At 46.6% G+C, this 144,179-nt stretch overlaps 1 long non-coding RNA gene across 1 annotated transcript; it reads left to right on the forward strand.

Annotated features, from left to right (window-relative positions):
* The first annotated feature begins 31,572 nt into the window (after positions 1–31,572).
* LOC134929419 (uncharacterized) lies at positions 31,573–105,492 on the forward strand. The gene is made up of 3 exons (XR_010178553.1): positions 31,573–31,656; positions 49,696–50,013; positions 105,422–105,492. It is a non-coding gene; the product is annotated as an uncharacterized LOC134929419 (long non-coding RNA).
* Positions 105,493–144,179: the final 38,687 nt, after the last annotated feature.

A 144,179-nucleotide genomic window follows, 5' to 3' on the forward strand; every position in this document is an offset into this window, starting at 1 on the left:
TCTACGGGAGCCTCTTTAAACGGAACACAGACTCGGTAACCACATCCAATTGGATGAATTATCTCACATCTGGTCCACTATTATGACTGTATATGTGTTGGTTTAATTATGTTGATGAGTGCCCAGCATACTTGGTGTCAGTATAAGCAGATCTTCTAGTCCACCTGAAGTCAATATTGAGACATATTATACCTTAGATTGCAGGTTTTTTAAATTGTCTAAAATAATTTTTATTCATAATTTTTTTATATTAAATACTTATACTTTTAGAATTCACTGTGTCAATTAGCGCTGTATATCTTTTCTTTTCTAAGTATATATTATAGCTGCTTGTATATTTCCTGGCTGAATGTGTCAGGGAATAGGTCACCTCACATGCCTCCAAGGTTGGGTATCAGTGTTCCAAACAGTACAATAGTAACATATAATATTTCGGGGGCGTGGCCTGGCACTGGAGGAGAGCAGTTGCAGCCTGGATGAGCTCCTGCTTGAAGTCCATCTAATTTGCCCTCCTGGTCTGCCCGGACCCGCTCCTTCACGTCACCCCCACTTACTAAACCTCCCCCTGCCACCCTGCTACTATTTGACCTAAGCTGCGGAATCGGGGAGCATCGTGGACGCTCCCGCGGATTGCGGCCTGGTCTCCACGCTAAAGCCGGGGCCTCGATTTTGGCGCCGGCCCGCCAGCCGTTTGGACCTTCAGCCAGACCTTACCCCCCCCCCCCCCATGTACCCCTTAGCGGCTCCACAAGACTCACCGCATCGCCCCGCTGCTGGCCGCTGATACTTCTCTCTGCGGCTGAGGCGGGAGTACTGGCACCGGACCGCTGTGCTGCGGAGGAGACTGACGGCGGCTGCCGCATCTCCCTCCCGCTGCAACAACTTACCCGGGCGGCAACTCCTAAGCCTGCGGCCTCTGCTATCAAGGATAACTCTCCTGGCTCGCCTGATCCTGGACCCGGGGCCCGCATTGCCGCGGAGGGGTGCCGTTGTCCTGGCGGAGGAGTGGACTGGGCTGCTTCTGGCTGCTTCCATAACCTTCATCACCAGTTACCTGTTATCACAGGTGGCCCGCGGACTTCCTCACGTCTTAGCCAAGATTCTGCTGCTGCAGTGAGAGACATTTGGCTAGCCTACCTACCCTCGGACCCGGTGGACACCTCCCGCCACCCCTGTGCTGCGGCCACACGCACGGGGCAGCCCGAGCAGCACCACTGGAGACGTACTCTCAACTGCCATCCTGACTGGGGGTGCCCCGCTGGCTGCGACAGCGGCCCATTCTTCACCTTTCCTGCTGCGGCCCGGCCCCGCATCTTATCTTATATACCCTCATTGGCCTCACACCTACCTCTAAAGGCCTACCTGACCCCTGGCAGGAGACATCCATTCCATTTTATTTTTATTTCATTTTGTTCTATGCCTCTTCTACTGGGCGACTGCTACGACTCAGATGAGACCCGGCAGTGAATAACCACCCAGCATGTGAGACCCGCTACATCCTTTACTATCTGAACCCTCAGTGTCTCTGGCCTCCGCCCCAAACCCCCCCCCCCCTCCCCTGGGCGACACTGCATGGAAAAATTCCTGATACCTCTGCCCATGATGTCCGCAGGCGCTCCCTAGCAATCTCGAGAGGACACCCCCGGTGGCGATTCATCAGACTCTGATCACTCGACTACGCGCTCACTCTCCTGAAGCTCTCGCAAATCTAGACCGCCTGCTAAACAACCTAAAATGAAGCACAAAGCCCTGCTGGCGGTACTAGGACCTCTTCTCGATGAGAAATTGGCGGGCATTAAAGAGGCTATTGAGTCGTCATTGACTTTGCTTACTCAACATTCTACCCACCTTGATGAAGCAGAACAAAGGATATCTGCTCTGGAGGATGACCTGGGTGAGGCCCAACGCTCCTTGCGCGCCAAACAATTGGAAGTCGCAGACCTCTCGGAGAAACTCGATGACCTGGAAAATCGTAGCCCGCATAACGACTTGCGGGTCATCGGTATCTCAGAATCCATAAAAGGTCATGAGCTCTTGGATCTCCTCTCGTCGGGCATCCCGGAACAGCTGTCCATTAATCTAAAAGGCGCCCCTCTCGTCATCGAAAGAGCCCACAGGCTGGGATCAGAGCGGAAAAGTCCATCGGGCCGTCCACGCCCGGTTATCATGAGAGTCCTAAACTATGCGGACAACACAAGACTTCTAGACCATTACCGCAAGACTGCTAGTTTGTCGATTAACGGAGAGCGCCTCCTCATCTTTCAGGACTTCTCAGCTTTAGTGGCAGCGAAACGCAAGGACTTTGCCCCCATCTGCAAGCATCTCTTTGACACAAAGATTAAATTCTCTCTGCACGTTTTAGAGTCTTTGAGGATGGTCGGCCGAGATTCTTTGAAGATCCAGACGTGGCCAGGCTGCATTTCGCCCTTCCTACTACTTGATCATCATGTGACTTTACCTAATGGTTGCTTGACACTACCCGAATCTCTACTCGGGTCTCACATGTAGGCTGTATAGAGTGTGACTACTCCACACTCATGCCTGCCTCCAATTGTTTTTGTGTTTACAGCTTGAAATTACCTTTGTTGTTGTTTCTATGTTTTGTTAACTGTGTCTGCCTAGGCCGGGATCCCTTCCCCCCACTGGGGAACTCCCCCCCCCCCCCCCCCTTGCTTGCTGGGATGGGGAGGGACCCTACTTTATCTCTTACATCTCCTTTATGATATTTTTCCCAATGGGAGTGGGATAGTATGTCCTCCAACTCCCACTCGCAACACCCTGTAGATAATGATCCAGCTGCTACATTGCTCCGCTTTGTATCCTGGAACGTAGAGGGCCTTAATCACCCGGTCAAAAGGAAAAAGGTGCTATCTCCCCTGAAACGCATGTCTCCTCAGATTACATTCTTGCAAGAGACGCACTGGTTGGATGATCCTAGACACACCCTTCGTGCCCCGTGGATAGGGAATTGTATATCGCCACCTTACCATTCTAAATCTAGAGGGGTGGCAATTTTACTTCACGCCAATAGGGGAATAGGCATTGATACACAAGGATAGATGCTATCTATTGCATAATGGTCCACCAGATTGATAGGTTCTTAGTGGGTTGTATGATATGATCACCCCGCAATTTTGGCACAGGGTCAGGAGGGTGTGAGAGTAAAGAAACACAAAATATGTGAGGTTATGTGGACTGTACAGAGAGGATGTAATTAGATAGGGAAGCACTGAAGGTTATGTTGGTTGGTCTGGAATTTGATAGGCTTGTCTGAAGAGGTGAGTTTTCAGGGAAAGTTTAAAGGTTTGGAGACTAGAGGTGAGTCTTATTGAAAAACGGCAGTTAGGAGCTCATTGGCTGGTACTTTATCTCTCTCCACTATATCCCTATCCAAGCCTTGGATAGTGATATATACCCCCTATATACCACTAAAAAGTGTATGGCCCTGTGTAGAGATGTGCCCTATATCACAGGGCACATCAGTGCAGTGGCGGAGTGCAGGGGATCTGAGTCCCCTGCAAGGTGCAACCGTGGCCGGAGCAGGGGGGGGGGGGTGTCAGTCACCAGCGCCGGTCAGGGTACGGCGACGGACAGCGCCGCAGTAGCGGTGCTTTAAACTTGGCACCGTTCTGGCAGCCAATCTGAAGCGCTGGCGGCGGGATTTCGAATCCGGCGCCGTCCGCGAGCCAATCACGGCTCGCAGGGTGCCGGCCAATTACGGGCGGGTGCGGCGAGCCAATCGGCGCTCACCACATCATAGTGACGTTAGACGCCGGACGGGAGCCGAAGACAGAAGAGACCGCGCGGAAGAGCGCTGAAGAGTCGGGTGGCACCAGGAAGAAGAGGACGTCGCGGAGGGAGTTCCTGAGGCTGCGGAAAAGGCCAGAAGATGGCTGCATCACGGAGGAAGATGTCCAGCGTCGGCTGGACACGAAGAAGAAGAGGCGGCGGCGGCGCTGGCCAGGACGGGCCAGCGGCAGAAGAGCGCGGCTGAGGACACGGAGAGGCCACCAGGGGAGGAATGCAAAAGAGCTAACGAAGCTCCCCTCTGGTGCCTCTCCCATTCATACAGGTAGGCCCTCTGTGAGGGCGCCTGTCACCCCCCCCCCCCCCATCTCTCCTCCCTAGACCAACAGGGATCGGGCATTAGGCCCGTAGGCACAGTCAGACCCTCCCGGCCTGTGAGCATATAGTCGGGTCCTCTTGGCCTGTGGCCACATATAGTATGGCCCTCCCGGCCCGTGGCCCCTATTAGCCGGGCACTAGGCCCGTGGCCACATATAGTCGGGCCCTCCCGGCCCGTGGCCCCTATTAGCCGGGCACTGGGCCCATGGCCACAATTCAGGCAATAGGCCTGTGGGACGGATAGAGGACGTTAGGCCCTAGTTCCAGGAAATCCCCCCTGTCAGGTATATAAGGTGACTGGGCATTAGGCCCAGGTCACCCAACGGGCCCCAAGTTAGGCGGGCGCTAGGCCCGAGGGCAAAGTCAGGCCTCTGGCCTGTGGTCAGTAAGGGGGCATTAGGCCCAAGTAAGTGTACAGGAGGTGGGTAGGCTGTACTGCGCCCACCCCCCAGAGAGCAGGTAGGGATTTAAAGGAACAGCACCGTTTAACCTTGTACTGTTATTGTGATTTGTGATGTGTGTTGCTTCCGTGCAGGGCCAAGGTTGCTCATAGTTTGTTTAGTTTTGTCGCACCACACACACAGGGCTAGTTTGAGGGCTCTGCCGTTGTAGTTAGTGTAGTGGTGTTACATCAGGATAGAGTTAGGCCCTGCACGGCTGTTGTTTGGTTGCCTCCTTACAGGGACCTGTAAGTGGAGAGGAAGATTGCAGTGCAAGACTGACAACTGTGAGTAACATCTGTGTCCGTCTGTCCCTTTGTCTGTCCCCAAGCGCACTTTATCACACTACGTGCGAGTGTGTGAAAATTGGGTGGCTGAGGCTTTGTGCTGGTGATGACCTTACACCCAACCGGTGAAGGTAGCCGCCACCCCTGGGGTATCCTCTTTTCCGGTGGAAGAAGACTTGATACCCCCTTAATTTGGTTTACTTTCTCCCCAGTTCGTCCATCGTCGGCACCGAGAGGGGATCGCCATGACCGGGTACAACTGAAGGTTTCCAGGTCCGTCGAAGGATCCGTGACCTGACGGTGAGAGAGTGCGGCGCCTGGTGAGTAGTGAGTGCACGGCAGCAGGCACTACACCGCATCACCACCCTCTTACACCTGCATGACCAGTACTGGGAGCAGGGGCATTTCTACAGAGGAGGGGGCCCGTGTGCACCGCACCCATTGCACCCATTATAGAAACGCCAATGACTGGGAGCCTACACAGTGCAGAAACACGCAGGATACACTCTGCATACAGATAATGTACATCCAACTGAGCATCAGGTCCACTGTGTACAAATGTGTATGCTCTTTTAGAGAACGATGTATCAAACTGTCTAATGGGTAGAGAAATGGAGATGTTGCCCATTTTTCTACTCTTTAGGAGGTTTGATACAACTCCCCTTTAATCCTTCATCAAATGGATGTTTCTGTGAATGCAGATTTGATACTTTCTATAATACTGAGATAACTTTAAACTTTAAAGTTTTGTGTCTTGGTGTAACCGTGAGGTGGAGGAAACTGACAGAATGCTGATAAGATGTCAAGACTGGGCTCAACCTGCAATGCAAAACCGCAAAAGAGAATATCGAGCAAGAGGCCAGTGGGAATATAAAACAAGGCAAGCTCGAGGACGATATCTTTTTCATTTACATATTTGTTTGGAAATTTTTTACTCGATCCTTACTGCAGCTTCCCAATATTCGGTAAACTGCGCATGCGCAGAAAGGGTCGTGCAATTGCACTGTAGGAATGCAAACGCCTCTGCCTGATTGACAGGCAGAGGTCGTTCGCGAGGAGGGGCGGAGATGGCCGGCATCTCCTGGGGGCGTGTCACCACCGTTTTCCGGGAGTGACGAGGCCAAGGACTGTATCGCGAGACGCAGGTTCCTTGGCCTCGCAAGCCGCCGTGCGAGGGCAAGCTTGAGTAAGCTCAAGCTTACTCAGCCTGCCGTCGCAGATGAACGTGATGAACAGTGGTCGCGATGTTCATCCCATATGCGACTGCATCGCAAATGCAGGAAGGAGGTGCTATGCACCCCCTCCTGCATTTGCATTGCTAAGGATCGCGTTTGCAAAGCTGCTGCAATTGCTGCTGCAACACTTACTGAATTAGGCCCATTGTTTGCAAGCAAACATTTGCAATATAAAGATAGTATCTATCCTGACTAATAGGCGCAGCCAGGTTTTGTAGATTTTTCCCTGGAAATATTTGAATGATATGAAACACATCATAAATCACATCATATGAACAACATTAAGGCGAAAGCATTTATTACATTCAGTAAACGTTTTACAGTGATTGTCAGACTGAGGCCATATTTTTTCTAAATCCATTAATAATAATCATTGTCAGATAACAGAAAACCGATGTCAACAAGAAACACGGGTATATACTCTCACAGGTATATAGGGGGTAATTCCAAGTTGATCGCAGCAGGATTTTTCTTTAGCAGTTGGGCAAACCATGGCCCTCATTCCGAGTTGTTCGCTCGGTATTTTTCATCGCATCGCAATGAAAATCCGCTTAGTACGCATGCGCAATGTTCGCACTGCGACTGCGCCAAGTAACTTTGCTATGTAGAAAGTATTTTTACTCACGGCTTTTTCATCGCTCCGGCGATCGTAATGTGATTGACAGGAAATGGGTGTTACTGGGCGGAAACACGGCGTTTCAGGGGCGTGTGGCTGAAAACGCTACCGTTTCCGGAAAAAACGCAGGAGTGGCCGGAGAAACGGTGGGAGTGCCTGGGCGAACGCTGGGTGTGTTTGTGACGTCAAACAGGAACGACAAGCACTGAACTGATCGCACAGGCAGAGTAAGTCTGAAGCTACTCTGAAACTGCTAAGTAGTTAGTAATCGCAATATTGCGAATACATCGGTCGCAATTTTAAGAAGCTAAGATTCACTCCCAGTAGGCGGCGGCTTAGCGTGTGTAACTCTGCTAAATTCGCCTTGCGACCGATCAACTCGGAATGAGGGCCCATGTGCACTGCAGGGGAGGCAGATATAACATGTGCAGAGAGAGTTAGATTTGGCTGGGTTATTTTGTTTCTGTGCAGGGTAAATGCTGGCTGCTTTATTTTTACACTGCAAATTAGATTGCAGATTGAACACACCACACCCAAATCTAACTCTCTCTGCACATGTTATATCTGCCTCCCCTGCAGTGCACATGGTTTTGCCCAACTGCTAAAAAAAATCCTGCTGCGATCAACTTGGAATTACCCCCATAATTTCAGGAAGTTGTGTCTTTAAGCATTTACAGTACAGACTGTAAGCTCTTATAACCAAGGTTGTGATCGCCCTTTTGTTTTTGTTATTTTTCTTTTTATTATTTAACTTTTGCAGTAGTATGGCTATTGCTGTTTCAGAGGGTGTAGTGGAGGCGAGAAGTGAGGGAGGCCCAGCTGCCAAGTCCCATACTCTGCTTTTCTGGGCAGGGTACTGAATGTTCAGTGAAGCTTGCATCAGCCCCAGCACATGTTCAAAATGGTTCCGGTATGAATGGTCGACCATGTTATGGTCGACAGTCATTAGGTCAACCACTATTGGTCGACATTGACATGGTCGGCATGGACACATGGTCGACACATGAAAGGTCGACACATGAAAAGGTCGACATGAGTTTTTTAATTTTTTTGGGTGTCGTTTTTTGCGTAAAGTGACTGGGAACCCCAATTAGTGCACCGCGTCCCCTCGCATGGCTCGCTTCGCTCGCCATGCTTCGGGCATGGTGCCTTCGCTTCGCTCGGCACAGATTACCGTTCCAATCGTAGTCCACGTGGATCGTAAAGTATGGAAAAGATCCCCAAAAGAAAAAAAAGTTAAAAAACTCATGTCGACCTTTTAATGTGTCGACCTTTCATGTGTCGACCATTTTCATGTATCGACCATGTGTCCATGTCGACCATGTCAATGTCGACCAATAGTGGTCGACCTAATGACTGTCGACCATAACATGGTCGACCATGTGAACGGATACCGTTCAAAATAGCAGGGCGGAGGGGCCGATGGACCAGCATCCCCGGCCCTCCCTATATTTATCTATGGTGCCCAGTGATAAAGCATCGTGCTAAGCTGGGAAAGATTAACTATGGAGTGGATGAGACGACAGACCCAAGACTCCACGTAAAATTAGGCCAGATAAGAGGGTGTTACAGTAGTCCAGTCTAGAGATGACCAGTGAGTGGATGAAGGTCTTTGTTGCCTCTAGGGTGTGAACGAGTCTGATCCTGCAAATATTTCTAAGGTGGAAACGGCGTTACTGAAAAAAGTACTAAATGTGTGGTTTGAACGAGAGGGTGGAGTCAAGAATAATTTCAAGACATTGCACTTGCGGACTAGAGGAGATGGTGGTGCTGTCAATTTATAGTGAAATTGAGGGAATTTGGTTGGGTGGGAAGATGATCAGCAGGAGAGACAAGTGAGGAGAGTAGTGAAAAGATCAGAGGAGGAAAAGTAGAGCTGCATGTCATCAGCATAGAGATAATATAGGAGGTCAAAAGATCTCATAAGCTTACCTAAAGAGAATGGATAAAGGGAGACTAGGAGAGGCCCAAGAAAACAATCTTGGGGGACACCTACTGGTAGTGGGAATGAGGGAGAAGGGGAATTCTAAGATGAAACAAAGAAAGAATGATCAGAGAGGAGTACAGCCAGAAGAGAACAGTATCATGCAGACCTAGAGAGTGAAGGATTTACATGAGGAAAGTGTGGTCCACATTGCCAAAAGCAGAAGAGAGGTATGGAGAATAAGCAGAGGGCCTTGGATTTGACGGCACGAAAGTCATTCCAAACATTATTGAGGTCAGATTCTGTGGAGTGTAGAGGACAAGAGCCAGACTGAAATGAGTTAAGCTGAGAATGGGGGGAAAGAAAGACAATAAGATGGTTGTAGACAGTCTGATCAAGGAACTTGGAGGCAAAGGGGATGAGAGAGATGGGGCAATAATTAGAGAGAATGGGAACATTTTAAGAATGGGGGAGATAAAGACATACTTGAATGTAGAGGGGACAGTGCCTGATGAGAGGGAAAAATTGAAGAGATTGGGCAAGATGGGAACAGACAATGGGAGAGAGGAAGATGAGGACGTGTATGGCATCTGACATCATAATCTTAGTCTTGTGACCATCCCTGTGCGGCTGTCGGGAGGAGCCTGCTACACTGTCTCAGACTGGGAGGACCAAGGAGAAGACATCCCCGCCATCAAGGGGGGACTGGAGTCCCATGCCCGGACCGTGAGGGGGCACAGATGTCAATGATGTGGATTGTCACGCACCACAAGAAGCCATAGAGGGACAGCTCCAGCAGTATTTTGAATTTGCTCTGGCTGTGAGCCAATTGGAGCTCGCAGACCTGCAGCCAATTAGGGGCGCCTGCAGTGGCTCATGGGCAGCTCCAAATTTGGAATGCCGCTGACACTTTCTCTCCAATCCATAGCTGCCTGTTCCAGACTCCTTCCCTGTGGTGCTGCTGATTCCGGCACAGATAATGGATGCGCACATGGGGGGTAATTCAGATCTGATCGCTCGCAAGTGTTTTTTGCAGCGCTGCGATCAGGTCAGAACTGCGCATGCACTGCAATGCGCAAGCGCGTCGAACAGGTACAAAGCAAATTGTTGCTCTGCGATGGGTTTGTGCGAAGAATCCATTCGCACGGACGATCACAAGGTGATTGACAGGAAGAAGGCATTTGTGGGTGTCAACTGACCGTTTTCTGGGAGTGGTTGCACAGCTAAAATACACTTCCCGGTGGTCGACGACTATGTGAACGCAGGACTGCAAAAAAACAGCTAGCGAGCGATCAGGTCTGAATTACCCCCATGGACTGATGCGACATACGCCTCCTGCCTGGTAGGAGAAGGTGAGGCAGGCATTGCAGATTGTTTCTATAGGAGCTCTTAGGGTGGTGTAGTGATGGGTGAAGGGTCTACTTGATGGAGAAGATGATGAGGGGGGAAGAAGGGTGATGGGAGGTGGGGGAAGGGGGGCTGCCTATTCAAGCAGTCCCAGCCCCACAATTTTTGATGGCAGTACTGTTTCTGACAACATCATAATGTATGTAGCTACTGGAGGGAGCACAATGTGTGATCTGGTGGAAGAACGGGAGCACAATGTGGGATGTGGAGGAGGAAGGGGGAGCACCATGTGGGATGTGGAGGAGGAAGGGGAGCACAATGTGGGATGTGGAGGAGGAAGGGGAACACAATGTGGGATCTGAAGGAGGAACGGTAGCACAATGCGGGATGTGCAGGAGGAAGCGGAGCACAATGTGGGATGTGGAGGAGGAAGGGGAGCACAATGTGGGATGTGGAGGAGGAAGGGGAGCACAATGTGGGATGTGGAGGAGGAAGGGGAGCACAATGTGGGATGTGGAGGAGGAAGGGGAGCACAATGTGGGATCTGAAGGAGGAACGGTAGCACAATGCGGGATGTGCAGGAGGAAGCGGAGCACAATGTGGGATGTGGAGGAGGAAGGGGAGCACAATGTGGGATGTGGAGGAGGAAGGGGAGCACAATGTGGGATGTGGAGGAGGAAGGGAAGCACAATGTGGGATGTGGAGGAGGAAGGGAGCACAATGTGGGATGTGGAGGAGGAAGGGAGCACAATGTGGGCTGTGGAGGAGGAAGAGAGCACAATGTGGGATGTGGAGAAGGAAGGGGAGCACAATGTGGGATGTGGAGGAGGAAGGGAGCACAATGTGGGATGTGGAGGAGGAACGGGAGCACAATGTGGGATGTGGAGGAGGAAGGGGAGTACAATGTGGGATGTGGAGGAGGAAGGGAAGCACAATGTGGGATGTGGAGGAGGAAGGGAGCACAATGTGGGATGTGGAGGAGGAAGGGAGCACAATGTGGGCTGTGGAGGAGGAAGAGAGCACAATGTGGGATGTGGAGAAGGAAGGGGAGCACAATGTGGGATGTGGAGGAGGAACGGGAGCACAATGTGGGATGTGGAGGAGGAAGGGAGCACAATGTGGGCTGTGGAGGAGGATGGGGAGCACAATGTGGGATGTGGAGGAGGAAGGGGAGCACAATGTGGGATGTGGAGGAGGAAGGGGAGCACAATGTGGATGTGGAGAAGGAAGGGGAGCACAATGTGGATGTGGAGGAGGAAGGGGAGCACAATGTGGGATGTGGAGGAGGAAGGGGAGCACAATGTGGGATGTGGAGGAGGAAGGGGAGTACAATGTGGGATGTGGAGGAGGAAGGGAAGCACAATGTGGGATGTGGAGGAGGAAGGGAGCACAATGTGGGATGTGGAGGAGGAAGGGAGCACAATGTGGGCTGTGGAGGAGGAAGATAGCACAATGTGGGATGTGGAGAAGGAAGGGGAGCACAATGTGGGATGTGGAGGAGGAACGGGAGCACAATGTGGGATGTGGAGGAGGAAGGGAGCACAATGTGGGCTGTGGAGGAGGAAGAGAGCACAATGTGGGATGTGGAGGAGGAAGGGAGCACAATGTGGGCTGTGGAGGAGGAAGAGAGCACAATGTGGGATGTGGAGAAGGAAGGGGAGCACAATGTGGGATGTGGAGGAGGAACGGTGGCACAATGTGGGATGTGGAGGAGGAAGGGAGCACAATGTGGGCTGTGGAGGAGGATGGGGAGCACAATGTGGGATGTGGAGGAGGAAGGGGAGCACAATGTGGGATGTGGAGGAGGAAGGGGAGCACAATGTGGATGTGGAGAAGGAAGGGGAGCACAATGTGGATGTGGAGGAGGAAGGGGAGCACAATGTGGGATGTGGAGGAGGAAGGGGAGCACAATGTGGGATGTGGAGGAGGAAGGGGAGTACAATGTGGGATGTGGAGGAGGAAGGGAAGCACAATGTGGGATGTGGAGGAGGAAGGGAGCACAATGTGGGCTGTGGAGGAGGAAGAGAGCACAATGTGGGATGTGGAGAAGGAAGGGGAGCACAATGTGGGATGTGGAGGAGGAACGGGAGCACAATGTGGGATGTGGAGGAGGAAGGGAGCACAATGTGGGCTGTGGAGGAGGAAGAGAGCACAATGTGGGATGTGGAGAAGGAAGGGGAGCACAATGTGGGATGTGGAGGAGGAAGGGGAGCACAATGTGGATGTGGAGAAGGAAGGGAGCACAATGTGGGCTGTGGAGGAGGAAGAGAGCACAATGTGGGATGTGGAGAAGGAAGGGGAGCACAATGTGGGATGTGGAGGAGGAAGGGTAGCACAATGTGGGATGTGGAGGAGGAAGGGGAGCACAATGTGGGATGTGGAGGAGGAACGGGAGCACAATGTGGGATGTGGAGAAGGAAGGGGAGCACAATGTGGGCTGTGGAGGAGGAAGAGAGCACAATGTGGGATGTGGAGAAGGAAGGGGAGCACAATGTGGGATGTGGAGGAGGAAGGGTAGCACAATGTGGGATGTGGAGGAGGAAGGGGAGCACAATGTGGGATGTGGAGGAGGAAGGGGAGTACAATGTGGGATGTGGAGGAGGAAGGGGAGCACAATGTGGGATGTGGAGGAGGAAGGGAGCACAATGTGGGCTGTGGATGGGAGATGGAGAGAAAAATGCTGAATATACATGGTGGGTTGTGTGGTTAAGAGCACAGAGCACATTAATTGTAATAATATAACATATGGGCCGTGGAGCTAAAAAAACAGAAAGATGTGTGGAACATAAAAAGAAAAATTAGGAGTATGTGGTGAGAAGTGCAGTACAGAACATATAGGGGGTCATTCTGAGTTGATCGCTCGCTAGCTGTTTTTAGCAGCCATGCAAACGCTATGCCGCCTCCCACTGGGAGTGTATTTTAGCTTAGCAGAAGTGCGAACGAAAGGATCGCACAGCGACTACAAAATAATTTTGTGTAGTTTCAGAGTAGCTTCAGACCTGCTCAGCGCTTGCGATGACTTCAGACTGTTCAGTTCCTGTTTTGACGTCACAAACACGCCCTGCGTTCACCCAGCCACGCCTGCGTTTTTCCTGGCACGCCTGCGTTTTTTCGAACACTCCCTGAAAACGGTCAGTTGACACCCAGAAACGCCCCCTTCCTGTCAATCACTCTGACTGAAAAGCTTCGTAGACCTTGTGTGAAACTACATCGGCCGTTGAGAAAGTACGTCGCGCGTGCGCATTGCGCCGCATACGCATGTGCAGAAGTGCCATTTTTTGGCATCATCGTTGCGCAACGAACATTTTCATCTAGCGATCAACTCGGAATGACCCCAATAGTGGTGCACAATGCAAAACTTTGTAATACGGGGGCCGATTCAGACCGGATCGCTGGGCTGCGTTTTCTCACAGCCTGCAATCAGATCTGAACTGCGCATGCATATGTACCGCAATGCGCAGACGCGACGGACCGCAGCAACGGGGATCGCTGGTCAGCAACGGGATGGTGCGAAAATTCTGAACGCACCGGCGATCGCAAGGAGATTGACAGGAAGAGGGTGTTTGTGGGTGGCAACTGGACGTTTTCAAGGATGTCCAGGAAAACGCAGGATGGACCCAGCATTTGGTGGGAGGGTTTCTGACATCAGCTCCGGCCCCGATCATCACAGCGGCTGAGTCCTGGGCTGAGCAGAGACTGCACAAACTTATGTTTGTACAGCTCTGCAGCAAAAGTGATCGCACACCTGCACACACACAATACCCTCCCCCTGTAGGCGTCGACTACCTGATCACAGGGATGCAGAAAACGCACACCCTAGCTATCAGGTCTGAATTACCCCCACAGATACATGGAAGGACAAGACAACATGTGTGTGTATAAAGATATATATATATATATATATATATATGTGTGTATATTGTAATAAACAAAATCTTATACTTGGCCCCCAGCTGTTTGGGTGAAGTTCGGTGACAGTCAATTAGCCAGCAGAGTCAAGCCAGTGACCAGAGGCAAGAGGGGATCTGGTGCTTGGCAAGCTGAGGAGCGGCACTAATCCATGCGGGGAAACACTGGTGCAGAGTATACCCCTCTATGTCTGCAAAGGTTGACAGAGTGGCAAGGGTCCCAGTGACTACCATGGTTTTGCGCATTAGGCAAGTAAGCACGTTAGGCAAGTGCTAGGCAAGTGCTAGGGTCATAGCCCATAGTTAGGTGGTCACTATGCCCATTGGTGATTAGTTCGGACTCTAGGTCCAAGAACGTATTTACCATACCCCCCACCAACTTCCCTGCTTTGGGGACTTTCCAACTAGTGAGTCACATGTGTCCCACAGGGGGGAAAGGTTGGGGGGTAACTCTCTCACACAGGTGCACAACATCTTCATAGTGTGGGAGAGCCAGAGTAATGGAAACAAGGTTGTGGCATGAGGCCATTCCCCTTTGCACATGGCCACGCCCTCTTTTTGGGCACTCATGAAGTGAGGGCAGGCACCAGCTGAAATCTTGCCTCGGGCACCAAAATTGTCAGGGTCAGTCCTGGAGTTGAAAGTGACAAAGAGATTATACGGTTTAGAAGACTGGGAGGAGATAAAGGTTTGAAATAAGACTGTTTAAAGAAGAAAGTTGTAGCACTGTAACTCAAGAGCATCAATTTGAAATGGAGGAAGTCTGCAATGGAGTGCAATTTCCTCCACTGTCGCTCTGCAGAACACTTTTGCAGGTATCTAGTACAATTGGAATTCCAAAGTTGAGGCATGTATCTGCAAAGATGAGTAGTGACAAGAGTTAAAAAGCAAAAGTAAGGGAGCCACTGTATAGGAAAACAGCTTGGTCAGGGCAGTAGAGGGAGACAGTAGGGGAGGAGTGAGTTGAGCAGGAAGTATAAGGACATAGGGGGTCATTCCGAGTTGATCGTAGCTGTGCAAAATTTTGCACAGCTACGATCATCTTTCCTGACATGCGGGGGGACACCCAGCACAGGGCTAGCCCGCCCCACGTGTCAGTCCGGGCCCCCCCGCAGAAGTGCAAAGGCATCGCACAGCGGCGATGCCTTTGCACTTCAGAAGTAACTCCCGGCCAGCGCAGCTTTAGCGTGCTGGCCGGGGGCTACTCCTCGCTCCCTGGCCCGCAGCGGCTGCATATGACGTCATGCAGCCGCTGCAGCCTGCCCCCCGTTCGGTCCGGCCACGCCTGCGTTGGCCAAGCCGCACCTACGAAACGGCGACTAAACACCGCCATTTTGCCCCCTCCGCCCATCGATGGCCTCTGCCTGTCAATCAGGCAGAGGTGAACGCTGTCCTGCTACGGCCTTCGGCCGTCCCGCATGCGCAGGTGCACTACGGCACCGGCGCATGCGCAGCAGGGACCCGTTCGCTCTGCTGCGTTAAAACGCAGCGAGCGAATGGGTCGGAATGACCCCCATGGTGTCAATGGGGGTGAATCATCCCTGATTGCTAGGCTGCTAAAATTGTAACACTGCGATCAGATAGTCGCCGTCCAAGGGGAGTGTACGCTGAGCTGCTAAAAAAAAACCTCAGTCAGTGGACAACTGCAAATCCGTTCGCACCTCACTCACCAGTGGTTGGTTTTTACCACTGTGTGCAGCCCAGAACCTACTCCTTCAGTGCGATCAGAACGTGCTGATCGAGGCGGGAGCTAACGTCACACACCCTCCCTTAAAACGCTTGGGCACACCTGCGTTTTTCCTGACACTTACCTGAAACGGCCATTTACCACCCACAAACGTCTTTTTCATGTCAATCAGCATGCGAATGGCTGTGCGATTAGAATTTTCGCACCAGCCTGACGCTGACCGACGATGCCCGTTGTTGTTGGCCGGCACACATGCGCATTGGGGTGCATGTGCAGTTATGGCCTGATCGCCGCTGTGCGAAAACACAGTAGAGATCAGTTCCGAATCAAGCCAACTAGCCTCAAGGTTACACTTGGTGATGGCGGCCTTGTGAGGTGGAGAAGGGGTGAGGTATAAGTTAAAAGAAACAAAAATGATGGTCAGAGAAAGAGAATGGAGAATTGGTAAAGTCAGAGCTATAACAACAGTGAGTGAAGACCAGACCAAGTGAGCGCCGCCGCCCACGCACAATGGTTGCGAATTCTATAAAGCGTATCACATGGGTGCATCACACAGGGGACATTACAGGGGATTGTCCATTATATAATGGTCATCAGAGGGAGATTTGCAAGGCATAAGGTCCATCAGAGTAGTAGCTGTGCATTGTAAAATGGAAATACCCATTCTGTTGGACTAAAGTTTTTCAAAATTGACATTTTTTATTATATATTTTACTGGCTGTGTGGCTTCATATATGGCCCATTTCATGTTCAATGCAGCCCTGTTGGTGCCTGTACAGTAGAGGTAATCAGTGGTTTTTACACTTTTTTTAATCTTGGCGCCCTAGACCTTCAGACTTTTCTTCACGACACCCATAGGCAAAAAGTTTCTTATTGAGAAATGTAGAAAAATAAATACAATTATGTAAATTGTATTTATGGTGAGGGATAAGATTTGCTTCTGTTCGTCAACATATTTTATAATTGACAGCCACCAGCACTGGTTTTCTCTGTTACATTGACATACCTCCCAACATGACCCTCTCCAGTAGGGACAGAATCAGTGTCGGACTGGAGCACGAAGGGCCCACCGGGGGATGCAGTGGTAGGGGCCCATGTTTAGGGGTGTGGCCAGTCTACAGTGGGGGTGTGGCCAACCACCACCTTGATTTACCTAACCATGAGAGAATGCATGGGTGCGCCCCTTGAAATATATATAGTAAATACAGCTAGTGCATGCATACTAATGTACCAGATTAAGAACAGCAATGCACTGTAGCAAATACACAATAGTCCTGTGCAGTATAAGATAACATACTGTGGCAGGAGAGGTACTTTGCCACCTGTAAGCTACACACAGGGTCCTGGGGGTGGATGAGAAGTGTGGATGGGCCGGGTTCCCATCCATTTGGCCCAAACCAGGTCTTATAGGCTTCTTAGCCCAAGAAGCTGCTTCATCCGCCAGCACCTGGGTGCTGGGTTTAAAGCAGAGTCTCTCCCATAGGTCAGAACTTCTGAAGGCAATTAGTGTCCAGGTGATAGGCCTACTAGGGACAGTGGGATCCGGAGGGCTGGGCCACTAGTATCAGGATGCCGGGACCTGAAGTGTTCCTTATTTAGTAAGAGGGAGTGAGGCAGGGCCTAACCTCCCTGGTTGTTTATAGTAAAGACAGTGATCTTTGTTTTATGTATATCATTGCGTTTGAGCTACCTGAATAAAAGGTATTTGTTGTTTTTGCACAAGCCTGGAGTCGGTCGTTGGTGGATTTTTGTAGCAGAGCACATTCTAGCAAGTCTCCTGTTACAATATATATATAATGTATAATTCAAGTACACAATCTGGAACTTGATCCCTAGAGGAGGAGGGGCCCCGGGTAGTGGGGCCCACCGGTGGTTTCCTCTGTACCCCTGTGGGCCAGTCCAGCCCTGGTAGGCAAGTATGACTTAGCCTGCACAGAAACAATATAACCAGTGGTGCAAGTAGAAAAAATGTGTGCGCGCACCAAAATATGGGCGTAGTCAAATGCCACATGGGGCGTGGCCAATGAAAATGGGGGCGTTATACACATATGGGGGGGCAGATACACATATGACCCCAATAGTGCCAGATACACGTTGCCCCACAGTGCCAGATATACATTACCACTGTGCCAGATACACAAATGCCACCACTGTGCCAGATATACAATGCCCCCACGGTGCCAGATACACATTGCCCCCACGGTGCCAGATACACATTGCCCCCACAGTGCCAGATATACATTGTCCCCCTGTGCCAGATATACAATGCCCCCACAGTGCCAGATATACATTGCCCCTGTGCCAGATATACAATGCCCCCTTGTGCCAGATATACAATGCCCCACTGTGCCAGATATACAGTGCCCCCCTGTGCTAGATATACAATGCTCCACAGTGCCAGATATACATTGCCCCCCTGTGCCAGATATACAATGCCCCCACTGTGCCAGATATGCAATGCCCCACTGTGCCAGATATACAATGCCCCCCTGTGCCAGATATACAATACCCCCACAGTGCCAGATATACAATGCCCCCACAGTGCCAGATATACAATGCCCCCCTGTGCCAGATATACAATGCCCCACTGTGCCAGATATACAATGCCCCACTGTGCCAGATATACACTGCCCCCATAGTGCATGATATACATTGCCTCACTGTGCGCTCATTGCCCCCCCCCCCACCCCACCCCTTACCACTGGCTCTGTTTATTCTATGTGAGGGGAGGAGAGCGCAGCGCTGCACCTCTCCTGCCCCTCAATTCTCTTTGATGCCCGGACTCACTTTCCATCGGCGGCGGCAGGATCAATCTGAAATGAGGCGCCGGTTCGTTAGCCAAACAGAGCTTGCGGACCAGCAGCCAATCAGGAGCCGCGGCTGCTGGTCCGCAAGCTCTGATTGGCTGGGGGGGGGGCGGCACTGACATGCGGGGCGGAATAGCCCTGTGCTGAGCGTCCCCCCGTATATCAGTGTGAATGTTCGTAGCTACGATCATCTCGGAATGACCCCCATGGTTTTGCCCAACTGCTAACAAATTTGTTGCTGCGATCAACAATCAACTCTGAATTACCCCAACGGTTTGCCAATTAGAGAAAGATTTAGCGATCAGATCTGAATTAGGCCCTTAATTTGTATATTTGCAAACAAAGGCCCTCATTCCGAGTTGTTCGCTCGCAAGGCGATTTTAGCAGAGTTACACACGCTAAGCTGCCGCCTACTGGGAGTGAATCTTAGCTTCTTAAAATTGCGAACGATGTATTCGCAATATTGCGATTACAAACTACTTAGCAGTTTCTGAGTAGCTTCAACCTTACTCGGCATCTGCGATCAGTTCAGTGCTTGTCGTTCCTGGTTTGACGTCACAAACACACCCAGCGTTCGCCCAGACACTCCTCCGTTTCTCCAGACACTCCCGCGTTTTTTCCGGAAACGGTAGCGTTTTTATCCACACGCCCATAAAACGCCGTGTTTCCGCCCAGTAACACCCATTTCCTGTCAATCACACTACGATCGCCGGAGCGAAGAAAAAGCCGTGAGTAAAAATACTATCTTCATAGCAAAATTACTTGGCGCAGTCGCAGTGCGAACATTGCGCATGCGTACTAAGCAGAAAAACGCTGCGATGCGAAGAAAAATACCGAGCGAACGACTCGGAATGAGGGCCAATGTATTATAACCCCCGATCTAGCAGATGGGCTCATGCAGTAATATCTACTTAATTCAGTTAAACATACAGTATCTGATCACCTTACACTTACTGTATGCACAGTGTATTAACATTTTCTTTCAAATCTAGTGTACAAAAATCCATCTCTGCCACATAAAGACTGTATAATCACTATGGGGAATATGTATCACATTTATGATGCAGATGTAATATTTCTGGCATAAATTTGCAACGTGAAATTTTATATTTTCAAGACAATTTACAATGAAGCTCTTGCTGGGAGACGGGCTCTGATAAAAGCATGTCCCGGCGAAGAGCGGAAGTAAAGTGATAACTAGTGATGTGCACCGGAAATTTTTCGGGTTTTGTGTTTTGGTTTTGGATTCGGTTCCGCGGCCGTGTTTTGGATTCGGCCGCGTTTTGGCAAAACCTCCCTGAAATTTTTTTGTCGTATTCGGGTGTGTTTTGGATTCGGGTGTTTTAAAAAAAAAAACACCCTCAAAAACAGCTTAAATCATAGAATTTGGGGGTCATTTTGATCCCATAGTATTATTAACCTCAATAACCATAATTTACACTCATTTTCAGTCTATTCTGAACACGTCACACCTCACAATATTATTTTTAGTCCTAAAATTTGCACCGAGGTCGCTGGATGACTAAGCTAAGCGACCCAAGTGGCCGACACAAACACCTGGCCCATCTAGGAGTGGCACTGCAGTGTCAGACAGGATGGCACTTCAAAAAAATAGTCCCCAAACAGCACATGATGCAAAGAAAAAAAGAGGCGCAATGAGCTAGCTGTGTGACTAAGCTAAGCGACCCAAGTGGCCGACACAAACACCTAGCCCATCTAGGAGTGGCACTGCAGTGTCAGACAGGATGGCACTTCAAAAAAATAGTCCCCAAACAGCACATGATGCAAAGAAAAAAAGAGGTGCAATGAGGTAGCTGTGTGACTAAGCTAAGCGACCCAAGTGGCCGACACAAACACCTGGCCCATCTAGGAGTGGCACTGCAGTGTCAGACAGGATGGCACTTCAAAAAATAGTCCCCAAACAGCACATGATGCAAAGAAAAATGAAAGAAAAAAGAGAAAAAGGTGCAAGATGGAATTGTCCTTGGGCCCTCCCACCCTTATGTTGTATAAACAGGACATGCACACTTTAACAAACCCATCATTTCAGCGACAGGGTCTGCCACACAACTGTGACTGAAATAACTGGTTGGTTTGGGCCCTCACCAAAAAAGAAGCAATCAATCTCTCCTTGCACAAACTGGCTCTATAGAGCCAAGATGTCCACCTCCTCCTCATCATCCGATTCCTCACCCTTTAACTGTGTACATACCCCTCCTCACAGATTATTAATTTGTCCCCACTGGAATCCACCATCTCAGGTCCCTGTGTACTTTCTGGAGGCAATTGCTGGTGAATGTCTCCACGGAGGAACTGATTATAATTCATTTTGAATTGATTATAATTCATTTTGATGAATATCATCTTCTCCACATTTTCTGGAAGTAACCTCGTACGCCGATTGCTGACAAGGTGAGCGGCTGCACTAAACACTCTTTCGGAGTACACACTGGAGGGGGGGGCAACTTAGGTAAAATAAAGCCAGTTTGTGCTAGAGATGTGCACCGGAAATTTTTCGGGTTTTGTGTTTTGGTTTTGGGTTCGGTTCCGTGGCCGTGTTTTGGGTTCGAACGCGTTTTGGCAAAACCTCACCGAATTTTTTTTGTCGGATTCGGGTGTGTTTTGGATTCGGGTGTTTTTTTCAAAAAACCCTAAAAAACAGCTTAAATCATAGAATTTGAGGGTCATTTTGATCCCAAAGTATTATTAACCTCAATAACCATAATTTCCACTCATTTTCAGTCTATTCTGAACACCTCACACCTCACAATATTATTTTTAGTCCTAAAATTTGCACCGAGGTCGCTGGATGACTAAGCTCAGCGACCCAAGTGGCCGACACAAACACCTGGCCCATCTAGGAGTGGCACTGCAGTGTCACGCAGGATGGCCCTTCCAAAAAACACTCCCCAAACAGCACATGACGCAAAGAAAAAAAGAGGCGCAATGAGGTAGCTGTGTGAGTAAGCTAAGCGACCCTAGTGGCCGACACAAACACCTGGCCCATCTAGGAGTGGCACTGCAGTGTCAGGCCGGATGGCCCTTCCAAAAAATACTCCCCAAACAGCACATGACGCAAAGAAGAAAAAAAAGAGGCGCAATGAGGTAGCTGTGTTACTAAGATAAGTGACCCTAGTGGCCGACACAAACATCTGGCCCATCTAGGAGTGGCACTGCAGTGTCACGCAAGATGGCCCTTCCAAAAAACACTCCCCAAACAGCACATGACGCAAAGAAAAAAAGAGGCGCAATGAGGTAGCTGTGTGAGTAAGCTAAGCGACCCTAGTGGCCGACACAAACACCTGGCCCATCTAGGAGTGGCTCTGCAGTGTCAGGCCGGATGGCCCTTCCAAAAAATACTCCCCAAACAGCACATGACGCAAAGAAGAAAAAAAAGAGGCGCAATGAGGTAGCTGTGTGACTAAGATAAGCGACCCTAGTGGCCGACACAAACATCTGGCCCATCTAGGAGTGGCACTGCAGTGTCACGCAGGATGGCCCTTCCAAAAAACACTCCCCAAACAGCACATGACGCAAAGAAAAATGAAAGAAAAAAGAGGTGCAAGATGGAATTGTCCTTGGGCCCTCCCACCCACCCTGCAAGATGGAATTGTCCTTGGGCCCTCCCACCCACCCTTATGTTGTATAAACAGGACATGCACACTTTAACCAACCCATAATTTCAGTGACAGGGTCTGCCACACGATTGTGACTGAAATGACGGGTTGGTTTGGACCCCCACCAAAAAAGAAGCAATTAATCTCTCCTTGCACAAACTGGCTCTACAGAGGCAAGATGTTTACCTCATCATCATCATCCTCCGATTCATCACCATGTACATCCCCCTCCTCACAGATTATCAATTCGTCCCCACTGGAATCCACCATCACAGCTCCCTGTGTACTTTGTGGAGGCAATTGCTGCTGGTGAATGTCTCCATGGAGGAATTGATTATAATTCATTTTAATGAACATCATCTTCTCCACATTTTCTGGAAGTAACCTCGTACGCCGATTGCTGACAAGGTGAGCGGCGGCACTAAACACTCTTTCGGAGTACACACTTGTGGGAGGGCAACTTAGGTAGAATAAAGCCAGTTTGTGCAAGGGCCTCCAAATTGCCTCTTTTTCCTGCCAGTATACGTACGGACTGTCTGACGTGCCTACTTGGATGCGGTCACTCATATAATCCTCCACCATTCTTTCAATGGTGAGAGAATCATATGCAGTGACAGTAGACGACATGTCCGTAATCGTTGTCAGGTCCTTCAGTCCGGACCAGATGTCAGCATCAGCAGTCGCTCCAGACTGCCCTGCATCACCGCCAGCGGGTGGGCTCGGAATTCTGAGCCTTTTCCTCGCACCCCCAGTTGCGGGAGAATGTGAAGGAGGAGATGTTGACAGGTCGCGTTCCGCTTGACTTGACAATTTTCTCACCAGCAGTTCTTTGAACCCCTGCAGACTTGTGTCTGCCGGAAAGAGAGATACAACGTAGGTTTTAAATCTAGGATCGAGCACGGTGGCCAAAATGTAGTGCTCTGATTTCAACAGATTGACCACCCGTGAATCCTTGTTAAGCGAATTAAGGGCTCCATCCACAAGTCCCACATGCCTAGCGGAATCGCTCAGTGTTAGCTCCTCCTTCAATGTCTCCAGCTTCTTCTGCAAAAGCCTGATGAGGGGAATGACCTGACTCAGGCTGGCAGTGTCTGAACTGACTTCACGTGTGGCAAGTTCAAAAGGTTGCAGAACCTTGCACAACGTTGAAATCATTCTCCACTGCGCTTTAGACAGGTGCATTCCACCTCCTATATCGTGGTCAGTTGTATAGGCTTGAATGGCCTTTTGCTGCTCCTCCAACCTCTGAAGCATATAGAGGGTTGAATTCCACCTCGTTACCACTTCTTGCTTCAGATGATGGCAGGGCAGGTTCAGGCGTTTTTGGTGTTGCTCCAGTCTTCTGTACGTGGTGCCTGTACGTCGAAAGTGTCCCGCAATTCTTCTGGCCACCGACAGCATCTCTTGCACGCCCCTCTCGTTTTTTAAATAATTCTGCACCACCAAATTCAAGGTATGTGCAAAACATGGGACGTGCTGGAATTTGCCCATATTTAATGCACACACAATATTGCTGGCGTTGTCCGATGCCACAAATCCACAGGAGAGTCCAATTGGGGTAAGCCATTCTGCGATGATCTTCCTCAGTTGCCGTAAGAGGTTTTCAGCTGTGTGTGTATTCTGGAAAGCGGTGATACAAAGCGTAGCCTGCCTAGGAAAGAGTTGGCGTTTGCGAGATGCTGCTACTGGTGCCGCCGCTGCTGTTCTTGCGGCGGGAGTCAATACATCTACCCAGTGGGCTGTCACAGTCATATAGTCCTGAGTCTGCCCTGCTCCACTTGTCCACATGTCCGTGGTTAAGTGGACATTGGGTACCTAGAGATGAGCGCCGGAAATTTTTCGGGTTTTGTGTTTTGGTTTTGGGTTCGGTTCCGCGGCCGTGTTTTGGGTTCGACCGCGTTTTGGCAAAACCTCACCGAATTTTTTTTGTCGGATTCGGGTGTGTTTTGGATTCGGGTGTTTTTTTCAAAAAACCCTAAAAAACAGCTTAAATCATAGAATTTGGGGGTAATTTTGATCCCAAAGTATTATTAACCTCAAAAAACATAATTTACACTCATTTTCAGCCTATTCTGAACACATCACACCTCACAATATTATTTTTAGTCCTAAAATTTGCACCGAGGTCGCTGTGTGAGTAAGATAAGCGACCCTAGTGGCCGACACAAACACCGGGCCCATCTAGGAGTGGCACTGCAGTGTCACGCAGGATGGCCCTTCCAAAAAACCCTCCCCAAACAGCACATGACGCAAAGAAAAAAAGAGGCGCAATGAGGTAGCTGACTGTGTGAGTAAGATTAGCGACCCTAGTGGCCGACACAAACACCGGGCACATCTAGGAGTGGCACTGCAGTGTCACGCAGGATGTCCCTTCCAAAAAACCCTCCCCAAACAGCACATGACGCAAAGAAAAAAAGAGGCGCAATGAGGTAGCTGACTGTGTGAGTAAGATTAGCGACCCTAGTGGCCGACACAAACACCGGGCCCATCTAGGAGTGGCACTGCAGTGTCACGCAGGATGTCCCTTCCAAAAAACCCTCCCCAAACAGCACATGACGCAAAGAAAAAAAGAGGCGCAATGAGGTAGCTGACTGTGTGAGTAAGATTAGCGACCCTAGTGGCCGACACAAACACCGGGCCCATCTAGGAGTGGCACTGCAGTGTCACGCAGGATGTCCCTTCCAAAAAACCCTCCCCAATCAGCACATGATGCAAAGAAAAAGAAAAGAAAAAAGAGGTGCAAGATGGAATTATCCTTGGGCCCTCCCACCCACCCTTATGTTGTATAAACAAAACAGGACATGCACACTTTAACCAACCCATCATTTCAGTGACAGGGTCTGCCACACGACTGTGACTGATATGACGGGTTGGTTTGGACCCCCCCCAAAAAAGAAGCAATTAATCTCTCCTTGCACAAACTGGCTCTACAGAGGCAAGATGTCCACCTCATCTTCACCCTCCGATATATCACCGTGTACATCCCCCTCCTCACAGATTATCAATTCGTCCCCACTGGAATCCACCATCTCAGCTCCCTGTGTACTTTGTGGAGGCAATTGCTGCTGGTCAATGTCTCCGCGGAGGAATTGATTATAATTCATTTTAATGAACATCATCTTCTCCACATTTTCTGGATGTAACCTCGTACGCCGATTGCTGACAAGGTGAGCGGCGGCACTAAACACTCTTTCGGAGTACACACTTGTGGGAGGGCAACTTAGGTAGAATAAAGCCAGTTTGTGCAAGGGCCTCCAAATTGCCTCTTTTTCCTGCCAGTATAAGTACGGACTGTGTGACGTGCCTACTTGGATGCGGTCACTCATATAATCCTCCACCATTCTATCAATGTTGAGAGAATCATATGCAGTGACAGTAGACGACATGTCCGTAATCGTTGTCAGGTCCTTCAGTCCGGACCAGATGTCAGCATCAGCAGTCGCTCCAGACTGCCCTGCATCACCGCCAGCGGGTGGGCTCGGAATTCTGAGCCTTTTCCTCGCACCCCCAGTTGCGGGAGAATGTGAAGGAGGAGATGTTGACAGGTCGCGTTCCGCTTGACTTGACAATTTTGTCACCAGCAGGTCTTTCAACCCCAGCAGACCTGTGTCTGCCGGAAAGAGAGATCCAAGGTAGGCTTTAAATCTAGGATCGAGCACGGTGGCCAAAATGTAGTGCTCTGATTTCAACAGATTGACCACCCGTGAATCCTTGTTAAGCGAATTAAGGGCTGCATCCACAAGTCCCACATGCCTAGCGGAATCGCTCCGTGTTAGCTCCTTCTTCAATGCCTCCAGCTTCTTCTGCAAAAGCCTGATGAGGGGAATGACCTGACTCAGGCTGGCAGTGTCTGAACTGACTTCACGTGTGGCAAGTTCAAAGGGCATCAGAACCTTGCACAACGTTGAAATCATTCTCCACTGCACTTGAGACAGGTGCATTCCATCTCCTATATCGTGCTCAATTGTATAGGCTTGAATGGCCTTTTGCTGCTCCTCCAACCTCTGAAGCATATAGAGGGTTGAATTCCACCTCGTTACCACTTCTTGCTTCAGATGATGGCAGGGCAGGTTCAGTAGTTTTTGGTGGTGCTCCAGTCTTCTGTACGTGGTGCCTGTACGCCGAAAGTGTCCCGCAATTTTTCTGGCCACCGACAGCATCTCTTGCACGCCCCTGTCGTTTTTAAAAAAATTCTGCACCACCAAATTCAAGGTATGTGCAAAACATGGGACGTGCTGGAATTTGCCCATATTTAATGCACACACAATATTGCTGGCGTTGTCCGATGCCACAAATCCACAGGAGAGTCCAATTGGGGTAAGCCATTCCGCGATGATCTTCCTCAGTTGCCGTAAGAGGTTTTCAGCTGTGTGCGTATTCTGGAAAGCGGTGATACAAAGCGTAGCCTGCCTAGGAAAGAGTTGGCGTTTGCGAGATGCTGCTACTGGTGCCGCCGCTGCTGTTCTTGCGGCGGGAGTCCATACATCTACCCAGTGGGCTGTCACAGTCATATAGTCCTGACCCTGCCCTGCTCCACTTGTCCACATGTCCGTGGTTAAGTGGACATTGGGTACAACTGCATTTTTTAGGACACTGGTGAGTCTTTTTCTGACGTCCGTGTACATTCTCGGTATCGCCTGCCTAGAGAAGTGGAACCTAGATGGTATTTGGTAACGGGGGCACACTGCCTCAATAAATTGTCTAGTTCCCTGTGAACTAACGGCGGATACCGGACGCACGTCTAACACCAACATAGTTGTCAAGGACTCAGTTATCCGCTTTGCAGTAGGATGACTGCTGTGATATTTCATCTTCCTCGCAAAGGACTGTTGAACAGTCAATTGCTTACTGGAAGTAGTACAAGTGGGCTTACGACTTCCCCTCTGGGATGACCATCGACTCCCAGCGGCAACAACAGCAGCGCCAGCAGCAGTAGGCGTTACACGCAAGGATGCATCGGAGGAATCCCAGGCAGGAAAGGACTCGTCAGACTTGCCAGTGACATGGCCTGCAGGACTATTGGCATTCCTGGGGAAGGAGGAAATTGACACTGAGGGAGTTGGTGGGGTGGTTTGCGTGAGCTTGGTTACAAGAGGAAGGGATTTACTGGTCAGTGGACTGCTTCCGCTGTCACCCAAAGTTTTTGAACTTGTCACTGACTTATTATGAATGCGCTGCAGGTGACGTATAAGGGAGGATGTTCCGAGGTGGTTAACGTCCTTACCCCTACTTATTACAGCTTGACAAAGGGAACACACGGCTTGACACCTGTTGTCCGCATTTCTGGTGAAATACCTCCACACCGAAGAGCTGATTTTTTTGGTATTTTCACCTGGCATGTCAACGGCCATATTCCTCCCACGGACAACAGGTGTCTCCCCGGGTGCCTGACTTAAACAAACCACCTCACCATCAGAATCCTCCTGGTCAATTTCCTCCCCAGCGCCAGCAACACCCATATCCTCCTCATCCTGGTGTACTTCAACACTGACATCTTCAATCTGACTATCAGGAACTGGACTGCGGGTGCTCCTTCCAGCACTTGCAGGGGGCATGCAAATAGTGGAAGGCGCATGCTCTTCACGTCCAGTGTTGGGAAGGTCAGGCATCGCAAACGACACAATTGGACTCTCCTTGTGGATTTGGGATTTCAAAGAACGCACAGTTCTTTGCGGTGCTTTTGCCAGCTTGAGTCTTTTCAGTTTTCTAGCGAGAGGCTGAGTGCTTCCATCCTCATGTGAAGCTGAACCACTAGCCATGAACATAGGCCAGGGCCTCAGCCGTTCCTTGCCACTCCGTGTGGTAAATGGCATATTGGCAAGTTTACGCTTCTCCTCCGACAATTTTATTTTAGGTTTTGGAGTCCTTTTTTTTCTGATATTTGGTGTTTTGGATTTGACATGCTCTGTACTATGACATTGGGCATCGGCCTTGGCAGACGACGTTGCTGGCATTTCATCGTCTCGGCCATGACTAGTGGCAGCAGCTTCAGCACGAGGTGGAAGTGGATCTTGATCTTTCCCTAATTTTGGAACCTCAACTTTTTTGTTCTCCATATTTTATAGGCAGAACTAAAAGGCACCTCAGGTAAACAATGGAGATGGATGGATTGGATACTAGTATACAATTATGGACGGACTGCCACGGTTAGGTGGTATAAAAAAACCACGGTTAGGTGGTATATATTATAATAATAATACAATTATGGATGGACGGACTGCCTGCCGACTGCCGACACAGAGGTAGCCACAGCCGTGAACTACCGCACTGTACACTGGTTGATAAAGAGATAGTAGTATACTCGTAACAACTAGTATGACACTATGACGACGGTATAAAGAATGGAAAAAAAACCACGGTTAGGTGGTATATATTATAATAATAATACAATTATGGATGGACGGACTGCCTGCCGACTGCCGACACAGAGGTAGCCACAGCCGTGAACTACCGCACTGTACACTGGTTGATAAAGAGATAGTAGTATACTCGTAACAACTAGTATGACACTATGACGACGGTATAAAGAATGAAAAAAAAACCACGGTTAGGTGGTATATATTATAATAATAATACAATTATGGATGGACGGACTGCCTGCCGACTGCCGACACAGAGGTAGCCACAGCCGTGAACTACCGCACTGTACACTGGTTGATAAAGAGATAGTAGTATACTCGTAACAACTAGTATGACACTATGACGACGGTATAAAGAATGAAAAAAAAACCACGGTTAGGTGGTATATATTATAATAATAATACAATTATGGATGGACGGACTGCCTGCCGACTGCCGACACAGAGGTAGCCACAGCCGTGAACTACCGCACTGTACACTGGTTGATAAAGAGATAGTAGTATACTCGTAACAATTAGGATGACACTATGACGGTATAAAGAATGAAAAAAAAAACCACGGTTAGGTGGTAGGTATATAATAATAAATAATACAATTCTGGTCGGACGGACTGCCTGCCGTGTGCCGACACAGAGGTAGCCACAGCCGTGAACTACCGCACTGTACACTGGTTGATAAAGAGATAGTAGTATACTCGTAACAATTAGGATGACACTATGACGGTATAAAGAATGAAAAAAAAAACCACGGTTAGGTGGTAGGTATATAATAATAAATAATACAATTCTGGTCGGACGGACTGCCTGCCGTGTGCCGACACAGAGGTAGCCACAGCCGTGAACTACCGCACTGTACACTGGTTGATAAAGAGATAGTAGTATACTCGTAACAATTAGGATGACACTATGACGGTATAAAGAATGAAAAAAAAAACCACGGTTAGGTGGTAGGTATATAATAATAAATAATACAATTCTGGTCGGACGGACTGCCTGCCGTGTGCCGACACAGAGGTAGCCACAGCCGTGAACTACCGCACTGTACACTGGTTGATAAAGAGATAGTAGTATACTCGTAACAATTAGGATGACACTATGACGGTATAAAGAATGAAAAAAAAAACCACGGTTAGGTGGTAGGTATATAATAATAAATAATACAATTCTGGTCGGACGGACTGCCTGCCGTGTGCCGACACAGAGGTAGCCACAGCCGTGAACTACCGCACTGTACACTGGTTGATAAAGAGATAGTAGTATACTCGTAACAATTAGGATGACACTATGACGGTATAAAGAATGAAAAAAAAACCACGGTTAGGTGGTAGGTATATAATAATAAATAATACAATTCTGGTCGGACGGACTGCCTGCCGTGTGCCGACACAGAGGTAGCCACAGCCGTGAACTACCGCACTGTACACTGGTTGATAAAGAGATAGTAGTATACTCGTAACAATTAGGATGACACTATGACGGTATAAAGAATGAAAAAAAAACCACGGTTAGGTGGTAGGTATATAATAATAAATAATACAATTCTGGTCGGACGGACTGCCTGCCGTGTGCCGACACAGAGGTAGCCACAGCCGTGAACTACCGCACTGTACACTGGTTGATAAAGAGATAGTAGTATACTCGTAACAATTAGGATGACACTATGACGGTATAAAGAATGAAAAAAAAAACCACGGTTAGGTGGTAGGTATATAATAATAAATAATACAATTCTGGTCGGACGGACTGCCTGCCGTGTGCCGACACAGAGGTAGCCACAGCCGTGAACTACCGCACTGTACACTGGTTGATAAAGAGATAGTAGTATACTCGTAACAATTAGGATGACACTATGACGGTATAAAGAATGAAAAAAAAAACCACGGTTAGGTGGTAGGTATATAATAATAAATAATACAATTCTGGTCGGACGGACTGCCTGCCGTGTGCCGACACAGAGGTAGCCACAGCCGTGAACTACCGCACTGTACACTGGTTGATAAAGAGATAGTAGTATACTCGTAACAATTAGGATGACACTATGACGGTATAAAGAATGAAAAAAAAACCACGGTTAGGTGGTAGGTATATAATAATAAATAATACAATTCTGGTCGGACGGACTGCCTGCCGTGTGCCGACACAGAGGTAGCCACAGCCGTGAACTACCGCACTGTACTGTGTCTGCTGCTAATATAGACTGGTTGATATTTAAAGAGATATTAGTAGTATACAACAATACTATACTGGTGGTCAGGCACTGGTCACCACTCCTGCAGCAAAAGTGTGCACTGTTAATTAATATAATTGTACTCCTGGCTCCTGCTAACAACCTGCAGTGCTCCCCAGTCTCCCCCACAATTAATTATAAGCTTTTAATTTATACATTGATGACTGTGCAGCACACTGGGCTGAGCTGAGTGCACACAGACTGAGTCACACTGTGTGACTGACTGTGCTGTGTATCGTTTTTTTTTTCAGGCAGAGAACGGATATAGCAGAGAGAAGTGAACGGATATATTATATTAAATAAAAGTTAACTAGCAACTGCACTGGTCACTGACTGTGGTAAACTAACTCTGTCTGCGACTCTGCACAATCTCTCTCTCTCTATCTAATCTATCTCTATTCTAATGGAGAGGACGCCAGACACGTCCTCTCCCTATCAATCTCAATGCACGAGTGAAAATGGCGGCGACGCGCGGCTCCTTATATAGAATCCGAGTCTCGCGATAGAATCCGAGCCTCGCGAGAATCCGACAGCGTCATGATGACGTTCGGGCGCGCTCGGGTTAACCGAGCAAGGCGGGAAGATCCGAGTCGCTCGGACCCGTGAAAAAAAACATGAAGTTCGGGCGGGTTCGGATTCCGAGGAACCGAACCCGCTCATCTCTAGGTACAACTGCATTTTTTAGGACACTGGTGAGTCTTTTTCTGAGGTCTGTGCAGAGCCGGATTAAGGGGGGAGCCCAGGGGACACATTACCCTGGGCCCCCCAAATTTAAGGGCCCCCCGTGCCTGCTGTGAAGCACTGGCAGTTTTGCATCATTTTTTTTTTTTTTTATGAAGTTCAGCAAACTGTTTCAGAGACGGAGACAGCCTTATCTCCATCTCTGCACCCGGCGGGACCACCCACAGGCACTAACGAGCTGCCGAGAACTCTCCTCACAGAGAGCTCTGATCAGCAGAGCTCTCTGTACTGGACACATGAGTCACAGTGGAAGGAGCTGCTGAGCATGTGCAGCAGCAGCAGCAGCTCCTGTGCGTAACTAACTCAGTCAGAATCTCCTTCTCCTCTCTTAAATTGGTTAGTGCTGTGTGTGTGTGTTTCTGTGGATATGCTGTTTATTTGTAGGTATGGTGTGTGTGTGTGTGTGTGTGTGTGTGTGTGTGTGTGTGTGTGTGTGTTTGTAGGTGTGTATGCATGCTGATTGTGTGTATGTGTGTGTGTTTGTAGGTGTGTAGTGTGTGTGTGTGTGTGTGTGTGTGTGTGTGTGTATGCATGCTGATTGTGTGTGTGTGTGTGTGTTTGTAGGTGTGTAGTGTGTGTGTGTATGTACTGTATGCATGCTGTGTGTGTGTGTGTGTGTGTGTGTGTGTGTGTGTGTGTGTGTGTTTGTAGGTGTGTAGTGTGTGTGTATGCATGCTGATTGTGGTGCGTGTGTGTATGTATGTATGTACTGTATGTGTGTGGATGTTTTGTGTGGCTGTATGCTGTGTGGATGTAGGTATACTGTGTGTGTATGTTAACAGTTTTCTTCTTGTAGTACTATAGGGTTTAAGATTAGTTGATATACTTCATTTTGTGACAGGCAGATTATACAATCCTGCACTGTTGTAACCATCAGCTTGCCTATCCCTAGACGCAAGCAGATCATGCCCCCACATAATACTATCACCACCTACTGTGTGACAGGTTTGCGGTGACCCTGTGCCTCGCAGACTAGCCACAACGTCCAATCCTCTGAGTCTAGCTGAGCACTACAGTGTGATATATTGTTTTTTTACAGTGTATACATACGCAAATTTTCTGTTGAATAATATGTGCTATATGTTGTTACTGCCTCTAACAGCTGTCTTCTTATACTTTTATCTATCCTATATATATATATATATATATATATATATATATACGTGCACACACATGTAAGGTACATCCCCTTCCTATATACACTATATTTAGTCCTGGGGCCCCCCTTGTCTAAAGTACCCCGGGCCCCCTGGAGCCTTAATCCGGCCCTGGGTCTGTGTACATTTTCGGTATCGCCTGCCTAGAGAAATGGAACCTAGATGGTATTTGGTACCGGGGACACAGTACCTCAATCAAGTCTATAGTTGGCTCTGCAGTAATGATGGATACCGGAACCACGTTTCTCACCGCCCAGGATGCCAAGGCCTCAGTTATCCGCTTTGCAGCAGGATGACTGCTGTGATATTTCATCTTCCTCGCAAAGGACTGTTGGACAGTCAATTGCTTGGTGGAAGTAGTAAAAATGGTCTTACGACTTCCCCTCTGGGATGACCATCGACTCCCAGCAGCAACAACAGCAGCGCCAGCAGCAGTAGGCGTTACACTCAAGGATGCATCGGAGGAATCCCAGGCAGGAGAGGACTCGTCAGAATTGCCAGTGACATGGCCTGCAGGACTATTGGCATTCCTGGGGAAGGAGGAAATTGACACTGAGGGAGTTGGTGGGGTGGTTTGCGTGAGCTTGGTTACAAGAGGAAGGGATTTACTGGTCAGTGGACTGCTTCCGCTGTCGCCCAAAGTTTTTGAACTTGTCACTGACTTATGATGAATGCGCTGCAGGTGACGTATAAGGGAGGATGTTCCGAGGTGGTTAACGTCCTTACCCCTACTTATTACAGCTTGACAAAGGCAACACACGGCTTGACACCTGTTGTCCGCATTTGTGTTGAAATACTTCCACACCGAAGAGCTGATTTTTTTGGTATTTTCACCAGGCATGTCAATGGCCATATTCCTCCCACGGACAGCAGGTGTCTCCCCGGGTGCCTGACTTAAACAAACCACCTCACCATCAGAATCCTCCTTGTCAATTTCCTCCCCAGCGCCAGCAACACCCATATCCTCCTCATCCTGGTGTACTTCAACACTGACATCTTCAATCTGACTATCAGGAACTGGACTGCGGGTGCTCCTTCCAGCACTTGCAGGGGGCGTGCAAATGGTGGAAGGCGCATGCTCTTCACGTCCAGTGTTGGGAAGGTGAGGCATCGCAACCGACACAATTGGACTCTCCTTGTGGATTTGTGATTTCGAAGAACGCACAGTTCTTTGCTGTGCTTTTGCCAGCTTAAGTCTTTTCATTTTTCTAGCGAGAGGCTGAGTGCTTCCATCCTCATGTGAAGCTGAACCACTAGCCATGAACATAGGCCAGGGCCTCAGCCGTTCCTTGCCACTCCGTGTGGTAAATGGCATATTGGCAAGTTTACGCTTCTCCTCCGACGATTTTATTTTAGATTTTTGAGTCCTTTTTTTACTGATATTTTGTGTTTTGGATTTTACATGCTCTGTACTATGACATTGGGCATCGGCCTTGGCAGACGACGTTGATGGAATTTCATCGTCTCGGCCATGACTAGTGGCAGCAGCTTCAGCACGAGGTGGAAGTGGATCTTGATCTTTCCCTATTTTTGGAACCTCAACATTTTTGTTCTCCATATTTTAATAGGCACAACTAAAAGGCACCTCAGGTAAACAATGGAGATGGATGGATACTAGTATACTTATGGATGACGAGTGACTGACGACACAGAGGTAGCTACAGCCGTGGACTACCGTCTTGCGTCTGCTAGTATAGAGATGATAAAGATGATAGAGATGAACAAAAAAAAATATAACACTACTGCAGGTAAATATTTATATAATATAATGAATGACGGACCTGCTGGACACTGTCAGCAGAATGCGTTTATAGAATAAAAAAAAAAACACCACAGGAGTGTTTAACTTTTTCAGGCAGACAATATACTGGTGGTCACTGGTCAGTCACACTGGCAGCAAAAGTGTGCACTGTACTCCTGCTATAACTGCACCCCAGTCTCCCCCACAATTCAGCTGTGTGAGCAGTGAGCACTCAGCACAGTCAGATATACATATAGATGATATTATCATGCAGCACACTGAGGCTGAGTACAGATATGGTATGTGACTGTGTATCGTTTTTTTTCAGGCAGAGAACGGATTATATTAAATAATAAATAAAACTGGTGGTGGTCACTAGTAACTACAGCAAAACTCTGCACTCTGAGTACTCCCTAATGCTCCCCAAAATTACTAAGTAATCAACTCAAGTGTCTCTATCTATTCTAACAGAGAGGACGCCAGCCACGTCCTCTCCCTATCAATCTCAATGCACGTGTGAAAATGGCGGCGACGCGCGGCTCCTTATATAGAATCCGAGTCTCGCGATAGAATACGAGCCTCGCGAGAATCCGACAGCGGGATGATGATGTTCGGGCGCGCTCGGGTTAGCCGAGCAAGGCGGGAAGATCCGAGTCTGCCTCGGACCCGTGTAAAAAGGCTGAAGTTCGGGGGGGTTCGGATTCCGAGGAACCGAACCCGCTCATCTCTAGTTTGTGCAAGGGCCTCCGAATTGCCTCTTTTTCCTGCCAGTATACGTACGGACTGTCTGACGTGCCTACTTGGATGCAGTCACTCATATAATCCTCCACCATTCTTTCAATGATGAGAGAATCATATGCAGTGACAGTAGACGACATGTCAGTAATCGTTGGCAGGTCCTTCAGTCCGGACCAGATATCAGCACTCGCTCCAGACTGCCCTGCATCACCGCCAGCGGGTGGGCTCGGAATTCTTAGCCTTTTCCTCGCAGCCCCAGTTGCGGGAGAATGTGAAGGAGGAGCTGTTGACGGGTCACGTTCCGCTTGACTTGACAATTTTCTCACCAGCAGGTCTTTGAACCTCTGCAGACTTGTGTCTGCCGGAAAGAGAGATACAACGTAGGTTTTAAATCGAGGATTGAGCACGGTGGCCAAAATGTAGTGCTCTGATTTCAACAGATTGACCACCCGTGAATCCTGGTTAAGCGAATTAAGAGCTCCATCCACAAGTCCCACATGCCTAGCGGAATCGCTCTGTTTTAGCTCCTCCTTCAATCTCTCCAGCTTCTTCTGCAAAAGCCTGATGAGGGGAATGACCTGACTCAGGCTGGCAGTGTCTGAACTGACTTCACGTGTGGCAAGTTCAAAGGGTTGCAGAACCTTGCACAACGTTGAAATCATTCTCCACTGCGCTTGAGTCAGGTGCATTCCCCCTCCTTTGCCTATATCGTAGGTAGCTGTATAGGCTTGAATGGCCTTTTGCTGCTCCTCAATCCTCTGAAGCATATAGAGGGTTGAATTCCACCTCGTTACCACCTCTTGCTTCAGATGATGGCAGGGCAGGTTCAGGAGTGTTTGCTGGTGCTCCAGTCTTCGGCTGAATGCCGAAAGTGACCCGCAATTCTTCAGGCCACCGACAGCATCTCTTGCATGCCCCTGTCGTTTTTTTAAATAATTCTGCACCACCAAATTCAATGTATGTGCAAAACATGGGACGTGCTGGAATTTGCCCAGATGTAATGCATGCACAATATTGGTGGCGTTGTCCGATGTCACAAATCCCCAGGAGAGTCCAATTGGGGTAAGCCATTCTGCGATGATGCTCCTCAGTTTCCGTAGGAAGTGGTCAGCTGTGTGCCTTTTATGGAAAGCGGTGATACAAAGCGTAGCCTGCCTAGGAACGAGTTGGCGTTTGCGAGATGCTGCTGCTGGTGCCGCCGCTGCTGTTCTTGCTGCGGGAGGCAATACATCTACCCAGTGGGCTTTCACAGTCATATAGTCCTAAGTCTGCCCTGCTCCACTTGCCCACATGTCCGTGGTTAAGTGGACATTGGGTACAACTGCATTTTTTAGGACACTGGTGACTCTTTTTCTGACGTCTGTGTACATTTTCGGTATCGCCTGCCTAGAGAAATGGAACCTAGATGGTATTTGGTACCGGGGACACAGTACCTCAATCAATTCTCTAGTTCCCTGTGAATTAACGGTGGATACCAGAAACACGTTTCTCACCACCCAGGCTGCCAAGGCCTGAGTTATCCGCTTTGCAGCAGGATGACTGCTGTGATATTTCATCTTCCTCGCAAAGGACTGTTGGACAGTCAATTGCTTACTGGAAGTTGTACAAGTGGTCTTTCGACTTCCCCTCTGGGATGACGATCGACTCCCAGCAGCAACAACAGCAGCGCCAGCAGCAGTAGGCGTTACACTCAAGGATGCATCGGATGAATCCCAGGCAGGAGAGGACTCGTCAGACTTGACAGTGACATGGCCTGCAGGACTATTGGCTTTCCTGTCTAAGGAGGAAATTGACACTGAGGGAGTTGGTGGTGTGGTTTGCAGGAGCTTGGTTACAAGAGGAAGGGATTTAGTTGGCAGTGGACTGCTTCCGCTGTCACCCAAAGTTTTTGAACTTGTCAATGACTTCTGATGAATGCGCTCCAGGTGACGTATAAGGGAGGATGTTCCTAGGTGGTTAACATCCTTACCCCTACTTATTACAGCTTGACAAAGGCAACACACGGCTTGACACCTGTTGTCCGCATTTCTGTTGAAATAATTCCACACCGAAGAGGTGATTTTTTTTGTATTTTGACCAGGCATGTCAATGGCCATATTCGTCCCACGGACAACAGGTGTCTCCCCGGGTGCCTGACTTAAACAAACCACCTCACCATCAGAATCCTCCTTGTCAATTTCCTCCCCAGCACCAGCAACACCCATATACTCATCCTGGTGTACTTCAACAGTGACATCTTCAATTTGACTATCAGGAACTGGACTGCGGGTGTTCCTTCCAGCACTTGCAGGGGGCGTGCAAATGGTGGAAGGCACCACCTCTTCCCGTCCAGTGTTGGGAAGGTATGGCATCACAACCGACACAATTGGACTCTCCTTGGGGATTTGTGATTTAGAAGAACGCAGTTCTTTGCTGTGCTTTTGCCATCTTAACTCTTTTAAGTTTTCTAGCAGGAGGACGAGTGCTTCCATCCTCATGTGAAGCTGAACCACTAGCCATGAACATAGGCCAGGCCCTCAGCCGTTCCTTGCCACTCCGTGTCGTAAATGACACATTGGCAAGTTTACGCTTCTCCTCAGACGATTTTGATTTAGATTTTTGGGTCATTTTACTGAGCTTTATTTTTTTGGATTTTACATGCTCTCTACTATGACATTGGGCATCGGCCTTTGCAGACGACGTTGATGGCATTTCATCGTCTCGGCCATGACTAGTGGCAGCAGCTTCAGCACGAGGTGGAAGTGGATCTTGATCTTTCCCTATTTTACCCTCCACATTTTTGTTCTCCATTTTTTAATGTGTGGAATTATATGCCAGTAATATATCAATAGCAATGGCCTACTACTATATATACTGCGCACAACTGAAATGCACCACATTTATGGATGGATAGTATACTTGACGACACAGAGGTAGGTAGAGCAGTGGCCTACTGTACCGTACTGCTATATATTATATACTGGTGGTCAGCAAACTGTGCAAAACTGAAATGCACCACAGGTATGGATGGATAGTATACTTGACGACACAGAGGTAGGTAGAGCAGTGGCCTACTGTACCGTACTGCTATATATTATATACTGGTGGTCAGCATACTGTGCAAAACTGAAATGCACCACAGGTATGGATGGATAGTATACTTGACGACACAGAGGTAGGTAGAGCAGTGGCCTACTGTACCGTACTGCTATATATTATATACTGGTGGTCAGCAAACTGTGCAAAACTGAAATGCTCCACAGGTATGGCTGGATAGTATACTTGACGACACAGAGGTAGGTAGAGCAGTGGCCTCCTGTACTGTACTGCTATTTTTTATATACTGGTGGTCAGCAAACTGTGCAAAACTGAAATGCACCACAGGTATGGATGGATAGTATACTTGACAACACAGAGGTAGGTAGAGCAGTGGCCTACTGTACCGTACTGCTATATATTATATACTGGTGGTCAGCAAACTGTGCAAAACTGAAATGCACCACAGGTATGGATGGATAGTATACTTGACGACACAGAGGTAGGTAGAGCAGTGGCCTTCTGTACCGTACTGCTATATATTATATACTGGTGGTCAGCAAACTGTGCAAAACTGAAATGCACCACAGGTATGGATGGATAGTATACTTGACGACACAGAGGTAGGTAGAGCAGTGGCCTACTGTACCGTACTGCTATATATTATATACTGGTGGTCAGAAAACTGTGCAAAACTGAAATGCACGACAGGTATGAATGGATAGTATACTTGACGACACAGAGGTAGGTAGAGCAGTGGCCTTCTGTACCGTACTGCTATATATTATATACTGGTGGTCATCAAACTGTGCAAAACTGAAATGCACCACAGGTATGGATGGATAGTATACTTGACGACACAGAGGTAGGTAGAGCAGTGGCCTACTGTACCGTACTGCTATATATTATATACTGGTGGTCAGCAAACTGTGCAAAACTGAAATGCACCACAGGTATGGATGGGATAGTATACTTGACGACACAGAGGTAGAGCAGTGGACTACTGTACCGTACTGCTATATGTATAGTTATACTGGTGGTCAGCAAAATTCTGCACTGTCCTCCTACTATATATTACAATGCAGCACAGATATGGAGCGTTTTTCAGGCAGAGAATGTATAATACTGGTGGTCACTGGTCAGCACCCGTCGGACCCGTGCAAAAAAAGGTGAAGTTCGGGCGGGTTCGGATCCCGAGGATCCGAACCCGCTCATCACTAGTGATAACTTACACACTCTCTCTGCTTTCTGGCATCCCTCAAATATGGAATGATCATTGTGCCCTATATGATATGCCTTCTTAGTAAATTACAAACAAGCATGATAATCACTTTCCACACATTTTGGCTTTGCTGACTGTCCCCTTAATGTTTTGTTATCAGCACCAGCAGTCTCACACCACTCCCCTTCTCTCTTCTGATCTTTTTCAGCAGCTGTCATTTTGTCATCTTTCCTGTAAGTAAAATTAAACAGTCTCTGTGGCAGAAAACTCAGCGTTTATCGTGAATGCAGTCCTAACTGAGTGAGGGTTGTTTTAGAATCACTGGGCCTAGTACAGAGCTAAAGGCAGCGGTTCTCAAACTGTGTGCCATAGCTCCCTGGGGTTTCTCAGGACACTTGCAGGGGTGCCTCGGATTGGTGGTCCAGGACCAATTAAAATTATGATCAGTGCATACCTCCCAACATGACCCTCTCCAAGAGGGACAGAATGCTCTGCTTCTGGACTTCCCTCTTAATTTATGATTGTCTGCACCTATGTTGAACAGGTTAATGGATAAGAAAGGTGTTTCAGCACAGGTGATGGCAATCATAAATTAAGAGGAAAGTCCAGGAGCAGAGCATTCTGTCCAGGGTCGGACTGGCCCACAGGGGTACCAGGGAAACCACCGGTAGGCCCCACTGCTTGAGGGCCCACTCCTTCCTCTATGGATCAGGTTCCAGACTGTGCACTTGTATTATACATGATGGATATGTTGCATTACACTGCACAAGTCTATTGTGTATTTCAAGACTCTGTGGAGGCTGGCCACACTCCCTTTGTAGGCTGGCCACCCCCCTAAGTATGGGCCCCTATAACTGCATTTTCCTGGTGGGCCCTTCATGCCCCAGTCTGACACTGCCCCTGCCCTGGAGTGTCAGAATTTGTTTCATGGCACCCCTAGGCCAAAGTTTCTTATTGAGAAATTCAGAAAAAAATATGTTAAATTAAGCATTAATAATTTGAATTGGTCCATTAATAATTTGAATTGGCCCTGGACCACCAGGCTACAGCACCACTGCAAGGCCCCCCCCCTTTTCCCGAGGCACCCCAGGGTGTCACAGCCCCCAGTTTGGAAACTACTGCCATAATAAACTTTCTTTTTAAGTACATGTAATACATCTTAGATCTCAGTTCCTATAAGGTTGTAAATCCTTGTATACAGTAAACTACACATATTTGAAAATCCTACACCAGGCACAAGTAGTCATTCAGATGCGTTGGGTATGGATGACCGGCGGTCGGGATCCTGGCGGTCAGCATACCAATGTTATGATCCCGGATGCCAGAATGCCGGCAGGGGGCCGAGGACTATTCCCACTCGTGGGTGTCTATGACATCCCATTTAGATGAGAGTTTTATTATTATTATCCTATTTGTATGTAAAAAGTGTTGAAAGGGGAGAGCGCTACTGCGCAGATTCTATACTGTTCCTCCAGGGAGGCTTCACTCCCAGGGCCTAATTCAGACCTCATCGCTAGCAGCCGATTTTTGCAGCACTGCGATCAGATAGTCGCCGCCCATAGGGCAGTGTATTTTAGCTGTGCAAGTGTGTGAACGCATGTGTAGCAGAACTGTACAAACAGATTTTGTGCAGTGTCTGCGCAGCCTAGGACTTACTCAGCCGCTGCAATCGCTTCAGCCTGTTTAGGACCGGAATTGACGTCAGACACCTGCCCTGAAATTGCTTGGACACGCCTGCGTTTTTCCAGACACTCCCAGAAAACGGTCAGTTGACACCCACAAACGCCTGTTCTCTGTCAATCTCCTTGCGAATGCCCGTGCGAATGGATCCTTCACATAAACCGATCACTGAGCGGCGATCCGCTTTGTACCCTTGCTACGCACCTGAGAATTGCAGTGCATGTGCATGTGTAGTTTAGACCTGATCGCGCACTGTACGAAAACGCAGCCTAGCGATCAGGTCTGATTTACCCCCGTACCAAGATGGCTGCTATCCTAAATACTGCACATAAGTGCGGCACCGACTTGACAATGGGGGTAATTCTGAGTTGATCGCAGCAGCAAGTTTGTTAGCAATTGGGCAAAACCATGTGCACTGCAGGTGGGGCAGATATAACATTTGCAGAGAGAGTTAGATTTGGGTGGGTTATTTTGTTTCTGTGCAGGGTAAACACTGGCTGCTTTATTTTTGCACTGCAGTTTAGATTTCAGTTTGAACACACCCCACCCAAATCTAACGCTCTCTGCACATGTTATATCTATCCCCCCCTGCAGTGCACATGGTTTTGCCCAACTGCTAACAAAATTGCTGCTGCGATCAACTCAGAATTAGGCCCAATGGGGGTTATTCCGAGTTGATCGTAGCTCTGTTAAATTTAACACAGCTACAATCATCCACGCTGACATGCGGGGAGACGCCCAGCACAAGGCTAGCCCGCCCCGCATGTCAGTCCCTGCTCTGTCGCTGAAGTACAAAAGCATTGCACAGCGGCGATGCTTTTGTACTTCAGAAGTAGCTCCCGGCCAGCGCAGCTTTTGCGCGCTGGCCGGGAGCTACTCGTCACTGCCCGGCTTGCAGCGGCTGCGTGTGACGTCATGCAGCCGCAGCGGCCCGCCTCCCGCATGGTCCGGCCATGCCTGCGTTGGCCGGACCACGCCCACAAAACGCCGGCCAAACGCTGTGCCATCCCCTCCAGCCCAGCGACTGCCTCTGCCTGTCAATCAGGCAGAGGCGATTGCTAGGCAATGACAGCCGTCGGCTGTCAGCCATGCGCCGGCGCACTGCGGCAACGGCACATGCGCAGTTCTGACCTGATCGTTGCGCTGCGATAAACTGCAGCGAGCGATCAGGTCAGAATGACCCCCTATGTCTTAGAGCATCACAGTGGGAGACAGAGACCTGAGATTATCAGAGATAGACCACACTTCCAGTGATCCTGCACTATCTGTTGCATACACTCATCAGCTGGGGAGCCGAATGACACCCCTCTCGCCTCAACCTCCGCTCAGTAAGAACCAGTGTGTAACAGTGATTATGTGGGATTCATATAAATATTTTATGCAATTCACAATATGAGCTTCAGAGTGTTGGAGAATTATTATACATTTTTATTTTTTATGTTTTGATCAGATATTTTTTTTTTTCTAAATTATTTAAAAATGTAACTGGACCCTCTTTTGTTATTTTCCCCTCAGCTCACTATAAAATTGTTATAAAGGAGAAAATTATCTAAAAGCAATTATAGAGTGAGACCATTTTCTTACTGTGTAAGCTGCAGAACTAGGTGTCCTGTTAGTTGCTTTCCTTTGTACCCTTGTATGCCTTACTGCCATGTTTTGCTTATCGCACAGTATAACCTATGTAGTGCACCCAACATGGCTGCCTCGCCTGGTACTCTCATGTGTAGGATAAACATTACATGGTTCTGAACTCTCTTAATATATTTGTTTCCCCAAATGTGTGTCATTTCTTCACCTTTTGAGTAGAGATGAGCGGGTTCGGTTTCTCTGAATCCGAACCCGCCAGAACTTCATGTTTTTTTTCACGGGTCCGAGCGACTCGGATCTTCCCGCCTTGCTCGGTTAACCCGAGCGCGCCCGAACGTCATCATGACGCTGTCGGATTCTCGCGAGGCTCGGATTCTATCGCGAGACTCGGATTCTATATAAGGAGCCGCGCGTCGCCGCCATTTTCACACGTGCATTGAGATTGATAGGGAGAGGACGTGGCTGGCGTCCTCTCCGTTTAGAATTAGAATAGATTAGAGAGACACTTGATTTACTAATTTTGGGGAGCATTAGGAGTACTCAGTAGTGTACAGTGCAGAGTTTTGCTGATAGTGACCAGTGACCACCACTTTTATTTATAATCCGTTCTCTGCCTGAAAAAAGCGATACACAGCACACAGTGACTCAGTCACATACCATATCTGTGTGCACTGCTCAGGCTCAGGCCAGTGTGCTGCATCATCTATATATATTATATATCTGTCTGACTGCTCAGCTCACACAGCTTATAATTGTGGGGGAGACTGGGGAGCACTACTGCAGTGCCAGTTATAGGTTATAGCAGGAGCCAGGAGTACATAATATTATATTAAAATTAAACAGTGCACACTTTTGCTGCAGGAGTGCCACTGCCAGTGTGACTAGTGACCAGTGACCTGACCACCAGTATATAATATTAGTAGTATACTATCTCTTTATCAACCAGTCTATATTAGCAGCAGACACAGTACAGTGCGGTAGTTCACGGCTGTGGCTACCTCTGTGTCGGCACTCGGCAGCCCGTCCATAATTGTATATACCAGTGACCTAACCGTGGTTTTTTTTTCTTTCTTTATACATACATACTAGTTACGAGTATACTATCTCTTTATCAACCAGTCTATATATTAGCAGCAGACACAGTACAGTGCGGTAGTTCACGGCTGTGGCTACCTCTGTGTCGGCACTCGGCAGCCCGTCCATAATTGTATATACCACCTAACCGTGGTTTTTTTTTCTTTCTTTATACATACATACTAGTTACGAGTATACTATCTCTTTATCAACCAGTCTATATATTAGCAGCAGACACAGTACAGTGCGGTAGTTCACGGCTGTGGCTACCTCTGTGTCGGCACTCGGCAGCCCGTCCATAATTGTATATACCACCTAACCGTGGTTTTTTTTTCTTTCTTTATACATACATACTAGTTACGAGTATACTATCTCTTTATCAACCAGTCTATATATTAGCAGCAGACACAGTACAGTGCGGTAGTTCACGGCTGTGGCTACCTCTGTGTCGGCACTCGGCAGCCCGTCCATAATTGTATATACCACCTAACCGTGTTTTTTTTTTCTTTCTTTATACATACATACTAGTTACGAGTATACTATCTCTTTATCAACCAGTCTATATATTAGCAGCAGACACAGTACAGTGCGGTAGTTCACGGCTGTGGCTACCTCTGTGTCGGCACTCGGCAGCCCGTCCATAATTGTATATACCACCTAACCGTGGTTTTTTTTTCTTTCTTTATACATACATACTAGTTACGAGTATACTATCTCTTTATCAACCAGTCTATATATTAGCAGCAGACACAGTACAGTGCGGTAGTTCACGGCTGTGGCTACCTCTGTGTCGGCACTCGGCAGCCCGTCCATAATTGTATATACCACCTAACCGTGTTTTTTTTTTCTTTCTTTATACATACATACTAGTTACGAGTATACTATCTCTTTATCAACCAGTCTATATATTAGCAGCAGACACAGTACAGTGCGGTAGTTCACGGCTGTGGCTACCTCTGTGTCGGCACTCGGCAGCCCGTCCATAATTGTATATACCACCTAACCGTGGTTTTTTTTTCTTTCTTTATACATACATACTAGTTACGAGTATACTATCTCTTTATCAACCAGTCTATATATTAGCAGCAGACACAGTACAGTGCGGTAGTTCACGGCTGTGGCTACCTCTGTGTCGGCACTCGGCAGCCCGTCCATAATTGTATATACCACCTAACCGTGGTTTTTTTTTCTTTCTTTATACATACATACTAGTTACGAGTATACTATCTCTTTATCAACCAGTCTATATATTAGCAGCAGACACAGTACAGTGCGGTAGTTCACGGCTGTGGCTACCTCTGTGTCGGCACTCGGCAGCCCGTCCATAATTGTATATACCACCTAACCGTGGTTTTTTTTCTTTCTTTATACATACATACTAGTTACGAGTATACTATCTCTTTATCAACCAGTCTATATATTAGCAGCAGACACAGTACAGTGCGGTAGTTCACGGCTGTGGCTACCTCTGTGTCGGCACTCGGCAGCCCGTCCATAATTGTATACTAGTATCCAATCCATCCATCTCCATTGTTTACCTGAGGTGCCTTTTAGTTGTGCCTATTAAAATATGGAGAACAAAAATGTTGAGGTTCCAAAATTAGGGAAAGATCAAGATCCACTTCCACCTCGTGCTGAAGCTGCTGCCACTAGTCATGGCCGAGACGATGAAATGCCAGCAACGTCGTCTGCCAAGGCCGATGCCCAATGGCATAGTACAGAGCATGTCAAAACCAAAACACCAAATATCAGTAAAAAAAGGACTCCAAAACCTAAAATAAAATTGTCGGAGGAGAAGCGTAAACTTGCCAATATGCCATTTACCACACGGAGTGGCAAGGAACGGCTGAGGCCCTGGCCTATGTTCATGGCTAGTGGTTCAGCTTCACATGAGGATGGAAGCACTCAGCCTCTCGCTAGAAAACTGAAAAGACTCAAGCTGGCAAAAGCACCGCAAAGAACTGTGCGTTCTTTGAAATCCCAAATCCACAAGGAGAGTCCAATTGTGTCGGTTGCGATGCCTGACCTTCCCAACACTGGACGTGAAGAGCATGCGCCTTCCACCATTTGCACGCCCCCTGCAAGTGCTGGAAGGAGCACCCGCAGTCCAGTTCCTGATAGTCAGATTGAAGATGTCAGTGTTGAAGTACACCAGGATGAGGAGGATATGGGTGTTGCTGGCGCTGGGGAGGAAATTGACCAGGAGGATTCTGATGGTGAGGTGGTTTGTTTAAGTCAGGCACCCGGGGAGACACCTGTTGTCCGTGGGAGGAATATGGCCGTTGACATGCCAGGTGAAAATACCAAAAAAATCAGCTCTTCGGTGTGGAGGTATTTCACCAGAAATGCGGACAACAGGTGTCAAGCCGTGTGTTCCCTTTGTCAAGCTGTAATAAGTAGGGGTAAGGACGTTAACCACCTCGGAACATCCTCCCTTATACGTCACCTGCAGCGCATTCATAATAAGTCAGTGACAAGTTCAAAAACTTTGGGTGACAGCGGAAGCAGTCCACTGACCAGTAAATCCCTTCCTCTTGTAACCAAGCTCACGCAAACCACCCCACCAACTCCCTCAGTGTCAATTTCCTCCTTCCCCAGGAATGCCAATAGTCCTGCAGGCCATGTCACTGGCAATTCTGACGAGTCCTCTCCTGCCTGGGATTCCTCCGATGCATCCTTGCGTGTAACGCCTACTGCTGCTGGCGCTGCTGTTGTTGCCGCTGGGAGTCGATGGTCATCCCAGAGGGGAAGTCGTAAGCCCACTTGTACTACTTCCAGTAAGCAATTGACTGTTCAACAGTCCTTTGCGAGGAAGATGAAATATCACAGCAGTCATCCTACTGCAAAGCGGATAACTGAGGCCTTGGCATCCTGGGTGGTGAGAAACGTGGTTCCGGTATCCATCATTACTGCAGAGCCAACTAGAGACTTGTTGGAGGTACTGTGTCCCCGGTACCAAATACCATCTAGGTTCCATTTCTCTAGGCAGGCGATACCGAAAATGTACACAGACCTCAGAAAAAGAGTCACCAGTGTCCTAAAAAATGCAGCTGTACCCAATGTCCACTTAACCACGGACATGTGGACAAGTGGAGCAGGGCAGGGTCAGGACTATATGACTGTGACAGCCCACTGGGTAGATGTATGGACTCCCGCCGCAAGAACAGCAGCGGCGGCACCAGTAGCAGCATCTCGCAAACGCCAACTCTTTCCTAGGCAGGCTACGCTTTGTATCACCGCTTTCCAGAATACGCACACAGCTGAAAACCTCTTACGGCAACTGAGGAAGATCATCGCGGAATGGCTTACCCCAATTGGACTCTCCTGTGGATTTGTGGCATCGGACAACGCCAGCAATATTGTGTGTGCATTAAATCTGGGCCAATTCCAGCACGTCCCATGTTTTGCACATACCTTGAATTTGGTGGTGCAGAATTTTAAAAAAAACGACAGGGGCGTGCAAGAGATGCTGTCGGTGGCCAGAAGAATTGCGGGACACTTTCGGCGTACAGGCACCACGTACAGAAAACTGGAGCACCACCAAAAACTACTGAACCTGCCCTGCCATCATCTGAAGCAAGAAGTGGTAACGAGGTGGAATTCAACCCTCTATATGCTTCAGAGGTTGGAGGAGCAGCAAAAGGCCATTCAAGCCTATACAATTGAGCACGATATAGTAGGTGGAATGCACCTGTCTCAAGTGCAGTGGAGAATGATTTCAACGTTGTGCAAGGTTCTGATGCCCTTTGAACTTGCCACACGTGAAGTCAGTTCAGACACTGCCAGCCTGAGTCAGGTCATTCCCCTCATCAGGCTTTTGCAGAAGAAGCTGGAGGCATTGAAGGAGGAGCTAACACGGAGCGATTCCGCTAGGCATGTGGGACTTGTGGATGCAGCCCTTAATTCGCTTAACAAGGATTCACGGGTGGTCAATCTGTTGAAATCAGAGCACTACATTTTGGCCACCGTGCTCGATCCTAGATTTAAAGCCTACCTTGGATCTCTCTTTCCGGCAGACACAGGTCTGCTGGGGTTGAAAGACCTGCTGGTGACAAAATTGTCAAGTCAAGCGGAACGCGACCTGTCAACATCTCCTCCTTCACATTCTCCCGCAACTGGGGGTGCGAGGAAAAGGCTCAGAATTCCGAGCCCACCCGCTGGCGGTGATGCAGGGCAGTCTGGAGCGACTGCTGATGCTGACATCTGGTCCGGACTGAAGGACCTGACAACGATTACGGACATGTCGTCTACTGTCACTGCATATGATTCTCTCAACATTGATAGAATGGTGGAGGATTATATGAGTGACCGCATCCAAGTAGGCACGTCACACAGTCCGTACTTATACTGGCAGGAAAAAGAGGAAATTTGGAGGCCCTTGCACAAACTGGCTTTATTCTACCTAAGTTGCCCTCCCACAAGTGTGTACTCCGAAAGAGTGTTTAGTGCCGCCGCTCACCTTGTCAGCAATCGGCGTACGAGGTTACATCCAGAAAATGTGGAGAAGATGATGTTCATTAAAATGAATTATAATCAATTCCTCCGCGGAGACATTGACCAGCAGCAATTGCCTCCACAAAGTACACAGGGAGCTGAGATGGTGGATTCCAGTGGGGACGAATTGATAATCTGTGAGGAGGGGGATGTACACGGTGATATATCGGAGGGTGAAGATGAGGTGGACATCTTGCCTCTGTAGAGCCAGTTTGTGCAAGGAGAGATTAATTGCTTCTTTTTTGGGGGGGGTCCAAACCAACCCGTCATATCAGTCACAGTCGTGTGGCAGACCCTGTCACTGAAATGATGGGTTGGTTAAAGTGTGCATGTCCTGTTTTGTTTATACAACATAAGGGTGGGTGGGAGGGCCCAAGGACAATTCCATCTTGCACCTCTTTTTTCTTTTCTTTTTCTTTGCATCATGTGCTGATTGGGGAGGGTTTTTTGGAAGGGACATCCTGCGTGACACTGCAGTGCCACTCCTAGATGGGCCCGGTGTTTGTGTCGGCCACTAGGGTCGCTAATCTTACTCACACAGTCAGCTACCTCATTGCGCCTCTTTTTTTCTTTGCGTCATGTGCTGTTTGGGGAGGGTTTTTTGGAAGGGACATCCTGCGTGACACTGCAGTGCCACTCCTAGATGGGCCCGGTGTTTGTGTCGGCCACTAGGGTCGCTAATCTTACTCACACAGTCAGCTACCTCATTGCGCCTCTTTTTTTCTTTGCGTCATGTGCTGTTTGGGGAGGGTTTTTTGGAAGGGACATCCTGCGTGACACTGCAGTGCCACTCCTAGATGGGCCCGGTGTTTGTGTCGGCCACTAGGGTCGCTAATCTTACTCACACAGCTACCTCATTGCGCCTCTTTTTTTCTTTGCGTCATGTGCTGTTTGGGGAGGGTTTTTTGGAAGGGCCATCCTGCGTGACACTGCAGTGCCACTCCTAGATGGGCCCGGTGTTTGTGTCGGCCACTAGGGTCGCTAATCTTACTCACACAGCTACCTCATTGCGCCTCTTTTTTTCTTTGCGTCATGTGCTGTTTGGGGAGGGTTTTTTGGAAGGGACATCCTGCGTGACACTGCAGTGCCACTCCTAGATGGGCCCGGTGTTTGTGTCGGCCACTAGGGTCGCTTATCTTACTCACACAGCGACCTCGGTGCAAATTTTAGGACTAAAAATAATATTGTGAGGTGTGAGGTATTCAGAATAGACTGAAAATGAGTGTAAATTATGGTTTTTGAGGTTAATAATACTTTGGGATCAAAATGACCCCCAAATTCTATGATTTAAGCTGTTTTTTAGTGTTTTTGGAAAAAAACACCCGAATCCAAAACACACCCGAATCCGACAAAAAAAATTCGGTGAGGTTTTGCCAAAACGCGTTCGAACCCAAAACACGGCCGCGGAACCGAACCCAAAACCAAAACACAAAACCCGAAAAATTTCAGGCGCTCATCTCTACTTTTGAGACGATTTATTAATAAATACAACTTCAAGCAAAATATATTTAAAAAATAAATGTCTATTTTTTTTTAAAGTAAAATTTAGTCTGTTTTTGTTCTTCTTTTTGTTCGTCTTTTTCTTATGATGATGATGATAATGATGATGGTGATTATTATTATTTTGTAATTATTAATATTATTATTTACTCTGCATTCTAAAATAGGGAATTTCGGACGAAGATTGGTCAAGTAATCTTACAAACTTGTCTTATAAGAGGAACAAGATGGCTGGAGCCTCATGCCTCATGAAGAGTCATCCTTTAGCACTCAGGAGAGGAAAAAACCCCTTGTGGAGGAAACCTCTGGGGACCCATGGCTGAAGGACTGCCCGTACCTCTAGGCATTAAGAGACTATGCAGAGTTTGCCCAGACCACCCGCCCACCTATTAGCCTTGCCTAATCCAGTCATCCCTTCTGTCGCCTCAAATCTGCTATTTTGACCTATTTACCCGGCAGGAGAAAAACGCACCTACACGTCAATGGTGAGAGAGTGAAAAAAGAGAGCAAGAGAAGAATTGGAGTAAGGGGCGGGGGAGGGGGACAGTCATAACCACCATAGCATTCATTTCTGACGCTAACAGGGATTACAGCTGTACAAATGTAGCCAATCTCGTCATGGCTACATCATACCACGATTGCGCCTTGTTAGGAGCGACCGCACCGCGTACATCTGGACATCTAAGACGTGTGTGTGCCCCATACGCATGGATGGGAGCAGCAAATGCCGCAGCTCGGCACAGCTAGGCACAGGCGCGCATAGCTGTGTTGACGGCGCACGTTTGCCTCAGATGTAGCCATGATCAGCATGGCTACATCTGTATATAGTGTTGAGTAAAAACAAAAGTAATGATTAAAGCACAATATAATTCTCTTCAGTGGCGGAACTAGCGAGCGGTGGGCCCAGGTGCGACAAAATGCTTTGCCGCCCCCCCCCCCCCCCCCCCACACACACACATCCCATCCAAGTCCACCCCCTTACCCCTGGAGAGGATCTGGTGAGGGGGACCTGCTCAGGGCCAGAGAGATGGATACCTAGCAACAGTGCCGTAACTAGACATTTTAGCACTGTGTGCAAGAAACGGCATCGGAGCCCCACCCCTGCATGCAAAACAGGGGCTGTGCGCGCCGTAGGCGCGCGCAAAAATACATAGTGGCGTGGCTTCGTGGGGAAGGGGTGTGGCCACAAAATAATACCTATTCATAAAACGGTGCACAGTAGTCTCCATTATTCAAATTACGCCGCACAGTAGCACCACTACACCAGGTAGAGACCCTTTTACACCTTACAGCGGACAGATTCCTCTTTTTACACATTACGGCAGACAGCGTCCCCTTTTTACACATTACGGCAGACAGCGTCCCCCTTTTTACACATTACGGCAGACAGCGTGCACTTTTTACACATAACGGCAGACAGCGTCCCCTATTTACTCATAATGGCAGACAGCGTGCCCTTGTTACACATAGCGGCAGACAGCGTACACTTTTTACACATAACGGCAGACAGCGTCCCCCTTTTTACACATTACGGCAGACAGCGTCCCCTTTTTACACATTAACGGCAGACAGCGTACACTTTTTACACATAACGGCAGACAGCGTCCCCTTTTTACACATTACGGCAGATAGCGTGCCCTTGTTACACATTACGGCAGACAGCGTTCCCCTTTTTACACATTACGGCAGGCAGATTCCCCCTTTTTACACATAGCAGCAGGCAGATTCCCCATTTTTACACATAGCGGCAAGCAGTCCCCCATTTTTACACATTGCAGCAGGCAGATTCCCCCTTTTTACACATTGCGACAGGCAGATTCCCCATTTTTACACATTGCGGCAGGCAGATTCCCCATTTTTACACATAGCGGCAGGCAGTCCCCCATTTTTACACATAGCGGCAAGCAGATTCCCCCTTTTTACACATTGCGGCAGGCAGATTCCCCCTTTTTACACATAGCGGCAGGCAGTCCCCCATTTTTACACATAGCGGCAAGCAGATTCCCCCTTTTTACACATTGCGGCAGGCAGATTCCCCCTTTTTACACATTGCGGCAGGCAGATTCCCCCATTTTTACACATTGCGGCAGGCAGATTCCCCCTTTTTACACATTGCGACAGGCAGATTCCCCATTTTTACACATTGCGGCAGGCAGATTCCCCATTTTTACACATAGCGGCAGGCAGTCCCCCATTTTTACACATAGCGGCAAGCAGATTCCCCCTTTTTACACATTGCGGCAGGCAGATTCCCCCTTTTTACACATAGCGGCAGACAGTCCCCCATTTTTACACATAGCTGCAAGCAGATTCCCCCTTTTTACACATTGCGGCAGGCAGTCCCCCATTTTTACACATTGCGGCAGGCAGTCGAAAGAAAGAAAGAAAGAAAGAAAGAAAGAAAGAAAGAAAGAAAGAATGAATGAATTATACTTACCCTCTCCGCTGGCTCAGGCTCCTCGGTGCAGCTTGATGATTCCCGGGCAGGAGAGAAGGAGGATGAGGGAGGTGGAGGAGGGAGCCGCAGCAGCGCTGTGTTATTGGTGGAGGCGCTGCTGCCCCTCTGCTTCACTATAGGCTGTTCTCGGAAGACAGCCTATAGTGAAGCAGAGGGGCAGCAGCAGCAGCGCCTCCACCAGTAACAAAGCCCTGCTGCGGCTCCCTCCTCCACCTCCTTCCCCCGTACCGCTGCTCCTCTCCTCTCCGGGCGGCTGTGTGCTGCGGGCAGCGGTTGCCCGCAGCGCACAGCGGCATGTAATAAGTCAGTTTGACTCATTACATGCTTTAGGCCCCTGGACAGAGGCGGGTCCCAGTGCAACGCACTGGTTGAACTGGCGGTAGTTCCGCCTCTGATTCTCTTACATCTCTGCACATTAATAAAAATGGATCAGCCGGCAATACTGGCATACTGGGATTTAGGCAGGCAGAGAGAGAGTAAAGGATTTCATTAGCAATGTTATAGGCTCACCAAACAACTCCAAGGAGATGTCATAGGTGCGGCTGCACATAAAGGATTTACCTGTAATTAGGAACATTATAGGCCCATCTAGACAGCGCGATTCGAATTTCTCCAATGGCCCATTTGCAGCCACTTGTGGTTGTTAAGTAACGGCACTGTCCCAGTAGGTGTGAGATTTTGTTTTTATCCAATACTATGTTATGCCCAAGGTCATAAGTCATATATTATACTAGTCATGCTAAAAGTCTGCAGACGTTTCAAACTAAGCTGCCCTTATCTTTGTCCAGTCACTAACCTTCTGCCAGTGTGCTATGCCATCCCAGGCCTCTAAAGGCATATGTGAGAGACAGCAACAGCACAGCACTGATATAGGCAGTTGTCATTATGACATCAGCATGACCTCACACACCCCACCAGACCGGCCAAGACTGGTTATTTCTGGTTTGAGGCCCCTGTTATCTTTTACATGACTAGCGTAAGGGAAATGTGATTTCACTTATTGTTAAAAAGTATTACATTAATTTTTATTGCTAGCATTTGCCCGCAGTTTTGCTCGCTTACTGGCATCTAGATTGTACACATGGGGCCTGATTCAGGTTGGATCGCAATCGCAATAAGTGATCCAACCGCAAAAATTGCTAAGAGGATGCGGGCTCATGCGCAGGGCCCATCCTGGGCATGCGCCCGCATTTTCTGTGGCGACCCTCAATTAGGCAGAGATGTTTGCGGGGCGGGGCCGAGGCTTAAAAACGGGGGCGGCAATGGAGAAACAGGGGGGCGTGGTCAGGGCAGCTGCGTGACATCACACACAGCCGCTGTGATCACAAAATGGAGGCAGGCCTCCTGTGGGCACAGCCAGGCTGCGCCTGCAGGAGGCTACCCCATTTTTTACAATCATGCTGAAATTGCAGTGTGACCGCAATTTCAGCGTGGTCAAGACGGGAAGGCGGCATGCTGGGCGGCCTTGACTTGCGATGGGCGGCCCCCAGCATGCTACTTAGCAGAATTAGCAGTCCTTACTGAATTAGGCCCATTGATCACAAAATTTATTTGTAAACAATATTTGCAGTTTTTCTTCAGGGACTAACAGCTTGGGGCTACTAACACATGGTTAAGCCACATAAAGCTTCCCATGGGTCAGTGGCATCACAACGGGGGTGCAGCCCGCACCCAAGTGTCACCCGCCAAGGGGTGACACCAAAGTGCTGGCTCCTCTTCAGTCACAGGAGCCATGTGTTGCACTGTGACATTATGTGCAGCACCCATCTCCTGTCACTGTGCAGCAGCCAGCACCGCACACACACTAGTCCCCGGGTGCAGCCCGCAACACCCGGGACACCTAGAGCGACAAAATGGAGATTCTGGCCATGAGACCACGCCATACTTACCGATATTTTAACTCTCCTCTCCGGGAGATGACCGGAGAGGAGAAGCAGGTGGGCGGTGATGAGGGAGGAGCCAAGCTGATTACATCAGCAGGCCCCGCCCACCCACCGGGAAAAGACGGTAATTGGATGAAATTTAGTTAGGGGCGGGGCTAAAATGACGCGATTAGCATCTGATCGCGTCATTAGGCTCCGCCCCCCCGCTGGGTCCGTGATTTTATGGTGTTATTCTCCCTATTCTGCCCACTTCACTAGGAAGTGGGCAGAATGCGGGAGGGGTGCCCACTCTTCCGGGGGCTGCGGGGGACTACCCGAAAACCGGGTGTCTCCCGCAGAATCCGGGAGAGTAGGTAAGTATGGACCACGCCCCTACCTACGAGACCACGTCCCCTTTGCCATAAACACAGTCTCACCTGCACCACATCCCATTAGAATCTCTGCCTCAATTAGGTTCCTTTGCAGAGCAGTCACATTAAGTCATACTTGCCTACCCTCCCTCATTCTGCAGGAGACTGCCTGAAATAGCAGCAATCTCCCTGACTCCCTGAATAGTCCAGCAATCTCCATGATTGCACCTTAACCCCATTATGAAGCTGTTACATTCTTGGGGGGGGGGGGGGGGGGGGAATAAATCATAGACACATACATTCAAATGGGTTCATCAGTGCCATTTCCCTGTAGTGGTTATAAGACACAATGATCCCTATGGCTACATGCATTTTAAATAACGTTTCTCGTGGACACTTTCAGTATATGGTAAAATATGAGTGTCTTTTCTTCAACAAGTAGATCTTACTAACTTTGGGGCTCATTTACATTTGGATGTCAGTCATGTTTATGACACGCCTCTCAGATGTAGCAATCTCCCTGAAATGCTTTTTCCAAAGCAGGCTGATATGGGGTAAATACTGGCTGCTTTATTTGACTAATGCAATTTAGATTTCAGTTTAAAGTTTAAACACACCCCACCCAAATCTTACTCTCTCTGCACATGTTACATCTGCCACCCCTGCAGTGCACATGGGGGGTCATTCCGACCTGATTGCACGCTGACGTTTTTCGCAGCGCATTGATCAGGTCACTACTGTGCATGCGTATGCACCGCAATGCGCAGGCATGTCGTACGGGTGCAAAGCGGATCATTGCTGGATGATGGATTTAACGAAGAATCCATTTGCACAGCCGATCGCAAGGAGATTGACAAGAAGAAGGCGTTTATGGGTGTCAACTGACCGTTTTCTGGGAGTGTTTGGTAAAACGCAGGTGTGTCCAACCGTTTGCAGGGCGGGTGTCTGATGTTAATTCCGGGACCAGACAAGTTAAAGTGATCGCAAGGGCTGAGTAAGTTCAGGCCTACTCAGAAACTGCACAAAATGTTTTTTGCAGAGCTCGGCTGCACAGGCGTTCCCACACTTGCAAAGCAAAAATACACTCCCCAGTGGGCGGTGACTATGCGTTAGCACGGCTGCTAAAAACAGCTAGCGAGCGATCAACTCGGAATGACCCCCCATGGTTTGCCCATTAGAGAAAAAGTTTGTTGTTGCAATCAGGTGTGAATTAGGCCCAAAGATTGGCAATGATTTCAAGTCCCATAGATAGTGAAATTTGTAACTTATTGGCAGAACTGACAACATTGGCGTAAGTGTGATGAGGGCCTTCCAAACCATGAAGAGGTCCCCCTATAATAGTGGAAACTTCCTCCAACCTGCCTAGTGCAAGTCTGAATTCCCTAGGCTGGATTGGAATTGCGAAGAACTAGATTCCCCTCCCCCTTTAATGAGAATCAGTCTGAGTTGATAGCACTTCCCAAACATGCTAGTGGCAAATAAAATGGTGAATAATAACAACACTATGCTGACTAAGCTATGGCTGGTTCCCACCCCATGCCTCTGGTCTCCCTGTTATAGTGAGAACTTCTCAGCCTGGCTTAGTATGGTGCTGTTTGAAGCTTTTGTGTGAGAAACCCATTCTGTATGTCCCCGAGTATCAGACTATGGAGGTGATTCAGATCTGATCGTATATGTGCTAAATTTAGCACATTTACGATCAGTTTCTCAGACATGCGGAGGGACGCCGCCCAGCACAGGGCTAGACCGTCCCGCATGTCTGGCTCTACCCCCCCCCCCCCCTGCACAGGTTACTGCGGGTGAATTCTACAAAAGGAATTCAGACTGCGATTGCTGCCGCTGCAGCGATCCAGTCTGAATTACCCCATACTTACCTACTTTGAATGTCTCCTCTCCGGGAGAAGACCGGAGAGGAGACGCTGCAGAAGACTTCAGGGGGCGGGACCGGGCTGTGACATCATCAAGACCCGCCGCCACATCCGGAAAATGCTGTGATTCGCAGGTCTGTGTGAAAGGGGCAGGGCTAAAATTACGTCATTTTAACCCCTTCCCCACTCCACGGTCCCGCGAACTCAGGAACCCGCGAACTCTCCATCCTGCCCGCATCACTAGGATGCGAGCAGGATGCGGGAGACCTGCCTACTCTTCCGGGGGTGCGGGGGGCTACCCCAAAAAACGGGAGCCTCCCGCAGCTTCCGGGAGAGTAGGAAAGTATGAATTATGAATTATGCTTATTTTTCTGTCTTATTTTCATACTTCTTTTAGACGTCAGTCATCACCATCATCATCAAGTTGATGGTTTATGATGGTGACTGTTGTATCTACTATGCAGCCGCACTAAAATGCGCATAAAGTTCATAAGAAACATGCACCAGAAAATACGCAGGTAAGGTACCAAGGAAATTATACATCCTTTATTGTACCTGTATGTTTCAGCAAAAATTACAATTGTAAATGAAACCCATAGTAACTAAACAAAAACCAGAACTCGACCTGCCAACTGAATTATTTTTACCATTACTCCACCTACTGGTGCCAAGAGGTAGTGGTTGCATAGTAAGTTGCCCTTCTAAGGCTGTGGCAGATATAGGGCCCAATTCAGACCTAATCGCAGCAGCAACTTGGGCCCTCATTCTGAGTTGTTCGCTCGCTAGCTGTTTTTAGCAGCAGTGCAAACGCTAGGCCGCCGCCCTCTGGGAGTGTATCTTAGCTTAGCAGAAGTGCGAACAAAAGGATCGCAGCGCTGCTACAAAAAAAGATTGTGCAGATTCAGAGTAGCTCAAGACTTACTCCTAGCTAGCGATCACTTCAGTCTGTTTAGTTCCTGTTTTGACGTCACAAACACGCCCTGCGTTCGGCCAGCCACTCCCCCGTTTCCTCAGACACTCCTGCGTTTTTATCGGGCACGCCTGCGTTTTTCCACACACTCCCCGAAAACGGGCAGTTCCCGCCCAGAAACACCCACTTCCTGTCAATCACTCACCGATAAGCAGTGCAACTGAAAAGCGTCGCTAGAGCTTGTGTGAAACTGCATAGTTTTGTGTGAAAGTACGTCGAGCGTGCGCACTGCACACCATACGCATACGCAGAAATGCCGCTTTTTCACTTAATCGCCGCACTGCGAGTGAAAGCAGCTAGCGAACAACTCGGAATGACCGTCTTTGTTAGCAAATGGGCAAAACCATGTGCACTGCAGGGGTTGGGGGGGCAGATGTAACATGTGCAGAGAGAGTTAGATTTGGGTGGGGTGTGTTCAAACTCAAATCTAAATTGCAGTGTAAAAATAAAGCAGCCAGTATTTACCCTACACAGAAACAATTTAACCCACCCAATTCTAACTCTCTCTGCACATGTTATATCTCCCCCCCGCAGTGCACATGGTTTTGCCCATTTGCTAACAAATTTGCTGCTGTGATCAGGTCTGAATTAGGCCCTTAGACAACCTCTGGTACTCCAGCTGCTGTGCAACTTGTCTTGCCACAGTTTTAGCATTCCCTAACAGCATGGCTTGCTGGGATGTGTAGTTCCACAGCTGCTGGAGAGCCACAGGTTGCCTTTCCCTGGGCTGTTTGTTAAGGCTATCTATTTATCTTATAACATTCACAATAAATGGGTAAGAGACACAGTACGCAATTGGCGTATGGGGTACCGTAAGGGTACGCACTTAGCGTAGCATACGCTCGGCCGTGATCGAGACGCACATGCGACACGCTCGCTCACAGCTTAATGCGTGGTGTCGAGCACGCTATAGGCGGCCGACTACCGTAATGCTACGCTACCAGCGTAGCGGACGCTCGAGTCCACGAGGAGAACACGAGCGGCGCAGACGCTCACGGGATGACAATCAGTAAACCTTGAATGTAACACACAGAAAGGATACTCTTATACTGTAAACCTTGTACTGAAATACTGTAGCGATGTAACGCTGCTTAACCTTGTTAATGCTAAAGCTGCTTGAGCGTTTGAGACGCTCCTATTACCCTCTGCAATGTAATGAACACACGATACCTTGCTAAGGTTCCAACATCTTTACTAACAAGCTTTTAGTTATATCGAAAAGGGGAAACAGTTTACAAGTCATACACTACAAGCTAACATATAACTCTAACAGAATATCTAGACAGAAATATACAATTGCGTCACAATCTTATACAATAACGGAGAGGGAGAGAGTATGGCCAATACAAACAGAGAACAAGTTGATTACAGAGAATTACTTACACACACTGGGGAATGATCGCTGCGCAGCTTCTGGTACCAGCTCCGAGTTAGTCAATATGAAAACCGTTTGTGGAGAGTGAGAGAGCTGCCCAGGCTGGCTGATCTTATATACACTGAGTACAGTACACTACAAAGGGACCTATAATCTCATTGTTCATTGGACACAGGAATGTCTCCCTGCATCATAACAAAAGGTCATAGGTTAGTTTGAACAGGTGGGCTGCGACTATATCAAACTGCTCAGGTGGGAGGGAATCTGAAGATTCCCGCCGCATGGGTAATGAATCGCAAATATAGTAAATGTCCAGAAAATACTAATGGCCATAACTATACGCAGGAGCGACTAATCTTTACCTAACCAGCACCGGATTGTTTCTAATAAAATGTTCTTTAGTTAGGTACCAGACACAGCTGTTCAAACCCTGTCTGACCCTTCGTACCATACAAAGAGGAATTCCTCTGTCCAGCGACCATTTACATTAAACAAACTTACAGTCATTATTAAGGGGAACATTATCTATAAAACATACTATTTGGTTTTATTATTTAACGATTGAGTCGCCCGCTAGACGCACACAAACTCTACCGTAAATGCACATACCACGCGCTCGAGCGCATGGCCGAGGGGGCGCCATCACGCGGCTGCGAGTATCCGCACGCACGGGAGAGAATGTGCACGTGCAGCAGGCACGCGCATGGGGTGGATATATGGCAACGTGTAGCATGATATTTTTCCGACTTTGACATGTTACTTATGTTAAAGTTGTTGTCTAACTTTACAGTGTTGTTTTTTTTGTGTGTTTTTTAATTAAAGATATTATTTGTTATACAAATCATCAGTGCCGTGGTTTTCAGACATATTACATACACACTGCACAAGCTCTTAATAATAAACTAAAATATTTTTGGCATGTACAATATGGTGGAGTTAAGACGAAGGTAAGTAAGGGGGTAATTCAGACCTGATCGTAGATGTGTGAAAAAATGCACATCTACGGTCCAATTCTTATGCATGCAGGGGGACGCCCAGCACAAGGCAAGCTCACCCCACATGCCAGATCCAGCCTCCGTCACCTCCCCCCATCATCCCGGCAGACATGCGAAAGCATTGCATGGCGGCAATGCTTGCGCATGTTTAGGATATCCCTCTGCCTACACAGCCTCACTGCGAATGCAGACGGCTACCCACCATGTTAAGGGTTGCAGCGGCTGCGTGTGACGTCACACAGCTGCCCCCACCCCAGCAACGGGCCGGACACCACTCCGTTGTCTGGACCGTACCCCTTAAATGGAGCGTAGTCTTGGGGTCGACGTCCCATTCCCGCCCCACTCCAGGTCTTAAACTGCGTTCTGAAGAGAATGCACTTTAGGTCCTCGCACATACCAGCTTATGCGCATGCGCAGATGTGCAAAAATTGTTGCATAGAGATTTTTGCTCATCAGCAACAGAGTCTGAATTAGGCCCATTGTCGGTGGGAGAATTATAGGAGACAGATTTTTATCAGATGACAGTGAAATTTGGTTGACAGAAGGGAACATAAACATTTTTAACTGTGCAGATGCTAGGGAAGCAGTTTGGAGCAGGAAGAAAATAGTTTTATATGAAGGAATATAAATCTTTGAAGGCAAGGAGCAAAGTGTAAGAGAGTAGAGGGTTCCCTCCTTTCTGGCAGCACAGCAGACTCTGCCTTTGTGCTGCAGTGTACTGCGTATGCGCAGGTCTCTGGAAACATGGCGTGCTTTCTAGAGACGTCTCTACTGTGCATGCGTGGTGGCACTTTTCCCAGATATTTCTGTCTGCAGCACCAGCCAACGCAGGACTCCGGAGGGGTAAGTATAATTATATAGGTGCTGGGTGTACGGTGGGGATGCGTTAAGCATCTCGGCAGTTGTGATGCCAGCGGTCATGTGACTGATGCTGGAATCCCGACACCGGAACACCATACTTACCTACTCTTCCAAAAAGGCCAGCAGGCTCCCGAAAATCGCGTGGCACTCTCGGCCCCCTGGGGAAGTAGGCAAGTCTCCCACATGCCGCTCACCCCGCCACTTACACCCGCTCACTGCCACCCTCTCCCTGTGGCATCCCTTCGCACAGGGAAGGGGGCGGGGCAATGATGCAATTTGCGATAAATTGCATCTTCAGAGCCGCCCCCCCTCGCTTTAAAATGCCGGTAATGAGGGCATTGTAAAGCAGGGGGCGGGGTTACATACCGCCTCTTCCATGCTTCCTCCAGTGTGACCTGGCTGCTCCCTCCCAGAGGGAGCAGCCAAAAAGTAGGCAAGCCTGTGGAACACCAATCGCTGATATCCAAAAGGTAAGTATCGGAGTCACTGTTAGGGTTAGAGCCCGGGGGGGGGGGGTTACTTTTAGGCGCTAGAAGGGGAGATTAGCCATTGCCGCCCCCCCCCTCTTGAGTCTTAGCCCTACCGCAACCCCCAGTGTCTTAACCCTAGCCGTCACCCCCGCTGTCTTAGCCCTAGCCGCCACCCTAGGCAGGTTAGGGTAGGGGTAAAATAATTATCCCATCCCCTGTCAACATTCTCAATGTTGGGATCCAGGTGTCGGTCAACATCCCAACAACCAAGATATCGTACCCACGTGAGGTGCGGGCCCCCTGAATCCATCAAATATATGCCAATGGCAAGGAGGTATGTAGTGTCCAAAAATAGAAACTACAGGTGACATACTTAATTGGATAACATTTGTGTCTAAACGGCAAGTACAAAATGCACACAGAGAAATGCCATTTACGCAGGATACATTCAGCTCAGGATAGCATATGTGGTTAGTTTACTCCTCAAGAGAAAAGTTATGTATATGCCTGGTTTGCTTCAGGAGAGTACATGAGAACATCAGTATAGGTGAACGGTCAAATTCCTGCCAGTCAGGATCCCGACAGTCAGAATACCGACAGCAGGATTCAGACAATCACAATTCCAATGGATTGTGGTAAGTATTTTACCCTATCCCTAAAACCACCCCTGACCTTAACCATTCCCTCCTGCAGCCTAACTCTAAACTCCCCCACTGCCTAACCCTAAACTCCCCCACTGCCTGACCCTAACCATCCCCCCTGCAGCCTAACTCTAGCACCCGTCACGCAACCTAACCCTAACCATCCCCATAGTGCCTAACCCTAACCGCAAGGCCAGTAGTTACCTTCGGGTTCTGTCCATCAGGATCCTGCTATCAATATTTTGACTGTTGAGGTCCACCTGCCGGGATCCTGAACGCGGGCAGTTACCACCCCTGTGACATGTCACCACTGATGCTGGTAATTGCTCGGCAGAAATGTGCTGGGGGCAATGTTTGTGGACAGTGGAGGAGTCCCTGGGAGACAGCCTTGTCTGTTCCAACCCCTTCCTTATAATCCAGACCTACCTAGAGAGAACAGTAGTATATGTTCTTGATTTACTCCTGGCGAGAACGGTAGTATATGTGCTTGGTGTACTCCTGGAGAGAACACTAGTGTATGTGCTTGGTTTACAAAAGGAGGGAACAGTAGTATATGTGCTTGGCTTACGTCTGGAGAGAACACTAGTATATGTGCCTGGGTTACACCAGGAGAATACAGCAGTATATGTGCCTGGGTTGCACCAGGAGAGAAGAGTAGTGTATGTGCCTGGGTTACACCAGGAGAGAAGAGTAGTATATGTGCCTGGGTTACACCAGGAGAGAACAGTAGTATATGTGCCTGGGTTACACCAGGAGAGAAGAGTAGTATATGTGCCTGGGTTACTCCAGGAGAGAACAGTAGTATATGTGCCTGATTTACTCCAGGAGACAACAGTAGTATATGTGCCTAATTTACTCCAGGAGAGAATAGTAGTATATGTGCCTGGGTTACACCAGGAGAGAAGAGTAGTATTTGTGCCTTGGTTACTCCAGGAGAGAACAGTAGTATATGTGCCTGATTTACTCCAGGAGAGAACAGTAGTATATGTGCCTTGGTTACTCCAGGAGAGAACAGTAGTGTATGTGTCTGATTTACTCCAGGAGAGAACAGTAGTATATGTGCCTGGATTACTCCAGGAGAGAACAGTAGTTTATGTGCCCAGGTTACTCGAGGAGAGAACAGTAGTATATGTGCCTGGGTTACTTCAGGAGAGAACAGTAGTATATGTGCCTGGGTTACACCAAGACTAAACAGTAGTATATGTGCTTGGTTTACGCCAGGAGAGAACAGTAGCATATACGCCTGGATTTCTCCAGGAGGGAACAGTAGTATATATGTGCTTGATTAACTCCAGAAGGGGCCAGTAGTATATGTGCCTTGTTGGGAGGCATTTGATATGTCGGCTGTCGGGATCCCGGGGCTCACCCTACCGGCTCTGGGATCCCGAAAGCCGGTATACCGACAAATTTCTCCCTCTTGGGGTGTCCACAGCACCCCTGAAGGGAGAATAAATAGCATGGCACGCGTAGCGCGCCACCGTGCCCGCAGCATGGTGAGCACAGTGAGCCCACAAGGGGCTCTTTTGCACTCACCCCGCTGCCTGCATGGCGGTGGTCGGGATCCCGGCGCTGGTATGCTGGGCTCCGGGATCCCAAGCGCCAGCAAAATGTAGTAGACCCGCCTTGTTTGTATAGCACAGACCACATCATGAGTATCTTCTGCCTTGCAAAGAAGGCAGTGATGCCGTTGTGAAATCCTAAATCAATTATCTAATAAATTTAAAGTTAAACCCATCTTTTAAAGTGCATGGCAGGAGCAGGTCTGACTCCCTAAGAGCAGTGATCCATGATGTACCATACTGTACAATAAGATCACAATACACAGAATTCGAGGCAGCTGTTTCTGCATTAAATAGTTAAGTTCAGAAACATGTGCACTGCGTTTTAGACCCCGCCTTTTAAGATTATAGAGCAAGTTCTATGTTTAAAAAAAAAAGGAAAAAACTTAGCTGGTTCCAGATTTTGCTGACATACAAAAATAATTTACTGGGAAAACACTTTCGTACATATACTCTAAATTGACCATATGGTATCTCTGTAGCCGTCCTCTCACAACACTGTACATGAGCGCTAAGGTTTTCCTATAGTTTTGTCTAGGTGCCAGAACTCTAAATATAATATTTTTCCCCTGATGCTAAAAGAACGTGCTTTATATATATATACTGTAAAGCTGAATTGAGATTTTAATGATCCCCATACCCTCTGCCCCATTCCAGCTTCCAATAAGCATAGCAGCTCTCACTCAATAAACTACAAACTCTGTTTGAAATACAAGAGGTCCACGGTTTTTCACCTCTTCTAGTTAAACGTCCATGCTTATCATATGTTTTCATGTATTTTTGGAAAACAGTGCAAGTGAAGATGTGTGTGTTTGCTCTATTAACCTCCGTGGATATTTTCTCACAGAGAGATCTGTGGGTAATTTCATGCCTACAGCTAAATCACTTATTGACATTTCATTTGAGAGAGAAAAAAAAAATTCTCTTTATAAGGACGGAATGCTGATTCAAATTGTTCAAGTCAATATAACTTGTACTAAAGTTTCCCACAACTCCCAGAATAATAATGTAAATAAACCTCTATATTAAGAATTGGACATCAATGAATGAGTGAGCGCGTGGTATGGGAAACTAAACCTGGGTACACAACCAGACTCTTTTCAGATTCAGCAGTGTTCTAACGGGTGTAGTTTGGTATGCCGGCGGCCGGGCTCCCGGCGACCAGCATACCGGCACCGGGAGCCCGACCGCCGGCATACCAACAGTGTGATGAGCGCAAATGAGCCCCTTGCGGGCACGGTGGCGCGCTACGCGCGCCATGCTATTTTATTCTCCCTCCAGGGGGGTCGTGGACCACCACGAGGGAGAATATATGTCGGTATACTGTGCACCGGGATCCCAACATTCGGCATACTGAAGAACACCCGTTCTAACATTTGATAAACCCAGGCTGAACAGAGTGCTGAGTTTTATCATGAATACTGGGCAGTGTTACACTCTATAGAGAGGTACACATGGAGGGAGATTTATTAAACCACAGGGTCGGACTGGCCCACAGGGGTACCAGGGAAACCACCGGTAGGCCCCACTGCCTAAATGCCCACTCCTTCCTCTAGGGATCAGGTTCCAGACTGTGCACTATACATGGTAGATATGTTGCATTACACTGCACTAGACTATTGTGTATTTCAAGCCTCTGTGGAGGCTGACCACACCCCCTTTGTAGGCTGGCCACACCCTTAAGTATGGGCCCCTATCACTGCATTCCCCCGGTGGGCCCTTCATGCCGCAGTCCGACACTATTAAACCACCTACAAGGGAGAAGGTTAGGTATCCTCCAAGGTAACCAATTAGATTCTAGCTTTCATTTGTCTAGTACATTCTATAAAATGATCACCACTTCTATTTTTTAGAAGATTTGATAAATCTCCCCCCATGGTGTTCACATTGAATAGTGAATGGGTCATGACTCCTATTTACTGTATTTTCGAGTAACCCATTGTAGGTTTTATTCTCCATGAATGGGTGTTTATTACATTTCATTCATATAAATGCAGGTTAGCCTGGATAGATCACAGTTGCAAGTAAACCGCCTGTCACGTATGTGGCTGTCATTCTTCTAGTACGTCATGTATGCAGTCGTCATTTTTTTTGTGGGTCACAGCGGAAAAAAGTTACAAGAACCACAGATCTAGTCAATAGTAGAATAATACCAACTTCTAGATCAAGTTGAGAACATTTTTCTTCACACCATCAACAGCCTCAATTTTCAGCCAGGGATGGAAAACGAATCAGAGCCCAGGAAAAACAGCTGCACTAAACTCTGAATTAAAATGAACATATCTGCATGTCAAATGACCTACCCCTGCCTTGTCAATGAGAAGCCCTACTGTAGTACCAGTAAATATTAGTAAGGAGCTCATCTCTGCTGAGTAATCCAATAGGTGGAGGCTGAGAGATGAGCCTCTCTGATGAAGTGCTGTGTTAGTACAATAAACACATATGCTTTGCCGTATCACAGTCACACTTTCTTCCAACCCTTTCATGTTTCAAAAACAGCAGTGGTGTCTGCTTGTCAACTGGATTGCTTGAATTATCTAACCTGTGCTTATGAGTTATCAGTGTGCCCCCAGAAGGCCTTTTCATTCAAATACAGTAGTATAGACTACAATGGGCGCAGAGAGGTGGGTATAAAAGATATATACAATAATAATTTAGAGTTTAGTTGGTCGTTTAATGTTTGCTAATTGGAAAATAAATGTTTTTCTGTCCATATATTATAATTATTATTTTAGTTTAACAATTAGTGAATTTTATTTCATATACTCTGACATGCCGTACATGAGCAAAAATGGCAAATAAGGACTGGCAACATTTGCCATGGTAGACAAAAGGCTAGATTTATCAAAACTTGGAGAAAGATAAAGTGGAAAGAGATAACATACCAATCAGTCAACTTCCAACTGTCATTTTTCAACACAGTAAAATGATAGTTAAGAGCTGATTGGTTAAGTCTTTATTTCTCTCCCCACCTTATCTCTCTACAAGCTTTGATAAATCTAGTCCCTAGTTTTATCAACCTGGATGGCGGGGAGCTCTTAGAAGTAGACATGGCCTTAGTTTATCCCATTTTTCCAATTGTGTATGTTGGCCGCTATGTTGCAATTATATAAAGATTGAGGCTTTAACAAGCAGCCGACAGGACAGTGTACCAGTACTGATAAGCATGGCCAAGTCATAGGCACATGGTAGGACAGTAACCCAAGAGCGCCCCCAGTTGAGATATGCCTAACTGTTGTACTTCTCACACTCACCTGTAAATAAATAATGGACGTAGCTCAAAGTTAGGAAATGTTTTAAGTGTTGCTTGTATTCATTGTTCTCCCTATAAAGTATGATATATTTGAACGCATTGTGTTATCCAACAGAACTTTCTCACAGTTTTATATTTTTTATTATTTTCTTTGCAATTACTCTGAGACCTAAGATATACAGCAGAGTTTATTGCACATGTGTATTCATTTTTGATGAATAATGATCTTTAAGAATTGGACTGTATATACTTTATAATAATACCCAGTAATTTATGAACTGCTAGAATTGTTTGTTTGCATGAAGGCTTTACGTTTTTTTGTTGTGCAGAAATATATCTGTCTTGACTTCATAGAAAAATGTGTATTAATAAAAATAAAAATGTCTTAAAGCATGTTTGTATTGCAAGACTTACTTTATTCTACAGCCCCAAATGCGTTTTTCCCCCTCTCTGTAGAGTTTGCTGTAATGCTAAAACAAATTGGTAAATGTAAAATATCATAATATGGGACAATTGTTCATTTACTCCTAAACACTCAGAAATGGCATAGAACGGTCAGGCCAACTAAGGGCAGAAATCAAACATGTTTTATTACTGCCAACTAGTTGTCTAACTTTCGTTTTAGTGTAGGTTGGAAATTGGGCACTCTTCCCTTGACTGAATGACGTGTGAGAAAGGCAAGTGGGCACTGCCTACTTCTGCATTGTAAAAAAATAATAATAATAATAAAAAAAAGTGTGGAGGTTTCCCCTAATTTAAAACCAGCAGTAGTGAATTTCAGCTTTGGGTTACCCCAAAATCATGGTGGAAAAAGTCATGAAGTCCTTCCTGATTCTAGGGAGACCACCACTGTGCATTGCCAGCCTGGGCTGCTGTAAACATAAAGGGGACCCCCGCAGTGTAGGGGTTACCCCACCTTGATTCCACACAGCCGCTGGCCTTCTGGTGCCAGGACAGGCTTTCGGAGAGGAGTCGGACCTATAACGATGCATGGACCCTTCTCCCATGGGTATAACCAGCTCTGGTACCAGTTGTAAATAGCCTCTTCCCCGTATCCCAGGGCGGTGGGTACAGGAGGTTATGAAATAATAAGATTTTAAACCTACCGGTAAATCTATTTCTCCTAGTCCGTAGAGGATGCTGGGGACTCCGTAAGGACAATGGGGGTATAGACGGGCTCCGCAGGAGACATGGGCACCTAAAAAGAACTTTGACTATGGGTGTGCACTGGCTCCTCCCTCTATGCCCCTCCTCCAGACCTCAGTTAGAGAACTGTGCCCAGAGGAGATGGACAATACAAGGCAGGATTTAGCAATCCAAGGGCAAGATTCATACCAGCCCACACCAATCATACCATGTAACCTGGATCATACATAACCAGTTAACCGTATGAACGACAACAGTAACGGTCCAAGACGGATTTCAACTGTAACATAACCCTTATGTAAGCAACAACTATATACAAGTCTTGCAGAGTTTCCGCACTGGGACGGGCGCCCAGCATCCTCTACGGACTAGGAGAAATAGATTTACCGGTAGGTTTAAAATCTTATTTTCTCTTACGTCCTAGAGGATGCTGGGGACTCCGTAAGGACCATGGGGTTTATACCAAAGCATCCAATCGGGCGGGAGAGTGCGTATGACTCTGCAGCACCGACTGAGCAAACGCTAGGTCCTCATCAGCCAGGGTATCAAACTTGTAGAATTTAGCAAAAGTGTTTGACCCCGACTAAGTCGCCGCTCGGCAAAGTTGTAATACCGAGACGCCCCGGGCAGCCGCCCAAGAAGAGCCCACCTTACTAGTGGAATGGGCCTTAACCGAATTTGGTACTGGCAATCCAGCCGTAGAGTGAGCCTGCTGAATCGTATTACAGATCCAGCGAGCAATAGTCTGCTTCGAAGCAGGTGCGCCAATCTTATTGGCCGCATACAGGACAAACAGAGCCTCTGTTTTCCTAATTCTAGCCGTCCTGGCTACATAAATCTTTAAGGCCCTGACTACATCCAGGGATCTGGAATCCCCCAGGTCACCTGTAGTCACAGGCACTACAATAGGTTGATTCACATGGAATGAAGAAACCACCTTAGGCAAAAATTGCGGACGTGTCCTCAATTCAGCTCGATCCACATGAAAAATCAAGTAGGGGCTTTTGTGTGACAAAGCCGCCAATTCTGATACTCGCCTTGCTGATGCCAAGACCAACAACATGACCACCTTCAGAGTAAGAAATTTCAACTCAACTTTGTTAAGGGGTTCAAACCAGTGTGATTTTAGGAACTGCAACACCACGTTGAGGTCCCACGGTGCCACTGGAGGCACAAAAGGAGGCTGGATGTGTAACACTCCCTTTACAAACGTCTGCACTTCTGGAAGAGAAGCCAATTCCTTCTGAAAGAAAATCGAGAGGGCCGAAATCTGAACCTTAACAGAGCCTAATTTCAGGCCCATATCCACTCCTGTCTGTAGGAAGTGGAGAAAACGACCCAGATGAAAATCTTCCGTAGGTGCATTCTTGGTCTCACACCAAGACACATACTTTCGCCAGATACGGTGATAATGCTTAACCGTCACCTCCTTCCTAGCCTTTATTAAAGTAGGGATGACCTCTTCCGGAATCCCCTTTTTCGCTAGGATTCGGCGTTCAACCGCCATGCCGTCAAACGTAACCGCGGTAAGTCCTGAAATACACAGGGCCCCTGTTGCAACAGGTCTTCCCTCAGAGGAAGAGGCCAGGGATCTCCTGTGAGCATCTCTTGTAGATCTGAGTACCAGGCCCTTCGAGGCCAGTCTGGAACAACGAGTATCGTCTGTACTCTTCTTTGCCTTATGATCCTCAACACCTTTGTGATGAGAGGAAGAGGAGGAAACACGTAGACCGATTTGAACAACCACAGTGTTATCAGAGCGTCTACTGCCACTGCCTGAGGGTCCCGAGACCTGGCACAATACCTCCGAAGCTTTTTGTTGAGGCGTGACGCCATCATGTCTATTTGAGGAGTTCCCCAAAGACGTGTTATGTCTGCAAAGACTTATTGATGAAGTCCCCACTCTCCTGTATGGAGATCGTATCTGCTGAGGAAGTCTGCTTCCCAGTTGTCCACTCCCGGAATGAAGACAGCCGACAGAGCGCTTACATGATTTTCCGCCCAGCGAAGAATCCTGGTGGCTTCCGCCATCGCGACTCTGCTTCTTGTCCCGCCTTGGCGGTTCACATGAGCCACTGCTGTGACATTGTCTGATTGAATCAGAACCGGTAGGTTTCGAAGAAGACTCTCCGCTTGTCGAAGGCCGTTGTAAATGGCCCTGAGTTCCAACACATTGATGTGTAGACAGGACTCCTGGTCTGACCAAAGTCCCTGAAATTTTTTTCCCTGTGTGACCGCTCCCCATCCTCGGAGGCTCGAGTCCGTGGTAACCAGGATCCAGTCCTGAATTCCGAACCGGCGACCCTCCAGCAGGTGAGCACTTTGCAACCACCACAGGAGAGATACTCTGGCCCCTGGAGACAGAGTTATTTTCCGATGTAAGTGCAGATGGAACCCGGACCACTTGTCCAGAAGGTCCCATTGAAAAGTCCTTGCATGGAACCTTCCGAAGGGAATGGCCTCGTAGGCCGCCACCATTTTTCCCAGAACTCGAGTGCATTGGTGAACTGACACCCTTTTCGGTTTTAGCAGGTCTCTGGCCATGTTCTGGATGTCCTGGGCTATCTCTATTGGGAGGAAGACCTTCATTTGTTCCGTATCCAGTATCATACCTAGGAACGGTAGTCGAGTTGTCGGAATCAACTGTGACTTCGGTAGATTTAAAATCCAACCGTGTTGCTGGAGCACTCTCAGAGAGAGCGCCACACTGCTCAGCAATTTGTCCCTTGATCTCGCTTTTATCAGAAGATCGTCCAAGTATGGGATAATTGTGACTCCATGCTTGCGCAGGACCACCATCATTTCCGCCATTATCTTGGTGAAAATCCTTGGGGCCGTGGAAAGTCCAAACGGCAACGTCTGAAATTGGTAATGACAATCCTGTACAGCGAATCTCAGGTATTCCTGATGGGGGGCATATATGGGGACATGCAGGTACGCATCCTTTATGTCCAGAGACACCATAAACTCCCCCTCCTCCATGTTGGCTATTATCGCTCTGAGTGATTCCATTTTGAATTTGAATCTTTTTATGTACAGGGTTAGGGATTTCAGATTCAAAATAGGTCTGACCGAACCGTCCGGTTTCGGGACCACAAATAGGGTTGAGTAGTAACCTCTTACCTGCTGGTGCAGGGGAACCTTGATTATCACTTGCTGTATACACAGCGTTTGAATTGCAGCTAACACTACATCCCTTTCCGATGTGGAAGCTGGTAGGGATTTCAAAAATCGGCGCGGGGGCACCTCCTCGAATTCCAGTTTGTACCCCTGGGAAACTATTTCCAACACCCAGGGATTCAGGTCTGATCTGACCCAGGTCTGACTGAAAAGTCGAAGACGTGCCCCCAACGGTGCGGACTCCCTCAGGGGAGCCCCAGCGTCATGCTGTGGGTTTTGGAGCAGCCGGGGAGGACTTTTGGTCCTGGGCACCTGCCAAAGCAGATGCTCTTTTGCCTCTGCCCTTACTTCTGGCGAGGAAAGAGGATCCCCGACCTCTTCTGGACTTGTGCGACCGAAAGGACTGCATCTGATAGGGTGTTACTTTCTTTTGCTGTTGGGGAATATATGGTAAAAAATTTGATTTACCTGCTGTAGCTGTGGAAACCAGGTCCGTCAGCCCATCCCCAAACAATACATCTCCCTTATAGGGTAGTACTTCCATATGTTTTTTGGAATCCGCATCACCCATCCATTGGCGAGTCCATAAGGATCTTCTCGCCGAGATAGACATGGCATTGGCCCTAGAAGCTAGCAGTCCAATGTCCCTTTGAGCATCCCTCATAAATAAGACTGCGTCTTTAATATGGGCTAGAGTTAAGAATATAGTATCCTTATCCATATTATCAAATTGATCTCTCAGCTCATCTGTCCAAGCTGCAATTGCGCTACACACCCATGCCGACGCAATTGTCGGTCTTAGCACAGCACCCGTATGAGAATAAATACACTTTAAGGTAGTTTCTTACCTGCGATCTGCAGGGTCCTTAAGGGCCGCTGTGTCAGGAGACGATAGCGCCACTTTCTTGGACAAGCGCGTCAGGGCCTTGTCCACAGTGGGGGGTGATTCCCAAATCTCCCTGTCCTGCTTAGGGAAGGGGTATGCCATATAAATTATTTTGGGGATCTGCGGTCTCTTTTCCGGAGTCTCCCAAGCTTTTCCAAAGAAATCATTTAATTCATGAGATGTGGGAAAATTAATAATTTGTTTCTTTTCCTTAAACATGTGTACCCTTGTTTCGGGGACCGAGGGTTCATCCTCAATATGCAACACATCCCTTATTGCCACAATCATACACTGAATGGTTTTAGTCACCCTAGGGTGCAATTTTACTTCGTCATAGTCGACACTGGAATCAGAATCCGTGTCGGTAGTAGTGTCTTGTGTTAAGGGACGTTTTTGAGACCCCGACGGGCCCTGTGAGTCGGTCCAATCCGAGGATTGACCCCCTGATGTCCCCCCTAAGTCAGCCTTATCAAGCCTTTTATGTAAAGATGCCACACTTGCATTCAACATATGCCACATGTCCACCCATTCCAGAGTCGGCACAACCGACGGGGACACACCACTCATTTGCTCCACCTCCTCCTTGGAGAAGCCTTCCGCTTCAGACATGTCGACACCATGTACCGACACCCCACACACACAGGGATTAACCTCAAGGGGACAACACCTCAACCAGGCCCTTAGGAGAGACAGAGAGAGAGTATGCCAGCACACACCCAGCGCTTAATAACACTGTGGAAAAATATGACCAGATAGCGCTTTTTTATATAATAATATTCCAATTCCCACTCACTGCGTCGCCAATGTGCCCCCCTCCTCTTTTTTCCAGCCTGTGAAGTTCAGCAGGGGAGAGACCAGGGAGCCAGCGTTCAGCATGCAGCCTCTGTGGAGAAAATGGCGCTGGTTAGTGCTGAGGATCAAGCCCCGCCTACCCGACGGCGGGCTTCGGTCCCAGTGCTTTTTTTATTAAAATGGCGGGGGATTCTTGGATTTACTGCCTCCGCAGCCTAATCCATCTTAACATGCCCAGAAGTGAGGAATATTGCTGCCCAGGGCGCCCCCCCCCCCCCCCCAGCGCCTTGCACCCTTCAGTGCTGTGTGTGTATAGTGGGAGCAATGGCGCGCAGCTTACCGCTGCGCGCCTTACCTCATGAAGATCTGAAGTCTTCTGCCGCCTGATGTCTTCTGCCTTCTCATACTCACCCGGCTTCTATCTTCGGCATCTGTGAGGAGGACGGCGGCGCGGCTCCGGGACGAACCCCAGGTGAGACCTGTGTTCCGACACCCTCTGGAGCTAATGGTGTCCAGTAGCCTAGAAACAGAGCCCAACCGTAAAGCAGCTCTGCTTCTCTCTCCTCGGTCCCACGATGCAGGGAGCCTGTTGCCAACAGGACTCCCTGAAAATAAAAAACCTAACAAAATTATTTTAAAACAGAAAACTCTGGAGAGCTCTCTGCAGTGTACCCTTTCTCCTCTGGGCACAGAATCTAACTGAGGTCTGAAGGAGGGGCATAGAGGGAGGAGCCAGTGCACACCCATAGTCAAAGTTCTTTTTAGGTGCCCTATCTCCTGCGGAGCCCGTCTATACCCCCATGGTCCTTACGGAGTCCCCAGCATCCTCTAGGACGTAAGAGTAAGTTAATAATAGATCAAATACGTTTGTATATGTTCCAGCATGACTTGTCAAGGCTGGCTGGTACGTGGAGAACCACAAATACCAGCTTGCCATGGTACGAGGGCCAACTGGCACATGTAGTTCACTGAATAAAAATGCAAAAAAGACACCGTTACATTAAAAAGAAAGCATATTATTATTATTATTATTATTATTATTATTATTATTATTATTATTATAAATAAAGTAGTGATGAGCGGGTTCGGATACTCGGGATCCGAACCCGCCCGAACTTCACCTTTTTTTGCATGAGTCCGAGCAACTCGGATCCTCCCGCCTTGCTCGGTTAACCCGAGCGCGCCCAAACGTCATCATCCCGCGGTCGGATTCTCGAGAGATTCGTATTCTATATAAGGAGCCGCGCGTCACCGCCATTTTTCACTCGTGCATTGGAGATGATCGTGAGAGGACGTGGCTGGCGTCCTCTCAGTTTCTATGTTCAGTGGGCTGAAAATATCTGTGCTCAGTGTGCTGCAAATATCTGTGCTCAGTGTGCTGCAAATATCTGTGCTCAGTGTGCTGCAAGTGCAAATATCTACGTTCTCTGCCTGAAAAACGCTCCATATATGTGCTCAGTGTGCTGCAAATATCTGTACTCAGTGTGCTAATTGCTTTATTGTGGGGACTGGGGACCAGCAGTATTATATAGTAGGAGGACAGTGCAGAGTTTTGCTAACCAGTGACCACCAGTATTATACGTTCTCTGCCTGAAAAACGCTCCATATCTGTGCTGCATTGTAGTATATAGTAGGAGGACAGTGCAGAATTTTGCTGACCACCAGTATAACTATACATATAGCAGTACGGTACAGTAGTCCACTGCTCTACCTCTGTGTCGTCAAGTATACTATCCATCCATACCTGTGGTGCATTTCAGTTTTGCACAGTTTGCTGACCACCAGTATATAATATATAGCAGTACGGTACAGAAGGCCACTGCTCTACCTACCTCTGTGTCGTCAAGTATACTATTCATCCATACCTGTGGTGCATTTCAGTTTTGCACAGTTTGCTGACCACCAGTATATAATATATAGCAGTGCGGTACAGAAGGCCACTGCTCTACCTACCTCTGTGTCGTCAAGTATACTATCCATCCATACCTGTGGTGCATTTCAGTTTTGCACAGTTTGCTGACCACCAGTATATATAATATATAGCAGTACGGTACAGTAGGCCACTGCTCTACCTACCTCTGTGTCGTCAAGTATACTATCCATCCATACCTGTGGTGCATTTCAGTTTTGCACAGTTTGCTGACCACCAGTATATAATATATAGCAGTATGGTACAGAAAGCCACTGCTCTACCTACCTCTGTGTCGTCAAGTATACTATCCATCCATACCTGTGGTGCATTTCAGTTTTGCACAGTTTGCTGACCACCAGTATATATAATATATAGCAGTATGGTACAGTAGGCCACTGCTCTACCTACCTCTGTGTCGTCAAGTATACTATCCATTCATACCTGTGGTGCATTTCAGTTTTGCACAGTTTGCTGACCACCAGTATATAATATATAGCAGTATGGTACAGTAGGCCACTGCTCTACCTACCTCTGTGTCGTCAAGTATACTATCCATCCATACCTGTGGTGCATTTCAGATTTGCCCAGTTTGCTGACCACCAGTATATATAATAAATAGCAGTACGGTATAGTAGGCCACTGCTCTACCTACCTCTGTGTCGTCAAGTATACTATCCATCCATACCTGTGGTGCATTTCAGTTTTGCACAGTTTGCTGACCACCAGTATATAATATATAGCAGTACGGTACAGAAGGCCACTGCTCTATCTACCTCTGTGTCGTCAAGTATACTATCCATCCATACCTGTGGTGCATTTCAGTTTTGCACAGTTTGCTGACCACCACTCCGGGTCGGACTGGCCCACAGGGGTACCAGGGAAACCACCTGTAGGCCCCACTGCCGGAGGGCCCACTCCTTCCTCTAGGGATCAGGTTCCAGACTGTGCACTTGTATTATACATGTTAGATATGTTGCATTACACTGTACTAAACTATTGTGTATTTCAAGCCACTGTGGAGGCTGGCCACATCCCTTTTGTAGGCTGGCCACACCCCTAAGTATGGGCCCCTATAACTGCATTCCCCTGGTGGGCCCTTCATGCCCCAGTCCGACACTGCCACCACTATATAATATATAGCAGTACGGTACAGAAGGCCACTGCTCTACCTACCTCTGTGTCGTCAAGTATACTATCCATCCATACCTGTGGTGCATTTCAGTTTTGCACAGTTTGCTGACCACCAGTATATAATATATAGCAGTACGGTACAGTAGGCCACTGCTCTACCTACCTCTGTGTCGTCAAGTATACTATCCATCCATACCTGTGGTGCATTTCAGTTTTTGTGCGCAGTATATATAGTAGTAGGCCATTGCTATTGATAAATATATTACTGGCATATAATTCCACACATTAAATAATGGAGAACAAAAATGTGGAGGGTAAAATAGGGAAAGATCAAGATCCACTTTCACCTCATGCTGAAGCTGCTGCCACTAGTCATGGCCGAGACGATGAAATGCCATCAACGTCGTCTGCCAAGGCCGATGCCCAATGTCATAGTAGAAAGCATGTAAAATCCAAAAAACAAAAGTTCAGTAAAATGACCCAAAAATCAAAATTAAAATCGTCTGAGGAGAAGCGTAAACTTGCCAATATGCCATTTACGACACGGAGTGTTTGGGGACTATTTTTTGAAGTGCCATCCTGTCTGACACTGCAGTGCCACTCCTAGATGGGCCAGGTGTTTGTGTCGGCCACTTGGGTCGCTTAGCTTAGTCACACAGCTCCTCATTGCGCCTCTTTTTTTCTATGCATCATGTGCTGTTTGGGGACTATTTTTTTGAAGTGCCATCCTGTCTGACACTGCAGTGCCACTCCTAGATGGGCCAGGTGTTTGTGTCGGCCACTTGTGTCGCTTAGCTTAGTCACACAGCTACCTCTTTGCGCCTCTTTTTTTCTTTGCATCATGTGCTGTTTGGGGACTATTTTTTTAATCTGCCATCCTGTCTGACACTGCAGTGCCACTCCTAGATGGGCCAGGTGTTTGTGTCGGCCACTTGGGTCGCTTAGCTTAGTCACACAGCTACCTCATTGCGCCTCTTTTTTTCTTTGCATCATGTGCTGTTTGGGGACTATTTTTTTGAAGTGCCATCCTGTCTGACACTGCAGTGCCACTCCTAGATGGGCCAGGTGTTTGTGTCGGCCACTTGGGTCGCTTAGCTTAGTCACACAGCTACCTCATTGCACCTCTTTTTTTCTTTGCATCATGTGCTGTTTGGGTCGCTTAGCTTAGTGATCCAGCGACCTCGGTCCAAATCTTAGGACTAAAAATAATATTGTGAGGTGTGAGGTGTTCAGAATAGACTGGAAATGAGTGTAAATTATGGTTATTGAGGTTAATAATACTATGGGATCAAAATGACCCCCAAATTCTATGATTTAAGCTGTTTTTGAGGGTTTTTTGTAAAAAAAAACACCCGAATCCAAAACACACCCGAATCCGACCAAAAAATTTCAGGGAGGTTTTGCCAAAACGCGTCCGAATCCAAAACACGGCCGCGGAACCGAATCCAAAACCAAAACACAAAACCCGAAAAATTTCCGGTGCACATCACTAAAATAAAGACATGAGACAAAGTTTAATTTCAGCCTTCTTTCATTTTGTCATCTTCCCGAAGTAGCCCACTCCAGTAAGGTCGATGGCTGGTGAGGCACTGACTAGTATCAGAGCTAGATTCACACATACACATATGATTTGGTGGTGAGTTTTGAATATAAAAATGATCCCAATAATAATAATACAAAGATGATATGAATAATGCAAAAATTATATTTATAAGTTATAAATTTCTACTTTGTATTATTTTAATCATTTCTATAGTCAAAACTCTGGAGTACACTGGAGGATGGTAATGATAGGTGAGGCTCTGCTTCCACTGTCTACTCTGACAGCACCTCACTGGTCCACAGGGGCACCTGTAAAAAAAAGAAAAGAAAAGGCAGTCAAAATAGTTCCACCTGGGAGGGACCGGAACTGCTTTACTATGTTTTACATTGGCCTATACTGTACAATGACGGTTTCAGGATTAATTCAGATCATAAAATGACAGCGTTATTTACCTACAGTAAGTGGATCATCTAAATGGCACTCACATCATTGCAGGTACGCGTGGTGACCCTTTCCTTAACTTAACAGCCTGATTCCTGAGTGACTGGGACAAAGCTATCTCTACTGGAATGAAGCAACAGAGCCTTCAAACTGGGACAGTGCTGCATGAGAGCATGCGGTACTACAAAATAGGAAATAGAGTTCACACGATTTCTCACTTTTATTAGTTATACCATAAAAACAACATAAAACTATATTTTTTTAAATGGAAAATAGGTATTAAATAGAAGTGCCATGCAATGTTGTTTTCTCTTCACCATCCATGCATAAAAAAATCTGCTGGAGCAAATGGACACAGCAAAGGGCACCTATGCCAACACAAACCCATAAATCTTAGCAGCACTGCACAAACAAAGACATACTGGTGTAAAAGATACTGTTAATAAATGCTCTGTAGGGTCATCCCACAGTTTCCTTTTTGTGCCCAGAACTTAGATTATACAGCTGGTCTCTCTGCCACGTACCCTTCTTCCCACTACTTATAAATCGAATTCCTACATCAAAATTCATTATACTTGTATAAAATGCAGAGAGCAGATCTGTCATGTGTATGAAATAAATTGCATACATATTGCAATTTAATATTAAAATCATAAATCTTCTCAGCTTACCCGCGGACATCTTATCTTTTCTTTTTTTCTTAAGGTGTTTCTTTTTTAGTAAAAAAATTTTTTTTGCAAACACGGCACTCTCAGATGCACAAGGTCAGGCTGACAATTATTCAAGATACCTTCAAAATGTCAGGCAGATCGCTGCCAAAAAAGACGGTCAGGTATTTACAAGCAATTCCATCCATGTTCTCCAGTTTCCTCAGTAGTTCATCAGGAAAATGGCAATTTAATGAAGACAAGTACTGTATGTTCAATTTGTATTGACTCAAAACATCACGGGAGTTTTTGTGGTTCACCATGTCTAATAATTCTATATCTTGACTTTGAAGCTATTAATTTTTATTAGAAAAACAATGTAACCTGACTTTAATTTAGCAGGCGCCATCTATGTAACCTGGTGAGCCAAGGCAGAATAAATATACCCTCCTCCCCCCACCCCATCCTTTTTCTTGATCATCAAGAAATGATGCTTAATACATTTACAGAACTCAGGGTCCAAATGATGAATATATTGAGGAGAACATCAGCAGTTAGGAGGAAGGAGACTGTTGGGATGTCGAATATGGGACTGATTCATAGTTGAATGGAATCGTCCATACATGCTTGGGTGCACGGAAAAGCGTGTATAATCGCTTGTGGAGTTGTATGCATCTTGCAGTGTACTCACCCACTACCCTTACGCTTGAACTACTATTAATCAAAATCGGTGGTCCAGATGGTTTTCTGACGCGTTTCATGCTAAAGTGCATAATTGTGGCCGCTCTGCTTTATAAGGCTGGGAGTCACAGCTTTGAATAGTGGGGACAAGGCCATGATGATGCAAGAATGATGTCACGCCCCCGTACCTCCCACTTGTAAATGTAGGTAAGTATACATCATTATCAGTGTGCCTCTACACCAGCCCTATATTTGAAGGATCTAATAATAGCTGTATTTACGCTTATATCCAGTATGACCTCTCTGAACTTTGCCTGCCTGAGAACACCCCATTAGAGCCCAGTTACACTCTTCTGTCCTAAATGGAGATGCGAACGAAATGCCTACGACCTAGCATCACCTGTACATGTGTGTGTTTAGTTCTGGAGAACATGTGGAGTGAAACGCGCAAGGTGCGCTCCTCAAACGGTTGTATGTTCAATTCTGATCAGGATCTTTATTTTCCTGGATGATTTAAAGGCAACATAGAGCCAACTACAATAAATTATTATTATTATTATTATTATTATTATTATTAACAAATTCATGCCAGCTACCTGCCACCCTTACATTCTGCTTACTTGTTTCATAACAGAAATTCCCATGCCTGCAATAATATATAAACATATACCAAACATAGTAAATGGGAATCATTGATCCCTATGGTAAATAGGGCTGGGAACAGGCCCGCCATCAGGGGGGTGCCGCGGGCACAGCAGTCCCGGGCCCGGCCTCTCTAACAGAGAGGAGAGGGCCCAGGCTGCCTGTACCTCCGTTCGCCCACCGCCACTCGTCCCCGTCTTCCGCCGCAGCCTCCCATCCCCATCTTCCGCCGCCGCTGTCCGCAGCAATCAAATGGAAATGTCCCTTTCAAAATGGCCACCGCCAAAGAGGAGACAGTTATTAAAGATACTAGAGGAGGCTCTAGTATCTTTAATAACAATCTCCTCTGAGGCTGCGGCCATTTTGGGAGGGACGTTTTCAATTTAAGCAGGCAGGCGCAAACAGTCGGTTCTGCAGCGGCTGAAGCAGACCCTCCAACATGACCCGCCCCACTAAGTACAAAATGCTCTGTTCCTGGACTTCCCTCTTAATTTATGATTTCCATCACCTGTGTTGAACTAGTTAAATGATAAGAAAGCTGTTTCTTCACAGGTGATGGCAATAATAATTTAAGAGGGAAGTCCAGAAACAGAGCATTTTGTACCTAGTGGGGCGGGTCATGTTGGAGGGTATGCTGAAGCAGTGGCGGCCGGGGGGTGGGGGGAGAACCCACTGACAGAGCAGAACCTTCACAGCAAGCAGGTACTGAATAATTAATGGAGTGGTCATATTATAGTGACCAGGGCCGGTTCAGGGGCTTTTTGCGCCCCGGGCGGCAATAGGGGCGTGGCTTCATACAGGGGGCTACGCGTCTAGTACCCTTCGTGGAGAAGACCTTTGCTGTGCGGTGTGTGATGATGTCAACGCGCACCGCACATCATTATAGTAAAGGTCCTCTCCACGAAGGGAAACTAGACGCGTAGCGTCTAGTTTCCCTTCATAGCGGGCAGCGGCAGTGGGACAGCGGGCAGCGGCAGCGGGACAGCGGGCAGCGGCAGCGGGACAGCGGGCAGCGGCAGCTGGACAGAGCGGGCAGCGGGGGGCACAGCAGCAGCGGATCTTGCCATGGTGCGGCGCCCTCCGGAAGGCGGCGCCCCGGGCAAAAGATCCGCTACTGATAGTGACAAGGGCATTAATGTTGGGGGTATATGATGTTGTCAGGGGCATTACTGTGGGGCATAATATGGTGACAGGGGCTATGGTGTTGCTCCATATCTGCTTATGATTTATTAATATATATATAAATATATATATATATTATACTTATTTTTTTATTTGTGTATGTATGTATATATATATATATATATATTTAAAAAAAATTGGAGGGGGGGGCCCTGCCTATTTTGTCAGTCCTGGGCCCCACAATTTCTGATGGCAGCCCTGGCTGGGAACACACATGATTTGTATTATACCCACATGCAAAAAATACAGACAAACAAAAAAAAACAAGACTTTGTTTTCTAAGATGATGGGCAGAGTGGGCACATCTATGTGGGTGTATCCTGGCTGCTGAGATGGTTGGCGTTACTGCGGGTAATCCTGTCCATAGGATGGCTTTTGATCCAAACAGGGGAATTTGATGCAGATAAGAACATTTGTATATTTAGAAATACACATGTAATAATATTCAAACCCAAATTCAACACTGCTTAGCTGGGTTTCATAAAGGTATAGATAACAACAAATGTGACCCATCAACTTCATCATTTGAATTAACACAAATATATATGGTATAACCCCCACATTGTAAAACAACATTAGAAAACCTCCTTTCATTTATATATGTACAAAGTTTGCCTCCAAACAGTGTGAGGAGTAACCATGAAATTATATCCATGATATGCTCATAACCAAGGCACTGACTGTACTAGCAAACAATACAGTCTTACAGTTTTAAAGTTTTTAATGCCAATTTATTACATTGATGACAACCAGTTATTATGTAAAATATAATTTAATAGAGGCCATAAATAGACAGATGTATATGACAGTAACAACAGAAAAAAACATTTAAAAATAAGAATTTACATTAAGCGCCATATTTATCAACTAATATTTGTGGGATAGTCACCCATTTTTGGGGAATACCTGCAAATAAGAAGTATCCCCAGAATGTGTCTCCCCTGCTTTCACACAGAAAAACAGCCCCCATTGCATTCTATGGGGGCTGCCTTCTTGCCGAATTTAACTAGCATCTGAAGATGACATAGGGGGTAAATCAGAGTTGATCGCAGCAGCAAATTTGTTAGCAGTTGGGCAAAACCATGGGGGTCATTCCGAGTTGTTCGCTCGTTATTTTTTTGTCGCAACGGAGCGATTAGTCGCTAATGCGCATGCGTAATGTCCGCAGTGCGACTGCGCCAAGTAAATTTGCTATGCAGTTAGGTATTTTACTCACGGCATTACAAGGTTTTTTCTTCGTTCTGGTGATCGTAATGTGATTGACAGGAAGTGGGTGTTTCTGGGCGGAAACAGGCCGTTTTATGGGTGTGTGCGAAAAAACGCTACCGTTCCTGGGAAAAACGCGGGAGTGGCTGGAGAAACGGAGGAGTGTCTGGGCGAACGCTGGGTGTGTTTGTGACGTCAAACCAGGAACGAAACTGACTGAACTGATCGCAGATGCCGAGTAAGTCTGGAGCTACTCAGAAACTGCTAAGAAGTGTCTATTCGCAATTTTGCTAATCTTTCGTTCGCAATTTTGATAAGCTAAGATTCACTCCCAGTAGGCGGCGGCTTAGCGTGTGCAAAGCTGCTAAAAGCAGCTTGCGAGCGAACAACTCGGAATGACCCCCCATGTGCACTGCAGGTGTGGCAGATATAACATTGGAAGAGAAAGTTAGATTTGGGTGGATTATTTTGTTTCTGTGCAGGGTAAATGCTGGCTGCTTTATTTTTACACTGCAATTTAGATTGCAGATTGAACACACCCCACCCAAATCTAACTCTCTCTGCACATGTTATATCTGCCTCCCCTGCAGTGCACATGGGTGGTCATTCCGAGTTGTTCACTCGCTAGCTACTTTTAGCAGCAATGCAAACGCAAAGTCGCCGCCCTCTGGGAGTGTATCTTAGCATAGCAGAATTGCTAACGAAAGATTAGCAATTCTGCTATTAAGTTTTTCCTTGCAGTTTCTGAGTAGCTCCAGACCTACTCCTAGATTGCGATCACCTCAGTCCGTTTAGTTCCTGGTTTGACGTCACAAACACACCCAACGTCCGGCCAGCCACTCCCCCGTTTCTTCAGCCACTCCTGCATTTTCTGCTGGCACGCCTTCGTTTTTTAGCACACTCCCGGAAAACGCTCAGTTACCACCCAGAAACGCCCCTTTCCTGTCAATCATTTACCGATCAGCAGTGCGACTGAAAAGCATCGTACGAACAGCAGCAAAACTGCCTTGTTTTTAGTTAAATAACTTAGCGCGTGCGTGCTGCGTACCATGCGCATGCGCATTTAGCAACAAATCGCAGCATAGCGAAAATCGGCAACGAGCGAACAACTCAGAATGACCACCATGGTTTTGCCCAACTGCTAACAAATTTGCTGCTGCGATCAACTCGGAATTACCCCAATTAGCCATTGAAGCCTACTGGCTACAATCCACAGAATGTAGTGGGAGAGGGATCCTTAGGATTCCTCCCTGGCACTTACCACTCACACGTGCCTGGTCAGCCGTCTGCTCATATGCAGTAGAGCAGCTGCGCCTAGTAAATTTAAGTGATCACTGCTGCGATCACTGTACTTTTACTCATCCCAGGGAAGGGCTCCTACCCGAGTCCCTGTCTCTCTGTGTGTACTTTAATACATGCCTCAAATAGTGGCAATAAGAAATTCTAATTATTAATTAAAAAAACCTGATAATAAATGGGTCACCAAATGGGATTCAATAAACTTGTAGAACACAGGTACTCCACTTTGCTATCACTTGTAGAACACAGGTACTCCACTTTGCTATCACTTGTAGAACACAGGTACTCCACTTTGCTATCACTTGTAGAACACAGGTACTCCACTTTGCTATCACTTGTAGAACACAGGTACTCCACTTTGCTATCACTTGTAGGACACAGGTACTCCACTTTGCTATCACTTGTAGAACACAGGTACTCCACTTTGCTATCACTTGTAGAACACAGGTACTCCACTTTGCTATCACTTGTAGAACACAGGTACTCCACTTTGCTATCACATAGATTAAAGTGACGAAAGAGCATAGGAAGTTTGACATTAAAGAACTGAGAACGTAACTCTGTCAGACATTTACAACAGAGTGACTGAAGTTTGTACATGAAACTGTTAAGTGATTTACTTAGTAGCAAAGCCTATATGATATCATCACCATCAAATGTGCAGTAATGATTACTAGGTATTTACTGCGTTGAGCAGTTTCCTTTTTCTGATTCTATGCAGACTTTGGTCTTCAACTTACTTTTGATTCATCAACCACATACTTGCCACTGAAATCTGGTTTTAATACTCACAACCAGAGCACCTAAAATATGTGTCGGACAGATTCCATAAAATATTTTCTTAGTTAATTCATATGTTCAAGGAAGTGACTAAGATACGGTCATTTGCTTATTTTATTTTTGTTTAAACTGGTGAAATATTGAGTTACAATGTCTATCCATTCTTCCCAGCTTAGGAATCCACAAACAACTGAGATTTAAAATTGATGCTCCTCTAGCTTTGCTGGCTCCCTCACCTCTATAATGCTGCACCCCTGCATGGCTGTATTTAACACCTAAAGCAGTGGTTCCCAAACTGTAATCCTAGGCATCCTGGGGTGCCGCAAGGCTCTTATAGAGGTGCCTCAGGTTGGTGGTCCAGGAACAAATCAAATTATGTATGGTCAAAGTGATAGGCAAAACGGGTTTAGTATGAAATACCTACAATCAAAATCCCGACGGTCAAAATACCGACAACAATTGACCGACGGTCAAAATCCTGACAAGGTCAAAATCCCGACAAGGTCAAAACCCCACATTAAAAAACCCGACAAGGTCAAAATACTGACATTTAAAATGTTGACAGGTCAAAAAGTCGACACACGTCTTTCTTTCTTTTGTGTGTGTGTATGTTGACATAGGTCGACACGGACACCGTAAATGTGCACCGCGTCCCCTCGTGATGCTTCGGGCACGGTGCCTCCCTGCGCTCGGCACACTATTATATTCCCTTATATTCCCCCTCCATGGGATGGTAAAGTATGAACAAGTCGGTTTCAATGAAAAAATCATGAAAAACTCATGTTGTCTTTTTGACCTATCGACATTTTAAATGTCTGTATTTTGACCTTGCCGGTATTTTAAATGGGGTATGGGTCATTGGGTCGACCCATCTTAGGTCGACATTCATTAGGTCACTGAAGGTTGACATTGCCATTAGGTCGACATGGGCGTTAGGTCGACATGGGCATTAGGTCGACAGGTCAAAAGTCGACATGACGTTTTTGACTGTTGTTGGTGTCGTTTTCTCCGTAAAGTGACGGGGAACCCATATTAGTGCTCCACTACTGCTTCGCTCGGCACAGGTTACCGTTCCAATCGTAGTCCATGTGGATTGTTAAGTATGAAAAATATATAAAAAATGAAAGAAAGAAAAAAGTGGAAAACTCATGTCAACCTTTTGACCTGTCAACCTAGTACATGTCGACCTAACGTTCATGTCGACCTAATGCATGACGACCTAATGGCATTGTCGATCTTGAGCGGTCGACCTAATGAGTGTCGACCTAAGTTGTGTCAGCCTAACGACCGTAACCCTTTAAATGTTGGTATTTTGACCATGTCGGTATTTTGATTGTAGGCAAATTGTCCGCATCCTGGCAAAACCATGGCTAGTGGCTGCCAATCATAAAACGTGGACAATCAGATGCACAACTGCACACCACCACATAACTGACCCTGAGGAGGACAGGTACAGTAGACACCATTTACGGAATTTTATATTTTATTTCAAATGTATCGTTAAAAATCTTTTAGTCTATGGGTGCCATGAAAAAAATGCTGATACTCTAGGGTACCGTAATTCAAGAAAGTTTTGGGAACCACTGACCTAAGGGAAAAAATAGAAATGTGTAGGCTCCTAGTAACATTTAGTAGGAGCCCTGGTTTACTGGCCAAAGGTGAAAAAAACCACATACACACAGGGCAGAGATGAGACCCCTAACATGTGCACTCGTAGCAACTGTACCCAGTAGCAGGACTTTGAACCCAATACCCACAGACAAGATTGTGTGTGCCCTTACCCCATAGCCACTTAGACTATGCGTTATTACAGCGAGATTGTAATACTGTAATGTTGTAATGTCCATTGCCTGCCTAGTGTCCCAGTTCATGGAGATAATCTACATGATAAGCACAGATGGATCTGCTGTGCAATAGTGACCCTGGAAATTGCAGGTGCTATAAACTATGCAATGGCACAGGAAATTAAATATTTGTATTTTAAAAATCATATAAATTCCAGTGTTTAATAAAGGCTCTCTCCGGTAGCCGTAAAAGTCTATTACAGATGTCAGTGTATGTATAATACTCCAGGTGTAATAATATATACTGTAGCTCACGAGTCGCTGCAGCATAACGTGGAGACACCACGGAACACGCATTGTTTTGCCAGTGGTGGATAGTGCTTTCATAAATGAAGAAAATACAGGTTGAGTATCCCATATCCAAATATTCCGAAATACGGAATATTCCGAAATACGGACTTTTTTGAGCGAGAGTGAGATAGTGAAACCTTTGTTTTCTGATGGCTCAATGTACACAAACTTTGTTTAATACACAAAGTTATTAAAAATATTGTATTAAATGACCTTCAGGCTGTGTATATAAGGTGTATATGAAACATAAATGAATTGTGTGAATGTACACACACTTTGTTTAATGCACAAAGTTATAAAAAATATTGGCTAAAATTGCCTTCAGGCTGAGTGTATAAGGTGTATATGTAACATAAATGCATTCTGTGCTTAGATTTAGGTCCCATCACCATGATATCTCATTATGGTATCTAATTATTCCAAAATACGGAAAAATCCCATATCCAAAATACCTCTGGTCCCAAGCATTTTGGATAAGGGAGACTCAACCTGTATCACAATTTTCTCTGTAATGTTTGGCAGTGCACTGTCTATAATGTCATCAATCCTAGAAAAATCATTCACAGATACAGTATAAGATTATATACACAGCTATACATTGCACTATCTATCTAAACCACACTGGAAATTGTAATTATAGAAAGAAAGGTGTGACACTAGGCCTCCTCAACAAACTCATATGTCTGAAGTATTAAAGCAGACTAGTTATTACTTTAGCCCCCCTAAGTATACCAGTAGCCAGGGACGGACTGGTGGTCTCAAACAGCTCTGAACTATCTCTTGGCGTAGTCACGGCTTACGGGGACATGTTACGGGTCACAGGGGCCTAGCCTTGTGGCACACACCTGTCTCCATGTATGCCGGGCGGCCATGCAGAGTGCAGGGAAATGTAGCTGTTCGACTAACCCATCTCTGTAAGCCGGACAGCCGAACAGAGCTGAGCTTCTCAGCCAGCCCCAGTATCTCTGTGTGGCCGGACCAGCCCATCAGGACAGGCCAGTAGGCTTCCCCAGGGCTGCCATCATAAATTGTGGGGCCTGGGACTGACAAAATAGACAAGGCCCCTCCCTCCCAAAAAAATGATTCTGCTGCACTGCTCCACCACTATGTGATGTCATACACTGTGACGTTACAGATAGGTGGAGTGTTGCGGACCTACAGGTACGGTTCACAGAGAGCTGATGTGCAGATAAGGCTTGTTTTAAGAAGTCCTCCCTGCTGTTGATTCCCAGACTGGTGGAGCTCTACAGGTATTTGCGGTAGGAGCCAGGAGTGGGCCCCTCTCTCTGTAAGGGCCTGGGACACCAGTCCGCACAGTCCCCCCCTGATGTCTGCCCTAGCCTTCCCCTTCACAGGCTGATTACTGCAAATTGATCCTTTCACTGCAATCCTCCTAATAGATTACCGCAGCAGTATTACGGGAATATTAGCATAGATGGGAGGGATGTAGATGCAGTCAGCTAATCATATGCATCCACTGGTCATCATCTGTTCACAAATCTTCCACCCCATCTCAGCCACCTTTGCGCAAGAAGTTGCATGTGCTAAATGTGTATCGTCAGTTTGTGTATTTGAAAACCACTCCTGTGACAAGTCACACTTGCTGCCAGTCTTGCCAGCTTTATGTACTCACTCAGATTTCACTAAAGTCTTCCGTCTCTCATCCTAAATCTATACTCTTCTGTTATCCCCTGTCCGTCTCTTTTTCCCAGTTCTCCCTCTATTTGTTCATCCATTCTCCCAGAACGTAGGCTGTAATGGACTGGTACCAGGAGTGGTTTAAGAGAGGAGAGGGCCCATTTACTGCACATGCTCAGGTCTCTAGGAATATGGCGCCTGCACGTTGTTCCTGGAGACTTTTCTAATGTCTGGGAAAATGGCTACCTCGCAATTTTCCTGGTGACTTCCGTCTGCAGCCCCGGCCGACTCAGGACTCTGGAGAGGTAAGTATAATGATATGGGTGTAGGGTGTGAACCAATAACTGGACCCACCTTTCTCCCCACACTATCCTTGCTTCCAGTGCTCCCTGTCTGTTGTCTCTCACTCCCCTTTAGTGACTCTGTGTGGTCACACTTGAGTACAGGGTGACTGATTGCTGAACTGCCATCCTCTACCTGAGCCTCAGCATCCCTTGCAGGTCAGGATACACGAGTAACCAATGTGTTCCATCCCCATAGTCATTGCCATACTTTGAAAGAAATTTTAGTGAAAACTCATCTCCTTGTATTCCCAGGACAGTCAGGACAAACATTCTAGTTGTTGGGACATCCGGACTATCCCACCGAATCTGAACAGTTCCACTTAAATTGGGAGCCTTGGAGTTGCCCGACCACAGTGTACAGGATGTTTCCAGCATTTGTCTGGCAACACTAGTCTGGTAAACAATTATGGAGGAGATATATTAAAGCTTGGAGAAAGAAAAAGTGGAAAATACCAACCAATCAGCTCCTAGTGGTCAATGTTCAAACACAGCCTGTAACATGGCAGCTAGGAGCTGACTGGTTAGTACTTTATCTCTCTCTCCATTTTTTCTCTCTTCAAGCTTTGATACATTATCAGCCTCTATTTCTGCACCAGATAACGGGGTCATTACCCCCCAAAACTTTGTGCCTAACTATGCTTTTCTTCAACAAAATTTCCTGGTCATGATGTTTGATGAGCTTTGTGTTGTCAGCTATGCCATCTATCAGTGGCAGCTTTGATGTCCCTTGGGCGGTAGGGGGTGTTCTATCTTCCACTCAGCCTGTAGGACCTGGAGCAGTAATTTCTGTTAATTACTCCTTTACTGCACAAGTGGTGGAAGATCAGGCAGGAGGGAGAACACCAAACTGTGGGGGGCATTGGGCTGAATGAAGGGGCACCAGTACATGACTTCCAGTGTGGTAGGGGGTGTTTAATACACAGGGGAGTGGTAGATCGTGGAGTGGGCTTAATATTCATACATTTCCAGTGGGAGGGCAGCTTGCTTGACTGCAGATATCTCCAATTCCTGGAAATAGATGTCTTAGCTTTCAATGGGATAAAACACTGGAGAGTCCCACCTTTCAGGAGGTACTGGGGAGTTAGGGATCAGAGTTCAGGAACCAGAGCAATCCACCAACGAATATATAAAACTGCATACATGGTGTGTGGGGCTGGAGCAGGGACCAGCTGCTGGAAGGCTGATGTCTCTGGTTCTGGGCATAGAAGAGACAAGTTGCCAAAGTCCATCAAAAGGGGAGAGTCCCAGATTTTGGAATATATCCTCAGAAAAACTTTATGTCGGACAGAACCCGAGATATCTGGCTGGGAAGAGCACTTAGCAGGCTTAGATAGGGACCACTGCTTTGAAGTTGGATATCTCCAGTTCCCCAGGGCAGATTTTCAGAAATCTGGTACCCATGGAAAAAGGGGACCCTCAGTTATCTGCCTAGTGTCCTTATACTCCTGGGGCCCTTAGGCAACTGCCCTTTGTGCCCATACAAAAAGACAGCCCTGTATCTAGCTCATGTTGCAGATCAATGGCTGTTAAAGGGATTAAAGAAGTTAATGAGTCACAATACAAAGCAAATCAGTGTAACTCAATCATAGAAAAACAAAAGGAAACCAGTCACAAGGAGAGGATGCCAATAACAGATGGGTCTTACCCAATCTCTCAAAAGGCAGCCTGTGCCCTGTTCTTTTCTCCTGGCATGAGGTTGAACTGGGAATTGACCCTCTTCATCCTCTTCCATTGTCCCATGGCCAGGAGGATCTTAGAGACTTCAGTATAGACTGTGCTGTTCTCATCCCTCACCACATCATCCTCCCGCACTAGTGTTCACTGATTGACCTAGGCACTATTGCTGTAAAGCATCCCAGACCTGCAGAGATGCACTGATGGAACCTCCGCACTCCGATGATCACTGCTTAGGGCACACAGTGGACGGGTCTGTTGCGTGATGTCATGACATGCGCGGCACCTGGCACACATGCAGTGCAGTGCTCCTCCGGAGACAGAGCCTATGCCGGATTTTCTTGGGCCTGTCCATGGGCCCCTTGAGAACCGCAGGGCCCTAAGCAGGCACCTGTGTTGCTTTGCGGAAACCGGCCCTGCTCCCTGTTTGTTAGACTGGGCAGTTTCGGCCTCTGCCTGCATGTTTCGGCACACTGGGCACTAGATTGTGAGGCCACAGGTTACCCCTGGCACCAATTTCAGCCTCCACCTGCTTGTTTTGGCACACTGGGCACTAGATTGGGAGGATGCGGGTTACCCCTGGCACCGGTTCTGGCCTCCACCTGCTTGTATTGGCACACTGGGCATTAGCTTGTGAAGCCGGGGGTAGGCCTTGGCACCAGTTTCGTACTACAGGGCAGTAGATTGTGAGGCCACAGGTTCTCCCTGGCACCAGTTTCAGCACACTGGGCACTAGAGTGTGAGGCCGCGGGTTGCTCCTGGCACCAGTTTTGGCACACTGGGCACTAGAGTGTGAGGCCGCAAGTTGTCGCCCCTGGCACCAGTTTCGGCACACTGGACACTAGAGTGTGAAGCTGCAGGTCACACCTGGAACCAGTTTCGGCACACTGGGCACTAGAGTGTGTGGCTGCGGATCACCCCTGGCACCAGTTATGACACACTTGGCCCTAGAGTGTGAGGCCACAGGTCACCTCTGGCATTAGTTTTGGCACACTGGGCACTAGAGTGTGAGGCCACGGGTCGCCACTGGCACCAGTTTCGGCACACTGGGCACTAGATTGTGAGGCCGCAGATGGCCCCAGCACCAGTTTCAGCACACTGGACACTAGAGTGTGAGGTCACGGGTTGCCCTTGGCACCAGTTATGGCACACTGGGCACTAGAGTGTGAGGCCGCGGGTCGCCCCTAGCACCAGTTTCTGCACACCGGGTACTAGAGTGTGAGGCTGCGGGTCACCCCTGGCACCAGTTTCAGCACACTAGGCACTAGATTGTGAATCCGCGGGTAGCCTCTGGTACCAGTTCCGGCACACTGGGCACTAGAGTGTGTGGCCATGGGTCGCCTCTGTCACCAGTGTGAGGCCGCAAGTTGTCGCCCCTGGCACCAGTTTCGGCACACTGGGCACTAGAGTGTGAGGCTGCAGGTCACACCTGGCACCAGTTTCGGCACACTGGGCACTAGAGTGTGTGGCTGCGGATCACCCCTGGCACCAGTTATGACACACTTGGCCCTAGAGTGTGAGGCCACAGGTCACCTCTGGCATCAGTTTTGGCACACTGGGCACTAGAGTGTGAGGCCGCGGGTCGCCACTGGCACCAGTTTCGGCACACTGGGCACTAGATTGTGAGGCTGCAGATGGCCCCAGCACCAGTTTCAGCACACTGGACACTAGAGTGTGAGGTCACGGGTTGCCCTTGGCACCAGTTATGGCACACTGGGCACTAGAGTGTGAGGCCGCGGGTCGCCCCTAGCACCAGTTTCTGCACACCGGGTACTAGAGTGTGAGGCTGCGGGTCACCCCTGGCACCAGTTTCAGCACACTAGGCACTAGATTGTGAATCCGCGGGTAGCCTCTGGTACCAGTTCCGGCACACTGGGCACTAGAGTGTGTGGCCATGGGTCGCCCCTGTCACCAGTTCCGGCACACTGGGCACTAGATTGTGAGGGCATAGGTGGCCCCTGGCACCAGTTTCAGCACACTGGGCACTAGATTGTGAGGGCGTTTGTGGCCCCTGGCACCACTTTCAGCACACTGGGAACAAGAGTGTGAGGCAGCGGGTTGCCCCTGGCCCCACTTTCGGCACACTGGGCATTAGAGTGTGAGCCCGCAGGTCGCTCCTGGCACCAGTTTCGGCACACTGGGCACTAGAGTGTGAGGCAGCACATCAACCCTGGCACCAGTTATGGCACACTGCGCACTAGATTGTGAGGCCGCGGGTCACCCCTGGCACCAGTTTCAGCACACTGGGCACTAGAGTGTGAGGCCGAGGGTTGCCCCTTACACCAGTTTTAGGCACACTGGTGACTAGAGTGTAAAACCACAGGTCACCCCTGGCAGCAGTTATGGTGCACTCGGCACTAGAGTGTGAGGCCGCGGGTCGCCCCTTGCACCAGTTATGGCACACTGGGCTCTAGAGTGTGAGGCCACGGGTCGCCTCTGTCACCAGTTATGACACACTGGGCACTAGATTGTCAGGCCGCAGATAGCCCCTTGCACCAGTTATGGCTCTGCCTTATAGGCCGTGAGAAGTATAAAATCACAATAAATACAAGGAATTTAGGGTAAAGAGCTTAATGGGTTTTCATGTGAATTTTGCAGATGCTTTTTCTGTTTATTGATAAATATTTGGAATATAAGGTTTACATTATTAATACAGTTGTATGTAATTAATAAACATATATGCTCAAAATTGATCTGGGGTAAATATTAAAGTATTATGAGTTGGAAGAACAAATGGAGTAAGCGCCGGTGGGGTGGTCTTCAGTATGCCAGCTGTCGGGATCCCGGCGCACAGTATACCGGCGCCGGAATCCCGACAGCCGGCATACCGACACTTATTCTCCCCCGTGGGTGTCCACGACCCCCCTGGAGAGAGAATAAAATAGCGTGGCGCGCGTAGCGAGCGCAGTGAGCCAACAAGGGGCTCATTTGCGCTCGCCACACTGTCGGTAAACCGGCGGTCGGGCTCCCGGCGCTGGTATGCTGGTTGCCGGGAGCCCGACCGCCGGCATACCATACCACACCCGCGCCAGTGTGCTAACTCTATGATATTGGACACAAACAAGAATAGTTCTAAAATTCAAAAGAATAACCTCACAGACTGCAGCTACAAAAGTTTTGAGGAGCTGTACCTCAAAAAAGTTTAGAAAAATATGTAGAAAAAAAGGAGCTCTGCAGTCGCTAATTAGTCTCCATTCATCAATTATTCACTATTCATTGTTATTTTTATGTTTGTATGATTTTTTAAGTGCATGCATTATGTATAATGTGTTTTCAATTCATTAAATATTAAAACTTTTTTTAATTAAATTAACTTCACAGACAGTGCTCCTTTTTTCCTACATACTATTATGACTTGGTTTTAGTGTGTGCTCAGCTAGATAAGTACAGTACATGGGTGATGATCATGTAGCAATGGTAACTTCAGCCCTATTACTATGTGCAGAGCATATCTTACTTGCCATTGCACTCCGCATATTCTAGAACTGAGAGCACACCAGTATGGGCAACATCTGCACTTGTATCTGGGCTGTAAGGAGCATCCTGCTGGGGCAAAGCTACAGTGTATCCGGAAAGTATTCACAGTGCTTCACTTTTTCTACATTTTGTTCTACATTTTGTTATGTTACAGCCTTATTACAAAATGGAATAATTAATTTTTCCCTCCAAATTCTACACACGATACTCCATAGTAACAACCAGAAATTATTTTTTTTTACATTTTTGCAAATTTATTACAAATAAAAAACTAAGAAATCACATTTACATAAGTATTCACAGCCTTTGCCATGAAGCTCAAAATTGAGTTCAGGTGCATCCTGTTTCCACTGATCATCCTTGAGATGTTCCTACAGCTTAATTGGAGTCCACCTGTTGTAAATTCAGTTGATTGAACATGATTTGGAAAGGCACACACCTGTCTAAACTCTATAAAACGTCCCACACTTGATAGTGCATGTATGAGCACAAACCAAGCATGAAGTCAAAGGAATTGTCTGTAGACCTCCGAGACAGGATTGTCTCAAGGCACAAATCTGGGGAAGGGTACAGAAAAATATCTGCTGCTTTGAAAGTCCCAATGAACACGGTGGCCTCCATTATCCGTAAATGGAAAAGTTCAGAACCACCAGGACTCTTCCTAGTGCTACCAGGACTCTTCCTAGTGCTGGCTGGCCGTCTAAACTAAGCGATCGGTGGAGAAGGGCGCTAGTCAGGGAGATGACCAAGAACCCGATGGTCACTCTGTCAGAGCTACAGCATTCCTCTGTGGAGAGAGGAGAACCTTCCAGAAGGGCAACCATCTCTGCCAGTGGCAAACGCAGGATTTTCATGGGGGGGTTTCCATACATGTATTTATGAACGTCTGTGTTAGATGGATAGATAGACAGTAAAAAAGCCAGGGTCCCTTAGATTTTATTTAAAAAAAAAATTTTGAATGATGCAATTTTACAGCATACCAACGTTTTGGGGCTACAGGTCCCTGTCTTTTTGACTGGGATTACAATTAAATACAGAGGGTATCTGAGTATAATTTTGTATGTCAAAAGGAGTGCCAGACCGCCACACACACATACATTAGCATACTTACACGCACAGTATACATACACAAATACACACACACACAGTATACATGCAGACAGCATACATACATGCCATACATACATACACACACAGTATACCTGCAGACAGCATACATACATACATGCCATACACACACACACAGTATACCTGCAGATAGCATGCATGCATACATGCCATACACACACAGTATTCCTGCAGATAGCATGCATGCATACATGCCATACACACACAGTATACATACAGACAGCATGCATACAAGCCATACACACAGACAGTATACATACAGACAGCATGCATACAAGCCATACACACAGTATACATACAGACAGCATGCATACAAGCCATACACACAGTATACATACAGACAGCATGCATACACGCCATACACACACACACACACACACACACACTATACATACAGACAGCATGCATACAAGCCATACACACAGTATACATACAGACAGCATGCATACATGCCATACACACACAGTATACATGCAGACAGCATGCATACATGCCATACACACACAGTATACATGCAGACAGCATACATACATGCCATACATACACAGCATACCTGCAGACAGCATACATACATGCCATACACACACAGTATACCTGCAGACAGCATGCATACATGCCATACACACAGTATACCTGCAGACAGCATGCATACATGCCATACACATACAGTATACCTGCAGACAGCATACATACATGCCATACACACACAGTATACCTTGTCCTTTAGACAGCATACATACATCATACTTACCTACTCTCCCGGATTCTGCGGGAGACACCCGGTTTTCGGGTAGTCCCCCGCAGCCCCCGGAAGAGTGGGCACCCCTCCCGCATTCTGCCCACTTCCTAGTGAAGTGGGCAGAATAGGGAGAATAACACCGTAAAATCACGGACCCGGCGGGGGCGGAGCCTAATGAAGCGATCAGATGCTAATCGCGTCATTTTAGCCCCACCCCTAGTCAAATTTCATCCAATTACCGTCTTTTCCCGGTGGGTGGGCGGGGCCTGCTGATGTAATCAGCTTGGCTCCTCCCTCATCACAGCCCACCTGCTTCTCCTCTCCGGTCATCTCCCGGAGAGGAGATTTAAAATATCGGCAAGTATGACATACATGCCATACACACACAGTATACATGCAGATAGCATACATACATGCCATACACACACAGTATACATGCAGATAGCATACATACAAGCCATACACACACAGTATACATGCAGACAGCATACATACATGCCATACACACACAGTATACATGCAGATAGCATACATACATGCCATACACACACAGTATACATGCAGATAGCATACATACATGCCATACACACACAGTATACATGCAGATAGCATACATACATGCCATACACACACAGTATACATGCAGATAGCATACATACATGCCATACACACACAGTATACATGCAGATAGCATACATACATGCCATACATACACACATCATAAACAGAAAGCACATTCCCCCCTCCAACATGCTACTCACACAAACGGCACAGAAGGTAGACCAGTGGCTCCTCCTTCATCTGGTTGCGACAGAGTGCTCAGTGCAGAGTCACTGAGAATACTGGAGACAGACATTCCCTGCCCTCACCCAGCTCGTCAGTCATCATAAAGCCCCAGGTACTGCCTGAGAGGAGCTGCACGCTTTCGCTGCAGCTCCTCCTACAGGCATCCAGCAGCCACAGGATGACAGTGAAAGGACTCGGAGGGAGCGCAGCAGCCACGCTACAGCAGGGACAGCTCCTCCGTATAAAAAAAAAAAATAGTTTTGCTGTGCCGATAGATCGGCGGCCAGGGGGGGTTTCTAGGTACTCGGAAACCCCCCCTGCGTGCGCGTATGATCTCTGCAGCAATCTACCAATCAGGCCTGTATGGTAGAGTGGCCAGACGGAATCCACTCCTTAGTAAAAAGCACATGGCAGCTCACCTGGAATTTGCCAAAATGCACCTGAAGGACTCTCAAACCATGAGAAACAAAAGTCTCTGGTCGGATGAGACAAAGATTGAACCCTTTGGCGTGAATGCCAGACGTCATGTTTGGAGGAAACCAGGCACCGCTCTTCACTAGGCCAATACCATCCCTACAGTGAAGCATGGTGGTGGCAGCATCATGCTGTGGGGATGTTTTTCAGCGGCAGGAACTGGGAGACTAGTCAGGAATGATAGAGGGAAAGATGAATGCAGAGACATCCTGGATAAAAACCTTCTCCAGAGCACTCTTGACCTCAGACTGGGGCGACGGTTCATCTTTCAGCAGGACAATGACCTTAAGCGCACAGCCAACTCTGTGAATGTCCTTAATTGGCTCAGCCAGAGCCCAGACTTGAATCCGAATGAACATCTCTGGAGAGATCGGAAAATGGCTGTGCACCGACGCTTCCCATCCAACCTGATGGAGCTTGAGAGGTGCTGCAAAGAAAAATGGGTAAAATTGCCCAAAGATAGGTGTGCCAAGCTTGTGGCATCATATTCAAAAAGACTGTGAATACTTATGTACATGTGATTTCTTAGTTTATTATTTGTAATAAATTAGCAAAAATCTCAAAAAAACTTTTTTCACTTTGTCATTATGGGGTATTGTGTGTAGAATTTTGAGGGAAAATAAATAATTTATTCCACTTTGGAATAAAGCTGTAACATAACAAAAATTTTAAATGTGGAAAAATTGAAGCGTTGTGAATACTTTCCGGATGCACTGTAAGTGAGGGCATGTCGATACAATTGAGGTCTATGCAGCATTGGACGTAAGTGTAAATACACCTGTTTTCAGGCATTACATTTGCTGGCTGCTGCAAGTCTGCACTGATGATAATTATAGGTATCAAACCAAGGGTAAGATGTACTAAGCCATAGAGAGAGATAAAGTGTAAAGAGATAAAGTACCAGGCAATCAGCTCCTGTATTTTTTCAAACACAGCCTGTAACATGGCAGTTATTAGCTGATTGGATGGTACTTTATCTCTTTCCACTTTATCTCTCTCCATGGCTTAGTACATCTTACCCTAAGTGTAGGAATTAAGTTCATAACTATCGGTGAACGAGTGATGCCATTGCACAGAGTGCATGGCCCTGTGGATGGCACCATCGACACCCCATGGCACCTGCATGTGGCTTGCAGGCAGGGTCGGCGCTACCATTAGGCAGGAGCGCCGGCCACTGGAGGGCGGCACTATAAGATGATTAGAACATGCTTTCTTTATTCTCTCCTGCTCTTCCGTAAGAGATGAGGAGCAGGAATGTTGTAGCTGCTCAGTTGCTGCCACCCCCCCCCCCCCCCCCCCAGTGATAGCACCTTGCCTTGCATAATCCTGACCTGGCCCCCGCTCCATTACAACATTCTCAAACTGATCCCTGCACCCCCTGCCCCTCCGATCTCGAGCATGATGCCTGCACCCATCCCTCCCCCTCCCACCAATTGCCGGCTCTGGCATGTGTCTTGTCTCCCCCCTACCCCCCGTTCCCATGGCGAATTGCGGACTGGGGGGTGCAGCATACTACTTTAAGCCACCCCCCCTCCCCTCCACAGGCTCAGAGGTTATGCTCCCGTGAGTGTCCCCCCCCCCCCCCGTGATTGTGGACGGCTGTCCCCCTACCCCTGTTGCCGCGAGTGCAGGTTCAGTTCCGGCTGCGAATTCCAGCCAGCCCCCCAGTGACATATTCCGGCAGTTTACCTGCTGCCCCCCCCTGCTACGAGTGCAGGCTCCAATGTGTTACTCATCAGAGTAACCATATTACCCCCCCCCTCATCCTGCCGCGACTCTCTCACTGCCCCCCCCCCATGCACCATACCCCGTAGCACACGCAGGGGGGGTGTTATGGGCACCCAGAAATTCCCCCTGATGGACTGCATTCCTTATTTTAGAAAGCCGCGATCGCAATCGCAGCTGCCGCTGCGGGGATGAGGGATCTATTGCCGGCATAGTGGCCTGCAGATACTGGGAGCTACTGTGCAATGCTGTGGTGTGTCCTCATCATTCCAGTGGCTGTTCTGTGGCTGGCAGTGTCTCTCCTCTCCAACCCAGGTACATATATGTGCAGTACAATCTATATGTTTGTTTAAATGTACAGTATGTGTGTGTTGTGTTTGTGTTATGTATGTTTGTGTGTGGAGTGTATGTATAGTCTGTGTATTTTGCCTACAAACACACACACCGTAACTGTCGTCTCTCTCCCTGTCGTCACTGTCGTCACTCTCCCTGTCGTCACTCTCCGTGTCGTCACTCTCCATGTCGTCCCTGTCGTCACTCTCTCTCCCTGTTGTCACTCTCCCTGTCGTCACTGTCTCTCTCTCCCTGTCGTCACTCTCCCTGTCGTCACTGTCTCTCTCTCCCTGTCATCACTCTCTCTCTCCCTGTCGTCACTGTCTCTCTCTCCCTGTCGTCACTGTCTCTCTCTCCCTGTCGTCACTCTCTCTCTCACTGTCGTCACTCTCTCTCTCCCTGTCGTCACTCTCTCTCTCCCTGTCGTCACTGTCTCTCTCTCCCTGTCGTCACTCTGGCTGTCCCTGCTTTCACAATTTCAGCACATTCAGTGTGCTATAATGTGAATTTCGGCACATTCAGTGTGCTACAATGTGAATTTTGTCTCATTCAGTGTGCTACAATGTGAATTTCGGCTCATTCAGTGTGCTACAATGTGAATTTCGGCTCATTCAGTGTGCTACAATGTGAGTTTTGGCTCATTCAGTGTGCTACAATGTGAATTTTGTCTCATTCAGTGTGCTACAATGTGAATTTTGGCTCGTACCATGGGGGAAATTTACTAAGCTCCCGATTTTGACCGAGATGCCGTTTTTTCATCAAAGTGTCATCTCGGTAATTTACTAAACACTAATCACGGCAGAGATGAGGGCATTCGTAATTTTTTGCAAGTCCAAGTAAAAAATTACGAATGAATACACCATCGGTCAAAACGCGGCTGTTTAAGTATGAATCTCGGTCATTTACTAAGAAGTGCAAAGCAAAAAACAAACAAACACTGCCGTGAAAAATTACAACTCGTAAAAAAGTGCTAAAAAAAAACAGACCTTTTTTTTTTATTCGTGATTGGATAGGCATGCACGGATCCATGAGATCCGTGCATGTATATCAGTGGGAAGGGGTGGGAAAGTGCTTATTTTTTCAAAAAAAATTGCGTGGGGTCCCCCCTCCTAAGCATAACCAGCCTCGGGCTCTTTGAGCCGATCCTGGTTGCAGAAATATGGGGAAAAAAATGACAGGGGTTCCCCCATATTTAAGCAACCAGCATCGGGCTCTGCGCCTGGTCCTGGTCCCAAAAATACGGGGGACAAAAAGAGTAGGGGTCCCCCGTATTTTTAAAACCAGCACCGGGCTCCACTAGCTGGACAGATAATGCCACAGCCGGGGGTCACTTTTATATAGTGCCCTGCGGCCGTGGCATCAAAAATCCAACTAGTCACTCCTGGCCGGGGTACCCTGGGGGAGTGGGGACCCCTTCAATCAAGGGGTCCCCCCCCCCCAGCCACCCAAGGGCCAGGGGTGAAGCCCGAGGCTGTCCCCCCCCATCCAATGGGCTGCGGATGGGGAGGCTGATAGCCTTTGTTGTAAAAGAAAAGATATTGTTTTTAGTAGCAGTACTACAAGGCCCAGCAAGCCTCCCCCGCATGCTGGTACTTGGAGAACCACAAGTACCAGCATGCGACGGAAAAACGGGCCCGCTGGTACCTGTAGTACTACTACTAAAAAAATACCCCAAAAAAGACAAGACACACACACCGTGAAAGTATAATTTTATTACATACATACACACATACATACATACATACTTACCTTAAGTTCCCACGCAGGTCGGTCCTCTTCTCCAGTAGAATCCAAGGGGTACCTGTTGAAGAAATTATACTCACGAGATCCAGGGGTCCAGGCTCCTCGGGAAATCCAGGGGTAATCCACGTACTTGAAAAAAAAAAAAAAACGGTGTCCCGACCACGAACTGAAAGGGGACCCATGTTTGCACATGGGTCACCTTTCCACGAATGCCAGAAACCCACTTTGACTTCTGTCTAAGTGGGTTTCTTCAGCCAATCAGGGAGCGCCACGTTGTAGCACTCTCCTGATCAGCTGTGTGCTCCTGTCCTCACTGACAGGCAGCACACGGCAGTGTTACAATGTAGCGCCTATGCGCTCCATTGTAACCAATGCTGGGAACTTTCTTGCTCAGCGGTGACGTCACTTTAGGTCAACCGCAGGGCAGAAAGTTCCCATCATTGGTTACAATGTAGCGCATAGAGCAGCCGTGAAGTGGCCTGGAGGCTTATCATATCTTTTGCAAAACATATGTAACGAAGAGCTCTAAATTTCCTATTATTACATAGTATGTAGTTCTTCTTACTAACAGCCAGCAGAGTGCGTGGGAAAAATCCCTTTTATATTTCTTGTCTAGAGTAACCCCCTCCCGCAGCACCTGGGGATTGTTACCAGCTTGATTAGAGCAGTTTTCCACTATTTATTGCAGTTCAGAGAGGCATAGATGGAGCCAGCATTAGGAGGGCATGCTGGGTCCTGTAGTGCCATTTGGAGGATACAGGGGTGCCTCCAGGTAAACTAGCTCTCAATCTGGATATGTTCTGTATGTGCCATTATCATGTGGCCACATATTAAGCAATTGTATGACCCATAGTGGATGTTATTATTATTATGCTGTGTATGGGTTTGGGGAGTGGTACCCCCCGGGTCTGGTGGGGCTGGGCCACCTTGGGGTAGCATGCCATATTATTTATTTAGCACTTATGTAACACTCCTATTTTTTCACTAATATTACTCTTTTGAGTATTTTATTAACACCCTTATTTTTGTAGCACTTTCTAACCCATAGCTTCTGCTTCTTTCTTAACACATATTAACACTTTAGTATTTCAATGGTGTGCTGCCCTGGGGTGGTCGGGCCTGAGCCGACTTTGTGGGGTCCAAGCCTTGGACCTATGCTTAGTTAGGGACCTCCAGCAATAGAGCAGCCGTGAAGTGGCCTGGAGGCTTATCATATCTTTTGCAAAACATATGTAACGAAGAGCTCTAAATTTCCTATTATTACATAGTATGTAGTTCTTCTTACTAACAGCCAGCAGAGTGCGTGGGAAAAATCCCTTTTATATTTCTTGTCTAGAGTAACCCCCTCCCGCAGCACCTGGGGATTGTTACCAGCTTGATTAGAGCAGTTTTCCACTATTTATTACTGTTGCTATGCTGCCTGGAGCATCCAAGGAACCCTCTGGGGAGGCACCTTGCAGCCTGTGGAGCTGCCCGGAGCATTCTTAGGATGATCTGCCTAAAGCCAGAGGCTACTCTCCCTAGGTGGGATGTCATGACATCACAGGCTTAGGTGGCGTGGTCAGTAAAAGAAGGCATAGAGCCCTGTTCTGGCCCTGGCGGGGGGATGGTATTGGAATCCCGGTGCTTGGGATGCCAGTGGTCAGAATAACAGCACCTGGTAAGTATTCTAAGCCCCCTCCTCTACCCCCCTAACTCTAACCCTCCCTCCCCGCAGCCTAGCCCTAACTCTCCCTGCTTAGTACCTAACTCCCTCCCCTTAATACCCAACCCTAACCCTTCCTCTTTCGTGCCTAACCCTAATACCCCTCTGCTTCCCAACCCTAACCTTCCCTCTAGTGTCTAAACCTAAGCTCCCCCCTTCCCCCACAGACTAACCTTGCCCCTCCCCTTCATTGTTACGATCGGGATGCCAGCAGTCAGGATTCCGTCACCATCATTGTCATCGATGTCGGTATCCCGGTTTCGGTCTTGTGACCAGTGCCTGGATTCCAGCCTCAGTATTCGAACTGCCGGCATCCACAACGCTAGTATGCTAACCAGATCCCCTGTTAGGAATAGGGCCCTCATTCCGAGTTGTTCGCAGTGAATCATCGCATCGCAAACGGGCAGAAATCAACAAACCGCGCATGCGCAAAAGCGGAAATACGCATGCGCGAGCATAGCTATTTGACACTTGTGCAGAAATACTACAAAGAAAACTGCTCGTTACACAGAAACGAAAACGGGGAGTGGCGAAGGCGTGACAGGGGCGCGACTTCGCAATCTGACGACATGGGCGTGAAAGTGGGCGTCTAGTGTGGGAGTATGCAACTAGCAGTAGGCGTGTTTTTGCAGAAATGCGTTTTCGATGTTAAATTTAACATAGCAATTCCTCGCAATCTTGACGCTGCAGCCGAGTAGGTCTGCAGTTACTCTGCATTTGCGAAGTAGTGTTACAAGTGTGTATGCAATAATTAGCAGTTAGTTGGAGATGCCATTCATCTGTTGTCCAATTACTTGCTAAACACTGCTCTGCTGAAGTACTGCAAACAGCAATTGTGTGGACACATTACATGTTTATTCTAAGCACCTATAAATCTGTAACGCTGCCAAATAAGGTTTAAATTGTGAGTCAAGTTTTTGGATAAACATTCATGTTAAGTGCATGTTTTAATGTGTTAAATACTACCAAATGCAAACAAGTGAAATTATTAAAACTCCAAAACTACATCAGCAACATCTAAACTACATAAAATGTGACCTTTGTATATCCCAAATATCAGGACCAACATAATGCAGCATACACTTAATTTTTAACTTAAATAAAACTTTTATTTTTGGTTACAATATCTGACAATGTTTAAAATTATGTCCTGTTGCCCATAGTAAAACAAAACCTGAGTTGTGACTATTTTTATAATATGGACATTAAAGTGTGGTGCAAGGCATACCTGTTGCATTTTTAAAGATGCAATGCTTGTATATGTTTTCGGATTGGTCCCTTGTTCCCCAAGTGTCTATATGCTTTGCTAAACTTTCCTGGACTAAGATTAACATAATGCATTTACTTTAACAAAGTACACAAACTTTTTTTTTTTATTACTGCTGTAATAAATTTAGTGATCCAAACAACATGGCTACAGGTGAGTATCACAGGCAAAGATGGACCAAGCAGCAAGCAGATGCCACTGACACAAATGACATAGCAGAACTCAGTACTAGGGAAACTCCATCTTCTGACAAAATAATAATTTAAATGCAAATAAATAATATGGTGTAAACACCCTGCCAGACAAATATATTTGGGTTACTGAGAAAGATTCAGGAGCCAGCACACAAACACAACAAATCACAGCACACTAGGAAGAGGAAGATGGCTCTGGTGTACAGGAAAAAAAGCTCACAGGCTACAATATATCTAAACAGAAATAATAAATTTCACTAAGAGGGAGTTAGCCATTCTGGCCACACAAGCCAACACAAAAAAAACATAGAGACAACATGAAAAACATGGGTGCTGCCCATCTGGAGAGACATCACTTTCTTTTTTTTTTTCCCCGCCTGATGCTGTTCTTCTTGGCTTGGTCTGCGGAGCGACCTTCGTGTGCCCTGCCCAGTGGGATGTTCTTCCTGGGCAGGGGCAGGGGAGGGAGCCGATGTGGCTGGCTCTTTGCCACTGTGGGCAAGGGAGACAGCGATGGCCTGGAGCCCTTGCAAGATGTTATTTGCAAGGTTTTGGAATGAGGAGGCAAGTTGATCTTGTCCCTGCCTGATCTCTGCCAGACCTTGGCAGAGTTGACCAACACCTTGCTCCACACTGGTTCTGTGCTCAGTGAGCCGGACAGCTATCTGGCTTACCTCCCGGATCATCCTGTCCTGAAAAGCGTTTAGGCTCTCACCATACCTAGCTATTTCAAGCAGGATCTCCGGGATAGCAGAGGGTTGGGTGGGGGGGCCAGTTGGAACCTGGATAGGTGGGATTTGGGGTCCCACACTGCCAGACACACTAGGTCCCTCCACCTCAGCCTCAGCCACATAACCCTCCTGTGACTCTACCTGCTCAACCCCCTGTGCTGTTATGTGCAAAGCAAATAGAAGAATGTGTGGAAAAAGAGTACAAAAAAACAATATTAGACTTTTGAAACAAAAATAATTAAAAATTACAAATATGTGTGTAAACTTACCTGGCAAGTCATGTTCCGTCAGTATTTCAGGCAGGTCCGTGTCCATATAAGACACCCCTGTCCCCTCCTCATAACTGACACAGTTCATCGCCATCTCCTCCAACTCTGTATACTCCACAGCGACAGATGGTCCGCCCCCTGTAGCCCTTGAGGCATTCCACTCCGCAGACCTCTTGCCCTTCAGGCGGGATTTGAAGTCGGCCCAACTACATATATTAGGAAAAATAGGGTCATGGTATATTTTTAAAATAAATTCCAGCTTTAATATATAGGACACATGTTCTGCATTTGGTTGCTATAGACATCATATCTAATATATAGGACACATGTTCCGCATTTGGTTGCTATAGCCAACATCACATGTAACTAGCTTTTTAAGAATACTTTGCACAGATTATGGACTGCCAATATACACTTACCGTCGTCTAACTTCCTGTGCTGTTCGGACTATAGAGCCGACTTCATTCACAGAATGAGTGATGTCCCTCCAGATTCGATCTTTGGTAGCAGCACCCATGTTTTTTGGGCCTCTATGTATTTTTGACATGGCCTGTGTGACCAAAACACGCAACTCCCTCTTAGTGAATGCGGGCTGTCTTTTTTTTCGCCTTGAAGTAGCCTGTGAGCTTTGAGACTGTTCCTCCTCACCATCTTCCTCGTCACTAGCTGCTTGTGTATGTTGTGGTTGTGTGGCTAATGCTGAATCTCCCTCAGTTTCCCCAGTCTGTCTGTCTGGCAGGGTAACCCCTCCTAACTGCTGTGTATCAGAAGGTGGAATGTCTCTAGTACTGAGTCCTGCTTCTTCAGAATCCGCAGAGGCGGATTCCAGCATTTGCCGACGCAATGCTATTTGTCTTTGTGCCAATGCAGCCTGCTGCCGCTGCACGCGGTCCATCTCTGCTGCCAAATCCTCACGAGTAGCCATGTTGCTAATGACATGTCTGTACGCACAGGTGTGTAGGTATTTATAGGTACGTGCGCAGCCAAAATTCACACAGGTGTAAATTATGCTAATTGTGTGACTGATTGTACTGCTTATTTAAGAGCCTTGTTTGCAGCCTGTGTGAGTGAGTGTATGATGTTAAAAACTGCTGTGTTATCTTTGAAGGTGGTCGTCTTTGGTTCAACTTTGCAGTGAGTAATTTTTGCATTGTCTTGCAGACAGATGTCCGTTTATTCTCTTTAAACATTTTGTATAGCGTAGTGCGTTTTTTTTGCTAAGTTTCTTTTGAGAGTATTCCTACATTAGTCAATTATCAAGCCAAGTATGTATGGTGGTGCAATGGAACAGGGTTTATGTATTTTGGAGGATATCGGTTTGATATTTAAATGGTTTAGTATGCCATATTTTTTTATTTCTTACCTGTACTTTACAGTGTGTTTGTTATATTGTTCACACAGTTTGTTTGATTTATTAGACTCCTTCTGTGTCTCTTGTAGGTGTGTCAGTTTTGGAATTTGTATCCAGATTTTGTTTTTTCCCGAGTTGGTGGATTTTTGGTTTAGTTTTCACATATATTTGTCACTTCAGTGATTAACCAGGTAAGTAGCCTATCCCTGTGTGTGTTGCTGTTTGTTGTAATTGTCTATATGATATCTTACACTCCTTCTGTGTCTCTTGTAGGTGTGTCATTTTTGGATTTTGTATCCAGATTTAGTTTTTTCCCGAGTTGGTGGATTTTTGGTTTAGTTTTCACATATATTTGTCACTTCAGTGATTGACCAGGTAAGTAGCCTATCCCTGTGTGTCCTGGAGTGTGTTTGTAGCAAGTGTGTATCTTATTTTTGTTTGGCCATATCTCTATCTAGTAGGTTTTTTTTATGTTTTTCAAAGCATTTACTTTGGACAAAGTTGGGCGGATTTTTGCTGTATTAGCTACTAAAGGACCCTATTTTTTTTCTAAAAGGTTTTTTTAAGTAAAAAACTAAGTTACATTATTCATACTTAGTTGTTTGAATATATATTGTGTCAGTTATTATATGGGTATGTTTGTAATCTCAAATACTTTTTGATTTGTGATGTTAACCTATGTTTCTAATAATTAGCTAAAGGTTTTTTTTGTTTTTTTTCAATTTTGTGTTTTGGACCCGTATTTTGTTATTGAAGAAATGGAGTATGCTCCTGCAGTAAGTTAACACCCATACACTTTGTCTTTGATTATGGCTGACAATGTTTTTTTTTTTTTTTTTAATTATTCTTACCTTCATTTTAAGTTGGTGATGTTCGTTCATGTGGCAGCTGAAGCCCTCCCACCCCAACCCACGGAACCACTCCCACCCCAACCGCTGCAAGCCCTCCAACCGCAACCGGCTCCTCATCATCCAAGGCAACGGAGGCGTGCTAGGCCACCAATTTTCCGTACCCGTGTCCTCCTTTTTGGGATGCCTGATGATGTGGTTGTGCGCAGATACAGGCTGCCACCTCATCTAATCCTAGACACTCTCTCCATAATAGAGAGTGATCTAGAACAATCCATTAGGTATCTGTCAAAGTCAGAAAAATGTCTCTATGCACGTTGCCATATTTGCACCTCATGCTGGTCCGTGCTGCGCATGCGTGCGCTTTCCCGTGATAGCGCATACCCGCTGATGCGTGCACCCGCTCGCATCGGTATGCGTATTTACGGTAAAGAGTATGTAGTCGTAGCGAGCGACCCAATCGTTACATATTTTCACAATTAATGTAGTTTGTAGATCATGGTCCCTTTGATAGTTTCTGAAAGTTTAGTTAATATAGAATGTCCCTGAGCTGAGGAATCCCTCTTTGTATTGTGGGAAGGGTCTAACAAGAGCCATGCAGCAGTGTTTGGTACCCATCGGAAGAGTATTTAATTAGCAATGTTCCGGTGTTGGTTTGGAGCGTATTAATCGCTCGTGCGAATAGTTATGGACATAAGAAGTTTATGTCCATTTCTATTATTTACTCATACTCAGGTATGCGGCGGGAAACCTAGTCTCCCACCCACCTGAGCTGTTTGAAATCGTCACAGCCCACCTGTATGAATCAACCTATGACCTTTTGTTATGATACAGGGCCGAATTCCGACGTCCAATGGACAATGGGATTGTAGGGACTATGAGATTGCATTGTGTGTGGGGCATAAATAGGCAGGCCGACCACATCCAGCTCTCACTCTTCAACGGTTCTTATTGCTGAAAATCGGGTGCTGGATGTCCAGGCGCATGCGATCGTTTACCTTTGTGCGTAAGTTTTCTCTCCGTAATCATTGTCTTACTGTGAGCCAATTTCTCTCATCTCTCTCCATTTCTCTCTCTCTCTCTCCTTTCTCTTTTCTCTCACATCTCCCCTAGACTACTATTGAATTGTATTAGATAGTATTGTATTTTGGTTAGGAAGTCTCTGTTATATTGTAGTGTATCATTTGTACTGTTATCCCCTTTTACAAGTATATTAGATATAATACAGTTAATAGGCTTTGGACCCTAAACCAGTATCTGTGTATTTCCTATAGTGTTAAGTGTTCACTTGAGCGTCGGTGACGCTCAAGCAGCTTTGTAGTTAGTCAGGTTACACAAGGTTGCACTTACACCCTGTATTCACATTAAGGTATTCTGTGTATTTCATTGGTATAAGGTTTAGACATAAAGGTATAGCGTTGTGAGCGTCTGCGCCGCTGGTGATCTCCTCGTGGTCTTGAGCGTCCGCTACGTCATAGCGAATCATTACTCTAGTCATAGCCCTTAACGTGCTGTCCTGTGATCGCTGGGCCGTGAGCGAACGTGACGCTTGAGCGTCTCGCCTACGGCGGAGCGATCGTTACGCAACCAGCGTACCCGTACGGTACTTCTTAAGTAAACAGCGTACAGTGTTCTTAGACTTCATAAAGGGTTGTTTATACGACAAAGGAATTTAGCATTGTCAATTGGGGACTCGTCCTATCCTTCTCATATCTGCACTAGGTAGATCAGCAGACATTATCCCCCCAGCAAAGGGTGGGAGGTTGTCTCGCAGTGCTGACGGGATAAGCGTCTGCTTCGCTTAGATAAAGAGTGCTGAAGGAATCCGGGAACCGGAAGTAAGAACAAAACGCTTGTGTTTTTTAAAACTGTTTATTTTTCTTCTGTCTTGCGTATATACGCACGCATACATATATATATCTGCATTTCTTTTCCATCTGTGTATTTCATTTTTCGTATATCACTATCCTGTTTGCCAGTTTTATAGTTGATAGAAAAGTGCCAAAAGAGATTTGCTGTTATTTCATAGTTTAAGAATAGAGGTAATAGTTAAAGTATAGACAAACACACAGGTTTGCCTGGGAGATAAGGCAAAGCCAGTGTGGTGTGTGGTAGATGATCAGGGATCATCTACATTGATAAAAGTATAAATTGTGTTACGGTGGATCTTTGCTTTGCGTACACGTGTCCCTAACTGAGACTTGCGTACGCAATCCAAAGGCCGACGCACGCAGTGTACATTACGCAACGGAGCGTCTGTGTACGCCCACGTAACTCAAACCACAAGTTGACTTTAACAGGTGATAAATAGCGCAACGCGGTAAATAGCGCAACGCGGTAAATAGCGCAAGGCGATAAATAGCACAAATTGATTTCAGTTTTCCAAAAACTTAGTTTAAATACCTTACTTTACTGTAATACCTCTGGGGAGAGCTATCAGACTACGGGAAATGATTTTTTTTCTGATCAGAAAACTATAAGAATGATAGTGGGTTGAAAACGGTATGAGTGTATTGAATCCCACTTTGTGGACTTTGTGATCTATGTGATAATCCCGCTTTGTGAACTTTGTGATCTATGTGGAACGTGATGAGCACGATCTGAGTGAAAACGTGCAACAGAGTGTGATAAAGTTTTCGTTGTATTACGCTCTGGCTGTTTTGGAGCACAGTAGGGAGACTCCAATGATCCTACCATTTATGGGCAACAAGTGTCTATAAGTGGTACGATTGGACCGCACGGTTGTATGTGTGACCAATAACGCAACGTGATATGAGGTCGTATATCCATGCGTAAATCTTGCCCTCATACGTGTTGTAGGGAGCACATGCAAGCGTGATTTGTGTAAAAGAAAAAGGAAGGGAATTTTCTCAGGAAAATCTCTAGAGATAGGGCCTGCAACGGCTACACGTGTCTGCTAGAAGGCGGAACGGGGATACCCGGAGCAGAAGAAGTTCAGTGGAAGAGCTTTAAGGATTTCCAACGAAGTTCTGTGTTTGGTGCAGTTTAGGAAGTTTTTCTGTGTTAAAAAGGTCCACTATGGCAGCCAAGTGCACAACACAGAGACGGTCGGAGGTCAGGATTCAGACTCCAGAGGCTTGCAGACCCCGAGGGTCTGCTCGGTTAGTAATGTGGGGGAAATATGGTCCCCACTCTGAGACCTTTTGTGATGAATGGACACGAATGACTGCGGGGGATAAGGCACCATTTCCCGGGATAGGTAGTTTTGACTCAGAGGTGTTGCATAATTTAAGGCGAAGGATATGTCTCATCAAATCAGCAAAGAGACGAATCAAGCATTATGATTGTTTACAGATATGGCAACAGGAGAGTGAAATGCAAAGAAATGTAACTTACTTACCTAACTTTCATCTTGAGAGGGGAGAGGTGGCAATGGAGGGGATTGTGGTTGCGGAGAGAAGCACAGGGGTGAACAATAAAAATGCTCTTAGCAACAGTAGTACAGATAATAAGAATAAGTGTGATAAATGTAACAATGCTAATTGTAATGCTGTTGAATGTACAACTATTAACCCATGCAAGTCGCACCCCATGTTAAACTTTCCTCAGGGACACCAACAAGAAAGTGAACCCAGAACGATGTCGGCACCTCCTCCAGAAGCCATCACACAAGACATCCAGGTGGACGCGACCCAATCGGTAAAAACTGTAATCAAACCCCCTAATGGAGGGTCAGGTGAGGTCGTGTCCACAGGTATGTATGGTATTATACATCACACACAAACAAATGTACCTTATATCATAGAATCAATTCAGAATGACATTACTGGACTTAATCCTGTTAGGGTAATTGCAGTACCAAATGGGGAAACTGACTCTTCAGGAATCACTCCTGTCAGGAACATCGCCATGTACTGCCCTTTTTCCCGAACAGAATTAAGAGCAATTCTGTCTGAATTTCCTGATCCCAGGAAAGACTTAGTTGCTTGTCAAAGATACATTAGAGTGCTAGGACATACTGCAGAGCCAAGTAACAAAGATTGGAGGACAGTTTTGAGGGCATGTTTACCCCCCGATGTTGATTCATTGAAATTTATCACTGATTGTAAGCTAGATGAGGAAGTGCCACTAACAAACAAGTATAACCAAGATAATGTAAAAAGAATCAATCTACAGTTGAAAGAATATTTTCCTACAGTAGCAAAGTGGAATAAAATCTATACAATAAGACAAAAAGAAGGTGAATCCGCAGAAGAGTATTTTCACCGGGCTCTGCAGGATATGGCTAGGTACACTGGTATAGATGACATTGAAACTAATGTACACCACAGAGAGGTAGCTGTGTCCGTATTAGCGAGCAACTTGAAAGACACACTAAAAATTAGGGTACAAACCTCAATACCTCATTGGAGAGGTATCTCGGTTGCGGCATTAAGAGAGTCCGCTATCGAGCATGACCGAAATATCAAAAGAACCAGGGAAGCGCAGGGAGAGCGGTTGATGACACTAAACATCCAAGCACTAGAGAATGCATCAAGTCGACCGGAACCCCAGGCCCCTAGCACATGGAGAAAGCCAAGGATTTGTTACAATTGTAGAAGAGAAGGGCATTATGCCAACAACTGTAATAACCCACATAAAGTTAGACCCCCTAGACCAAGAAATGAGAAAAATTACAATACACACCATTATAATCAGGGATCACATAGGCAGGAAAGGTGATTATTAGGAATGGAGGCAAGCCTGAGGTAACGGTTAATAAAGTGGGAGGTCATTCACTGAAGACACAGGAATGACCAGGTGAAAAGTTGTAAATGTATTTGTGAAAAATGTTTTTTTTTTTCTCTCTCTCTCTATCCCCATCTCTGACGAGTAGTGGTAAGAATTCACACATTGCATATCCACTTGGTCCTTGCAGAAGTCTACCAAACCCCAGCATGACCTCCGCCACAATGTATTTCTGGCCAGATACAGACAGTGGAGTAATGCAGGTGCTGGTGGGGAGGGACTGCTCAAGGAGACCAGTAGACACATAGATATGACAGCCTAATAAGTCTGACAATGTTTTTCTAAGGCTAACAATGTTTTCTTAATGTTGACAATGTTTAAAAATGTTTTGTTTCTCTTTTCTCATTGGTGGTTATTGTCGAGTTATGTAATGTATATATGCACATGAATTGTTCTCTATCTCTTTTGTTTTTTTGTTGTCTCTCTCTTCCCACTCATGTTTCCATGGTTTAAAGATGGTATGTCACCCCTCAGTTGGACCAATGGTAATGCCAGATTTTTTTTCTCCTTACAGAAAGATCGCCGGTTAGGAAGGAATATTGCATCACCAGAATGTTCGTTTGGAAGACTGAGAGACAGCACCTTTGAGAGGACAGCAGAACAAGAAGAACAACAAGACGAGAGAACTTATTATCGTAACAAGTTCTCTCCCCCTCAAACTGTTTTCTTATACCCCCTTTACAAATTTCTTCTTTTCTCCTCCTGTAAGATGGACTTGCCCCAAGAGACTGTGATATGGATTTTCCCGTTAACCATGATGTTGACCAGAGCAGTCTGTTTCGGTGAGAGTACCAGTGAGGTCGAGAAAGGATCCAGAAAGGTCCTGATGACTGAGACGGAGGTGTAAATTTCCAATAGCAACCCAATCACCAAGCAAAGGCGAGTACCGGGCACGATCTAACAACCATGTTATCTGTAAACATTTTCTTTGAAGGATTGTTAGTTCAAAAAGAAAAACTGTATCTGTAGGCTCTGTGACAATGGTTGAAGATGGATGCATAAAGAAATGCCAATCCAGTCTTAATATCCATATGGACCAGCATCCATTGAGTGACCATCACTCCTTAGTGGGTAACGTGTTAAATAAAACAGATTGTTGGGTATGCTCTCAAGTACCTCAGGGTCATAGCAAATCAGGGCTAGTACCATTTCCTTTAACGTTAGGGGAGGTACTTGAGCTAAGGGGTGGGAGACCGGTGGACCGGAGGTTTAACATCTCCAGCCCTCCTAGTTTGAAGCTCCACCAATACCATGTGGATAGGTCCCTCTTATGTTTTAATATCTCCAATCCCCGTAAGCCGGGAAATTGGGAAGTGTCATGGAGCAACCTTACCATGACCTTTTCACACAGAGCAGATAGAATGCCTACAGATACAGAGCTTGTACGCCACATAGCCAGTAGAGGAAAATCTTTCCGGTATCGATATACCTTAGGAAATAGGATTACTAGAGTTGGAGAAGTATCACCAGGATACTGTGCACATATCGTACAAACCGATACGTGCATTAAGCAGATGGAAGAATTAGGGTCAGGAGATTTCACCTGGAAGGTTTGTAACATGGTAATGTCCTTCTCCGTCCCATATGTTCTCCCCGATGATGCATATTTCATATGCGGGAGAAAGGCGTACAAGTGGCTTGCCCCAAACTCTGAAGGATTGTGTTATATTGGAAAAGTATTGCCTGAAGTGATGACTGTTACACATGACAAAATGAAGGACATACACCGTGGTGCCCAAGCTCCTTATACTCACACTCATTACGAGCACCGAGTTAAAAGACAACTGTCAGAAAGGTTAGAGCACCCGGCCTCTGATCTTATCCATGAATCCACCGGGATTCAGGTTCTGGTAGCGTTAGATTTCACTCGCACCGCTCGAGGAGTGATGAATTATAGATACATTTCCGCACTCGCCAATTTGTTAGATAATATCACTGAAATGTATGATGACATGTTTAGATACACTGGAAGAGAACTTCAAGCCTACAAAACAGAACTAGTTCAGCATAGAATGGTTCTTAATTATCTTACAGCAGTAACAGGCGGATATTGTGTTACATTGGCAACACAGTACGGCATAAAGTGTTGCACGTATATCACAAATAGCACCGAGGATCCGGTAGAGGTCATAGACCAAAAGATGGACGATATTCTCCAATTGAAATGGGAATTTCGTCGAAAACACAATCTCACCCTTGCTGCTGTAGGTAATGAGCTGACTGGTTGGGTGTCATGGTTGAACCCGCGAAATTGGTTCTCCGGTTTAGGAGACTGGGCTCAAGGAGTCATAATGGATGTTGGAAAGTTTCTACTATGTATCTTGGGTGTCGTTATATCGATTGGATTGATATTTAGATGCGGGCAGGCTTTAATGAGGTGCAAACAAAGTACAAAAGTGATGAGTTTGAGGAGTGAGGAAACTGTAATTAACCTGGATTTGATTTATGACCCAATGATAGAAACCAGAATGTGATGAAAATGCGATTATACGGTCCGTTTCTTTCACCTGTTTTTCTGCTTTTCTCCAAGATACAAAGACCCCCTTGGACGAGGAAGTTGACGAGACGCTATACAGACAACAGACAAGCACCAAAGATGAAGTTTTGACAACCTATGATATGGACACTTGATGAACTTTGCCATGGATCCCCAGTTTCCCTAGTATTTTTAAACTCACGCTAGCCCAACATTTTTTGTAAATCTGATGGCACTGACAAAGCTATTTGCTCATGCCCAAGGAGCAATACAGCGCAAAGAAGACGACTCTCAACAGATACCGAACACAACTTCAACGACAGATGTACATTTCCCTGACATAGAATATCATTGCATTTTCCATAAGTGTTCTTTATCTTCATCTCTACAACCCTCAGGTAATGACACACATAGACGATAGGGAATACAGGCACAGATATCAGCAACCACATACCTCCCCCATTCATGTATCATCAACTAAAATGTGCATCCCCATTTTGTTACAACTGAAAGCCGAAATGAGCTCGGTAAAGTTTGACAGCCCATCCACAGACCCGTACCACGGGATAAGAAGGAATTCAAATGTATACTTCGCAATACCTCGAAGCTTGATTTACCACACGTACGGCACGATGATACGTGACCCTCCAAACATGGACTCATACACACATGCTTCTGCTATCTCACTAGGTCATACCCTCTTCACACCTACTCCTCTCTCCTTCCTTACCCCACCATGGAAATCAATTAACCCCTGACTTACATTTTTCTCCTTTTTTTTTAAATGTTTTAGAAGGTGGCAGTTATTATTGACTGCCAAAGGGTGGACTGTCAAAGTCAGAAAAATGTCTCTATGCACGTTGCCATATTTGCACCTCATGCTGGTCCGTGCTGCGCATGCGTGCGCTTTCCCGTGATAGCGCATACCCGCTGATGCGTGCACCCGCTCGCATCGGTATGCGTATTTACGGTAAAGAGTATGTAATCGTAGCGAGCGACCCAATCGTTACATATTTTCACAATTAATGTAGTTTGTAGATCATGGTCCCTTTGATAGTTTCTGAAAGTTTAGTTAATATAGAATGTCCCTGAGCTGAGGAATCCCTCTTTGTATTGTGGGAAGGGTCTAACAAGAGCCATGCAGCAGTGTTTGGTACCCATCGGAAGAGTATTTAATTAGCAATGTTCCGGTGTTGGTTTGGAGCGTATTAATCGCTCGTGCGAATAGTTATGGACATAAGAAGTTTATGTCCATTTCTATTATTTACTCATACTCAGGTATGCGGCGGGAAACCTAGTCTCCCACCCACCTGAGCTGTTTGAAATCGTCACAGCCCACCTGTATGAATCAACCTATGACCTTTTGTTATGATACAGGGCCGAATTCCGACGTCCAATGGACAATGGGATTGTAGGGACTATGAGATTGCATTGTGTGTGGGGCATAAATAGGCAGGCCGACCACATCCAGCTCTCACTCTTCAACGGTTCTCATTGCTGAAAATCGGGTGCTGGATGTCCAGGCGCATGCGATCGTTTACCTTTGTGCGTAAGTTTTCTCTCCGTAATCATTGTCTTACTGTGAGCCAATTTCTCTCATCTCTCTCCATTTCTCTCTCTCTCTCTCCTTTCTCTTTTCTCTCACATCTCCCCTAGACTAGTATTGAATTGTATTAGATAGTATTGTATTTTGGTTAGGAAGTCTCTGTTATATTGTAGTGTATCATTTGTACTGTTATCCCCTTTTACAAGTATATTAGATATAATACAGTTAATAGGCTTTGGACCCTAAACCAGTATCTGTGTATTTCCTATAGTGTTAAGTGTTCACTTGAGCGTCGGTGACGCTCAAGCAGCTTTGTAGTTAGTCAGGTTACACAAGGTTGCACTTACACCCTGTATTCACATTAAGGTATTCTGTGTATTTCATTGGTATAAGGTTTAGACATAAAGGTATAGCGTTGTGAGCGTCTGCGCCGCTGGTGATCTCCTCGTGGTCTCGAGCGTCCGCTACGTCATAGCGAATCATTACTCTAGTCATAGCCCTTAACGTGCTGTCCTGTGATCGCTGGGCCGTGAGCGAACGTGACGCTTGAGCGTCTCGCCTACGGCGGAGCGATCGTTACGCAACCAGCGTACCCGTACGGTACTTCTTAAGTAAACAGCGTACAGTGTTCTTAGACTTCATAAAGGGTTGTTTATACGACAAAGGAATTTAGCATTGTCAATTGGGGACTCGTCCTATCCTTCTCATATCTGCACTAGGTAGATCAGCAGACATTATCCCCCCAGCAAAGGGTGGGAGGTTGTCTCGCAGTGCTGACGGGATAAGCGTCTGCTTCGCTTAGATAAAGAGTGCTGAAGGAATCCGGGAACCGGAAGTAAGAACAAAACGCTTGTGTTTTTTAAAACTGTTTATTTTTCTTCTGTCTTGCGTATATACGCACGCATACATATATATATCTGCATTTCTTTTCCATCTGTGTATTTCATTTTTCGTATATCACTATCCTGTTTGCCAGTTTTATAGTTGATAGAAAAGTGCCAAAAGAGATTTGCTGTTATTTCATAGTTTAAGAATAGAGGTAATAGTTAAAGTATAGACAAACACACAGGTTTGCCTGGGAGATAAGGCAAAGCCAGTGTGGTGTGTGGTAGATGATCAGGGATCATCTTCATTGATAAAAGTATAAATTGTGTTACGGTGGATCTTTGCTTTGCGTACACGTGTCCCTAACTGAGACTTGCGTACGCAATCCAAAGGCCGACGCACGCAGTGTACATTACGCAACGGAGCGTCTGTGTACGCCCACGTAACTCAAACCACAAGTTGACTTTAACAGGCGATAAATAGCGCAACGCGGTAAATAGCGCAACGCGGTAAATAGCGCAAGGCGATAAATAGCACAAATTGATTTCAGTTTTCCAAAAACTTAGTTTAAATACCTTACTTTACTGTAATACCTCTGGGGAGAGCTATCAGACTACGGGAAATGATTTTTTTTCTGATCAGAAAACTATAAGAATGATAGTGGGTTGAAAACGGTATGAGTGTATTGAATCCCACTTTGTGGACTTTGTGATCTATGTGATAATCCCGCTTTGTGAACTTTGTGATCTATGTGGAACGTGATGAGCACGATCTGAGTGAAAACGTGCAACAGAGTGTGATAAAGTTTTCGTTGTATTACGCTCTGGCTGTTTTGGAGCACAGTAGGGAGACTCCAATGATCCTACCATTTATGGGCAACAAGTGTCTATAAGTGGTACGATTGGACCGCACGGTTGTATGTGTGACCAATAACGCAACGTGATATGAGGTCGTATATCCATGCGTAAATCTTGCCCTCATACGTGTTGTAGGGAGCACATGCAAGCGTGATTTGTGTAAAAGAAAAAGGAAGGGAATTTTCTCAGGAAAATCTCTAGAGATAGGGCCTGCAACGGCTACACGTGTCTGCTAGAAGGCGGAACGGGGATACCCGGAGCAGAAGAAGTTCAGTGGAAGAGCTTTAAGGATTTCCAACGAAGTTCTGTGTTTGGTGCAGTTTAGGAAGTTTTTCTGTGTTAAAAAGGTCCACAATGGCAGCCAAGTGCACAACACAGAGACGGTCGGAGGTCAGGATTCAGACTCCAGAGGCTTGCAGACCCCGAGGGTCTGCTCGGTTAGTAATGTGGGGGAAATATGGTCCCCACTCTGAGACCTTTTGTGATGAATGGACACGAATGACTGCGGGGGATAAGGCACCATTTCCCGGGATAGGTAGTTTTGACTCAGAGGTGTTGCATAATTTAAGGCGAAGGATATGTCTCATCAAATCAGCAAAGAGACGAATCAAGCATTATGATTGTTTACAGATATGGCAACAGGAGAGTGAAATGCAAAGAAATGTAACTTACTTACCTAACTTTCATCTTGAGAGGGGAGAGGTGGCAATGGAGGGGATTGTGGTTGCGGAGAGAAGCACAGGGGTGAACAATAAAAATGCTCTTAGCAACAGTAGTACAGATAATAAGAATAAGTGTGATAAATGTAACAATGCTAATTGTAATGCTGTTGAATGTACAACTATTAACCCATGCAAGTCGCACCCCATGTTAAACTTTCCTCAGGGACACCAACAAGAAAGTGAACCCAGAACGATGTCGGCACCTCCTCCAGAAGCCATCACACAAGACATCCAGGTGGACGCGACCCAATCGGTAAAAACTGTAATCAAACCCCCTAATGGAGGGTCAGGTGAGGTCGTGTCCACAGGTATGTATGGTATTATACATCACACACAAACAAATGTACCTTATATCATAGAATCAATTCAGAATGACATTACTGGACTTAATCCTGTTAGGGTAATTGCAGTACCAAATGGGGAAACTGACTCTTCAGGAATCACTCCTGTCAGGAACATCGCCATGTACTGCCCTTTTTCCCGAACAGAATTAAGAGCAATTCTGTCTGAATTTCCTGATCCCAGGAAAGACTTAGTTGCTTGTCAAAGATACATTAGAGTGCTAGGACATACTGCAGAGCCAAGTAACAAAGATTGGAGGACAGTTTTGAGGGCATGTTTACCCCCCGATGTTGATTCATTGAAATTTATCACTGATTGTAAGCTAGATGAGGAAGTGCCACTAACAAACAAGTATAACCAAGATAATGTAAAAAGAATCAATCTACAGTTGAAAGAATATTTTCCTACAGTAGCAAAGTGGAATAAAATCTATACAATAAGACAAAAAGAAGGTGAATCCGCAGAAGAGTATTTTCACCGGGCTCTGCAGGATATGGCTAGGTACACTGGTATAGATGACATTGAAACTAATGTACACCACAGAGAGGTAGCTGTGTCCGTATTAGCGAGCAACTTGAAAGACACACTAAAAATTAGGGTACAAACCTCAATACCTCATTGGAGAGGTATCTCGGTTGCGGCATTAAGAGAGTCCGCTATCGAGCATGACCGAAATATCAAAAGAACCAGGGAAGCGCAGGGAGAGCGGTTGATGACACTAAACATCCAAGCACTAGAGAATGCATCAAGTCGACCGGAACCCCAGGCCCCTAGCACATGGAGAAAGCCAAGGATTTGTTACAATTGTAGAAGAGAAGGGCATTATGCCAACAACTGTAATAACCCACATAAAGTTAGACCCCCTAGACCAAGAAATGAGAAAAATTACAATACACACCATTATAATCAGGGATCACATAGGCAGGAAAGGTGATTATTAGGAATGGAGGCAAGCCTGAGGTAACGGTTAATAAAGTGGGAGGTCATTCACTGAAGACACAGGAATGACCAGGTGAAAAGTTGTAAATGTATTTGTGAAAAATGTTTTTTTTTTTCTCTCTCTCTCTATCCCCATCTCTGACGAGTAGTGGTAAGAATTCACACATTGCATATCCACTTGGTCCTTGCAGAAGTCTACCAAACCCCAGCATGACCTCCGCCACAATGTATTTCTGGCCAGATACAGACAGTGGAGTAATGCAGGTGCTGGTGGGGAGGGACTGCTCAAGGAGACCAGTAGACACATAGATATGACAGCCTAATAAGTCTGACAATGTTTTTCTAAGGCTAACAATGTTTTCTTAATGTTGACAATGTTTAAAAATGTTTTGTTTCTCTTTTCTCATTGGTGGTTATTGTCGAGTTATGTAATGTATATATGCACATGAATTGTTCTCTATCTCTTTTGTTTTTTTGTTGTCTCTCTCTTCCCACTCATGTTTCCATGGTTTAAAGATGGTATGTCACCCCTCAGTTGGACCAATGGTAATGCCAGATTTTTTTTCTCCTTACAGAAAGATCGCCGGTTAGGAAGGAATATTGCATCACCAGAATGTTCGTTTGGAAGACTGAGAGACAGCACCTTTGAGAGGACAGCAGAACAAGAAGAACAACAAGACGAGAGAACTTATTATCGTAACAAGTTCTCTCCCCCTCAAACTGTTTTCTTATACCCCCTTTACAAATTTCTTCTTTTCTCCTCCTGTAAGATGGACTTGCCCCAAGAGACTGTGATATGGATTTTCCCGTTAACCATGATGTTGACCAGAGCAGTCTGTTTCGGTGAGAGTACCAGTGAGGTCGAGAAAGGATCCAGAAAGGTCCTGATGACTGAGACGGAGGTGTAAATTTCCAATAGCAACCCAATCACCAAGCAAAGGCGAGTACCGGGCACGATCTAACAACCATGTTATCTGTAAACATTTTCTTTGAAGGATTGTTAGTTCAAAAAGAAAAACTGTATCTGTAGGCTCTGTGACAATGGTTGAAGATGGATGCATAAAGAAATGCCAATCCAGTCTTAATATCCATATGGACCAGCATCCATTGAGTGACCATCACTCCTTAGTGGGTAACGTGTTAAATAAAACAGATTGTTGGGTATGCTCTCAAGTACCTCAGGGTCATAGCAAATCAGGGCTAGTACCATTTCCTTTAACGTTAGGGGAGGTACTTGAGCTAAGGGGTGGGAGACCGGTGGACCGGAGGTTTAACATCTCCAGCCCTCCTAGTTTGAAGCTCCACCAATACCATGTGGATAGGTCCCTCTTATGTTTTAATATCTCCAATCCCCGTAAGCCGGGAAATTGGGAAGTGTCATGGAGCAACCTTACCATGACCTTTTCACACAGAGCAGATAGAATGCCTACAGATACAGAGCTTGTACGCCACATAGCCAGTAGAGGAAAATCTTTCCGGTATCGATATACCTTAGGAAATAGGATTACTAGAGTTGGAGAAGTATCACCAGGATACTGTGCACATATCGTACAAACCGATACGTGCATTAAGCAGATGGAAGAATTAGGGTCAGGAGATTTCACCTGGAAGGTTTGTAACATGGTAATGTCCTTCTCCGTCCCATATGTTCTCCCCGATGATGCATATTTCATATGCGGGAGAAAGGCGTACAAGTGGCTTGCCCCAAACTCTGAAGGATTGTGTTATATTGGAAAAGTATTGCCTGAAGTGATGACTGTTACACATGACAAAATGAAGGACATACACCGTGGTGCCCAAGCTCCTTATACTCACACTCATTACGAGCACCGAGTTAAAAGACAACTGTCAGAAAGGTTAGAGCACCCGGCCTCTGATCTTATCCATGAATCCACCGGGATTCAGGTTCTGGTAGCGTTAGATTTCACTCGCACCGCTCGAGGAGTGATGAATTATAGATACATTTCCGCACTCGCCAATTTGTTAGATAATATCACTGAAATGTATGATGACACGTTTAGATACACTGGAAGAGAACTTCAAGCCTACAAAACAGAACTAGTTCAGCATAGAATGGTTCTTAATTATCTTACAGCAGTAACAGGCGGATATTGTGTTACATTGGCAACACAGTACGGCATAAAGTGTTGCACGTATATCACAAATAGCACCGAGGATCCGGTAGAGGTCATAGACCAAAAGATGGACGATATTCTCCAATTGAAATGGGAATTTCGTCGAAAACACAATCTCACCCTTGCTGCTGTAGGTAATGAGCTGACTGGTTGGGTGTCATGGTTGAACCCGCGAAATTGGTTCTCCGGTTTAGGAGACTGGGCTCAAGGAGTCATAATGGATGTTGGAAAGTTTCTACTATGTATCTTGGGTGTCGTTATATCGATTGGATTGATATTTAGATGCGGGCAGGCTTTAATGAGGTGCAAACAAAGTACAAAAGTGATGAGTTTGAGGAGTGAGGAAACTGTAATTAACCTGGATTTGATTTATGACCCAATGATAGAAACCAGAATGTGATGAAAATGCGATTATACGGTCCGTTTCTTTCACCTGTTTTTCTGCTTTTCTCCAAGATACAAAGACCCCCTTGGACGAGGAAGTTGACGAGACGCTATACAGACAACAGACAAGCACCAAAGATGAAGTTTTGACAACCTATGATATGGACACTTGATGAACTTTGCCATGGATCCCCAGTTTCCCTAGTATTTTTAAACTCACGCTAGCCCAACATTTTTTGTAAATCTGATGGCACTGACAAAGCTATTTGCTCATGCCCAAGGAGCAATACAGCGCAAAGAAGACGACTCTCAACAGATACCGAACACAACTTCAACGACAGATGTACATTTCCCTGACATAGAATATCATTGCATTTTCCATAAGTGTTCTTTATCTTCATCTCTACAACCCTCAGGTAATGACACACATAGACGATAGGGAATACAGGCACAGATATCAGCAACCACATACCTCCCCCATTCATGTATCATCAACTAAAATGTGCATCCCCATTTTGTTACAACTGAAAGCCGAAATGAGCTCGGTAAAGTTTGACAGCCCATCCACAGACCCGTACCACGGGATAAGAAGGAATTCAAATGTATACTTCGCAATACCTCGAAGCTTGATTTACCACACGTACGGCACGATGATACGTGACCCTCCAAACATGGACTCATACACACATGCTTCTGCTATCTCACTAGGTCATACCCTCTTCACACCTACTCCTCTCTCCTTCCTTACCCCACCATGGAAATCAATTAACCCCTGACTTACATTTTTCTCCTTTTTTTTTAAATGTTTTAGAAGGTGGCAGTTATTATTGACTGCCAAAGGGTGGACTGTCAAAGTCAGAAAAATGTCTCTATGCACGTTGCCATATTTGCACCTCATGCTGGTCCGTGCTGCGCATGCGTGCGCTTTCCCGTGATAGCGCATACCCGCTGATGCGTGCACCCGCTCGCATCGGTATGCGTATTTACGGTAAAGAGTATGTAGTCGTAGCGAGCGACCCAATCGTTACATATTTTCACAATTAATGTAGTTTGTAGATCATGGTCCCTTTGATAGTTTCTGAAAGTTTAGTTAATATAGAATGTCCCTGAGCTGAGGAATCCCTCTTTGTATTGTGGGAAGGGTCTAACAAGAGCCATGCAGCAGTGTTTGGTACCCATCGGAAGAGTATTTAATTAGCAATGTTCCGGTGTTGGTTTGGAGCGTATTAATCGCTCGTGCGAATAGTTATGGACATAAGAAGTTTATGTCCATTTCTATTATTTACTCATACTCAGGTATGCGGCGGGAAACCTAGTCTCCCACCCACCTGAGCTGTTTGAAATCGTCACAGCCCACCTGTATGAATCAACCTATGACCTTTTGTTATGATACAGGGCCGAATTCCGACGTCCAATGGACAATGGGATTGTAGGGACTATGAGATTGCATTGTGTGTGGGGCATAAATAGGCAGGCCGACCACATCCAGCTCTCACTCTTCAACGGTTCTCATTGCTGAAAATCGGGTGCTGGATGTCCAGGCGCATGCGATCGTTTACCTTTGTGCGTAAGTTTTCTCTCCGTAATCATTGTCTTACTGTGAGCCAATTTCTCTCATCTCTCTCCATTTCTCTCTCTCTCTCTCCTTTCTCTTTTCTCTCACATCTCCCCTAGACTAGTATTGAATTGTATTAGATAGTATTGTATTTTGGTTAGGAAGTCTCTGTTATATTGTAGTGTATCATTTGTACTGTTATCCCCTTTTACAAGTATATTAGATATAATACAGTTAATAGGCTTTGGACCCTAAACCAGTATCTGTGTATTTCCTATAGTGTTAAGTGTTCACTTGAGCGTCGGTGACGCTCAAGCAGCTTTGTAGTTAGTCAGGTTACACAAGGTTGCACTTACACCCTGTATTCACATTAAGGTATTCTGTGTATTTCATTGGTATAAGGTTTAGACATAAAGGTATAGCGTTGTGAGCGTCTGCGCCGCTGGTGATCTCCTCGTGGTCTCGAGCGTCCGCTACGTCATAGCGAATCATTACTCTAGTCATAGCCCTTAACGTGCTGTCCTGTGATCGCTGGGCCGTGAGCGAACGTGACGCTTGAGCGTCTCGCCTACGGCGGAGCGATCGTTACGCAACCAGCGTACCCGTACGGTACTTCTTAAGTAAACAGCGTACAGTGTTCTTAGACTTCATAAAGGGTTGTTTATACGACAAAGGAATTTAGCATTGTCATATCCTACAGCAATACCAGCATTGACACAATTCCTTGCTGTGTTACATTTTGTGGCCACTGGTTCATACCAGCATGTTGTTGGCGATCTGGTTGGCATGTCGCAGGGCCAGTTCAGTAAGGTCCTGCGGCGTGTCAGCCAGGCTTTTATTAAGCGCGTTAAGCAATTTATTGCTATGCCTTTGGATGTTGGGGCCCTAGATGTGGGGAAGCGGCAATTTGAGGAAGGTGGTAGTTGCTTCCCACATGTTATTGGGGTTGTGGATGGCACACATGTAGCTATTGTACCACCAAGACATAATGAAGAAATTTATAGAAACAGGAAACTGTTTCATTCTCTGAATGTAATGGTTGTTTGTGGGCCATCCCTCCAGATCCTGTCCCTGAATACTAAGTTCCCGGGGAACTCCCATGATGCCCATGTCATTAGACAATCAGGGATATGGCACAGATTAAGATCGATGGAAGGTCAAGACATGTGGTTATTGGGTGAGTGTTTTTTTTTTTTTTAAACTTACAATAATATTATAAAATGTAAGATTATAATTATTTTCTTTTCTTCTCATCAAACAGGAGACCGTGGATATCCTTGCACTCCCTGGCTCATGACTCCTTACAGTAAGCCCATGCCAGGACCACAGACGGCATTTAACTCCGCGCTTACTGCCACTAGACAGCTGGTGGAGCGCACGATTGGTGTCCTTAAAGGGCGGTTTCGTGTGCTCCACCGCACTGGTGGCGACATCATGTATTCGCCGGAGATGGTAAGTAAAATTGTGGTCCTGTGCGCTATTCTACATAACATCGCTGTAAGGAGTCGTGTTGAGCTTCCTCACACAGAGGAATTGCCAGATGAGGAACCAGGGGTTGGGCGGAGAGTCGGTGGGGGGAGTGTTTCCCGGAGGGGAAACGAAGTAAGGGCACGCATTGTGCGCGAATATTTCAGGTATAGTGTTATTTTTATAATTTTTACAAATAAAATCAAACTCACTCTCTGTTTATGTTCATTTTGCTCTGGTGTCATTTAGGTAGTTATTGAAAGCTCATTGTGTAATTGTTTTTGTGTGTGTGAATATATTATTAGTTGTTTCTGTAAATATTCAAACATGTTAACCTTACAATGTTTTTATTCTTTGTGAATTATTTTTACGTTGCTAAATTGTTTTAATTACTGGGTTTTTTTTTCTAATCCTGTTTTCCAAAACAAAAACACAACATATGATACTAAATGTTGTAAAATTTGTGACTGTGCAGCTGATTGTTCATACAAAATGTGGTGAGTACACAGATTGACTCAAAAATTAGAGTAAAAGTGCGTGTGTGTGTGTGTGTGTGTGTGTGTGTGTGTGTGTGTGTGTGTGTGTGTGTGTATGTATGTGGAGTTGTGAGAATAGGTTAGTTTATTATCATGCTCTTCCGCGACTGCGAATTTCCGCTATAGCGAACTAACCCCTCTGCTCTACACAGCACTGCAGACAGCAATAAAGTTTAGTCAATGCACACATCAATAAAGTTTATTTAGATGACAGCATAGATTTTCCACCAATCACATGCCAACACACACTATAAATATATGCCCAAATAAGGAAAACGCCATTGCCATGATGCGTGCTGCACCGTTCACCCGGCGTGAGCTCCGCGTGTTGGTGGCGGTGATGGACCGTCGCGTAGGCCGCGTAGGGCGCTTTGTCCCAAATCGGGTAAAGCGCCAGGCCTACGCGTAGGTCCGCCACCTACTGAGGACCCGCGTCCGCAGCAGGCGGACCATCATTCAGCTAGAGAGGAGATGGAGTGATCTCCGCAGGCGGACGCCGGAACTTTTGGCGGAACTACGCCAGCAAATCCGGCAACTGCGTGGACGCAGTAAATTAAATACATTACATAACACAGAGATTATTAGCATAAACTGTGCAAATTTACACTAAGTAATATTAACATAAACTTTGAAAAATTACACTAAGTGATAGTGTCTAAATTGCCACACTGACTGAACTAGTTTAATAAATATGACAGTGTGTGTGGTTAGGGCAAGCAGTACTGACTGTAGCAGAGTGATTTTAAACAAGTGCATGTTGTTGTACAGAATTGCTACACAGGCTGTAAACTGTACCAAATAACTTGCTCAGTGGTGTAAATTTAATAAGGTGGGTTGATTTTAGATCTGGTGATGTTGCCTATACCAATCAATATGAGTCAATCGAATATATTCTGTAATGAGCTTCACAAATGTTATGTATAATCCGATTGGTTGCTATGGACAACATCACCAGATTACAAATTAGCCAAACAAAATAATGTTAGCCCTGTGTCTTTTACATGGGACAGAACAGTGTAATAGACAAATGGTGATTACTAAATTTGTCATGCAACAACAAATCTAAAACATATGTCATTCTAGGATCACCACAACGGCAAGCTGCTGCAGGGAGGCCAGACCAGTCCCCTTCTCAGCCCCCCTCCCCTTCACAGTCCCCCTCCTCTTCACAGTCCCCCTCCCCTTCACAGTACACCTCCTCTTCCCAGTCCCCTCCCCTTCACAGTCCCCCTCCTCTTCCCAGTCCCCCTCCCCTTCACAGTCCCCTTCTCAGGCCCCCTCTCCTTCTCAGGCCCCCTCTCCTTCTCAGCCCCCTTCTCCTTCTCAGGCCCCCTCTCCTTCTCAGTCCCCTTCTCCTTCTCAGTCCCCTTCTCCTTCTCAGGCCCCCTCTCCTTCTCAGCCCCCTTCTCCTTCTCAGGCCCCCTCTCCTTCTCAGCTCCCTTCTCCTTCTCAGGCCCCCTCTCCTTCTCAGCCCCCTTCTCCTTCTCAGGCCCCGTCTCCTTCTCAGCCCCCTTCTCCTTCTCAGGCCCCCTCTCCTTCTCAGCCCCCTTCTCCTTCTCAGGCCCCCTCTCCTTCTCAGCCCCCTTCTCCTTCTCAGGCCCCTTCTCCTTCTCAGGCCCCCTCTCCTTCTCAGTCCCCTTCTCCTTCTCAGTCCCCTTCTCCTTCTCAGGCCCCCTCTCCTTCTCAGCCCCCTTCTCCTTCTCAGGCCCCCTCTCCTTCTCAGCTCCCTTCTCCTTCTCAGGCCCCCTCTCCTTATCAGCTCCCTTCTCCTTCTCAGGCCCCCTCTCCTTCTCAGCCCCCTTCTCCTTCTCAGGCCCCCTCTCCTTCTCAGCCCCCTTCTCCTTCTCAGCCCCCTTCTCCTTCTCCTTCCCAGTCCCCTTCTCAGCCCCCCTCACCCTCTATTGCCCAAACACTCTCTCCGCCCCCCTCGTCCTCTCAATCAGACCCACCCTCTGAAATGACGTCCCCAATCCCTCCTCCTTCACCCATCCAGCCTCCTTCCCCAATCCAGCCTCCTTCCCCCATCCAGCCGCCTTCCCCCATCCAGCCGCCTTCCCCACCCAGTGAATGGGCACAAGAAGCACCAGAGGAAAATTCGGGGAGTCCTCATGTGGCAGAAGAAAGTAAGTGTTTTAACATTTTTAAATTAATGATTACCTACTTACACTTACAATAACAAAAAATGCAGTGTTGTACTGTTGGAAATCTTGGACCAAGGAAAAATGTTTGTGTTCTTCTTCATGGTCTATATGTAGCATTTACATTTTTGAGAGTGTCATTATATGTACAGTGTTTATGTGTGCAATGTTTTGTGTGACCACTGTAGGTCGACACTCATTAGGTCGACAGTGTTGCTAGGACAACAGGGTTTATATGTGCTAGGTTTTCGGGGTAACATTTATACCTGAGTGGAGTTTAGTATGTTGTTGGTCTTTTACACTTGTGCCTGTGTATTCATAATGTTTGCACTTTCAAATCACATGCTTCACTTTGTTAGCCAGCCTAACGACACAATGTTTTGGGGTGTGAAAGTTACACTCACAAAATGCTTATTGGATTTTTCCAAACCTGTTTGACCTTATTTAGTAAGGGCGGCTTTTAGAGATGAGCGGGTTCGGTTCCTCGGAATCCGAACCCGCCCGAACTTCATGTTTTTTTACACGGGTCCGAGCGACTCGGATCTTCCCGCCTTGCTCGGTTAACCCGAGCGCGCCCGAACGTCATCATCCCGCTGTCGGATTCTCGCGAGGCTCGGATTCTATCGCGAGACTCGGATTCTATATAAGCAGCCGCGCGTCGCCGCCATTTTCACACGTGCATTGAGATTGATAGGGAGAGGACGTGGCTGGCGTCCTCTCCGTTTATAGAGAGTGAGACTAGAGTAGAGAGAGACACAGTAGTAATTTTGGGGAGCATTAGGAGGAGTACTTTAGGAGGAGTACTACTACTTGCTGAAGTGATAGATAGATAGATAGTGTGACTGTATAATGTATATCTGACTTGTGGGGGAGACACTGACAGTGGGGAGAAGTTAGAGTCTGAGAGCAGGACTCAGGAGTACATATAACGTACAGTGCACACTTTTGCTGCCAGAGTGCCACACTGCCATTGTGACCACACTGACCACCAGTATAATATATATTGTGATTGTCTGCTTAGGAGTACTACTTGCAAGTTGCTGATAGTGTGACCAGTGACCTGACCACCAGTTTATAATAATCATCACCAGTTTAATATATATAATATATATATATATATAATTGTATATAATATATATATAATATTGTATACCACCTACCCGTGGTTTTTTTTTTTTCTTTCTTCTTGATACATACTACTATAGTAGCTTACTGTAGCAGTCTGCGGTGCTGCTGAGCTGACAGTGTCCAGCAGGTCCGTCATCAGTCATTACATAATAAATATATATTATATACCTGTCCGGCTGCAGTACTAGTGATATTATATCTATATATATTGATTTCATCTCATTATCATCCAGTCTATATTAGCAGCAGACACAGTACAGTAGTCCACGGCTGTAGCTACCTCTGTGTCGGCAGTCGCTGGTCCATCCATAATTGTATACCACCTACCCGTGGTTTTTTTTTTTTTCTTTCTTCTTGATACATACTACTATAGTAGCTTACTGTAGCAGTCTGCAGTGCAGCTGAGCTGACAGTGTCCAGCAGGTCCGTCATCAGTCATTAGTACATAATAAATATATATTATATACCTGTCCGGCTGCAGTACTAGTGTGATATTATATATATATATATATTGATTTCATCTCATTATCATCCAGTCTATATTAGCAGCAGACACAGTACGGTAGTCCACGGCTGTAGCTACCTCTGTGTCGGCAGTCGCTGGTCCATCCATAATTGTATACCACCTACCCGTGGTTTTTTTTTTCTTTCTTCTTGATACATACTACTATAGTAGCTTACTGTAGCAGTCTGCGGTGCTGCTGAGCTGACAGTGTCCAGCAGGTCCGTCATCAGTCATTAGTACATAATAAATATATATTATATACCTGTCCGGCTGCAGTACTAGTGTGATATTATATATATATATATTGATTTCATCTCATTATCATCCAGTCTATATTAGCAGCAGACACAGTACGGTAGTCCACGGCTGTAGCTACCTCTGTGTCGGCAGTCGCTGGTCCATCCATAATTGTATACCACCTACCCGTGTTTTTTTTTTTTCTTTCTTCTTGATACATACTACTATAGTAGCTTACTGTAGCAGTCTGCGGTGCTGCTAAGCTGACAGTGTCCAGCAGGTCCGTCATCAGTCATTAGTACATAATAAATATATATTATATACCTGTCCGGCTGCAGTACTAGTGTGATATTATATATATATATATATATATATATTTCATCTCATTATCATCCAGTCTATATTAGCAGCAGACACAGTATGGTAGTCCACGGCTGTAGCTACCTCTGTGTCGGCAGTCGCTGGTCCATCCATAATTGTATACCACCTACCCGTGGGTTTTTTTTTCTTTCTTCTTGATACATACTACTATAGTAGCTTACTGTAGCAGTCTGCGGTGCTGCTGAGCTGACAGTGTCCAGCAGGTCCGTCATCAGTCATTAGTACATAATAAATATATATTATATACCTGTCCGGCTGCAGTACTAGTGTGATATTATATATATATATATATTGATTTCATCTCATTATCATCCAGTCTATTTTAGCAGCAGACACAGTACGGTAGTCCACGGCTGTAGCTACCTCTGTGTCGGCAGTCGCTGGTCCATCCATAATTGTATACCACCTACCCGTGGTTTTTTTTTTTCTTTCTTCTTGATACATGCTACTATAGTAGCTTACTGTAGCAGTCTGCGGTGCTGCTGAGCTGACAGTGTCCAGCAGGTCCGTCATCAGTCATTAGTACATAATAAATATATATTATATACCTGTCCGGCTGCAGTACTAGTGTGATATTATATATATATATATATTGATTTCATCTCATTATCATCCAGTCTATATTAGCAGCAGACACAGTACGGTAGTCCACGGCTGTAGCTACCTCTGTGTCGGCAGTCGCTGGTCCATCCATAATTGTATACCACCTACCCGTGGTTTTTTTTTTTTTTTCTTCTTGATACATACTATTATAGTAGCTTACTGTAGCAGTCTGCGGTGCTGCTGAGCTGACAGGGTCCAGCAGGTCCGTCATCAGTCATTAGTACATAATAAATATATATTATATACCTGTCCGGCTGCAGTACTAGTGTGATATTATATATATATATATTGATTTCATCTCATTATCATCCAGTCTATATTAGCAGCAGACACAGTACGGTAGTCCACGGCTGTAGCTACCTCTGTGTCTTTTAGTTGTGCCTATTAAAATATGGAGAACAAAAATGTTGAGGTTCCAAAATTAGGGAAAGATCAAGATCCACTTCCACCTCGTGCTGAAGCTGCTGCCACTAGTCATGGCCGAGACGATGAAATGCCAGCAACGTCGTCTGCCAAGGCCGATGCCCAATGTCATAGTACAGAGCATGTAAAATCCAAAACACCAAATATCAGTAAAAAAAGGACTCCAAAATCTAAAATAAAATTGTCGGAGGAGAAGCGTAAACTTGCCAATATGCCATTTACCACACGGAGTGGCAAGGAACGGCTGAGGCCCTGGCCTATGTTCATGGCTAGTGGTTCAGCTTCACATGAGGATGGAAGCACTCAGCCTCTCGCTAGAAAACTGAAAAGACTCAAGCTGGCAAAAGCACCGCAAAGAACTGTGCGTTCTTCCAAATCCCAAATCCACAAGGAGAGTCCAATTGTGTCGGTTGCGATGCCTGACCTTCCCAACACTGGACGTGAAGAGCATGCGCCTTCCACCATTTGCACGCCCCCTGCAAGTGCTGGAAGGAGCACCCGCAGTCCAGTTCCTGATAGTCAGATTGAAGATGTCAGTGTTGAAGTACACCAGGATGAGGAGGATATGGGTGTTGCTGGCGCTGGGGAGGAAATTGACAAGGAGGATTCTGATGGTGAGGTGGTTTGTTTAAGTCAGGCACCCGGGGAGACACCTGTTGTCCGTGGGAGGAATAGGGCCGTTGACATGCCTGGTGAAAATACCAAAAAAATCAGCTCTTCGGTGTGGAAGTATTTCACCAGAAATGCGGACAACATTTGTCAAGCCGTGTGTTGCCTTTGTCAAGCTGTAATAAGTAGGGGTAAGGACGTTAACCACCTCGGAACATCCTCCCTTATACGTCACCTGCAGCGCATTCATAATAAGTCAGTGACAAGTTCAAAAACTTTGGGCGACAGCGGAAGCAGTCCACTGACCAGTAAATCCCTTCCTCTTGTAACCAAGCTCACGCAAACCACCCCACCAACTCCCTCAGTGTCAATTTCCTCCTTCCCCAGGAATGCCAATAGTCCTGCAGGCCATGTCCCTGGCAATTCTGACGAGTCCTCTCCTGCCTGGGATTCCTCCAATGCATCCTTGCGTGTAACGCCTACTGCTGCTGGCGCTGCTGTTGTTGCTGCTGGGAGTCGATGGTCATCCCAGAGGGGAAGTCGTACTCGTAAGACCACTTTTACTACTTCCACCAAGCAATTGACTGTCCAACAGTCCTTTGCGAGGAAGATGAAATATCACAGCAGTCATCCTGCTGCAAAGCGGATAACTGAGGCCTTGGCATCCTGGGTGGTGAGAAACGTGGTTCCGGTATCCATCATTACTGCAGAGCCAACTAGAGACTTGTTGGAGGTACTGTGTCCCCGGTACCAAATACCATCTAGGTTCCATTTCTCTAGGCAGGCGATACCGAAAATGTACACAGACCTCAGAAAAAGAGTCACCAGTGTCCTAAAAAATGCAGCTGTACCCAATGTCCACTTAACCACGGACATGTGGACAAGTGGAGCAGGGCAGGGTCAGGACTATATGACTGTGACAGCCCACTGGGTAGATGAATGGACTCCCGCCACAAGAACAGCAGCGGCGGCACCAGTAGCAGCATCTCGCAAACGCCAACTCTTTCCTAGGCAGGCTACGCTTTGTATCACCGGTTTCCAGAATACGCACACAGCTGAAAACCTCTTACGGAAACTGAGGAAGATCATCGCGGAATGGCTTACCCCAATTGGACTCTCCTGTGGATTTGTGGCATCGGACAACGCCAGCAATATTGTGTGTGCATTAAATATGGGCAAATTCCAGCACGTCCCATGTTTTGCACATACCTTGAATTTGGTGGTGCAGAATTTTTTAAAAAACGAGAGGGGCGTGCAAGAGATGCTGTCGGTGGCCAGAAGAATTACGGGACACTTTCGGCGTACAGGCACCACGTACAGAAAACTGGAGCACCACCAAAAACGCCTGAACCTGCCCTGCCATCATCTGAAGCAAGAAGTGGTAACGAGGTGGAATTCAACCCTCTATATGCTTCAGAGGTTGGAGGAGCAGCAAAAGGCCATTCAAGCCTATACAATTGAGCACGATATAGGAGGTGGAATGTACCTGTCTCAAGCGCAGTGGAGAATGATTTCAACGTTGTGCAAGGTTCTGCAACCTTTTGAACTTGCCACACGTGAAGTCAGTTCAGACACTGCCAGCCTGAGTCAGGTCATTCCCCTCATCAGGCTTTTGCAGAAGAAGCTGGAGGCATTGAAGGAGGAGCTAAAAGGGAGCGATTCCGCTAGGCATGTGGGACTTGTGGATGCAGCCCTTAATTCGCTTAACAAGGATTCACGGGTGGTCAATCTGTTGAAATCAGAGCACTACATTTTGGCCACCGTGCTCGATCCTAGATTTAAAACCTACCTTGGATCTCTCTTTCCGGCAGACACAAGTCTGCTGGGGTTCAAAGACCTGCTGGTGACAAAATTGTCAAGTCAAGCGGAACGCGACCTGTCAACATCTCCTCCTTCACATTCTCCCGCAACTGGGGGTGCGAGGAAAAGGCTCAGAATTCCGAGCCCACCCGCTGGCGGTGATGCAGGGCAGTCTGGAGCGACTGCTGATGCTGACATCTGGTCCGGACTGAAGGACCTGACAACGATTACGGACATGTTGTCTACTGTCACTGCATATGATTCTCTCACCATTGAAAGAATGGTGGAGGATTATATGAGTGACCGCATCCAAGTAGGCACGTCAGACAGTCCGTACTTATACTGGCAGGAAAAAGAGGCAATTTGGAGGCCCTTGCACAAACTGGCTTTATTCTACCTAAGTTGCCCTCCCACAAGTGTGTACTCCGAAAGAGTGTTTAGTGCCGCCGCTCACCTTGTCAGCAATCGGCGTACGAGGTTACTTCCAGAAAATGTGGAGAAGATGATGTTCATTAAAATGAATTATAATCAATTCCTCCGTGGAGACATTGACCAGCAGCAATTGCCTCCACAAAGTACACAGGGAGCTGAGATGGTGGATTCCAGTGGGGACGAATTGATAATCTGTGAGGAGCGGGATGTACACGGTGATATATCGGAGGATGATGATGAGGTGGACATCTTGCCTCTGTAGAGCCAGTTTGTGCAAGGAGAGATTAATTGCTTCTTTTTCGGTGGGGGTACAAACCAACCCGTCATTTCAGTCACAGTCGTGTGGCAGACCCTGTCACTGAAATGATGGGTTGGGTAAAGTGTGCATGTCCTGTTTATACAACATAAGGGTGGGTGGGAGGGCCCAAGGACAATTCCATCTTGCACCTCTTTTTTCTTTCATTTTTATTTGCGTCATGTGCTGTTTGGGGAGTGTTTTTTGGAAGGGCCATCCTGCGTGACACTGCAGTGCCACTCCTAGATGGGCCCGGTGTTTGTGTCGGCCACTAGGGTCGCTTATCTTACTCACACAGCTACCTCATTGCGCCTCTTTTTTTCTTCTTTGCGTCATGTGCTGTTTGGGGAGTGTTTTTTGGAAGGGCCATCCTGCGTGACACTGCAGTGCCACTCCTAGATGGGCCAGGTGTTTGTGTCGGCCACTAGGGTCGCTTAGCTTACTCACACAGCTACCTCATTGCGCCTCTTTTTTTCTTTGCGTCATGTGCTGTTTGGGGAGTGTTTTTTGGAAGGGCCATCCTGCGTGACACTGCAGTGCCACTCCTAGATGGGCCCGGTGTTTGTGTCGGCCACTAGGGTCGCTTATCTTACTCACACAGCTACCTCATTGCGCCTCTTTTTTTCTTTGCGTCATGTGCTGTTTGGGAAGTGTTTTTTGGAAGGGCCATCCTGCGTGACACTGCAGTGCCACTCCTAGATGGGCCCGGTGTTTGTGTCGGCCACTAGGGTCGCTTATCTTACTCACACAGCTACCTCATTGCGCCTCTTTTTTTCTTCTTTGCGTCATGTGCTGTTTGGGGAGTGTTTTTTGGAAGGGCCATCCTGCGTGACACTGCAGTGCCACTCCTAGATGGGCCAGGTGTTTGTGTCGGCCACTAGGGTCGCTTAGCTTACTCACACAGCTACCTCATTGCGCCTCTTTTTTTCTTTGCGTCATGTGCTGTTTGGGGAGTGTTTTTTGGAAGGGCCATCCTGCGTGACACTGCAGTGCCACTCCTAGATGGGCCCGGTGTTTGTGTCGGCCACTAGGGTCGCTTATCTTACTCACACAGCTACCTCATTGCGCCTCTTTTTTTCTTTGCGTCATGTGCTGTTTGGGGAGTGTTTTTTGGAAGGGCCATCCTGCGTGACACTGCAGTGCCACTCCTAGATGGGCCCGGTGTTTGTGTCGGCCACTAGGGTCGCTTCGCTTAGTCATCCAGCGACCTCGGTGCAAATTTAAGGACTAAAAATAATATTGTGAGGTGTGAGGTATTCAGAATAGACTGAAAATGAGTGGAAATTATGGATTTTGAGGTTAATAATACTTTGGGATCAAAATGACCCCCAAATTCTATGATTTAAGCTGTTTTTTAGTGTTTTTTGAAAAAAACACCCGAATCCAAAACACACCCGAATCCGACAAAAAAAATTCGGTGAGGTTTTGCCAAAACGCGGTCGAACCCAAAACACGGCCGCGGAACCGAACCCAAAACCAAAACACAAAACCCGAAAAATTTCAAGTGCACATCTCTAGCGGCTTTCAGGGAGTGTGGGCATGCTAGGATATGTTGTCCTTCAGAAGATGTTTATATGCAGTGTGATGATGCAGGGCCAACCCCCCAAAAATTTAATTCTCGTCACTCCAGATGTGAATGAATGCCAACATGGTGTAACATTTACTAAGATGGTAGTTCTCTTTAACATGGGATGTTGCCCATAGCAACCAATAAGATTATAATTTTTAATTTTGAAAACACTTCTACAAGATAATATTCATAATTTTGATTGTTTGCTATGGTCAACGTTCCATCTTAAATAGAACTCACATAGTAGTAAATGTACCCCATGGTCTGGTACACTTTTCAAAGCCAAAAAATCAAAAAATGCTGAGCAGGCTTGTGTGTTGTTCTGCTAATGATTTTTCAAAAAAACAGCCATGATGTAGTAACTTTGCCATTAAAGCAGGCCTGTCCAAACTGCGGCCCTCCAGCAGTTGAGAAACTACACATCCCAGCACGCCCTGACACAGCTTTTGCATTCTCTGACCACAAAACTGTGTCAAGGCATGCTGGTATATGTAGTTTCACAACAGCTGGAGGGACGCAGTTTGGACAGGCCTGCATTAAAGTGTGGTTTGTTCCTTGCTTGTAGAATAGGTAATGTGAGTAAGTTAGTAATGTTTATGTTGCCTCTTAATTTCAGATGTTGCAGTTGGAGATCCCACAACTTTTGCGGGAATTCTGGCCACCATGCACCAAAATCTGCAATCCTTGCTGGCTAGTGTGGAGCAGCTGCAAAAATTTGGATGATTTTTTTTGTTAATTTAATATTTTCAGTTTTTATTTACAAAAAAAAATAAAAGTAAAAAAAAAAACATATTTCAAGTTAAGCGGGTGTTGTGTTTATTAATGCAATAAAGGAACAGCAGATTGCCTATCAGACATTTATTACCTTAGACATTTCACACATCTAACGTACGTTTTTAAAATAAATTAGTACAAAATTTAGGTTGTTATTGTCTAAATAAACATGCAAACACCTTCAATCACAAAATAAAACTCTACACCAAAAAAAAATAAATTAGACCAGGCACATTTCAAACATCTATATTTATAATTTCAAAAAATAAATGTTGCAGGACAATTCTGGCTACAAAGTGTTCTTCAGGTTTTTTGAAAAGACTTAATTGATCATGAACATTACAATTCATTACACTAATTGGATTCGTAATTGAGGAGGACTTGTGGACTTTTAACAGAAAGGTGTAATTCCACTTAATAGGAAAAAAAACCCATTGTGCGTTTTTCAGCAAAAGCGTGCACTTTTAAGAAGAATGTGTAAATCTACGAAAACTTAGTCTTTTTACGATGAGGTTTGTGTTAATGCGATGGTTTCGCATTGCTGCGACGTCATTTAGCGTACGACCACTTTGTGTAATACTGCGTACGAATTAGCAAAAATACTTTGGGGCGGATATTCGCAATTTTGCAACATGTTCGCAAATTTGCACATACCGTGTGCGAACGAAAAAAATAGCGAACAACTCGGAATGACCCCCTAGGTACGGTGTCCACCTCCAGATGCGGTAATTCTGCAAATCAGCAGCCACCTAATGGAGAGGTAGCCGATCTCTCACTTTAACCAATGTAAAACCAAAAAACGATTAGGTAGCGCTTAATAGTGCATAAACAATTCCAGATTGTATATATAAAAAAATTATATTTAATATACAATACAGACAATATATCACACATAAAATACATATATTAAAAATGTATTGCTTAATAGCGAAAATGAATCACTCATATGTATTAGCTGTATGCTTATAGGTGTGGAAGTTCTGGCCTTATAGCCACAAGTTGGATGTGCCGTTTGCACCGTAACAATTATCAAGGAGCATAAATATGTATAGTTACCAGTTCATCAGACGGGCGGAGACTCTCAGTTCTTATGCAGTCAGTCTCAACGCCGGTGTGGTCCCAATTGGTTACAGGTTTAAGTTTAAGTTGGTATTCCAAGCATAGTGTAGCAATGCCAAACTTGAGGAGGGTAGTGTATCAAAGCAAGATAGCGATAGAGGTGAGAGTCTCTGTAGTGCGGGTTTGTTAGTATGGGGTGGGGCTTATTAGCTCAATCAATCAACCAACCCCATGTAATGTTCTTATTCTAATGCTCACCAGCACACACAGTCCCACTGGGTCAGATTCAGGTATAAGTCCCTGTATTGTAATCATGGGTGACCAGTGCAGCTGCAGTGTGCAAACGGTCAGCTCAAACAACACTATGAACGTGCACCCTTCAGCGCTCAGTGAGCGGTGTAGTTCGCAGCCAGCGAATCTCCCTCCTCCACAATGGACTTGCAAGCAGGCAAAGGCACAATTGGCGGCCCCAGAGTTCCACCGCTCCGTGTCCTCAACGCGTTTCTCCGCACTTGGGCGGCTTTGTCAAGAGGCAGAGTAATCCACCTGTGCAAGTCCGGATATTTTATCCTAGACCTTCCAGTAATTAGCATTATGCGCAGGTGGCTTGGAGGCTCAGGTAATCATTAAGTGCATAGCAGCAATTGTTTGTAAGCAGAGTATGTTTCAAAAAATCCCTATATATAATCTATATAAAACATATTAATAGGAAAATTAAAATAAAAACTTACAAATATGAATAACTACTTTAAGGTACATGCACCGTATACTATAAGGTACATGTCCGTATAGCATGTACCTTATAGTATGACACTTCGCCACTCCCGAGCACCCTGCAAACGACCCTGCCTGTGAATCATGCAGAGGCATTCGCACCACTGAGATGCGCACCTGCGCATTGGCCCAAAAATCATCAGTATACAATCGCATCTCTTATTCGATCCATACTGACTAGGGTCCATAGTGTACTACGTTTTAATCGAAACATGCAGTTTTTAAAAAAAGTATAATGGTATAAAAAACACACATAAAAAATAAGCATTCCACAAGACGGTGTGAATAAAGGTGCAATTACCAACTGTGCATGAAATTGAAGAAAAAAAACCAATGTAAAATAGCTCTCTGTAATACCTGCGGGTGTCCTGGATCACAACCATGGCATAGCTCCCAGTCAGGCAATGGCTCCAGAATCCTTCACCATCTACCGGATAGTCCACAGACATTCCAACGCGTTTTGGGGATCTTAATCACGGCCAGGAATAGTGTGTGAGATGCATCATCGCGTGGAGAATAATAAAATAGCAGAAAAGTATCAGCCAGTCAGCTCCTAACTGTCATTTTTCAAACACAACATGTGACATGGCAGTTAGGAGCTGATTGCTGATTGGCTGGTACTTTTTCTCTCTCCATTTTATCACTCTCCAAGCGACAATGCATCTAGCACAGTGCTATCCTCATCTCCTTCAAAGAATGGAATACCAAATCTAACCAATCATCACTGCTAGGTCACAAAGCCCCCCCCCCCACCGCCCCTAATTTCCAGACCACCCGCACGCATTCAGAACCCAGCCAACCTGATCCCCATCTCCCCTGTCCCTTGTCTTCCTTTCTCCTGTGCACTCTGGAATGCTAGATCAATCTGCAACAAGCTGCCAACTATCCACGACCTCTTCATCTCCCACTATTTTAACCTTCTCGCCATCACTGAAAGCTGGCTCTCCTCTTCTGACACCACCTCCCCTGCTGCCCTCTCCTATGGAGGCCTCTCCTTCACCCACTCGGTCAGACCTGATGACCAAGAAAAAGAACAAAGTGGGAGCGCTGTTGGTATCACTCAAAGACAGACCTTAGTAATTAATAATTAATACTCATCACCGATGTAGACTAAATAAAATAATAATTTTTAATTTACCACATAAAAGACAAAAAACACAATAGTAATATTAAAAAGCTAATGAGGTATTGTTAAGATGGAATAACAATAAAAAACAGCGGGGGGATGTTTTGTCTAATTCCCTTTTCCCAAATAAATCCTTTTAAGCTCTAATGTAAATATTGCACATAGTTCCTATTTATTATCAAAAGTCTCCTGGAAAGATCCAGATATCAAATTATGCTGGCCAGATAGAGATATTGTATCGTTTTTGCACATAGAATTGTAATTTGTAGATCTGTATTATTTTCTGGATAAAGTTCATCCACACATGCCACAGTGTAACAAAATAAGGCCAGCTGATTGCAATGTCCTCTTGTTAGTATTAGAAACAAAGAATCCTTTAACACACAGACCTTTTATAAATGGTTTACCTGGGTCCCACGGCACTGATCTATACTGATGCTGCCTCTTGAATGACTCCTGCTGGACCCGCCAGCGTTTTACAACATAGGAGGAGGAGGATTAGAGTCCGTGCATTTCATGTGGTCCCTTTACTTCACTGACGTCAGTACTGTGTTGGATTCTTGTTTAGAATAGTGTGCACAGCGGCACTCCGTTGAGCTGTCGTGTTACGCGTTTCTCCGCCTATTTCCTCGGCGGCTTCCTTTTTTTATTGTTATTCCATCTTAACAATACCTCATTAGCATTTTAATATTACTATTGTGTTTTTGTCTTTTATGTGGTAAATTAAAAATTATTATTTTATTTAGTCTACATCGGTGATGAGTATTAATTATTAATTACTAAGGTCTGTCTTTGAGTGATACCAACAGCGCTCCCACTTTGTTCTTTTTCTTGTTTTTTATCTAATGCAGGGGCGCAAATACCCTTCATTTTGGGTAGCAGCAGTGGTATCATTTTAGATATACCCCTAAGAAAGGAAATAATTAGGAGAAATTTCTCCACCAGGAGGTCAGCGCAAAACCTTTTTTCTTGTCAGACCTGATGACCGCCAGGGTGGAAGAGTGGGCATCCTTCTCTCCACAAATTGCACCTTTCGTGTCATCCCACCTGAACCCTCCCTCACCTTCTCCATCTTTGAGGTCCACACTATCCGCCTCTTATACCCCATTCACATCCTTGTGGCAGTGATTTACCGCCCCCTGCCAATGTTCACCTTTCCTTGACAACTTTGCTGCTGGGCTTCCCCACTTTCTCTCCTCCGACCTCCTCTCTATCATCCTCAGTGACTTTAACATCCCTATTGACATCACTAATGCAGCTTCCACTAATCTTCTTGCCCTTTCCTGCTCCTTTGGACTTTCTCAGTGGGCCTCCACCCCTACTCACAATCTCGGCCACTCCCTTGACCTAGTCTTTCCCCACCGATCTGATCTCTCTGATTTCACTAACTCTTCCTTTCCTCTCTCTGACCACCATCTGCTTTATTTCACCCTCTCATCTTCTCCTCTCCTCACCACGCCCAGACCCACCATCACCAGACGCAATCTCAGGTCTCTTGAACCCGCTATCCTGTCCTCCCTCAAGACTTTCCTCTATCCTCAAGACCTGTACCAACCAGGCAGCCTCCTTCTATAATGCTTCCCTAACCTCTGCTCTTGACTCTGTGGCCCTCCTCTCCTCAGTCCCCCTCCGCTGCCCTAAACTCCAACCCTGGCATACCAAAGTAACATGATTCTTACAAAAATGTTCACGCTCCGCTGAACGCGTCTGGAGGAAATCTCACTCTCTGGAGGACTTCCTCCATTTCAAGTTTATTCTGTCCTCCTACAGCTCTGCTCTTTCCCTCTCAGTCCTCGCCATCTCTTTGAAACATTCAACACTCTCCTTCTCCCCCCTCCTCCTCCCCTCCCATCCTCCCACACTGCCACTGACTTTGCCTCCTTCTTCATCTCCAAAATTGAGGAAATCCGACATGCTTTATCCTCCCGTCACTCCTCTGCTGCCCCCCTGCCCCCATCATCCTTCCCCTCCATCTATCCCACCCTGTACTCCTTCTGTCCCACTACAGACAAGGAAGTCCACTGCCTCATCTTATCCTCCCCCCCTCAACCTGACCCCTGGACCCCCTCCCTTCCGTCTTCTCCGCCCCTATCCCCCACTGCCTGCTCCCACCTTGCTCACTTCTTCAACCTATCACTCTCTACCGGCATCTTTCCCTCACCATTCAAACATGCTCTGGTCTCACCTATTCTCAAAAAACCCAACCTCGACCCTTCATCACCCACTAGCTACTGCCCCATCTCTCTTCTCCCATTCGCCTCCAAAGTACTTGAACAACTGGTCTACAGCCGACTCACAAGTTACCTCTCTGACAACTCCATCCTTCATCCACTACAATCTGGCTTTCGCCCACTCCACTCCACTGAGACTCCCCTGGTGAAAGTCACCAATGACCTGCTTTCGGCCAAATCCAGGGGCAACTTCTCTCTGCTTATCCTTCTGGACCTCTCTGCTGCCTTTGCACCATGGATCATCCTCTCCTCTTCCGTACACTCCAAAACATTGGCCTCTCTAGCACTGTCCTTGACTGGTTAACCTCTTACCTCACTGATTTGTCCTCTGTGTCTACCTCTGGTACCACTTCACACCCTTCCATCCTTCCTGTTGGTGTCCCTCGGGTTCTGTCCTCGGCCACCTTCTGTTCTCCCTGTAGACCTCTTCCCCTGGTGCACTCATTAATTCCTTTGGCCTTCAATACCACCTCTATGCTGATGACACACAACTCTACCTCTCCTCTCCTGATTTGTCCCCCTCTGTCCTCTCTCAGGTTTCCAGCTGCCTCTCCGCCATCTCCTCCTGGATGGCTGAGCATTCCCTGAAGCTCAACATGGACAAAACTGAACTCATTATCTTTCCCCCAGCTGCTTGGGCATCACTCTTGACTCCTCTCTCTCCTTTCATCCAAGCTCTGGCACAATCCTGTCGGTTCTAGCTACGCAACATTGCTCGCATCAGGCCATTTCTCTCACAGAGTGCAACTAAACTTATCATCAACTCACTGGTCATCTCATGGCTAGACTACTGCAACGTTCTCCTCACTGTCCTCACTTGCTCCCATCTTGCTTTCTGTCCTCAACTCCGCAGCTAGGCTTATCTTCTTCTCCCGCCGCTCCACATCTGCCACTCCCCTTCAACAAAATCTGCACTGGCTCCCATTCCCCTACAGAATCCTCTTCAAACTCCTCACCCTCACATACAAGGCCATCTCTAATTACATTGCTCCCTACATCTCCAACCTCATCTCCCTTCATACTCCCTCCCGCCCCTTACGGTCGACCAATGACCGGTCCCTCTCCTCTGCCCTGGTTGCTGCTTCCCATGCTCGAGTTCAAGATTTTGCCCGTGCTGCACTTCTTTAGTGGAACACGCACCCCTGCTCCATTAGCCTTTTCCCGACCTTGCAAAGCTTCAAACGGGCACTGAAAACCCACCTGTTCATCAAAGCGTACCCTTCCGATGCATAACCTAGTCCTGAGGCTGCTCCTCCATCCCCTTGCCTCATGCCTTGACCATCTCTGCTTTGCTTACATCCTGCCATCAGGCTACCTCCCGCTTGCTTGCACCTCATGTCATCTGTCTGTCGCCCATTCCTACTAGATTGTAAGCTCCTCAGAGCAGGGCCCTCTTTCCTCTTGTTGTCAAAACCCTCTTCTCGACACATTTCACTCACAGCCCTCTCTTACTCAGCGACCATCTTTACCCGCTTTTTCTCCTGCTGGTAAAAGTTCATCTCTATCTATGGCCACCAGCTCCTAGTAGTACGCTGATCACTCACTCGCTACTTACATCTAAGCTGTATTATGATTTGAGAATTGTGGTGCTCTTTTTTACCTGTACTCTAATTTTGTTATTTATTTGCTGTAATGTTAAGTTTTGGTTCCCTGTGCTGTCCTCTGTACGGCACTGCGAAACACTTGTGGCGCCTTATAAATAAAATATAATAATAATATTAATCTGTGGTATAGTTAATTTCACTATACACAACACACCTACCTAAACAGGTCTGTCTGTCAGTGCGGCGCCTCCCCGCACCAATCCAGGGGCAAATGCAGGATTTCTAGAGGGGGTTTTCCATATGCAATCTACAGTCTTCCACTCTGCAAAACATTGGATCAAGGGGGTCATTCTGAGTTGATCGCTCGCTGCCAATTTTCACAGCGCAGCGATCAGGTAAAAAACGGCAAAACTGCGCATCCGTATGTACCACAATGCGCAGGCGCATCGTTTGGGTACAAAGAGGATTGGTGCTGGGTGATGGATTTTGCGAAGATTCCATTCGCACAGCCGAACGCAAGGCAATTGACAGAAAGAGGGCGTTTATGGGTGTCAACTGACCGTTTTCTGGGAGTGTTTGGAAAAACGCAGGCATGTCCAGGCGTTTGCAGGGCGGGTGTTTGACGTCAATTCCGGCACCAAAAAGACTGAAGTGATCGCAAGGACTGAGTAAGTCCAGAGCTACTCTAAAACTGCACAAAATGTTTTTGCTGCGCTCGGCTGCACACGCATTAGCACACTTGCAAAGCGAAAATACACTCGCCCGTGGGCGGCGACTATGCATTTGTATGGCTGCTAAAAGTAGCTAGCGAGTGATCAACTCGGAATGACCCCCCAAGTGCGGGAGTCTGAGGGAGCAGTAGAAGAAACAGTACTGACCCTGGAACATATATGTGCACATTAGTGTTTTTAAACATTAATAGTGCATGGAATATGTATTAATAATTAACACTATAGATGGTCTAGAGGAGCGACTGTGTCAAACATATTTAACTAATCTAAATAAAATAAGTGGTCAGTCAAGGGTTAAACATATCATCATAACACACATTCTCTCACCTCATGCCTCTTCTTCCTGGCAGCTACTCTCAAAATACTAATGCTCATTACTTCCATTCAAAACAATAGTAATGAATGCCGCCGTTCAAAATATGAATAATTTCTTGCGTTCACATTTTATGGTATCAGCAAGGGTGTAGCTACCATAGGTGCAGGGAGTGCAGCTACTATGGGGCCCAGAGCTGAGAGGGGCCCACCTTCCCTGTCACAGTAACGTGTTATATACATTTTTCACCATTGGGTGGTACGTAGGGTTCCTTTAAAAAAATTTCCTTGGGGCCTGCAATATATCTAGGTATGTCCCTGGACCTGCTCATTGTAGTGTGGTATAAAATGAACTGGAGGGCATTTTAATGTTATATAATATGAACCGGGCACTGTAATGAGGCACAATACGAATGGGGAACACTAGATCTGTTTTAAACAAACTGGTCCCCACTCATGACCTTTTCATTTCCAACTCCCTGCACCTACTAGCCATTACTGAAACTTGGATTATTCCCTCTGACACTAATTCTCCTGCTGCTCTCTCTGCTGGGGGCCTCGCATTCACACACACACCCCGACCTGGGGGTCGACATGGGAGTGGTGTTGGGGTCCTTTTACCTTCTAGTTACTCCTACCAACTCATACTATCAGAACCATCCCTCACATTCTCTACATTTGAGGTCCACGCTATTCGCCTCTTCCAACCAGTGCATCTTAGAGTAGCTGTCATTTACCGCCCCCCTGGCATTGCTTCCAAATTCATCAACAACTTTGCTTCCTGGCTTACTCGC

Source organism: Pseudophryne corroboree, chromosome 5 (genome assembly GCF_028390025.1).
Source record: "Pseudophryne corroboree isolate aPseCor3 chromosome 5, aPseCor3.hap2, whole genome shotgun sequence".
NCBI lineage: Eukaryota > Metazoa > Chordata > Amphibia > Anura > Myobatrachidae > Pseudophryne > Pseudophryne corroboree.